This window comes from Hyperoodon ampullatus (genome assembly GCF_949752795.1).
Source record: "Hyperoodon ampullatus genome assembly, chromosome: 14".
NCBI lineage: Eukaryota > Metazoa > Chordata > Mammalia > Artiodactyla > Ziphiidae > Hyperoodon > Hyperoodon ampullatus.
In genome coordinates, this window is record NC_136927.1 from 3,986,547 (window position 1) to 4,126,658 (window position 140,112).

A 140,112-nucleotide genomic window follows, 5' to 3' on the forward strand; every position below is an offset into this window, starting at 1 on the left:
TATAATCTGATACACAGGAAGCCCACAAAATTTTTATTTATTTTATTATTATTATTTTAAAACTATTTATTTATTTATTTATTTGGTTGCACCGGGTCTCAGTTGCGGCAGGTGGGCTCCTTAGTTGTGGCAGGCGAACTCTTTGTTGCGGCATGCGTGTGGGATCTAGTTCCTGACCAGGGATCCAACCCGGGCCCCCCACATTGGGAGCGTGGAGTCATCCACTGTGCCACCAGGGAAGTCTCCACGATGTTTTTAAAGCAATTATATCAGCTTGGACTGAGGAGCTGAGCCACATCCCTGCTGGTGGGACCTGAGGCATAAGAATTCACGAGGCCACCCACCCTTCCCGCCCATTCCTCAGAAGTGAGTGTGCAGGAGGAAACAGGGAGAGGTCAGCGGGGGTCAGAACGCTCTGGGCTTTGGGTGTGACCCCTGCAGGCCCTGAGGAATCATGGGAGAGGGTTAGTGGGAGAAGGACACCTTTTAGAAAGCTCGCTCTGTCTGCCTAGGGAGCTGGGTCAGGGGCACAGTGGGGGAGGACGAGAGACCAAGGAGAAGGCCCCGGTACCCATCCTACTGAAAGATGACCTTTGGGGGAGCATCTGAGGCCATTGAGAACAGCACCCAGCACTTGCCAAGTGAGGGCTGAGCAGGGGCCTTAGTCCCTGGCGGTGGCAGCCCCCTGGTCACTCTGCCCATGGTGCAGACCCCACCCCAGCCTCTCCCTGCGCTAACCCAGCTGCCTTCGTGAGCCCAGGTGACAGAACAGGGGGAGCTGCAGGCCTGTCCCTCAGTCCTGCCATGGCCTGTCACCTGCTTATTCCACGAGGCCTTCATTGGCTGCGTTTTTCATCCTGGCAGGAGGCTTTTCTCCAAGGGAAGGTTGCTAACAGGGACAGGGGAACAGGCATCGATTAGCAGAGTCCTTGCTGCTGTCAGTGAGGCTTGGGTGTCATCGGAGTGACAGCAGGGCTGGCCCCAAGACGGGCCTCCACCCTGGCACCCCCCCCCCACAGAGAACCGTTTCCTGGGCCTGCCACTCACCCCCCAACAGAGGAATCCACGGCTAGCGGCAAATCCGCAGGACGCAGAGCCGCAAGACTCAGCTTTGACCTGCCAGCTGGGGACCCTTCCCGGCCTCAGTTTGCTCACACGTAACATGGGTGATGACAGGCGCGGTCTCGCAGCACAGGGCAGCTGGGAGCAGTCAATGGAAGAATGTCTGTAAAGTGTTTCCTGAGGACTTAGCAAGTGTCGGCCCCCCTGTGAAGTGTCTTATGTCTTTTACTCTTCACAGTAGTCCTTTCAGTACCCCTTTTCCATGTGAGACACGGAGAGGGGTGGTGAGTGGCCCAGGGTCACATCGCAGGAAGGCTGAGCTCTTACCAGCTGCTGAGCTGCCGGAGGGCTGAGGGTCCCCGTGGGGAAATGAAGGCATGCTATCTCCCTTAGAGGGTGAAGCAAGGTCCTCGTGCACGAGACCCACGGCATGGTGCAGGGCAAGGAGTCGACATTCAACACCAGGGCACAGGACAAGCCAATCAACCAGTGTATCTGTTATCACAGCCACGACTATGCTGCGTAACAAACACGCACCAAAGTTCAGTAGCATAGGCAGTAAGCGTGTGTGGTTTTCACATCTCAGGTGGCCCTGCAGAGCTCACGGCTGGACTGGCCCTGAGGAAGGGTCCTGACACAGCTGGCTGTGGGGGTGGCCTGCCCCTCTCAGTTCTGAGCCGACCTCAAATGCACCTGCCGCCACCGGGCCCCTCCAAGTCCCCAGGACACAGCCCTGAACTCCCCATCACATCACCAGCCCTTGCTATAAGGTCCTTTGGACACTGGGAGAAATCCATCACCCACCCCAGACCTTGACCCTAACCTAAACCCCAAAGTTTCTCAGCCAACTTAGCAAACTGATGGGCTTTGTATAGAAAAGGCAGAAAAATAGAGAAGATAATGATGCCTCTCCTGTCCCGACATTCAACGAGGACCACAGTTTAACATTTTGCTACGTTTCCTTCTATGCCTAATTGTGTATCAGGCTTGTCCACTTAATATTAACAAATTCAAAATGTACAAGAGGCTACAGTAAACAATGTGTCCTTTCTCTGACCCCCACCCCCCATCTCCTTTCTCTGAAGCAATCACTATTTGCTAATATTGTATTTAGGGTTTTATACTGATATGCACAGGCCAGACCGGTCTGTTGTTTTCTTAGAGAAAACTTTATCAGGTTTAGGACGTTCTTTTTTCCTGTGCTCCGGAATGATTAAATTGCATCGTGGCTCTCTGTTCTTTAAAAGTTGGGTAGATTTCCGTAATTCTGTGAAACTGCTCACACCTGGGGTTTGGGAGCAGCGGCGAAGTAGTTCTTTAACACAATTCTCTATTTCCTCCCCAGTATGTGTTCTACTTAGATTTTATTTCTCGACTGATGGCAGCTTGTCTGCTCATTTTTATTTTCCCAGAAAATCCTTTTACCTGGTTTTTCCAATTTGAGGGCACAAAGTGCAAAGTATCTTTTGTACTTCTTCCCATTTCTTCCTGTTTCTGTGTCACTTGCTTTCACACTGCCAGTTTTCCACATTATTATCAATCCTTCATAACTGTACATCCTAGTGGTGACATGTTATTCCATTAGTTTTCTTGGTTTTTTTCTTTCAAATATAACAATCATGTTATCTGTCTCCCACCATGATGAATATTCCTTATCGTCTCTTCTTGGGTAATCAGGCTATTTGCAATGTTTGGCTATTATAATATGATGAACATTTTTGTATATAAGGCCCTTTCTGTATTTAGAATTATTTCCTTAGGCTAGACTTTCTGGATGAAAGGCTTTTTTTTTTTTTAAGGCTAAGTTACTTTCCAGAAGGGTTGTTCCAATTTGCACTCCCACCTGGAATCTAGGTTTAAAAAGCTACTCCAGGGCTTCCCTGGTGGCGCAGTGGTTGAGAGTCCGCCTGCCGATGCAGGGGACACTGGTTCGTGCCCCGGTCCGGGAAGATCCCACATGCCGCGGAGCGGCTGGACCCGTGAGCCATGACCGCTGAGCCTGCGCGTCCGGAGCCTGTGCTCCGCAACGGGAGAGGCCACAACAGTGAGCAGCCCGCGTACCACAAAAAAAAAAAAAAAAAAAAAAAAAAGCTACTCCGGCTAAAACACTCCAGGGGCTCCAACAAGACCCCCTCCCCCAGGCTGGCTCCTGTCCTCTGCCCGCTTCTTCTCCCCGGAATGGCTTCTCCCTTCCTCTGTTCCAGATCCACCAGCCTTCTTTCTGTTCCCGAATAGAATGAGCTTTCTCTGGCCTCAGGACTTTGCCCTGGCTGTCCCTCTGCCTAGAAGCCCCTTCCCACAAACCTCCCCACCAGGGGCTGGTCTCTCAAGTCCAGCGTCACCTTCTCAGAGTGGCCTTCCCTAACCACTAGACAATAATGCCCACCCATTCCCATAGACACATGCCATTGTCTGTCCCACCACTGTCTGCCATCTGATGCTTCTGCAAATGATTGTACCTGTTTATTGCCTACGAAACCCCAGGGGGACAGGGACCCTGATGTGTCCCCTGAATCCAGAACAATGTCTCACAGGCACTGAATAATTTTTATTTACACCCAGGGCAGCTCTGCATGGTTTCCTGCACTGGCCCTTTCAAAGCTCTAGGGCAGTGGGAAGCATCAGGCTCATTAACTTTGAGATTAATTACTTTGAACAACTGGCCACGTCCCCCTGGCCCACCCTCACTCACCAGGGGTGGGTCTCCAGGCAGGAAGAGGGGCTAGTCTGGTGGAAAGTGAGGGGAGGGCATCCAGGTAGGGACTTGGCACGAGTCCTGGCAGGCACCTCTGTTGATCCCACAGGGAGGGCTCAGCCCTGGTTGGGGGCTTCCCATGGGCAGGCTCATCTACCTCCCACCTGGTTCTTGTTCTCCCCTTGAGGCTGGACCCCTTTCCGGGCAAGGAACACCCCCTCCCCCCATCGTGGACTCCTCCCCCCATCGTGGACTCCTCCCAGGGCATATTTTCTGAGCCTCAGCGCAGGTCTCTTCTCTTAGGGCCAGGTTACAGATGAGCAGTTGGAGGCTGGGAGAGAGGTGCGCGCGGGGACTAACAGCCCTGGGGAGGGTTATAATTCCACCTTCCTGGGAGAAAACTGAGGCTCAGTGATAGGAAGCGACCTCGTCAGGGTCTGATCCCAAGCGGCGAGCAGGGGGACCGCGGGCAGGGGTGGGGACCAGGCGAAGGAGGGGCACAGGGGGCTGCGGCAGCCCCTAGACCTGTTCGGAATCCCACACGTTTCTCCTGCCCGCGGAATCCTACTCATCCTCCAAAACTTGGATCAGCTCACCGGGTAACCTGTCCCACCCACCCTTCGAGCACCGCAGGCCTCCCCCGCGAGCGGACAAGGGTTGGTAGGGGTGGACGGGGTGCGGGGAGGGGGGCAGTAGGCCTGGGCACCCAGGCGGGGAGGTGGGCATGGGGGATGGCGGCTAGATCAGCCACAGGTCATCCCAGGGTCGCCGGGGCCACCACGTCCCCCGGGGCATCTGGGGCCCCGACCTCAGCTTCCGCCCCTCCCCCGCCTCTGCGGGCGCAGCGGGCGGGAGACGGAGGAGGAGGGCGGGGAAGGAGGAGGGGAGAAAGGGGCGGGGCTCCGCGGGGGTGGCGGGCCGGGGCGGAGCGCGGGAGCTCCCGCTGTGCTCGCCGCCGCTGCCGCTGCCGCTGCCGCTGCTGCTGCCGCTGCTGCTGCGCCCCCCGGACGCGGTCGCCGACCCGGAGGCCGGCAGACCCGGGACCCGCGGAGGACGCCGGCCGCGCTCGGCCCGAGGAGGGGTGCGGGGAGCGGGGCGCAGCGGGGCGGGGCGCGGGCGCCCAGGGGTCCCGGCGCGAGGGCGTTGGGCGCGGGCAGGGCTGGGAGCGTGGAGGACCCCAGGACCCGACCGGGCCGAGGTAAGCGGTCACCGCGGGGAAGGCGGGCGGGGGGCCGGACCGGATGGGACGCGGGGACCTGTCGGAGCCTTTGTCTGAGGCGCGCGTGGCCCGGCTCCTCGCCGGCTCCGGCCGCCGAGTCCAGGGATGGGGGCACGTGACCTCGGGGACCCCGAGTCCCCCACCCTCCCACCCCCATCCCGGAATGAACGGGCTCCCACCCCCACCCTATCCAGCATCTGGACCGGACCAGCCCCCCAGCAGCCCATCTGCGAGCGCAGACCCAGACCCGGGAAGGGGGAGAGTGACCGGCGGCTCCAGGCCCTGCTCAGGGCCAGGCGCCTCCCCGTCCCCGGGCACACCCTAAGTGTCCTTCCATCCGGAGTTCCCTCCTGGAACCTCCGCCTACCCCCTCACCCCTTCCCCATGCCGGTCCCCTCCCAGCTCTTGGGAAAGGGCTGGAAGAGGTGTGGCCTGCGCCCAGCGGTCACCTCCGGGTGGTCCTGGAGTCCGCCCTTCGCCTGGGAGCGCAGGCCTGGGAACCAAGTTTGTTGCCGATGGGGCTGGTCTCGCAGAAAGAACCTGGGGGGTGGGGGAACTGCAGCACCAAGGCCAGGGGCCAGGGCCTGGGGCTGGGCACCCTAGGAGCCAGCCAGCTCCTGTGGCCAGTGCATTCATGCATCCTCCCCAGGCTCCAGGAAGCGGGTGGCCCAAGGGTCTTGAAACCCACTCTCCTGTGGGCAGAACCAACAGGGAGGAGTTGGGCCAGTTCAGAAAGCTTGGCTGGGGAAAGAGCAGCAGAGCTCATAAGCTGGCCCAGGCACAGGGGGCCAGGGCCGTCCAAGGGCGTCCAGGGCTTGGGGCTCATGAGGAGCCTGAGGCTCGAGGAGAGCTAACAGGCTGGCTTTCCAGATGGAATTCAGGCTCCCTTGTGCCCTCCGGCTGGAGCGCCGCAGCCCCTGAGAGGGATCATCCTGGCCTTGGGGTTCAGACACCCAGCGTCTTCACAATGCCCTGGGGGCACAGTTAGAACCCTTGTCCACTCAGTTGCCTCTGAAATGGGGGGAGCCAAAGGTGGTCGGCCTGGCGGGGCTCCCAATAGAAGCTGGACCCCTGGACCTGGCTCTCTGTGCCTCAGTTTCTCTTTCTGCAAAGTGGGGGCATGAGCAGGGCCTTCAGGACTGCTGGGGTCAGGAGAAAATCCCTGACCTGTCTGTCCGTAAATTTTCATTAAAGGGGGACCCGGGAGGAAGAGGAGCGGATGGGGAAGAGCTGGGGCTCTGGGCTGCGGGTGTGGAGTTGGAGGGGGTGTTCTGGAGGGGCGGGTTGAGGCCTGCAGCCCAGGAGAGGTGGGGGCAGCCTCGGGGCACCCCCTGCCCTGCCACCATGGAAGGTGGTATCAGAGGTCATGGGGCCGCCGCAGGGGGAGCCAGAGCACCTCCCGGGAGGTGGACTGGAGGAGCACGTGGGGACAGTGGCTGAGGGGGGCCGTGTGGGTGGCAGCTACCCGCCTCACCCGCTGAGCGGGAGGGAGCAGTTTGGTGGCCTCCTGACTTGTTGCGGAGCACGTCCGCCTTCCCGGGGGGCGTGGCCTCTGGGCGGGGCGGAGACCTCAGCGGGGAGGCCCGGCAGGGTTGGGGCACCGCCGCGTCTCTGTGGGGAACACGGGCCAGGGGGTCGGGGGTGCACATCCTCCAGGGCTGGAGGGAGGAGTGTCCGTTGTTGTAGACCGCCGCTCTGCCGCTGGCCCCTTCCGCGGCCCCACGCAGGACGCCGGGTGGCTGGGGACCGAGGGTGTCCGAGCCTCCAGTGCAGGATCCTGCCTAAGGCCACAGTCATTCAAACCCAGGCCAAGCTCTGTCCTGTGTCTTGTTCCGCCCCCCAGCTCCAGATGTGGCAGGAGGCCCGGGGCTGGGGGCAACAGGAAGAGCACCGAGGCCAGAGGGGTTCACGCCTGGCTTCCCAGGCCGCAGAAGGAGAAGCCTGCAACCCTCCTCTCCGCTGCTCCTGGGTGCCCATCAAGCCGGGTCCGCCCCCGGCTGGCAAGACCAGGACTTACCCAGTCCCCAGGGCCCACTTGGAAGCAGGGGTGGTTCCAGGCTCTCAGACCCCCACTAAAACTCTGTGGGGAGCGAGGAGGGGGGAAGCCCAGGAGAGGCACTCCGTAACTGGTCAGCACACCCGTCTGGAGGCTGGGGAGCAGGTAAACTGAGGCAGGAAGGACGTTAGATGGGACAAGCAGAGGCGGGGGAGCTGGGCGTGGCCGGCGCCATCCTCAGAGAGACTCGGAGTAGCGCCGGGCACGTGGGATCCCTCGGGAAGCTTCTGTCTCCCGGCTTCTTCCGTGGGTTCCCCCATACGTGCTCGGGGCGGTCCAGGAAGCAGAAGTGCTACGCTCAGTACCTGGTGCTTCCGTGTCCCATCTTTGTCTCAAATTCTCTACAGCGAATTTGTATCCTTTTGGCAATCAGATAAATTAATAAAAGTTGTCAGAAAAACAAACTGATCAATGTTTCAGGGAAAAAACTAGACCCCCCAACACCCACAGGGTCACCTGCACAATGGGGTGTTACTCCCTCGAGTTTCAGTCAGCTCCTTCCTTTCCTCCAAAGATAAGGGCTACAGCTTTGAGCTGAGGCAAGAGAAATGGAGGAAAACCAAAGGGAGGACTTCCTGCTACCCCACGTGGTCGGTCCCAGAACGCTGGGCCGTGGTGGCTCACGGTCCCACAGGCCTGGGTCCGGGTTCAGGCCCCACCGCTTACTGCCTGTGAGATCGGGGTGGTGGGCCGGGGGGACGTTCACGCTCTAACATCGGCTATCAAATGAGTGAATGTCGGAACCCCCTCCCAGAGGAAGATGGTTCGTGGGACACTCGAGCATGGTGCTGGCACACAAAGTGTTCAGAATATTTCTCCCCCCCGTCTCTTTCTCTCCGCTGTGCCCACTGCCGCCACCCTCACGCAGGCCTCCAGCCTTGCTCTGCGCTGCAGCCAGGGGGCATCTTAAGACACAACTCACGTGACATCACTCGTCCGCTTAGGTTTGTGTGCTCCTGCGTGCTGTTTCAAGGTGGGTGGGATGGATAGAGAAGGTGGTCCCCCGGGGGTGCAGGCTTGGCCGCGTGGCAGTGGGGCGGGGATCCCCTCCTGGCCTCCCCAGGCTGCGTCATCTGCTTTCCCTGCAGCAGGGCTGCCATGGGCTCGGTGGGCAGCCAGCAACTCCAGGAGCCCAGCGTGGCGAGCACGCCGCACAGGAGCGTGGTGATGAGCTTCAGCTTCGACAGCGGCCAGCTGGAGGAGGTGGTGGCAGGGGTAGCCCAGGCCCAGGGCAGTAGGGCCAGGGGCATCCCGATTTTCACGGACTCTGGTGAGTGAGGGTGCGGCCAGGGTACGCGTCTGCCCCAAAGCAGGGATGGCTGTGGGAGCCCTCAGGAGCCTTCCTGGGATGGGGAACCTTGGGGGGTCACTGAACCCGGGAGGCAGCGTCGGTCAGGATGGATTAGATCTGCTGCAGTAACAAACGAGCCCACCGGCCCAGTGCCTTCACTAATGCCATGTGCCCAGGGAAGGCTCCATCTTAACGTGTGTTTCCACGACCATTGAGGAGGTGGGAGGGCACACGGTGAATCATGCACTGACCTGTATGTAAACTTCTGTCTACGACTGACGCATATTGTGTTGGCTGCATTCTTGGGTCAGAGCAAGCCATGCCTCACTTCAGTGGAGATGGGAAAGTGTCCAAAAAGAGGATTGATGTGAGCTTCAAACACCCCAGTTTTGAGGACTTCCCTGGCGGTCCAGTGGTTAGGACTCCGCACTTTCACTGCTGAGGGTCCAGGTTCAATCCCTGGTCAGGGGACTAAGATCCCACAAGCTTCACAGCACGGCCCACCCCTCAAAAACCCCAAGAAACAAATAGCCGGTTTTCCACCTGGCTGTGTGTCCTAGGGCAAGTGCCTCAACCTTTCGGAGCCTCAGGTTCCCTACATGGAGGAAATAGGCCAGTTGCCTGTGAGATCAGACTTGCAGAGTGGGCAGTGTGCAGGTCTGGAGTCGGACAGATTTGGGTTCAATGCCAGCTCCTGTCTCTGTCCACTCAGGGGCCTTGGGTAAGTCACTGTTCTCTGGGCCTCAGTTTCTTCATCTGGAAAAGGGGAATGATCCTGGGGCCACCCTAATGTGCTTGCAACTGGATCCACAAAACGTGGCTTAAGAAGTTTCCCGGCACTCAGGAGGCCCCCTGTAAGTGATAGCTCGTTTAGGGGCTGGCTACAGGTTATACTAGGACCACTTCAGGCTCCGACATGGAGACTTACTCTCAGCTTCCATCCCCTCTCTTTGCAGATGGGGAGTGGAGATTCTGCTGGCTGAGACCCATGTTGGGTTGGGATAATCTCCCTGCACCCGTGTGTATGGACAGAGTCAGCTCGGGGCCCATCCCCAGGCTTCTCCTGGCCAGGTAGTGGATGCCACGTTGCCATGGCCACAGAAGTGGATGGTGGCCATGGTGACCAGGGCAGTGGTGGTTTTAGCTGTAATGGCTGTGGTGACGGTGGCTGCATCAATCAAGGTTCTACCAGAGCCAGTAGGAGATAGACAGAGCTAGAAAGAGAGTTAAAGATGCAATACAGATATAGATGTATAGATATCCATATGCATTTATTACAGGACATTGGCTGACTAAAGAGGAGGCTGGCTAAGCCAGTCTGAAGTCCATCAGGCAGGTGGTCAGGACGGAAGATCACAAGCAGGCTGGAATCCCAGGGGCACGAGCCGTTTGGGGTCCCTGAGTTCTGGGAAGGCCTCAAGGTCTTACCTGATTAGGTCAGGCCCACCCAGGGTAAATACCCTTTTGATCAAACTTAAAGTAACTAAGGAGGGGCTTTGTGTGATTTTTCTGTGAAAGAAAAACCTTTTCACAGCAGCACCTTGGTCAGTGTTTGATTGAACAACTGAGGACTGTGGTTCAGCCTCCAAGTTGACCTACAAACTGACCATTACAGTCCACCCCTTACCAGCTTGCCTCCTATACACGGCTCCCTAAACCATACTTAGTCTCCAGATAAAGACACTAACAGTCAGCCCCCCACCTACCAGGACATAACTGACCCCCATACGAACAAAAACACACTAACCCTTTCCCCAAAGGATGCAAAGTCCTTGTGTGTTGATGTTCACACTTCTCCTTTGTTCCCCCGAACTTCAATACTGAGATACAGGCTTAACTGTTATGAACACATCTTACGTTAGATGATACAGGGGTGAGAAAGTGAATAAAATAAAAGCATTTGATTAATACATACACATACATATGCATATCAAAAAAGGAAGCAATACTTATAACAATATTAGTCCTCATGTCTGTGACTAGGCACATGATTGTAGCTGGTATTTATAACTACCTTCTCCCACCACCCATCCCATATTCCATTTGCCCACCACAAGCATCTTAACTGGTCATGGTTCTTTGCCTGGTGGGTGACCCAAGCTTCGTTCTTTTTTTTTTTTTTTTCTTAGCCACACCATGTGGCTTATGGGGTTTTAGTTCCCCAACCAGGGATCAAACCTGGGGCCCCAGCAGTGAGAGTGCCAACTCCTAACCACTGGACCACCAGGGAATTCCCCCAACCTTCATTCTTGAAGGCTCTGGGTCACTAGCAGTCCTGCTGGACTTGGGTTGATATCGTTTTCCATTGACTGTATCACAGGGATTGGATGTCCTGAGAGAGGCCATGAGGCACCTCCTGTCTTGCAGACCTACTCTCTCATTCCCACACATGGGAGCAACCTGATTTCCCAGTGACGGTCAGGATCAGTCCCTGCAGCCAGAGCAGCAACCCTGTTCTCTGCAGGATCACTGTGTCTCGGGGTGGAACCGCTCCTCCCTTTGGAGCGAAGCCCTCTGGACCAGCGGAGCCTCAAGTCATGGGGGTGGGAAGCAAACATTTTGCTGGTGGATCTCTAAGGGTCATAGTGAGTGGTCCCACTCCCACTTCCGCCTGTGGTTCCTGGATATGTGAACGCCAACTATAGGAGAATCAGCCCTGTATATTGGACGCTGGTTTAGAGCATAGGTAGCCTCCCAGAGGACACTGCCTCAGCCCCACCAGGTCTGGCCACCCAGCTGGTCCCGGAGCTGAGTCTCCAAAAGGCCATTTCACTGTTCTCTCCAGCCAGCTGCTTCAGTGGCCATGATGGTGAGAGTCATGGTGGCAGCAGCCTCTTGGTAACGGACAGTGGCTGTGGTGATGGCTGCACTGGCCATGGTGTTGGTGGTGTATGTCTAGCAGCCATGACTGTGATGACTGGGGCAGCTGGGGCCATGAAGGTGGAGAGCAGCCACAGTGACAGTGCCCATGGTTATAGTGGCTGTAAGGTGATGATAACAGCTGTGATGCAGCGGCTTTGGCAACCATGGCTATGGGGATGGATGGTGGCCAGGGTGACAGCAGCCGTGATGCTGGTGGATACAGCGGCAGTGGCCACAGTGATGATGGACTGTGGCTATGATGATGGTGGGTACGATGGTGACAGTGGCCGTGGTGTTTGGTGACTTTTGATAATGGCCATGATGGTGGTGGCGTGGGCAGCTGTGGCCATAGTGATGGAGAGTAGCCACAGTCATGATGGCTTTGGTGGCTTGGATATGGTGAGAGTGGCCATGGTGATGGTGGCTAAGGTGGCAGTGCTTCTGGTGGCAGTGACAGATGAATGGTGGGATGCCATGTCTGTGGTTCGGGTGGCAGCCAGAGTGGCTGTGGCTATGGTGGTCATGATGGGGGGTGCCGTGGTAGACCGTGGCCACGGTGCTGGGCTGCAGCCCCGGTGTGGTGGTCGTGGCCGTGAATGGGCTTGTCCCCGTCTCACCTGGCGTCTGGGTTTGCCAGCAGAGGAGCCGGTGCCTGATGACCGCTACCACGCCATCTACTTTGCGATGCTCCTGGCCGGCGTGGGCTTCCTGCTGCCTTACAATAGCTTCATCACCGACGTGGACTACCTGCACCACAAGTACCCAGGTGGGTCCCGCACAGCCGCGTCCTGCCGTTGCATGCTGCCCTGCACACTTGGCTGAGGCCTGTCACCCTCCAGAAACCCCTTGGGCAGGACCCCACGTGGGGAGCCCATTTTATTCAAACCCTAGCTCGGCTGTGAATTGCTGTGTGACCCCAAGGGCAGCCACTCACCCTCTCTGGGCTGTCAGCCCCATTGGGGCAGAGGGAGGAAGCAGTGCCTGGTGGGGGCAGGGGCAGCGGGTGGGGCTCCCCTGACCCCCTGGTACCCTCCCCCCCCCAGGGACCTCCATTGTGTTTGACATGAGCCTCACCTACATCCTGGTGGCGCTGGTGGCTGTGCTCCTGAACAACGCGCTGGTGGAGAGACTGAGCCTGCACACGAGGATCACGGCGGGTACGCTGCCCGCTGCCCCCTGGCTCCCAGCCCTCACACCTGGCCGTCACATGCCCCTCCATTCCCTGCGTGCGCCCCACCCTCCTTGTCTGTAAGATGGGCGCACCTCCTAGGAACGTTATGGGGTTCAACTATGAAAACGGTGTCAGGCCCACGTGCGTGTAACACATGCTGGCATGATGCCTGTGCCTGGCGAGGCTGCTGTGCACCCCACACGTGTCCCGGGGCCCTTGCTCTTCCCTGCTCTTCCTCTCCCATTTGTCTCCGTGGTAACATTCAGCTTCAAAACCCAGCTCAAGAGGCGCCTCCTCCAGGAAGCCTTCTGGGTGCCCCTCCTAGAACTCTAAGATGTCCCCGCCCTCCCAGTATTAAGGGGAAAGGCAGAGAGAGGGCACCTCAGACCTGGCTCTATGTTGGGGGGTGGGGGGGCTCCCCCAGCCCCCGTCGATTGCCACCTCTCTGACCTCTCCCCACACAGGCTACCTCTTAGCCTTGGGCCCCCTCCTCTTCATCAGCATCTGCGACGTGTGGCTGCAGCTCTTCTCTCGTGACCAGGCTTATGCCATCAACCTGGCTGCGGTGGGCACTGTGGCCTTCGGCTGCACAGGTAGGGCCAGGGGCTGGGGTGGGCTGAGCCCCTGGGTGCCCACTGCGGGCCGTCCCACCGGCCCTGTTCGTGTGCTGGGGGCATGTTAATACAGGGTGAGCCAGGCTCAGGGCCGGTACGTGTCCATGTGCACATGGGCGAGTCTACCTTCACACGTGCACGTCTACTTTCACACACGCACACACACTGCACACCCAAAGGGCTGCGTGCGCTGGTCACACATACAGAGCACACACGTGTCCACATGCCCACATGCCATGTGGACATCGAGGCAGTTGCCTGGTTTTCTCAGGTATAAACTGGGCTTCACAACCTCTCCTGCCCATGTCACCGTGTCGCTGTGGTTCTCTTGGGCGGTAGCTTTCAAAATTTTTTTTTTTAACTTTTTATTTTGAAGCTGTTTCAAACCTATGGAAATTTAAGAATAACATAATGAGTTCCCATATACCTTCCACCTAGAGTCACCAATTGTTAACATCTTGTCACATGTGCTTTCTTTCCTTCGCTGGCTTTCTCTGTTCCCCCCCCCAAATATGTATTTATTTATTTGGCTGCACTGGGTCTTAGTTGCGGCAGGCAGGATCTTCGTTGCCGAGTGTGGGATCTTTAGTTGCGGCGTGTGGGATCCAGTTCCCTGAACAGGGATCGAAGCCAGGCCCCCTGCACTGGGAGCGTGGAGTCTTAACCACTGGACCACCAGGGAAGTCCCCCTCCACTTTCTAAAGTATACATATATATATGAAATTTCCCCTAAATACATATAAATAGAAAATGTATGTTTTGTCCTTAAACCGTTTGGGAATTACTTGCAGACATCATCCTGCTTCTTTGCCTAAATGGTAACAGTTCAGGGTGTTTAACAGCTAAACCTAAGACATCTCTTCTAGAACCACATTTACAATTGCCAAAATCGGGACATTTAACATTGATACAATACTAGTATCGGATCTACAATCCATAATCATTTCACTGTTTGTCGCGGTAATGTCCTGTACAGCGTTTGGTTTTTCTGACCCAGGACCCAGCCCGGGATCACACGTTGCATCACTGGTCACATCTTTAGTCTCCTTTAATCCGAATGGTCCTCAGCCTTTCTCTGTCTTTTGTGGCCATGATGTTTGCAAAGGTCCAGGCCAATGGTTCTGTTGATCGTGACTTCCAGAAGGAGATACATTTCACATTATGACCCAGCACACACGTGTGCGTGTGTTTATAGATGAAATCAAGGCTTTGTGAAATAATATTCTCAATCCAGGCTTTGTACTCAACGTCTGCTCTGTCCTAAAACAAAGGCTGGTGACCACCAGGAAGGAGATGCTAGTGTGTCAGCCCTGCTCCAGGGTTTACTTCCAGGCGTGGAGTCACTAGACCGCAGGGCTTGAGCCAGTACGTTTTCATTCTCCCCAGAGACTGCTGCACTACTGTCTCGTTGGTCAGGATGCGACGTTATGCTGTGGTAACAAACGAGCCCAGAGATCTCGGCGGCTTCTCAGAACCGGCCTTATTTCTGGCCCTTGCTGCACGTCCAGCATGTCGGTGGGGTTATTTCCACACTCACTCGCACCGACGGTGGCTCCCCGTCTATAACACGTGGCCTCTTCTGTGGCCGCCCCTGGGGAAAGACAGACCAGAAGACCATGTGGGCTTTTCCTACCTGGTCCAGGAGTGACGCGTGTCATTTCTGCTTGGGTGTCAATGACCAGAGGAGGTTGGGGAGCCTGGCCAGCCCCGGGGCGGGGACGTCGAAGGCGGGACTGTGCTATGCAGGGGGTGGTGCTGTTTCCACCACACCCCGCGAGGGGATTGGACAAGGCCCCTCTGCCCCCAGTGGTGTTAATGTCTTTTCCCAGCGACCCTTGCCAACAGTGTTCTCAAACTTCTGAATTCTGTTCCAAGCAAACAGGTGATAAGTGGTGTCTCATGGTTACTTCTCTCTCTCTCTCTCAAGTGCAGCAATCCAGCTTCTACGGGTACACGGGGATGCTGCCCAAGAGGTACACGCAGGGGGTGATGACGGGGGAGAGTGAGTATCTGCAGACCCCAGGAGCGGGGCGCTGGGCTGCCTAGGCTCCGGGACCCTCTTCCTGGGACCGAGGCGGGGCTCAGGAGCCCTGGGTGTGCGGGGCTGGCGATCGCCTGGCTGGTGGGGGGCCGGACTCCCAGACAGGAGGGATGAGGCTGTGATAGGCGTGGTCTCTTTGGGCGCAGAGTCCTTTGTGATGTGAGGAGCACGTGCCACACTCTGAGCATAGGTCTTGAGCGTCTCGCGGCGTCTGTGCAAGGCGTGCGTTTCGTGTGTGCATGTGTGTGCTGGGCAGCTCATCTACACCCGCGATGTCAAGTGCCGGCCCTCAGCACCAAGCTCTCCTCAGAGCCCCACCCCCACTTGGCAACTCAGACTCCCTTTCCCAAGCCCAACACGTCCTCCCGCCAGCCCCTGCTCAGGGAAGGGTACCCCTCGCTCAAACCTGAGACCTACCCGACACCCAGTGCTCCAAGTCCCTGCAAGTCGTGTGGACCTGCCCTCCGGGGTGATCCCTGCGCCCCAGCCCCGGTCCGAGCAGCCGACTCCCGCTCTTGTCTTGCTGCCCTCCAGCACAGGGGCCGCCCCACCCTCAGCCCAGCCGCAAGCCCTTCGGAGCACCTCGTCCAGAGGTCCTCAGTCTTCCTTCCGGGCCTGGATGGGCCAGGCTCAGCTGTGCTGTGGGGCAGGACTCAGGTGGACTCTGGGCCCCATTTCTCCCCTTTGGGGTACTCTGTACCCCCTACATACGGTGAGGCGCACCAGGTGCCCCCAGGGCTCCAAGCCTCGCGTCTGTGGAGTTTGGTTCCAGGAAGGTGCCCCGCTTGCCGTGACCCCCACCACCTTCCCCTGTGACCTTAGGACCCCACCCGCCTGGTTCCAAGCCCACCACTTCCTTTCAGCTCCGCAAACACAAACACGTAGAGCTCATGCGCGCCCCCTGCCAATGGATGCTCGCCCCCTCATCTCTGCCTGTCCCCCCAAATCCTGCACAATCGTTGGTGTTTTTCTGCGACCTGTTTGGGGCCTCTCCCCAACGAGCCCCAGAAGAAAGGGCCTGCATGCATCGTCCCCACTGTGTCCTCAGGGCGGACGGTGCTGGGCACACAGCAGGCACGTGATCAGTGGGTGGGGTGTGTGTGAGCCGGCGCAAGGGCCAGAGAAGGGCGGTCTGTGCGGGCGCATCCTGTGGGCAGCCACAGCGTGTCCGTGTCCCAGGGCTGCTGGGTGGCTGGGCGGGGTCGAGTGGGCGGGGTCGCTCGCGTCACGGCTCCCCCCCGCCCCCGCAGGCACGGCGGGCGTGATGGTCTCCCTGAGCCGCATCCTCACGAAGCTGCTGCTGCCCGACGAGCGGGCCGGCACGCTCATCTTCTTCCTGGTCTCCGCGGGCCTGGAGCTGCTCTGCTTCCTGCTGCACCTGCTGGTGCGGGGCAGCCGCTTCGTGCTCTACCACACGGCGCGGCCCCGCCCCGGCCGCAGGGCCGGCTACCGTGTGCACCACGACGTGGCCGCCGAGGACGTGCACTTTGTAAGTCGCGAGGTCGGCGGAGGGAGCCGGGAGGCCCGGCACGGCCGCCGCCCCGTCCCAGTCGAGCTCCTCCAGCCGCGCCCCGCTGTCGCTGTTGTCTCAGGCTCCAGCTCTTCCTGTGGCCCGAGGCTCCTACCCACGGGTCCTCCTTCGTTCTGTGGACCAAGGTTTCATCCCTTCGTGGCACCACACACCTGAGGCCTGAGGCCCCCTGGCTGTGACAGCCCACACCTGCGGCCTTAACCTCCCCACCCAACCCCACCCCCGGTGTGATGGCCCGCACCTGTGGCCTCCCCCGCAGGCCCGCCCAGAGCCGTCCTGGGGGGCTGGGGCGCCCTCTGGTGGCGGCAGGACCACATAGCGCAGGTGTGGAGGCTGAGACGCCGGGGAGCCGGGCCACGAGGAGGGCAGGGCAGGGGGAGCCAAAATGTTCTCGAAGACGTTGTTCCAGCGAGTCACCCTCGCTGGGCCCTCGACTGGGGACACTGCGCGGAGCCCCGTTAGTGGTCACGGAGGGTCCGCCAGTGGCTCTGGGCTGAGACCTGAGCCGTGCGGAGGGGTGTGATGACCCGCACGAAAGGCGTGGGGGGGGGGCGGGGCAGAGGGAAGCGCACGCGCAGAGGCTCCGGGGCGTGGGAGGAGCTTGGCGTGTTTGCGGGGCAGCGAGGAAGCGGCCGGCAGGAGCCTGCGGTGGGGCCCTCACCCAAACGCGTCCCACCATGTACCCCCTCCAGGAGCACCAGGGCCCAGACCTGGCCAACGGCGGGTCCCCGAAGGACAGCCCAGCCCACGAGGTGACCGGCGGCGGGGGAGCCTACACGCGCTTTGATGTGCCTCGGCCGAGAATCAGGCGCAGCTGGCCCTCCTTCCGAGGTGGGGCGGGCTGGGCCCCGGCGTCCCGTGTCTCGTCTGCGCGCGGAGGGCAGCGGGTATACCGGCGGGCTGGGGCCCCTTAGGTGTGCGGCCCCCTGACCCCTCCGGCCGCCCACAGCCCTGCTGCTGCACCGCTACGTGGTGGCCCGCGTCATCTGGGCGGACATGCTCTCCATTGCCGTGACCTACTTCATCACGCTGTGCCTGTTTCCGGGGCTCGAGTCCGAGATCCGCCACTGCATCCTGGGCGAGTGGCTGCCCATTCTCATCATGGCCGTGTTCAACCTCTCTGACTTCGTGGGCAAGGTGGGCGCCCCCGCCAGCCCTCCCTGCCCTGGGGGAGGATGCCGTGGGTGGGGGCGGCAGACGCCAGGGTCGCTGCGGGAGCCGCGGGGAGGGTCCCCGGGGAGGCGCAGGCCCCAAGCTGAGGATGCACGTGGCTCCTGGTGGGGAGGGCGGGAGCCGAGCCATGGTCCAGACCGCAGCTGGGAGGAGAGGGGGGAGGCGGCGCTTGCCCCACACTCACTAGTTGAGCACAGGTGTGGGCACGGCACACGAAGGCGGGCAACCAGAAATGGCTGGCCTGTCGTTGGTCTTCTGTAGAAGAACGCAAGGCTCAGAGAGGGAAAGCCATCTGCTTGGGGTCACACAGCTGGGAGGTCTGAGAAACTCGAGTCTGTGCTTCCCAAGGGAGCAAAGCTTAGTTAGTGGGTTCAGTTGCTGCCACTTCGTACGTGTTGATGCAGGTGGGCCTGACCCTCTGGGCCTTTGTATCCTCGTTTCTCAAATAACGTCGAGAGCCCCACCCGGCGAGGGTGCTGTGCGGGCTGAGCAGGGGCACGTGTGTCGTGTTTAGCTGGGTGCCAGGCACACAGCAAGGACTATGTGTCGCCATATGAGGGGTTTGGTGGGGTTTCGTGGACAAAGGTGGCAAAGGACGGGGACACAGCCTGAGCCGGCAGTGTCCAGGGATAGGGGTGTGTCTGGAGGCTGCTGGGAAGACGTGAGGGGAGTGGGCTTGGGGAGCGGGCTCGGGGAGTGGCAGGGGCCCACACGTCTGTCTCCCCACAGGTCCTGGCGGCGCTGCCCGTGGACTGGCGGGGCACCCACCTGCTGGCCTGCTCCTGTCTCCGCGTGGTCTTCATCCCGCTCTTCATCCTGTGCGTCTACCCCAGCAGCACGCCCGCCCTCCGCCACCCGGCCTGGCCCTGCGTCCTCTCCCTACTCATGGGCATCAGCAACGGCTACTTCGGCAGCGTGCCCATGATCCTGGCGGCGGGCAAAGTGAGCCCCAAGCAGCGGGAGCTAGCAGGTAAGGCCCTGCTCGGCCCGCGCCCGGCTTGCCTGCAGAACTGTCCACTGCCAGGCAGGGAAACCCAGGCCCGTAGAAGTCAAGACCACACAGCGAGAAGCTACCTTTGGGTCCCAGGGTCAAGTCAGCCTCGGAGCTCGTAGCTTGGGGACGTTCGCCAACCACTTACCCCCTCCTTCATCTCACAGCTACTTGGTGAGCCACTGCCATGCACCAGGCACTGTTCTAGGTTCTGGGGACACAGTGGTGGCAAAACAGTGATCCCTGTGTTTGTGGGGTTGACAGTCCAGAGGTGACAAAGAGACAACAAAAAGACGTACCGTGTTGGATGGTGATGAGCGTGGTTGAGGAATGTAAAACAGTAATGGGACGAGGGAGTCGCGGTAGGGGTTCACGGTGGAAGCAGAGCAGTCTGAGAAGGCTTCACTGAGGAGGTGACTCGAGCAGAGACCTGGAGGAAGTCGTGAGGGGCCGCGTGACAATGCAAGGGAAGAGTGTGCAGGGTGGCAGGGATAGCATGTGCAAAGGCCCTGGGGCAGGGGGCAGCAGTGGAGTAGTGAACAGGCGGGAGGGGCCTGGAAGAAAGTGCTGGATTCTGGATCCATTTTGACTGCAGGGCCCACGGGGCCAGCGATGGACTGGGAGACGGAGCGTGAGAAAAGGACGGGGGGTGGGGGGAGGGGGGAGGTCAGGAAGGACCCCCAAGGGGGGCGGCCTGCTGCTCAGGGCAAGAAGGTTGGATTGACGCCGGGTGAGATGGGGAGGGGGACTGGAGGGGGGTTCCGCACACAGTAGGTTCAGGAAGCCCAGTAGACATCTTAAGTGGTCCACGACGAGGAAGCAGTTGGAGGTAGGAGGCTGGAGAGACAGAGAAGCAGGCAAGGCCTGGAGCGCCCGGCACTTCCAGTCAGGGTGGGACAGTCCTGGGGCGGCCACCTCCCAGGCGGGAGCCGGCCGTGGCCACTGCTCCACAGCTGAGAAGCTAGGGCTTTGGCTCCAGCCCTCGCTGTGGCCGCCCTCCCCCCGGGGCCCCTCCCGCCCGCTGAGGCCCGTCCCGCCCGCCCGCAGGGAACACCATGACCGTGTCCTACATGACGGGGCTGACGCTGGGCTCGGCCGTGGCCTACGGTACCTACAGCCTCACGCGGGACGCCCGCGGCAGCTGCCCCGACCGCTCCGCCGCCAACGCCTCCTTCGCCGCTGGCCTCTGAGCCAGGCCTGGGCCCCCAGCCCTGCCCAGGGAGGGCTGCCGGGGCCCTTCCCCACCCCTGCCTGCAGTGCCTGCGGGGCCCCGGCCTCCTCCCCGCGCCAAGACCGCCACCCTCTCTGGGCCCACCTGCCCTCACTCCGGCCCCAAGGTTCTGCCAAGTTCTCGGAGGCCTGGACGTGTGGCTGCCACAGGGTCCCACCAGCACTGTGCTCCGCGTTCCGTCTCACGCCGCCCTTTGCCACCTGCGTGTGTCTGGTGGTCCCAGCGCCAGCCAGGACAGTGACAGACCGCCAGCTGGTGTCCCCTTCTGGTGACCCTCACCTGGCTCTGCTTTGAGGGCCCCACGGCCCCAGCCACACCGGCCCCAGCACCTCCTTCACTGGGGACCCCTCGCCCCAGGCCTCCCCCGTCCCCATTCGTAAACGCTGGGTCTCCCCAGCCAAGCGCGTTTGCCGTGAAGGAGCTGTAAGCTCTGGGTCTGAATGGTTTCAGACCACGGCCTGCGCTGACCTTTCTGCAACCCCAGCTTTGGTGCTGGCCTGGGTGCACCCACCCCATGCCAGCACTCCCCGTGCACCCTGGTACCCACCTGATGCCACAGGCCTGGGGGTCTGTGCCTGCCTGGGGACCCCCGATGACTTCTCCGGATCCTCCACCTGTGATACAGGAGGGGGACAGTTTGGGGGCCGCAAAGCAGGGCCCACACCCTGGCTAAAGTCAACCTGTGGCCTAGGCCTTGAGCCCTGTCCAGGGAGGCCCAAGGAGTGACAGACATGCCGGAGTCCCTGGCAAGTAGGAAGGGGTGGGGTCTCCCCAGAGGTCCGGGCTGGCTTGGTGCCCCGAGCTGGGGGCGTTCCCAGATCATCCTGCCAAAGACGGGCTTCTCCACGGGGAGGACAGGTACCCACGGCACCGCTGTGACCACCCTGCCCCTCTACGTCCGGTGTCCACCCGTCTGTCCACTAACTGTACCGCACTGGCCATTAAAGATGAAGGCAGAGCGACTGCCCCACCGCCGCCTCCAAGTAGCGTCTGTGCCGCCGTCTCAGCCCCTGGGGTGGGAGGAGGGGTACTGGCGGGACACGGCCCACGACTGGGAACCCAGGCTTCCCTCCAGACACCTGGTAGGCCCAGGACAGATTCGTGTGGAGGGGCGGACAGTCAGGGTGGGGAGAGGAAGCATTTGGGGTTTAAAGGCCCTCAGAACAGTCAGAGACAGTGGCTGCATCGTGCCCGCTTGAAGGGGGGAGAAAAGGAGGGGAGATAGCTTGCCCCCTGCCCTGAGGGATCAGAGCCAGGACCGGAGGCTGAGCGTTCTGGGGTCCCGTCCCGGCTCTGTTGCTGATGTGTGTGGTTTGGACAAATTCCTCCACTATCCTGTGTTTCAGTTTCCCCAAGACGGGGGGTTGCTCCACTCTTCGACGTGGGTTCCATGGAGGAGGGTTGGGGAGGAGGCGGCCGGCTGCCTGAGGGTGGCCTGTGCTCCAGGCAGGCCCGCCACCTTGGGGACCCACCCACCTCTGGACAGGCACCGCCCCCTGCAGCCACGTGGGTCAAGACCACGCGGGGCGCCGCCACAGGGGCCGCTTGGTGGCGCCAGCGCGCCGCTCCTTCCGAGACTGGGTATGTGGGGGTGGGGCACGCACTACCTCGTGACTCAGTTTCTCTGAAACGGGGGGACCGTCCGAGCCCTTCCCCAGCCACACGCTGAGCTGACTGCCTTCGTCATGGCTTCACCGTTCCTTCCACACGCTGCCCTCAACTAGCAAAGCCGGATGGCCGTCCGTGTCCCATCCACGCCCAGTGCGCTGGGTTGCTGGGCAGGTGCCCGTGGGGGCCGGCCTGCGCTGCCCTGGGTAGGGGGTGGGTGGCAACGCCGGGACCTTGGCCCCGCCTCCTCAGTCCCGGGAGGGCTGCCACCCCTCCATTGCACGCTGGCTCAGGGCCACTCAGACCGGCAGCACTGCTGTCATTTCTTCCAGCGTGGGTGCAGCTGGGAGGGCTCCTCTCCGTGTGTTTTTGTTCTGTTACTGCCTTGCTCTGCTTAACAGCAATCCCCGTTGTAGCCTCCTCCACTCTCTTTTTTTGAAGTGTGACTGATGTACAGTATTCTATGAGTTACAGGTGTATAGTATAGTGATTCACAGTTTTTCAGGATTGAACTTCATTTATAATTATAAAATATTGGCTATATTCCCCATGTTGTACAATATATCCTTGTAGCTAACTTTACACCTAATAGCTTGTACCTCTCACTCCCCTACCCCTATCTTTCCCTTCCTCCTTTTCCTCTCCCCACTGGTCACCACTAGTTTGTTCTCTCTATCTGTGAGTCTGGTTTTTTTTACGTTATATTCACTAGTTTGTTGTATTTTTTAGATCCCACATATAGGTGATATCACAGTATTTGTCTTTCTCTGTCTGACTTGTTTTACTTAGCATAATGCCCTCCAAGTCCATCCATGTTGTTGCATATGGCAACATTTTGTTCTTTTTTATGGCTGAGTAGTATCCATTGTATATATGTTCCACACCTTCTTTATCCATTCATCTGTTGTTGGACACGTAGATTGCTTCCACATCTTGGAAGTTGTAAATAATGCTGCAGTGAACGGTGGGTTGCATGTATCTTTTTGAATTAGTGTTTTGGGGTTTTTTTTGTATATATACCCAGGAGTGGAATTGCCGGGTCATATGGTAGTTCAATTTTTAGTTTTTTGAGAAACCTCCATACTGTTTTCCACAGTGGCTGCTCCAGTTTACATTCCAACAGTGTACAAGGGTTCCCTTTTCTCTACATCCTCACCGGTATTTATTATTTATGTTCTTTTTGATGATAGCCATTCTGACAGGTACGAGGTGATATCTCATTGTGGTTTCGATGTGCATTTCCCTGATGATTGGTGATGTTGAGCGTCTTTTCATGTGCCTGTTGGCTATCTGTATGTCTTCTTTGGAAAAATGTCTATTCAGGTCTTCTGTCCGTTTTTTAATCAGGTTTTTTTTTAATGTTGAGTTGTATGAGCTATATATTGATATTCTGGATATTAACCCCTCATTGGTCATATCGTTAGCAAATATTTTCTCCCATTCAGTAGGATGTCTTTTCGTTTTGTTGATGATTTCCTTTGCTGTGCAAAAAGCTTTTAAGTTTAATTTAGGTCCCATTTGTTTGTTTTTACTTTTATTTTCTTTGCTTTAGGAAACAGATCCAAAAAAATACTGCTACGATTTATGTCAAAGAGTGTTCTGCCTATGTTTTCTTCTAGGATTTTTATGGTTTCTTCTAGGATTTTTATGGTTTCCGGTCTTAACATTTAGGTCTTTAATCCATTTTGAGTTTATTTTTGTATATGGTGTTAGAGAGTGTTCCAATTTCATTCTTTGTATGTAGCTGTCCAGTTTTCCTAGCACCACTTGTCGAAGAGACTATCTTCTCCACTGTATATTCTTGCCTACTTTGTTATAGATTAATTGGCCATACGTGCACAGGTTTATTTGTGGGCTCTCTATTCTGTTCTATTGATCTATTTGTATGTTTTTGTGTCAGTACCTTAGTGTTTTGATTATTGTAGCTTTGTAGTACAGTCTGAAGTCAGGGAGCATGATTCCTTCAGCTCTGTTCTTCTTTTTTGAGACTGTTTTGTCTATTTTGTGTTTCCATACAAATTTTAAAATTATTTGTTCTATTTCTGTGAAAAATGCCATTGGTATTTTGATTGGGATTGCACTGAATCTGTAGATTACCTTGGGTAGTATGGGCATTTTAACAATATCAATTCTTCCAGTCCAAGAAGACAGTGTATATTTCCATCTGTTTGTGTCATCTTCAGTTTCTTTCATTAATGCCTTACAGTTTTCAGAGTACAGGTTTTTTCCCCTAGGTATTTTATTATTTTTGATGTGATGGTAAATAGGATTGTTCCTTGATTTCTCTTTCTGATAGTTCATTGTTAGTGATTACAGATGCAGCTAATTTTTGTATATTAATTTTGTATCGTCCAATTTTACCAAATTCACTGATGAGGTCTAGTAGTTTTCTGGTGGTATCTTTAGGATTTTCTATATATAGTATCATGTTATTTGCAAACAGTGATCGTTTTACTTCTTCTTTTCCAGTTTGGATTCCTTTTTCTTTTTATTGCCTAATTGCTGTGCCTAGGACTTCCAATACTATGTTGAATAAAAGTTGCGAGAGTGGGCATTCTTGTCCCTAATCTTAGAGGGAATGCTTTCAGTTTTTCACCATTGAGAATGATTTTAGCTGTGGGTTTGTCATATATGGCCTTTATTATGTTGAGGTATGTTCCTTCTATGCCCACTTTATGGAGAGTTTTTTTTATCACAGTGGATGTGGAATTTTGTCAAAAGCTTTTTCTGCATTTATTGAGATGATCATTTGGTTTTTATTCTTCAGTTTGTAATTTGGTGTATCACATTGATTTGCAGATATTGAAAAAAATCCTTACATTCCTGGGATGTCCCACTTGATCATGGTGTATGATCCTTTTAATGTATTGTTGGATTTGGTTTGCTAATATTTTTAAGGATTTTTGCATCTGTGTCATCAGTGATATTGGCCTGTAATTTTGTTTTTTGAGATATCTTTGTCTGGTTTTGGTATCAGGGTGATGCTTGCCTCATAGAATGTACTTGGAAGTGTTCCCTCCTCTGCAATTTTTTGGAATAGTTGGAGGAGGATAGGTGTTAACTCTTCTAAATGTCTGATAGTATTCACCAGTGAAGCCATCTGGTCCTGGACTTTTGTTTGTTGGGAGTTTCTAAATTACTGATTCAGTTTCATTACTGGTAATTGGTCTGTTCATATTTTCTATTTCTTCCTGGTTCAGTCTTGGGGGATTGTATATTTCTAAGAATTTGTCTGTTTCTTCTAGGTTGTCCATTTTATTGGCATAGAGTTGCTTGTAGTCTCTTAAGATCTTCTGTGTTTCTGTGGTGTCAGTTGTACTTCTTTTTCATTTCTGATTTTATTGATTTGGGCCTGTTCCCCCCCCCGCTTTTTTTTTCTTGGTAAGTCTGGCTAAAGGTTTATCAAATTTGTTTGTCTTTTCTAAGAACCAACTTTTAGTTTCAGCTTTTAGATCTTTTTCTTTTCTTTCTTTTTTTTTGTCTCTATTTATTTCTCTTCTGATCTTTACGACATCTTTCCTTCTACTAACTTGGGGTTTTGTTTGTTCTTCTTTTTGTAGTTCCTTCAGGTGTAAGGTTAGATTGTCTGAGATTTCTCTTGTTTCCTGAGGTAAGCTTGTATCACTATAAACTTCCCTCTTAGAACTGCCTTGGCTCTGTCCCATAGATTTTGGAGCATCATTTTTTTTCGTTTCCACTTGTCTCTAGGTATTTCTTTATTCCCTCTTTGATTTCTTCAGTGATCCATTGGTTGTTCAGTAACATACTGTTTAGCCTCCACGTTTGTGTTTTTTGCAGTTTTTTCTTTATAGTTGATTTCTAGTTTCATAGCATTGTGGTTGGAAAAGCTGCTTGATATAATTTTAATTTTCTTAAGTTTACTGAAGCTTGTTTTGTGGCCCAGCATGTGATCTATCCTGGAGAATGTTCTGTGTGCACTTGAATTTGTATTCTGCTGCTTTCAGCTGGAATGTTCTATGTATATCAGTTAAGTCCATCTGGTTTAATGTGTCATTTAAGGCCATTGTTTCCTTACTGATTTTCTGTCAATAGATGATCTGTCCACTGATGTAAGTGGGGTGTTAAAGTCCCTTACTATTATTGTTACTGTCAATTTCTTTCCTTATGTCTGTTAATGTTTTCCTTACGTATTTTTAGGTACTCCTGTGTTGTTTGCATATATATTTACAATTGTTATATTTTCTTCTTGGATTGATCCCTTGATCCTTCTTTGTAGTGACCTTCTTTGTCTCCTGTAACAACAGTCTTTATTTAAACTCTATTTTGGGGAATTCCCTGGCGGTCCAGTGGTTAGGACTCCACGCTTTCACTGCAGGAGGCCTGGGTTTGATCCCTCATCAGGGAAGGAACTAAGATCCCACAAGCTGCATGGCATGGCCAAAAAAAAAAAAAAAAAAAAAAAATCCTGAAGTCTACTTTGTCTGAAAAGTATTGCTACTCCAGCTTAGTTTTGATTTCCATTTGCATGGAATATCTTTTTCCATCCCCTCAGTTTCAGTCTGTTATGTGTCTCTAAATCTGAAGTGAGTCTCTCATAGTCAACACATATGCAGGTCTTTTTTTTTTATCAATTCCGCCACTCTGTGTCTTTTGATTGGATCATTCCATCTATTTATTTACATTTAAGGTAATTATTGATATGTATGTTTTTATTGCCATTTTGCTAATTGTTTGGGGGTTGTGTTTGTAGGTCTTTTTTTCCTTCCTTGTTCGTGATTTGATGACTGTCTTTAGTGTTGATTGTATTCCTTTTTCTTTTTGTATGTGTATCTATTATAGATTTTTATGTTTTTTTGTTTTAATATTTTTACTGAAATATAGTTGATTTGCAGTGTTGTGTTAATTTCTGCTCTACAGCACAGCGACTCAGTTTTACACATATATACATTACTTTTAATATTCTTTTCCATTATAGTTTATCATAGGATATTGAATATAGTTCTCTGTGCTATACAGTTAAGACCTTGTTGTTTATCCATTCTATATATAAAAGCTTACATCTGCTAACCCCAGCCTCCCACTCCATCCCTCCCCCAACCACCTCCCCCTTGGCAACCACCAGTCTGTTCTCTTATGTCTGTGATTCTGTTTCATAGATAGGTTCATTTGTGTCATATTTTAGATTTCATATATAAGTTATATCATTATGGTATTTGTCTTTGTCTGACTTCACTTAGTATGATAACCTCTAGTTGCATCCACGTTGCTGCAGATGGCATCATTTCATTTTCGTAGCTGAGTAGTATTCCATTGTATACGTATACCACATCTTCTTTATCCATTTATCTGTTGATGGACATTTAGGTTGTTTCCATGTCTTGGCTATTGTGAATAATGCTGCTACGAACATAGGGGTGCATATATCTTTTTGAATTATAGTTTTGTCTGGATATATGCCCAGGAGTGGAATTGCTTTATCATATGGTAATTCTATTTTTAATTTCCTGAGAAACCTCCATACTATTTTCGACAATGGCTGCACCAACTTACATTCCCACCAACAGTGTTAGGAGGATTCCTTTTTCTCCACATCCTCTCCAGCGTTTATTACTTGTAGACTTTAATGATGGCCATTCTGACCAGTTTGAGGTGGTACCTCATTGTAGAGATTTGCATTTCTCTAATAATTAGCAATATAGAGCACCTTTTCATGTGCCTATTGGCTATCTGAATGTCTTCTTTGGAGAAATGTCTATTTAGGTCTTCTGTCCATTTTTCGATTGGATTTTTTGTTGTTGTTGAGTTGTATGAGCTGTGTGTATATTTTGGAAATTAAGCCCTTGTTGGTTACATAGTTTGCAAATATTTACTCCTGTTCTGTAGGTTGTCTTTTTTTTTTAATGGTTTCCTTTGTTGTGCAAAAGCTTGTAAGTTTGATAAGGTCCCATTTGTTTATTTTTGGTTTTATTGCCTTGGGAGACTGACTTAAGGAAACATTGGTACAAGTTATGTCAGAGAATGTTTTGCCTATGATCTCTTCTAGGAGTTTTATGGTGTCATGTCTTATGTTTAAGTCTTTAAGCCATTTTGAGTTTATTTTTGTGTATGGTGAGTTTATTTTTGTGTATGGTGACGGTCTTTTCACCACTTGCTGAAGAGACTGTCTTTTTCCATTGTATATTCTTGGCTTCTTTGTCAAAGATTAATTGACTATAAATGTGTGGGTTTACTTCTGGGCTCTCTATTCTGTTCCATTGATGCATATGTCTGTTTTTGTGCCAATACCACGCTGGGTTTTTTGTTTTTTGTTTTTTTGCGGTACGCGGGCCTCTCACTGCTGTGGCCTCTCCCATTGCGGAGCACAGGCTCCGGACGCGCAGGCTCAGCGGCCATGGCTCACGGGCCCAGCCGCTCCGTGGCCTGTGGGATCCCCCCAGACCAGGGCACAAACCCATGTCCCCTGCATCGGCAGGCGGACTCTCAACCACTGCGCCACCAGGGAAGCCCTACCACGCTGTTTTGATTACTATAGGTTTGTAGTATTTTCTGAAGTCTGAGAGGGTTATGCCTCTGAGATTTTCGGTTTGTGGTTACCATGAGGTTTTTAGGTAGCAGTCTATATATATACGTAATTAAGTTGCCGACCTCTTAACTTCAAATGCATTTGAAATACCCTACGTTTGTACCCTCCTCCCCTCACGATTACTGATTTTTTTTTTTTTTTTTTTTTTTTTTGTGGTACGCGGGCCTCTCACTGTTGTGGCCTCTCCCGTTGCGGAGCACAGGCTCCGGATGCGCAGGCTCAGCAGCCATGGCTCACGGGCCCAGCCGCTCCGCGGCATATGGGATCCTCCCAGACCGGGGCACGAACCCGTATCCCCTGCATCGGCAGGCGGACTCTCAACCACTGCGCCACCAGGGAGGCCCTGATTTTTTTATATAAAGTTATTTTTATTTATATTATCTATTTTGTTTTGGCTGCGTTGGGTCTTCATTGCTGCGCACAGACCTTCTCTAGTTGCAGTGAGCAGGGGCTACCCTTCGTTGCGGTGCACGGGCTTCTCATTGCAGTGGCTTCTCTTGTTGCAGAGCATGGGCTCTAGGCACACAGGCTCAGCAGTTGTGGCTCGCGGGCTCTAGTGCGCTGGCTCAGTAGTTGTGGCGCATGGGCTTAGTTGTTCCGCGGCATGTGGCATCTTCCTGGACCAGGGCTCGAACCCACGTCCCATGCACTGGCAGGCAGATTCCTAACCACTGCACCACCAGGAAAGTCCCCAATTAATATTTTTGATACATTTTACATCTGATTACTTCGTGTATCCCTTAACTGCTCATTGTGGGTTTAGGTGGCCTTACTGCCACTTCTTTTAACCTTCCTACTAGCTTGGTGCGTGAATGATTTTCCTACCTTTACTGTATGTTTGCCTTTACTGATGAGTTTTTTCCTTTCATAATTTTCATGTTTTTAGTTGTGGCCTTTTCTTTTTTTTTTTTTTTTTTTTTTTTTTGGCAGCTCTGTAACTTTATTGGACAGTCAGCAGTTAGTTCTCATCCACATTAACTGTCTGTAGGTTTTTGAAAGTGGTGACAGGTACACAGGTAACCAGTGTATAGAGCTTGTGTGCTGAGTCTTCCTCTTCTTTCCGTTTTCTGGACAACCGCACACGGATACGGTATGGGACAGTCCTTATTCCCTTGGCCCAGACAGCTTTGTTGAGCCTGGTGTCAATGCGTACGTCTGGAATTCCCATCTCCTTCATGGCAAATTCCCGTATTTCTCTGAGTGCCCGAGGGGCACGCATCTTGAAACCCACTCCAGGGATGCGCTTGTGAATGTAGGTGGTGTGTTGTTCTCTGGTCACTACCTCGTCGATGGCGGACCGGCCCTTCTACTTGCCGCCCTTGTTTGCGGGAGCCATCGTGCCCGGCTGGGGTTAGAAAAAACTAGTTGTGGCCTTTTCTTGTTCACTTAGAGGTTTCTTTAACATTTGTTATAAAGCTTGTTTGGTGGTGCTGAACTCTTAGCTTTTACTTGTCTGTAAAGCTTTGTTTCTCCATCCAGTCTGAACAAGAGCCTTGCTAGGCAGTCTTCTTGGCTGTAGGTTTTTCTCGTTCACTGTAAATATATCGTGCCACTCCCTTCTGGCCTGTAGGGGTTCGGCTGAAAAGTCAGCTGATAGCCTTGTGGGAGTTCCCTTGTATGTTGTTTTTCCCTCGCTGCTTTTAATAATCTGTCTTTAATTTTTGCTGTTTTAATTACAATGTGTCTTGGTGTGTTCCTCTTTGGGTTAATCCTGTGTTGGACTCTCTGTGCTTTCTGGACTTGGATGACTGTTTCCTTTTCCAGGTTAGGGAAGTTTTCAGCTATTATGTATTCAGATATGTTCTCAACCCCTTTCTCTCTCTTCTCCTTCTGGGACCCCTGTAATGAGAATATTAACATGCTTGATGTTGTCCCAGAGGTCTCTTAAACTGTCCTCTTTTCATTGTTTTTTCTCTCAGCATCAGTGGTTTCCACTACTCTTGTCTTCCAGTTCATTGATCTGTTCCTCTGTATCATTCAGTCTACTGTTGATTCCTTCTAGTATATTTTTCATTTCAGTTATTTTTCATCTCTGGTTGTTCTTTATATTTTCTGTTAAAAACTCTAATTTCTTGCACTGTGCATCCATTCTTCTGAGTTTTTTGATCATCGTTACAGTCACTACCCTGAACTCCTTCTCGGGTAGATTGCTTATCTCCACTTCACTTAGTTCTTCTTCTGGGCTTTTATCTTGTTCCTTCATCTGGAACGTGTGCCTGTGTCACCTCCTTTTGCCTAAGCTGCTGTTTGTAGTTTTATGTATCTGGTAGGTTGCTTATGTCTCCCGACCTCGGGGAGGTGGCCTTTCGTGGATGTCCCAGACGTCCCAGCAGCGCGCTCCCCTCGTCACCCAAGCTGTACGCTCTGGGGTTTCCCGTGGAGGCTGCGTGGGTCTCGCTGTTGCGCCGGGCGATGTGGGCAGCCTGCCCTGGCCCTCACCCAGCTGGTTGCCAGGCTCTGCCTTGCGTGGAGGCTGCTGGCTGCTGCTTGGCAGGGCCAGGCCACAAGGTGGCTGACCGCAGAGCCCCAGGGGGCCCCAGGGCTAGTGCTGGCTCACTGGTGGGTGGAGTCAGGGTCCAGGAGACTCCAGGGCAGTTGCTTGCCCGCTGGTGGGTACTGGGGGTAGTGCCAGACTACTGGCAGGCAGAGCCGGGTCCTAAGCTTGGTTGCAGGACCCAGAGGTCCCAGAGCTGCTGTAAGATCACTGGGCTGGGGGTGGTCAGGTTGTTCCTAACACAGTCAGGTGCGGGGTGTCCTGAAGCGTGTGCTGGCCTGCTAAGTGGCCAGGGCCTGGGCCCAGCTTGTCCCAGGGCAAGGTGTGGTGTGCCGTGGGTAGGCTGAGCGATTGTGGTTCTCTTGCATCTGGCGTGTGCCCCCTGGTGGGGGTGGCAGGGCCTGGGGCTGGTGCCTGCTCACTGGGGGCTGGAGCTGAGTCCTGGGCCGTCTGGTGGGCAGGGTTGTGTCCTCAGGCGGTCTCCAGGCAGCCTGTCTGCTGCTGGGTGGGGCTGTGTCCCAAGCCAGCTGTTCGGCCAAGAGGTCCCAGCACCGGTGCCTACAGGCTGCTGGGTGGGGCCCGGTCTTGGCACCAGAGGAGCCAGAGGGAGGATCCCACAGCTGTACCTGCCAGCACCAGCATACGTACGCAGGAGGCCCAGAACAGCTACTGCCAGCGTGTGTCCCCAGGGCGAGCCGTAGCTGCTTCCCACCTCTCCAGGAGACTTTCGAAGACCAGCAGGTAGGTCTGGCCCAAGATCCCAGGAAATTACAGCTTTTGCCCCGGGTCCCGGAGCATGGGAGACTGTGTGTGCCCTGTAAGAGAGAGGTCTTTCTTTCCCCCAGCCCTGTGGAACTCCTGAAATTAAGCCCCACTGGCCTTCAAAGCCAAATGCTCTGGGGGTGCATTTTCCCAGGGTAGGACCCCTGAGCAGGGGGGCCTGATGTGGGGCTCAGAACTCTCCCTCTGGTGGAAGAACCTCTGCCACGTTAGTTTTTCTCCAGTGTGTGGGTCACCCACCTGGGGATGTGGGCCCAACTGTACGGCAGGTCCACCCCTCTTAACTGTCTCGCTGTGGTTCCTTCTTCATGTCTTTAGTTGTAGAAGATCTTTTTGGTAGGTTCGGTCTCTTTCACTGGCGACTGCTCTGTAGAGTTGTGATTTTGGTGTGCTCGTGAAGGGCGGGTGAGCTCAGGGTCTTTGTACTCTGACACCTTGGCTGAGCTCCAGCTCCAGTCTGGCCGAGAGAACTTTCTGCACTGATGGACGCAGGCCAGCCGAATACAGTAGCCCACTAACCTTGTCTGTTGACCACCAAAGAGAGCGTCAGTGCAGCCAAGAAAATTTTCATTTCTTTTCATTAAAATAGGCTCGTGTTTAAACAGCCACACGTGGCTCCTCCCTCCAGGATCTGCATCCTGACACCAAGCCCACCCCAGCCCTTGAAATGAACCACTCCAGACAACGGTACTTTTCCAATTATAGCTTTTTTTCTTTTCTTTTTTTATGAAAAAGGTCACACAGAATTCGCCAACAAACAAAATTCCAAAAGAAACTTAAAAAAAAAAAAAAAAGGAAAACAATAATTCCCCCAAAAAACAAAACCGAAGTCTGGCTTTTCCTTCCCTTAAGATTGTCTGGACGAGGCCTCCGGGCCCCCGGAAGGCGCGGGGGCTGGTAAGTGCTTTCGTGGGCTGAGCAGGGCCGCAAGCTCGCCGGCTCCCTCTCCCCTCCCTCAGCCTCTGTCTCCCTAAGTCCTTCTCCATCCTGGGGGCGAATACAGTACACCTGGGCCGGGGGGCGCATGGGGTGAGGTTGGGACGGGGGCCCGTGAAGCTGGGTGCTAGACACGCTCATCTAACAGGAAATAAAAAATAATATTCTGCACGTCAGAATGTGTTCGCTTTTTTTTTTTATAATTTCATAGCTATTTTTTTCACAGTTTTAAAAAGTTTATATTTATATATATTTATATATATTTATCTTTATATATATAATTAAAAAGTTGACTCCATTTGAAGGCGTATGATACAGGGGAGAGTCTCTTGGTACAATAAAACTGTACAGGTTAAGAACTGCCGCCTCCCTCCGGGTGTGGCCGGGACGAGGATTTCAGCACCATGGGGGTTGTCTGTAGTGTGAGGGTCTGGACCAGCGGGGTGGGCACTCCCCGGGGCCTCGGGGCATGCTGCCCCCTCCCCCTGGCACCTGGCCGGTGCTCCTGGGCGCCCCCCCGCCCCGGCACCTGGCTCTGTTCCCCAAGTCCAGGCCGTCCTGAGAGGGTGGAGGCTGGGCCCCGGGCAGGCACCCCAGAACAGGCCCGGCCTGGTCGCTGAGGCTGGGGGGCATGGGAACGCCCCCGTCCCACGGTGGGAGGCTCGGGGCGGGCTCCGTGCCGAGGGGGCCGGGCACTGGGAGGACCCCCAAGCAGCAGGAACCCCCAAGCGAGCGTCAGGTGGTTGCTCGGAAACCCCCGCCCACCGAATCCCCAGTTGGCACCGGCCTGAGGGCACCGGGACCTGGCCGAGCACTTACAAGGTGCTGAGACCCCCTGAGGGGCCGGCAGAGCCCTACCCTGATCGCAAGGAGCCCTCTTGTGGGGGCACCGAGGGGTCAGGAAGGGGGTCTGGACGTGTGCACATGTGCGCACACACGTGCATGCATACGGGCACACACATGTACACACTTACGCGCCAGGCTGTCCATGGGCACACTTGCATGCACACAACCAACGCACGAGGCCGCCGAGCCGTGGCAGTGATGGTGAGGGCCCCGCCGGGCCGGGCGCTCAGCAGAGCACAGGCACGCCGTCGGTAGAGAAGATCATGCCTGTGGTGGGCTCGTAGGTGCCCGCCAGGTAGTACAGGCCCTCGCTGTCCTGGTACTTCTTGGTCTTGAGCATCTGCTCATACTGCTCCAGGCCCACCACCAGGCACTTGTGCGACACCGTCTGCACGTCGTTCTCGTCCACGTGGGAGGACTGGTACAGGGCGCGCTGCAGGCACACGGGCAGGCGTCAGGGGGAAGACCCCTCCCAGGCCTGAAGGACCAGAGAGAGATCCCCAGAGAGAACTCGAGAGACACAGTGGGGCTCAGGACGAGGATGGACAGAGACCAAGGGAGAGACCCAGAGACTAGGAGATCAAGAAACAGAGGGACAGACACAGACCGAGACACAGAGACCTGCAGAGGAAGAGACCAAGGGTGACAGACCAGGAAACAGCAGCTCAGGGTCAGAGAGACGGGGCGGGGAGGCCGAGGGAGCCCGGCCCCTCCCGAGGCCGCGTGGGGAGGGTTCTCGGAGGCCCCACCAGCACCGCGCACTCGCCTACCTCCATGAAGTCCTTCCTCTGGCTGGAGGCTCGCAGGGCTGCGGGGAGGCTGCGACCGGACTTCTGGTCCCAGTGCTGTGAGTGCAGACCAGGGGCTGTGGTGAGCCCGGGCCCCGCCTTGCCTGACCCCTGACCCCGACCCCAGGGAAGGGACTGCCCCGGCCGTCGCCCCCCAGCACGGCCCGACGCCGAGGCCCCGGCCCACCTGGCCCTCGTGGAGGCGCTTGCCCGGGCTGGTCTCCTCGGGGTGGTAGAACCACTTGACGCGGACCACCATGTTGCTGCCCCACGACTCCCACATGCTCTGGATGCGGCCGATGTAGGGCAGGTTGGGGCGGCCGGCGGACAGGAAGACGGCGCAGTCCCCGATGCGGATCATCTCCTTGCCGCGCACGATGGCCTTGTAGAAGAGCTTGCGGGCCTTGCCTTTCATGCCGCGGCGCTGTGGGCGGGCGAGTCGGGTCAGGGCACGCGCCCCGCCCCCGCCCCCCCACCCGACCCCGGGGATCCGCAGCAGCGGCGCCAGGGGAGAAGCCCCCTGCTTGCTCTGATCGGGGAGCCCTTGCTCATCCCCCCTGGCCGACAGGGTTTCCAAGAGAGACTCCAGGTGAACTAAGGATCCTGCAGCTGGGAGCGACTTCCAACTCCCCGTTGCGGAGCCGTGTCGGCCAACGGTGCCGGCGGGGCCCCAGGGACGCCCCACACGCGAGCATTCGTGCGGCAGACGCCATAGCCACTGCTGGGGCCCAGCAGGATCCCTGCTCCTCCCACTGGTCCTGACACCAGCCCTCGAGGCACAGCGGCCCCTGCAGGCCCCCAATTTCCACACAGGGACTGGGAGGTCCCGGGAGGGGACACGGCTGCGTCTCCGGACAGAGCACGTCGCTCCCCCTCACGCTGCCCCGCACGTCGGGGCTACAACGAAGCACATTCACACAACACCCCCGGGGTCACAGAGCCGCTTGCTCACGGCGCAGCCTCAGTCTACACCACCCCGAGCAGCGCGGGGTCTCAGTACCAGTCAGCCCCGCAAGCGGCCGAGCAGAGGTGGGGGAGTGGGGCGTGGGCAGCGACAACCCCCACGCACGGCCGACTGCCCCGCCCCACTCCCCCACCCCCCGCCCATTTCCCCAGGAAAGCCACTGACAGATCAGAGCCCAGCCCGGCGGGATCCAGCACTGGGCCCACGTCTGCCAGACCCACACTGTGGCTGGATTTCTTCTTTTAATTCACTCAGCAAACATTTCCTGAAGCCGCCTCAGTGCCCCCGCCTGGCCTGGCACTGGGACACACAGATGGGCAGGCTCCAAGGAGGGAAGAGACCAGCCATCAGAATCCAAAACCCACCGCCAGGCAGCTCTGGGACCTGTCACTGTCCCCAGGCAAACACGGAGAAGCCAGGCCTACGCAAAGCTTCGCTCTGCCCTCCAGTGGAGCCAGCGCGCCTTCTCCGCGACTAACCTGTAAAACTCGTTTCCCTTCTCGGACTGGCCACTAGGCGGCGCCAAAGCGTTTTTTTGCCTTTCTTTTTTTGACTGAACAAGAAAAAACCCACATGCTGATTTCCTACCTTATCCAGCTGTCCCTTTTCTACTTTTAATTCACTGGGATCCCTGGTGAGACTTTTTTTTTTGGCCGCATCACAGCAAGTGGGATCTTAGTTCCCCGACCAGGGATCGAACCCGTGCCCCCTGCAGTGGAAGCATGGAGTCCTAACCACTGGACTGCCAGGGAATTCTGTGACAGACTTTTTAATGTCCAGGTTTCTTACGTGTTCTGTAAACTGCTCAAATTATTTTCAGCTCAAGGCATGGTACTGATTCAAGGTGACAGGGACAGCTAAGATCTCTAAACCAACGCATCTGACAGCAGGTATGGTAGGCATCCACGGCTACTCTCCTCACAGATCTCCCTTGGTCCACAGAGTCTCCAGTGGGGCTGATCCCACCCCCTGTGGCCAGCACAGGACTTGGTCTGGCCAATGCAAACATCCCATCCTTCTCCTGGCCATTGTGATTGGCTCAAGGGTGCACTCGGGACCTAAGCCAAAGATGCGCCACCAACTTTAGCTTGAACCCTAAAAAAGACACCTCCTTCCTGCTGTTCACTTCTGAGCTGGTAGAAGGTCAGCTGAAAGCTGCTGGGGCTGCCTGTTGCCAACAGGAGAGGGGCTGCTGGAGAAGGAGACCAGTACAGAGGAAGGAAGGAGAAACTCAAGCCTGGAGCACGGGCCCGAGAGTGGGTCTGAAGACAGCCCTCAGGTCCCTGGATCCAGCTGCACCTGAAGCCGGGCACCGTAGACTTTTCTGTTAAATGAGTTTGGCCCTGTGCTCTGACCTCTGCAGCAGCAAGTGCCCCCAGCAACACTGACACTGGAAAGTGCAAATGGAAGACGCTAAGATAAGGAACTGGCCAGTCACCGTGGGGGCAGGCTCAGAAGCCATCACTCCTTGATATGGCCCTGGATAGAGTGCCTGCCGGGATCAGAGCTCCAGAGAGGCTGCTCTGGAAGGTCTGAGTGTGGCTCGTCAGGAAAGATTCTAGAAGAATCTAACACATTCAAGTTTGCTGTCTCAAGTGGTGGCCTTGCTAAGAGAGGCTCTTTCAGCCTGGAGCCAGCAATCGGGGGGTGGGGGACGCGCGTAGAGTCCGACAACTCACGCCTTGCAGGGTCAGAGCAGCAGATCATCTGCCCCAGATTCAAGGTGGTGCCGCAAAGGCAGGGAAACCAGAAGGAGAGCAGGAGCTGCGGGGGTCGGGGGAGGACCCTCCCCGACTTCCCACTCTGCAGCCCTTGCCTGACCAAGGCAGGGAGTTCCCCACCCTACTCTAAGGAGCCTTTGAGGGTGCAGCCTGTGGCAGGTGGAGTTGTCCACCCACCCACCCTCGGGGATCCAACTGACCCTGGGTGGCACAGTGGGGAGCCCTAAAAGGCTGCTGCTAAGACAGAAACCCCCAAGCTAGTCTTGATTCAGAACATCCTCCAACTTCTCTGGCCTTGCTAACGCAGCCAGGGAGCTGATACAATGCAAACATGCCCGAAGCTTCTTAAGCGGTACACTGCCAGAGGCCCCGCAAGCTCATTGCTGTCAGCCCCCAACCCCTAAAACCTGCCTGGCGGCACCGACATTAAAAAAGTCCAGACCCAGCCGGGTGCCTCCTCCGGGCCTGGCTCTGGCGTGGCCTCGGAGGACTGTGGACCAGGGCAGCAGACGCCGTGGGGAAACCCGACGGGCTGCACCCGTAGACAAGGAGCCTGGTTCATCCTGCCCAGGGGCATGGGATGGACTGGTGGCCTCCAGGCTGTTCCCCTCCTGCACACAGAAGCTTCTCGTGTGTGCGTGTATATGCAGGTGCGTGCACGTGTACGTGCATGCATTTGTGTGTGTGTCTACACGTGTGTCTGCTTGTGCCCAAGGCACAGGGAGGGCTCCTTCTGGAGAACAAACACCCACCTACTACAGGGGTGGCCACATGACTCAGACCCAGTCAACCAGAACGTTCTGCCTTGCGGGCCACGCTGATTAGCTCAGGGGCAGGCAGTGACCCAGCCCAGCCAAGAGAGGGAAAGAAGTACCTTCTGCTGCGACTACTAATTAGCCAGAAGCCCTGAGCCATTCGTTTTCAGCGGAAAATGAAGCAAAGGCAAAGAAAATCAGGCTGTGTGGCCGCGCGGTTCTGAGAGGCCCTGCGGCATGGCAACTAAAGGCCTGCACGGTAAGTGGGTCCCGCAGAGGGTGGCTCTGGGTCCCGGGGACCAGAGGCAGTGCTGCTGTGTGAGGGGCAGGACTCTGGTGGAGTCAGACGGACTCCACACCCGTCACCCCGACTCTCTGCCGTGGGGCTGCTGGGAGGCCAGAGCAAGACACGTGGGGACGACCCCGCCCCCAGCTACCTGGGTGGGCTTGCCGAACCACTTCCAGAGCTGCCGGGCGGGCAGGAAGGCGGCGATCTTGGGCCGGTTCTCCACCGACGGCAGGCGCTGCCGCTTGGCCAGCTCCTTGGTGGTGGGGAGGTGGACGCCCTCCCTCTTCTTGGGCCGGCTCTTGGCCCCGGCCTGGGCCTTGGGCTGCACGGGCTGCGGGGGCTGCGGCGGGGGGGCCTGGGGCGCGGGCGCCGGCGCCTTCTTGCCTGGAGAGTGGGCCGAGGAGCGGGCCTTGCCCGCCTGCTTGGGTGCCTTGCTGGCGAGGGCCGGCGGGGCAGAGGGCCCGGCTGCCGGGGCTGGGGCGGCCTCGTCGTCTGAGCTGCAGGAAGAATCGTCGGTGGTGGAAGAGGACGAGGAGGACGAGGAGGACGAGGACGAGGACGAGGAGGAGGATGAGGACGAAGAGGAGGACGACGAGGACGAGGACGAGGACGAGGATGAGGACGAGGATGACGAGGACGAGGACGAGGACGACGAGGACGAAGACGAGGACGAGGAGGACGAGGAGGCCCTCGAGCTGGAGGCGCTGCAGTTCCGGCCGCCGCCGCCCTGGCCGTCCTCCTCTCCCTCCGTCTCAGAACTGCTGCTGCTGCTGCCGCTGTCGCTGCTGCTGCCACCGCTGCTGCTGCCGCCGCTCTCCGACTCCTCGGCCCCGTCCTGCTCGGCCTGGCCCTTGTCCGGGCTCTTGGGGCTCCCCGAGTCCTCGAACGTGAGCGCGGCCCCAGGCTCCTGGGCCAGGTCGCCATCCCCGGCCTTGGGCCGGGCCGCCTTGGGCTCGCTGCCGCTGGCCCCCGGGGGGTAGCTGCCCAGGCCCAGCAGGCCCTTGGGCTCCTGCCAGCCCCCCGCCCCAGCGTCCTCCCGCAGAAGCAGGGCCTCTTTGGCCTTCTTGCTTTTGGGCGACGTCACACCCTCCCGGTCCAGCTTGACGAGCAGCTCGGCCTCTTCCCCGGGCCTCCGGGCGCCCTTGGTGGCCGACTCCTCGGCAGCCCGGGCCTTCTTGGGCTTGGGGCGCGTGGCGGGCATGGTGAGGGGCATGGCGACGAGGGTGGTGGGGGCCAGGGCCGCGGCGGGGGCCGGCAGCTCCCCAAAGGGCTCGGCGGCCGGGCAGCTGGTGAAGGCGGACGGTGCTGGGCTGGGCTGTCGGGGAGCTGGGCGAGCCTTGGGGGCCTTGGCCCGCTTGTCCACGGATTCTGGGGGGCTCTTCTTGGAACCTGGGGTGCTGATGGGCTCCAGGGCCAACGGGGTACTGGGGACTTCATCCGTCGAGCCCCCCTCCTCCAGGACGGCAGCTCTGTCTAGAAGAGAGAAGGAGAAAGGCCAGTGAGGCCAGGACTTCGCGAGCCAGCGGGCCCGACCCCATCCCGGCTCTGCCGGGCCCTGAGCGGGGCTGGGGCGGCAGCCTCTCGCGCCTTAGTTGTCCACATGCGGTGGCCCCAGAGTGGCCCCCGGGAGCCTGGGCTCTTAGCCCAAAGCACTTTGTTCTGGACTACGGAGGGAACACAGCCGGCTGGATCTCGGCTCTGCCTCTGACAGGTCAACACGCCTCCCTGAGCCTCAGTTTCCTAATCTGTCACAGGCTCCAAATAGCCCTGCAGCGCCAAGTTCCCGCACAGGTGGGGAGCGGTGTCTGTGCAGAGACCCTGTGTGAGCAGCAGGGCCCGGGTCCCGGCGGCCCGGGCACGGCCAACGTACCGCTCTTGGCTTTGGTGCTGGGCTTCCGCCCGCGCCCCCGGGCCTTGGCGCCGGGCTCCTCGGACCCTGGCGCGGCCCCGTCTTTGCTCTCCCCGGTGTCTTTGCTGGTCTTCCGGCTGCGGCGCTTGGCGCTCGGCACCAGGAGGGCGGGGGATGGCTCAGCACCTGTGGGGCAGGACAGACAGCGGCTCAGGCCCGGGTCTCCGCTCTCCCGGCCACAGGAGTGTCATCTGTCATAGGGGGGAGGCGGGGGGAGGAACCAGACGACACCGCGTGGCCGACCCCGCTCAGCCTGCCCACCTAGGCTGCGCGGTCGGGTGGGAGGCCCATCTGCAGGGACGTAGCTTGGGTGTCTGCACATGCACGCGATGGGGGCTCCTCGAATAAATGACCAGGGTGGGGCTGACCCTGTGGCTTTAATGATCCATTTGGAGGGTTCACGGAAACACTGGACGCCTGGAAGTCAGGCAGTCCTGGGTCCGAGTCCCGGCTCTGCCTCTGACCAGCCGAGGGACCCTGGACAAGTCATTTCACCTCTTAAACCCGAGGTTCGTACTGGCCAAAGGGGATGGTATTTCCAGCCACACGGGACTGCACAGAACTGAGCGCTGTCGCGGACACAGAGCCTGGAACCGTTCATGACAGTTACCGATCCCTCCCCGGCCAGCACTGCCCGGCCCGGGGCTGGTCTCACGAGTCTCGGGATGCAGATCTGGGGAGGCCTGGGATTCCCCCATCCCGAGACCATTCTGGGAGCCCCCACCCACACTTTCTGCCATTTCCACCCCCTGTGGGTGCAAATGGTCCAAACAGCAGACAGAGCCCAGAGCCAGCCTGGAGGGGGTGGGCCCCCACCGGGCGGCAGGACCACCACTCACACTGGATCTTGTAGTCGGGGGGCAGGAGGCGGATGTGCGAGAGGGGGATCCTGCCGGTGTCTCCGTCATCGAACTCCACGGTGATCAGGTCCCCATCGTCCTCGAGGCCCAGCAAGCCTGTGGGGGGCGGGGCAGAGTCAGGCCGCTGGGAAGCAGCCCCGGGAGCAGGATGCACAAGGGCGGGTACGCAGCGGGCAGGACGTGGGCTTCAGAGCCCGGCGGTCCCGGGAGCACAGGCTCCCAGTCCGGCCGAGCACACGGCTGTGTCCACTCATCCCGAGACCCTCCCCCATCAACAAAGGATGGGGCTGGGGTCACCCCAGCCCCATTCCCAAGTGCTGGACACTGAGCCCAGAGCCCTGAGGCTGGAGCTGTGGGCTATCTGACGGGTGAAGAGCCACAGGTGCTGGTACTCAGTGACCCTAAACAAAACATCCCTCCCCCAACCATCAGGAGGCCCTGCCCACACACAGCTTCCAATCTGCTTGCTGAGGATCACCAGTGACGAAAGAACAGCCTCCAACAAAGGACAGCACAGAACAGAGAGGCACAGACACAGAGCCCACAGGGAGAGGAAGGGAAAGGCACAAGGAAAGGGAGCTGAAGAAACCTAAAATGGAAACAATATGTCCCCGGAAAAAAAAGGAATCCATGAAAACAAAAAGAGGTTATTTAATTAAAAAAAAAAAAAAGAATATTTAGACAATAAGAAAGAACTCTTAGGAATAGTATAAATGACAGCAGAAATATCAAAAATTCAATAGAATAGAAGGACCAGAAGGCAGAGGTGAGGAAATCTTCCAGAAAGTAGAAAAAGAGTTAAAAATGGGAAAAAAGATCCTAGTCTTGAGGGCCACCAGATGAGTGTGAGTTCCAGGAAAAAGAGGGTAAACGAGGGAAGGAAACTCTCCAAGAAGTAACATGAGAAAAATCTCTAGGAACAAAAGGAAACCTGCTTCCGAATCAAAGCCCCCTTCCCCCAAATACCCAGCAACCCACACCCACACCCACACACACACAGAGAGAGAGAGAGGCCACATGAAATTCCCGATCTAGGAATAATGAGAAGATTCTGAGTTTCCAGAGAGAGAAAAGTGGGTCTCCTATGAAGATTTGGGAATAATCCTGGTGTTGAACGCCTCTGACATCAGAATCTGGATGGAACAGTGACTTTGAAAAGGTGAAGGAAGATTATTTCCAATGTAGAATTTATACCCAGCTCAACTATCTCTAAAGAACAGGAAAGGATAAGGAGATCTTGGGCACACGTGTACTTGAGGAATTTACCTCCCATGGACCCTTTTTCTCTGAAAGCTATGGAAAGGTCCTCTGCCACAAGGAGGGAAAGAGACAAGGAAGAGAAAGACACGGGATGCAGCACAGGAGAGAGCGAAATGGAATTCTCAGAATGATGGTAAGGGGAAATCCCAAGAGTGACAGCCGTGAGGCAGGCCTAGAAAGCCGTCAGCCCACAAGGCTCAGGGGGCCAGAGAGGCCCAGGAGAGCTAAACGGAGGTGAACTTTTACCCTTGTAAGAGAACTTCCTGCCCAGCATCCCTGTTCCCATCTCCTGGGCATGTATGGATGATGTCAGGCGGCCGAGAGGTGGACTATCTTTGGCGTCTGGTTTTGGCTCTGGGCTGTAACACACACCCAGATCCCCGGCTCCCCGATGTGTTGGTTCTGCAACAGCTAAATGTGCACTGTCTGACTACCTGCCGGCTTTGTCTGGCATCCACACCCACATCTCCTGGGCTACCTGTTATTTTGTCTGCCCAGCTTCCAATCTCTTATTCTGCTAACAACGTCAACTTTCCTTGGGGAAGCGGCCTTCCCTTCTCAGTCCACAGGCAAAAATCAGGAAGCTGCCTCACTCGTTAGCAAGGATGAGCCTAAGACCTATGATAACCCATGTGAAATCCATGTGACCCAAAATCCAGTTCAGTGGGACTCCAACCTAGGACCCAGATGGGAAAAGTGGGAGATTCTCTGATGACAGGATTTGTTCAGAAGGTGAGAGAGAGTCCCCAGGAGCGGGGTGTGATGACAGCACAGCTGAGAGCATGGCTGACGGACACTGGGAGCCTGAGTCCCGATGACGCTGTGGAACAGTGACTGGGTCCAACCATGCCCAGAGCCCTGTAAGTCTTCACTCAGACGAGCCGATAAAACTCTGTGCCTAAGCCTGTCTGACTTGGGTTTCAGGAACCAAATGGATCCTTGCCGACACGGTGGGAAACAGGGGTGCTGGGGAGGGTCTCGGGGGAGGGTCTCACCTCGGACCACGGTGCCCGGGTAGAGGCAGCGGTACTGCTGGCTCCAGTAGGCTGCGATCCTGGTCCCTTGCGGCAAGAAGCGAGTGGAGGCCGGCCTCACGTCGATGATCTGGGAAGGCGAAGGGCTGAGCGCAGGCGGTGAGCAGGAGCAGCCCCGCGCCCGCCCCCCCAGCCCCGCCGCCCTCCCTCACCGCCTCCTGCAGCAGCTGCTCCAGACAGTAGATGTGGGGCCGGTTCCCGCGCTCGCCCTCCACCACCACACGGTATCTGCGAGGCCAGGGCGGTGACGTGTGAGGTCCCCCGGGGAGCCGCCGCGCCCCAGACGCCCAGCCCTCCCGCACCACGGGGACGTGCCGTCGGAGCCTGAGGGTCTGCTGACCTGCGGCATACACTCGGGGCCGGTCTGTGCCCTCCGCGCCCCCGTGTCCTCGTCTGCACAACTAGGGCTCACGGATCCAGGGGAGCCCAGCGCGCCCGCTCCTGCTCCTTCCCGCTGAGCCCCACCTGGGGGGCCCGCCCACTCCCCCCCCCCCCCGGTCCTATGCGGGGAAGCCACGGCTCAGAGAGGCGAAGCAACGCGTCCACAGAGGCCCAGCAAGGCTCTGGGTGCAGGACTGGGCAAGGCTCTTAGGCTCTGAGCGGAGCTGCCCCGCCTGGCGCCCACCCACACTCACATGTCCGGCGAGTGCACCGTCTGCACGTGCCCCGCATACAGCAGCTTGTCGTCCATGGGGATCAGCACGCGCAGGCCGTCCTTCAGCTCGTCCTTGTCGATGATGCAGGAGCGAGGGGCTGCGGGAGTGGGCTCGGGTGAGGCGGGGTGGGAGCGGGGTTGGGGGTGGGGGGGTCAGCCTGAGACCCTCCGTCCCGTCCCCTGTGCCCTGCCCCCCAGGCCCACCTGTCGCCCTGTCACCCCCCTCAGAGCGGAAGGCCCAGGGTGCCCACGGGCACACGTGCATCTGTGTGAGCAGCTGTGTGCCTGCAGACGGGCCTCGTGCAGGGCGGTGCATGCGTGCCAGGTGTGCACAGCCCCTGCCCTCCCAGCGCGTCCGCAAAGATCCCAGGCAGGTGGGAACCGGGGTGACACCCCGCAGGTGCTGCCCCCCCTCATCTGAAGACCACCCCTCTCTGAGCCCCAGCATGAGGCGATGCGTCATCAGAGCCCGTCACGCCCCTCAGCCACAGCCCTGGGACCCCTTCACCAGCTCCTCCTCCACCTGGGATGCTATCTGTTCTGGTGGACACAATCCCCCACAGCTGGGCTGTCAGCGCCCCCCGCCCCGACCAGGCCTCTGCCCAAGGCTGCCACTCCCCATCACCGCCCCAGGCCACGTCCCCTCCTGGGACCCCCACCCCAGACTCTCCTCAGTTCTCCCCCTCCGGGCCCGACCACGCTGCTTCAGCCTCCTGGGCCTGCTCTTCTTCTGTACAGGACCTTGAACCTGGGCCCTCCCTGCCATTACCTCACACAGAGAAACCCAGATGGCTCGCTGGGGTGGACGGAATGACGGGCCCACTTCTTGGTCCCCGCCTGCACCCACACCCCTGCCATGGCTTCACCATGGGTGGATTGGACTTCCCACCTCTTGACCTTGGGCGTGGCCACGTGACCTGTTTTGGCCAAGGGACGAGGGTCGAAGTGCTTGACTCTGAACCGAGCGAGGTCTCGGGAGGCCTCACTGGTTCCCACTCTCCCTCTCGGGCCTCTGGCAGCACGGCCATGAGAAGGACACACCCTGACCAGCCCAGCGGTCCAGGTGGGGCAGGGCTGTCCCTGCATCCGTGGACCCACAGCCATCCCGTTATCGTGGGAGCAAGCCCAGCTAAGGTCCCCCTGCTGTCCTGCTGACAACTGACTGCCACCCTCCGCTGAGTCTGAGCATTTGGGTGTTACACAGCAATAGCTGACAGATACACTCCCAAGCAGGTGACAAAGCTCCTCCTCTCGATCCATCCCCACCCCCACCTAATGCATGTCCTCAACCTCAAGCTCCAGACCCCCAGGTCCAAGTGCCTACTGGATGTCACCTCCCTGGGATGTCCTCCGAGCATCCCAGACTCCAGCCAGCAAGGCCCAGTCGCTCCCCTCTGAGAGCCGTCTCGATGACAGCTTCTCCCCACCACCTGCCAGCCCCCACCCACACCCCTCCTCTTCCCCTCATCTGCTCACACAGCCCGCGTACTCTCCCTCCTAACGCACTCAAACCGCCCCCACCTCCCTCCCGGCTGCCCACTCCCTGCCCCTCCCCATGCTAGCTCAGGCCCTAGTAACTGCCCCAGGAGAACCTCCTGCACCCCCATATTCCAGGCCCCAGCCAACACAGCATCGTGGGCACTCACCGGGAGTTAGTGGCCTCTCCACAGCCCCGCCTCGTGGCAGGTGCTCATCCTCAGAGAAGCTCGAGTCCTGGTTGGGCTCAAAGTCCTCCTCGGCAGCCATGCTCTCCATCAGCTTGCTCACGGCTCCCCCCTTCCCCCGGTTCTGGGGACACAGCAAGGAAGACCAACGGCTCAGGACCCGGCAGCCCAGTCCTGCCCGGCTAGGACCCGCCCTGGAATCCCGGGGTCACAGCCAGGCCACGGTGGAGTCTGCCACATGGGGGGCTGGGGTCCCAGCAGCGCCTCCAGCCACACGAGGGTCTGGGGGCGTGGGGGTGGGGCACACCCAGGGATGCCTCCGTCTGTCAACGAAGCAACGCAATGCACCTGAGCCTGGGGCCCCATGGGAAACCTCACCTCCTTCTTCACCTCCTTCCCTTTGGCTTTGGCCTTGCTCCTCTTGGCGGCGGCCGGAGAGCTGGAGTGAGGGGCCCGGGCCTCGGGGGGCAGGGCGGGCGCACGGGGAGGGGCCAGCGAGGCGGGTCCGGCCTCCTTCCCCTTCTTCTTCTGGGGAGGAAGCGACAGAGTGGCCGTCAGAGGGCAGAGGGGGCCCAGGCCCCGCCGCTCACCGTCCAGAGAGAGGACACGACGCCCGCCCTCTCCTGGCAAGGATTTCTGGTTTCAATCTTGTTTTATTACTACTATATATTACTTGTAAAAAAAAAAAAAAAAAAAAAAGACAACACCGAAGTGTATATATGTGAGTTCCTCTCCAACGATCCCACCAACCACAGAGGTAACGAAAGGGACTAATAACAGCATAGTGTGTCCTTCCAGAACTTTCCGCAAGCACACATAACCATGTAAACATGCGGGCTATGCAGATACATCTGTGCATACACAGTACTTTTTTTTTTTAAACACAGATGGGAATTTACCAAAAATTCTGCTTTGTAACTTTTTCCCTCTAGTATGTCTGGTAGACACGGAGGTGGTGGCCTCACTTTTTATTCTGAACAGCTGCCCAAGGTGCCTTGATGGGGGGACCCGAGATTCATCCGACCACCCACCTCTGTTTTTTCCTCTGCTGGATGGTGCCAAGAAAAACAACACTACCAATTAGTTCTACGGGTCTATTCCTGGAAGGAGCATTCAGAACCGTATACCCACTGCCCGACTGCTTCCAGAGGCCTGCGTTGCTTTCCTCTTGCCCCAGAAGTGTGGGGTGCCACATCCACACCAACTCAAAGCCCCCAGGGTGGCTCAGGGACGCTCCCCACGCTGGGGCAGCGGAAACTGGGCCAGCGTACGGGGACCGTGCGTGGCTCCACTTATCAGAGCACAAGAGTGGAAACAACCTAGATATCCAGCAACCTGGTGCGTCCGTAGATACAGTTACAAGCTTTCATCACAGAGGCTGAGGGTCCTGTTCTGAGGAAGAGGTGACAGCACAGGAAATGGAAGTGATGATACTTTGTATAAGAAGCAGGTTCGGGGTTCCCTGGTGGCGCAGTGATTGAGAGTCCGCCTGCCGATGCAGGGGACACGGGTTCGTGCCCCGGTCCAGGAAGATCCCACATGCTGCGGAGCGGCTGGGCCTGTGAGCCATGGCTGCTGAGCCTACGTGTCCGGAGCCTGTGCTCCGCAACGGGAGAGGCCACAACGGTGAGAGGCCCGCATACAGCAAAAGTAAAAAAGAAAAAAAAAAAAAAAAAAAAAAGAAGCAGGTTCAGGCTACAAAGGTGACGGGTGGTGGGGGCAGGGGTCACTTTATCTTTTTAAAAGCGACGTGCCTAACGACCAACGACCAAGTCATGGGGCCAGGGGAGATGGAAACTTAAGACACAGAAAAAAGGAAGACTGGGCGAATGTTACCAAGACAACAGCAGAAGTCACAGCTTCCACATCAGATAAGTGAAATCCAAACCCAACAGCATTAAAAGGAAAAAAGTGGGAAATGTTAGAGTGATAAAAGGTATTCATTTTAATCTCTATTTGGGGGGAGAAATAATGTATTTTTTATATATACACACACATTATATTTTCTTGTTTCTGGTGCATGTTTTAATCCTGTGCACATTTCTGAAATCAGATTGCATCTTGGGGGTTGAAGGACTGTTTGTCATGTGGTTATGTCTCCTCTTCCCCTGACTTCTGTTATTAAATAGACAGCTTGTCTTATGGGGCACATCTTTGAAGCTGTACACATAGTGGGGCAAGAGAAATTGACAGCAAAGAAAAAAAGTTATCTCTGTATGGAATTTAATTTTCTTCCTTTTCTTTATCATGCAAATTACTGTTACAATCAGATAAAACTGATAACTTTTTCTTTCCCATTGACCAGAAAGCCCATTTCTGGGAAGTTTTTTTTTTTTTAAATAAAAAAACCCCAAAACTGACAAGTTCTGTACACAGAACAGAGATGGTCATTGCTGTGGTAATTACAATGGCAAAATACCATCATCAACCAAATCACCAATGGCTAGCATGGTTGATGGCGGGAGATGTTGAAAACCACAGGACAGCAAGATGGTGGAATGTTATTCAGCTATTTAGAGACAGTGATTTAAAAAAAAGTAAAATAAATGGTCATGCCATATGGGAATGCACAAGATCTAACGCCAAGTGTAAAAAGCAGGATACAAAAGTGTATCTCACAAAACTACGAACACTGGTTGTTCCTGGAGTGATTTCCTTGGTGTCTGACTTCTCCTTCGGCTGACAATTAATCTGTTCTGTTCCAGTCTCTGACTGTGTCATCAGAAGCCTTGGATCAGGTGAGCGAGCCCCTGGTCCCTCCCCCCAACAGAAGGTGCCATCTTGGGAAAGGCCCAAAGAGGCCGGTTTGACCTGTGGTTAAGGCCCAGGCTCTGGCGCTAGACCCCCAGTGTTGAAAGCTCAGCTCTGATGATCATTAGCTGCTGGGCTAACTGGGCAGGTTCCAGGACCACCTGTAAGGTGCAGTTAATATGAGTAAGTAACCTACCTCATACGGCTTTGTAAGTAGTCATCTGTGACGTCAAAAGAAATATATATTTGGTCCCTGCCCCTGTTCCTGACACAGAGCTCCTAAAACCCTTTGAATTTCCTGGGTCATAGGAGCGAGCGCCTTTTGTTCTAATAAGGTGACTCTTGGTGAGCCCCTGTATGGCTTCAGGATGGGGCCTGGTCACCAGAAAGACCAGCCACAACTAAAAGCTTGAAACTTTCAGCCCCACCCGCATCCCCCAGGGAGGGGAGAGGGGCTGGAGGCTGAGTTACTAATGGATCACGCCTCTGTGATGAAGCCTCCATAAAACCCCTCAACGGCGGGGCTCAGAGAGCTCAAGGGTTGGTGAACACGCCGAGGAGGGCGGTGTGCCCGGAGGGGGCATGGGAGCTCTGCACCCCTTCCACCCACCTTGCTCTGTGCACCTCGTCCATCTGGCTGTTCCCGAGTTGCATCCTTTACAGTAAACCGTAACAGTAAGTAAAGTGTTTTCCCGAGTTCTGTCATTCTGGTGAATTATCGACCGGAGGAGAGGGGTCATGAAAATCCTTGATCTATAGCCGGTTGGTCAAAAAGCACAGGTGACAAGCTGGGACTTGCGACTTGCATCTGGAGTGGGGATGGGGTGGGGGCAGTCCTGTGGGACTGAGCCCTTCACTGTGGGGTCTGCACCAACCCCGGGGAGTTAGTGTCAGATGTGCTGTGAGCAGAGGCAACGCGTTTCCCTTTACCAACACATTAAGTATACATGGCAAAGTGGTTAGAACATGCCTGGCCCCTACCATGGGTCACCCTGTATAATCATCATCATTATGTATTATTGGAGCGCCTTCTCTCCGTGGATCAGAAAAACCTGAGGTGGCTTCAGCCGTGAGAAAACAAGAATAAGAGATCCCTGCGGATGACACTGAAATGCAGTCCCTTCCTCACTACCACCCATTATCAGGAAATTGATGCGGAGTCTGGTCCCTTTTTGTGGCTTTGTCTACAATGACACTGTTATTTGAGGGTCTGCCTTCCATCAGGGACGTGGAGTAGAGAGAGGCCTGAGTCAGACACCAGTGTCGCGAGCTGGCCATTAGGTCTGCATGCGACCACCTTAAGAGCGAACTACTGGCCGTGAGCTTCCTAGCAGCCAGTGCAAGAAGGGTAACAGGTCTAGTCATCACTGAGTTCTTGAAAAGCAGGTGTTCTCAACCTGCGGTATCTGTGGAGAGAATTCAGGGACCTCTGAACCTTGGATGGGGAAAAAGAAATCCCACCTCTATTTTCTCTAACCTCTCAAGAAATGAGGTTTTCCTTTGGGTGCGAGAGCTAAGACTCTGTCACCAACAGCGATCACTGTCATGTAGCGCATGACAGTTACGGCAGAGACCTTGAAATATCATCTGAGCTCATCAGTTCACACGACAGCACCTGCTAGCCCGGCTGCCAGGTGTCCTTATCAAAGACGCTCATCAAGGGGCACCCGGAGGACTGCCCATCACAGAGGTCGTCGGTAGGTGGGTGACCGCGTTTCAGGGTCACCACCGCCCTTTGGGGTCTCTGCGCCTCGCCCAGGTCTGAGAACTCTACTCCGAGACAGGAGGTCCAAGGGGCCCCGCCCCGCGCCAGGCCCTACCTTCCTGGGGTCCTTCCTGTCCTTCGCGCGGCCGGCGTCCTTGCGCGGGCTGGGCGGGCCGGCCTTGCCGCAGCGGCCGGGCTTGGTGGCAGCGGGCGCCACGCTGCTGGGCGCGGGCACGGCCGAGGCGTCGTGCAAGAAGATGCGCTCGCTGCGCCGCCGCGTCCACAGGTCGTCGTCGCTGGCCTCGGGCCCCGCCTCCAGGCCAGGCTCCTTGGGGCCCCGCGGCTTGCGGGCCTTGCGCCCCTTCTCAGCCGCCAGCTTGGCCTTGTCGGGGCTGCCGGGGCCCCGGGTACCGGGCGCAGCCAGGGCAGGACCTGGCTCCCCCAGCCCCTTCTTGGGCCGCAGCAGCCCGGCAGGCGACCGCTTCCGCACCTTGACCTCGCTCTCCGAGTCTGTGTACTCGAACTCCGTGCCTGCACATGGGTGAGGGAGGGGCTGTGGACAGGGGCTCCCGGGCTCCCACTTCCCACCCACCCACCCAGCCGCCCTGGCCACCAGGAGAAAGGCCACAGCCCAGCCCTCCTGCAGGGGACCGCGTCACCGTGGGAGGTTTCAACCCGTCTCGGGGAAGGAACCTGAGGCCCAGAGGAGGAGGGCTTCCGGCTGCGTGCTTGTGAGCGGCAGACCCTGCTGGCCCCTCCCGTCCCAAACCCCTCCGGCTGCCCAGACTCTGCTCCGGACCCCTCACCCCAAGAGCATCGTCTGGGCACGTGAAGATTCCTGCCTGGGCACGTGTGAGCTTCCCCGCTCCTCCTGTGCCTCCACAGGAGTCCCAGAAGCCAGGGCAGGTGAGCCGGGGAGGGCCCACACCTGTAGGGGCGGCAGCTCTAAGGGAGGAAGGTGGGAAGGCCCGCACAAAATCCCCGAGCCCAGAGGGGCCTCCGCCCTGCTTCCTGGTGCCACTTCTCAGAGCTGGGAGGTCCCTGACACACGCTCCCCTTTCTAGAGGACAGGCTTCCCCAGAACCCACACAGCCCTGGGGCCCCGTCCCTTCCCACAGCCGGGGGCCCACTTCCCTCTGCCGCAGGGCAGCCCTGAGCCTAGGGCCCAGCTCCTGGGCTCCTTGAACGCACAACCTCTCACCAGGATCCGCTGTCCTCTGTCCTTTTAAACCCCCAGGTCTTCGCTCCTGCTGGCCCTCTGCCCAGAGCACCATCTCTCCCCTGACCTCTACCTGGACAGCTGCAGCCTCCTCTCTGAGAAGACCCCCTCTGCGTCCTGGGGAGTCCTCTGGCCATCCCCCCATCACCACAGGCACACAGCACACTGCAGAGGTCCCGTCTGTGTTTGTCTATCTTGTCCTGCTCTGCCCCCAGCAATAGATCCCCGAGTTCTCCTGGAGCCCACAATGCTGTACAGCTCAGAGCCTGGCCCAGAGCTGGTGGCCAGGGAAAGAGTCTAAACGAGGGGTTAATGGTGCTTCTCCCCGTGGGGAGAATGAGGAGGGCCTGCCTTCTCCAGGCAGACCCCGGGGATGAGATGTCTGTGACAGCCCTGGGCTGACCACCCCAGCAAAGGACTTGCCCTGGGTCCCAGACCAATGAGCTGGGAAGCCAGGGCTGGACCCCAGGCCTTCGGAGCCTTGAGCAGCCAGCAGCCTGGCCACAAAGGCTCCTGCGGGACACCCAGCCCCATCACCCCAACAGATGCAGCCACAGTATCAAGGGTGGGGCCGGGAGGAGGGCGCACTTGCAAAGCTTAATGATCCTGTTAATTAATCTTTTGTTAACAGAGCTGTGGGGGGAGAGGGCTGGGGGCTTTCGTGGCTGATTAGGGGGCAGGCCACAAAACACCACCGGCTTTGCCAGTCCTGCTTTTGGGTATGACAGATGACAGCCCCCTGCAGAAAACGTAGATGCACACAGAATACTGCAAGCACCTGCAGAGGGAGCCAGTACAGGACAGTGCACAGAGCAGTGACCAGGAGTGGACACTCGCTTGGAAGAGGGGAGGGTGGAGCCTCAAGGGTAAGATCACGTCAGAAGATAAATATTTATGAGACCCATGGGGCAGCACAAACAGTGCCTGGCACAGAGGAAGCAGGCTCTGTCAGGGTCCTGCGGTGGCGACAAGCATGAGGCCCGGAGAGCGGGAAGGATGTGCCGTGGCCTCGCTGCGGGACAGGACGGAGCAGGGAGTAGAACCTGCGTCCTGTGCAAATGCCTCCTCCCCCAAAAAACAGGCAGTGAAAGAGGAACAAAGGAACAAAAAAACAGACCAAAAAAAATAGACAAAATATAATGAAGAAAAGAGTAAAGACACAAACAGATGCAAAGTCAAGGGATAAAAAAAGACATACGATATGAATAGAAACCAAGGAAGAGCTGTAGTGGCTATACAGACATACCTCACTTTATTGCACTTTGCGGATACTGCCTCTTTTTACAAATTCAAGATTTGTGGCAGCTCTGCATCGGGCAAGTCTATCAGCACCATTTTTCCAACAGTGTTTATTCACTTCATATCTCGTGTCACATTTTGGTAATTCTCACAATATTTCAAACTTTTTCATTATTATTATTATAGTATATTATTATATTTGTTATGTTATATCTGTCATCAGTTACCTTTGGTGTCACTACTAAGACTCACTGAAGGCTCAGCTGATGGTTAGCAATTTTTAGCAATAAAGTATTTTTTAATTAAGGCATGTACCTTTTTTTTTTAAACATAATGCTACTGCACCCTTAAGACTACAGTATAGTGTAAACGTTAACTTTGATACGTACTGGGAAACTAAAACATTTGTGTGACTCGCTTTATTGTGATGTTGGCTTTATTGTGTTGGTCTAAACCCACAATTATCTCTGAGGTATGTCTGTACTTTTATCCGACAAAACAGATTTTAAGGTAAAAATCTAAAGACAAAGAAGGACATTTTAAAATGATGAAATAGTCAATCCATCAGGAGAACATAAACAAATGTGAACATAATCCAGAAACATACAAAAAAGATTATACACCATGACCAAGTGGGATATATCCCAGGAATGCAAGGTTGGTTTGACATTCTTTAAAAAAAAAACTTTAAATCATTAAAAAAAAAATGTAATACACCATATTAATAGGATAAAAACCACATGAACACAACAACAGACACAGAAAAAGTAACTGACAAAATCTAACACCCTTTCATGATAAAACCACTCAACAAATGAGAAATAGAAGGAAACTTCCTCAACCTGACAAAGGACATTTATGAAAAAACCCACCAGTAACATCATACTTAATGGTAAAAGAATGACTGCTTTCTCCCTAAGATACCTAGAGGGCAGGAAAAAAAACCAAACAAGACAAAGGTATCTATTCTCACCACTTCTATTCAATATTGCATGGGAGATTCTAGCCAGAGCAATTAGGCAAGAAAAATAAAAGGAATACACACTGGAAAGGCAGGCATAAAACGATCTCTATTTGTAGATGACATGATCTTATATATCAGTGGTCCCCAACCTTTTTGGCACCAGGGACTGACTTCACGGAAGACAATTTTTCCACGGATTGGAGGGAGGGATGATTCAGCCGGTAATGCGAGCCATGGGGAGAGATGGGGAGCGGCAGATGAAGCTTCGCTCACTCACTCGCCCGCCACTCACCTCCTGCTGTGCAGCCCAGTTCCTAACAGGTTGCGGACCAGTATTGGTCCACGGACTGAGGGTTGGGGACCCCTGTTGTATATAGAAAATCCTAAGGAATCTACTAAAAAGCTTTTAGAATAAATGAGGTTAGCAAAGTTGCAAGACACAAGATTAATTTACAAAAATCAATTATATTTCTATACATTAGCAACGAATACTCCAAAAATGAAAAGAATTCCATTTATAATAGCATCAAAAAGAATAATTACTTAGAAATAAATTTAACAAGAGAAATGCACGACTCATACAATGAAAACTACAAAACATTGCTGAAAGAAATGAAAGACCCAAATAAATGGAAAGACATTCCATGTTCATGGACTGAAAAACTTATATCGTTGAGAAGTCGATACTCCCTAGTATTATCTACTAATTCAACACAATTCTTATCAGAATCCCAGATGGCTTTTCTGCAGAAATGGATAAACTGATCCTAAAATCCATATGGAAATGCAAGGGACTCTAAAGCACCGATCTTGAAAAAGAACAACAAAGATGGAGGGCTCATATTTCCCAGTTTCAAAGCTTCCTACAGTAATTCCCACAGTAATCAAGATAATGTGGTACTGGCATAAGGACATACAGATCAATGGAATAGAACTGAATGCCCAGAAATAATCCTTCATATTTATTTTCAACTGTTCAACTGATTTTTGACAGGGGCGCCAGGAGCATTTGATGAGGAAAGAACAGACTTTTCAACACATGATACGGAGGCCAATGGATCTCCACGTGCAAAAAACCCCTACGTCACTCGCACACAAAAATAACTCAAAATGGATCACAGACCTCAATGTAACTCTCAAACTATAAAACTCTTGGGAGAAAACAGGACTAAATCTTTGTGACCTTGAATCAGGCAATACTTTCTGACATATAACACCAGAAGTACAAGTGACATCAGAAGAAATAGATAAACTGGATTTCATCAAAATTAAAATTTTTTGTTTTAAACAACACTATCAAGAAAGTGAAACAGGGACTTCCTTGGTGGCACAGTGGTTAAGAATCCACCTGCCAGGGCTTCCCTGGTGGCACAGTGGTTGAGAGTCCGCCTGCCGATGCAGGGGACACGGGTTCGTGCCCCGGTCCGGGAAGATCCCACGTGCCGCGGAGCGGCTGGGCCCGTGAGCCATGGCCACTGAGCCTGCGCATCCGGAGCCTGTGCTCCGCAACGGGGGAGGCCCGCGTACCGCAAAAAATAAATAAAATAAAATAAAACAAAAGAATCCACCTGCCAATGCAGGGGACACAGGTTTGATCCCTGGGCCAGGAAGATCCCACATGCCACGGAGCAACTAAGCCCGTGCACCGCAACTACTGAAGCCCACGCACCCTAGAGCCTGTGCGCAGCAACTACTGAGCCCACATGACGCAACTACTGAAGCCCGCACGCCCTAGGGCCTGTGTGCCGCAAGTACTGAGCCTGCATGATGCAACTACTGAAGCCCGTACGCCTAGAGCCCAAGCTCCGCAACAAGAAGCCACCGCAATGAGAAGCCCATGCACCACAACGAAGGGTATCCCCGCTCGCCGCGAACAGAGAAAGCCCGAGTGCAGCAATGAAGACCCAACACAGCCAAAAATAAACTTTAAATTTTAAAAATAAATAAATAGAAGAAATGGGAAGTGGTTGTAAATTATACCCAAAGAAAAAGGAAGGAAGGAAGGAAATAACAAAGAGCTAAAATCAATAACTTCTAGCCACGCTGATCAAGAAATAAAGAGAGGAGAAACAAATTATCTGTATCAGCAATGAAAAAGGAAACATCACCACAGACCCTTCGGACACTGAAAGTATTAAAAGGGGAAATTCTGAACTCTCTGCCCATACATTTGACAACTTGGATGAAACGGATGTTTGGGGCAAGTGCAGAGGCCTGAAGGCTCTGGGATGGCTGATGCAAACAGGGGTGGGGTGGAGGCTGTGGACAGGATGATGCTGTCTGAGCAGCCACTCTGAGGGTGGAGGGTCAGACAGGTGCAATCTGTCCAGAGGGAAATGGGAGCCAGTCAGAGGTCCTACACAGAGAAGTGGCCTGGTCAAGTGTGAGCTTTGAGGAAAAGCCCTGCAGCTGCTTCTGTGTAGAGAACACCCAAGAGGGTAGGCTTGGATGGAGCCAGGGCCGAAGCCCCCAGGGGACAATGGCAGAACATGGGGGTAAGAGAGAGAGAAGGGGGAGGAAGGGGGCAGGGCAGGGCCTGGAGCCTGGTGTGGACTCCGGGGAGACAGTGAGATCACCCCAGAGATGGGGTCTCGGGAGGTGGTGCAGGCCACGGGGAATGGGCTTTGGTCCTGGAGCCTGTGGAGTGCATGAAGCCAGGGCAGCTGGGGGAGGCCTGGGGGGCAGCAGGGTAGCACCCAGTGCCCATTTTCCTGGCCCCAGCCCCTGCCAGGAGGGCCTCATGTATACCGCTAAGGCTCAGAAAAGGGCAAGGAGGCTGGAGCAGCCAGGCCAAGGACCTGCCCCTACTGAGGCCAGGCGAGCTCACAGCCTGAACACATGCAGGACCACCTCAGTCGCAAACACCATCCCCAGGTGAAGGTGGGCTGGGTCCATGTGGGGAGAATTGGCCCTGTGAGAATGGGAGGGGGCCCAGGAGAGGGTCCCAAGACGTCTGTCTATCCCAAGAAGGCAAGGATATGCTTGGAGATGCAGAAAGAGGAAGTGGGGCCAGGATAAGGCTGAGCCTCCTGCCTGAGTGTTAGTGCCGGCTGCCTGTCTGCCCATCCGGGCAGTGGGAAGGTAAGCCTGGCTCACAGCGACCCAGCACCTGCCCTCCCCCCACTGATGACCTCCTCCAGGCTGCGACCCCAGGCCCCATGAGTCCTGCCCTGTCTGGGCCAGCGCATCTCACTGAATGAAACCCCTCTACTGCCCCAAGTGTAAAGAGCTTCCCCTTCGTCCAAAAGGCTGCGTGGCCTGTTCCTTCCACCTGCACCTTGATTTCTTCTACGTACGCTTCGCCACCTCCCACTTCTCTGTCATGGCTCAACCAGAGCGTCGCCACCCTGGGGTGGCCTCCCTGACCCCCCAGCCTGGATCAGGGGCCTCCCGTGGGCTCCCACAGCCCCGCGGGCCGCAGGTCCGAGGCCTCTGCTTCCTTGAGCTGCCTGACCTCGGGCACCTGAGGTGGGGGCATCAGGTGCTGTTCATTGGCAGCATCAACAGTGAAGGTCACCGCACAGTTCTGGAGACCCCTCACAGGGAGTGGCAGGCCACAGCCGCCATGCCCAGCGCCCTCTGCTAAGGACACGGCTGGCCCAGGAGGCAGGGCTCCCAGCTTATCTGAGCCTCGGATGCCTCATCGGCAGCCTGGGGCAGCGGTACCCGACTCCCTGCAGCCCACCTGCTGGTACTTACCCATCAGGCTCTGCCGCTCCTCCTTCTTGCGGGCCTTCTGCTTGGCCTCCAGCTGCACCACTGACAGGGACGGGCCCACGGTGGGGCTGGGGAGGGCGCTGGCTGCAAAGCGGGCCAGCAGGCCCAGCCCGCTCTCCTCCAGGCCTGGCGACAGGGCCCGCTCCCGGGCCCCCAGCCTATAGCCCCCGGCGGCCTCGTCCTCCTCCTCGTCCAGCTCGTCCTCCTCGTCCTCGTCCTCGTCCTCGTCCTCGTCCTCCTCGGAGCTCTCATCTGGCAGAAAACAGGGAGCGCGTCAGAGCCCTGGCCTGGGCCTGTGCCACCCCCCACTGCCCCCCCTCAGCTGGAGCGCCAGCGAGGGGGCCTTGGCTCCAGCCCAGCTCCTCACTCCTCGCCAGCCCACAAGTCCCCCCGATGGCCCGGTGCCCCCATCAGAGCGAGCCCAAGACCTGGGCATCCTGGACAGCCCAGAGGTGGGCACCGGCTGTGGGAGTCGAGTGTGTTTCTGCAAGGGGAGCACCAACATGCACCTGTGTTGCAGGGAGGGGGACGGACACACGGACAAGGACTGGAGACAGCACTCTCCACGGTCTCACGCGCACGCACGCGCACACACACGCCCCGACGCACAACGTGAAGGCTGGGGAAGGGGGCAGGAGGGGAGAGGAGGAAAGAGGCGAAGGCGGGGCAGAGAGGGGAGGGCGGGACCTGGGGGCTCGGGCGGAGGCTCTGGACACAGGCGCCTGGGGGCACTTTCACCAGCGGGCGGCCTGGCGGCTGGCAGCAGGAGAAGGTGGAGTTTGGTCTCTTTCTGGGGGGTGGGGGGCTCCCATGGTGGAAACCCTGAGCAGGCTCTGGGGTCCAAAGTTGACTCCCAGCAACTCGCCCGCACTGGGAAGCCTGGGGCTAAACCCCCGGCCCTCTCTGAGCCGCTAGCTTCTTATCTGTGAAAATCTCATCTCATCGCGACCCAGGGATCCACAAGCGGGACCCACGGGAGCAGGAAGGGGGCAGGGGGCGGGTCCACTCGGCTCCAGGAGGCCAGGCTCGGCACAGTCAGGGGCTCAGGCAGCACAGCAGGATTCGAACCCGGGGCGGGCTGGCTCATCACCCACAGTCTAGTGGAAAGAAAACTAAGGAAGCCTGTCTCCCCGGTTGAAGAGAGACAAGTTTCTCCCCAGAAACTGGCCTCTACCGCCCGAGGACCTGCAGCCCTGAGCCCAGCTCGGGCCATCGGGACAAAAGAGGTTGGCAAGCTGTGGGCCCGGCGGCCACAGCAGAGAGGATGACGTTCCCTGCATGTGAACTAAGCCCTCACCAAAAAGAGAGACCTTCTGGAGGTACAGGCTTGTTTCCTGCCTTTCCAGGGACACAGCCCAGCTAACCCCACAAGGGCGGCGGTGGGGGGGCACCCAGTACCTCTGTCAAGGAGCCCCCGAGGGACACCTGCCAGGGGATGCCTGTCTGCCCAGGGCGCTGGGAGCGTGAAGGTGGCTCTGGGGCCGCTGGCCCAGGCCTGGGCCAGGCCAGGATGGAAACAACTCTCCAGCAAGAAGAGGCTGGAGGAAAATGAGCCGTCATCTCTCCGTGTCGTCTGGGGGCAGGGAGTCTGGGCCCAGAGGTGGACAGGCCCTGGACGATGGCCAACTCCACATTCTCCTGCCTACGCCCCGAGACGCCTGGCTGCTGGAGTGCAGCTAGCGGCCGAGAGCGGCGGCCCCAGCGGTGCCCGTGAGGACGGGGTTCCGTCTGCCCATTCACCCAGGGGAGCCCTCAGTGAGGGACACAGACCAGAGCTCAAGGAACGCCCGGAGGGAGTCGAGAGAGGAAGGAGGCAGAGAGAGAGGAGGTTTGTTAAGAGGAGTGAGAAGACGGAGACCCGGCTCCCAGAGCGATGGATGCAGCGGGATGGAGGCCAGCGGGGCGGGCAGGCGGCAGGCAGGCAGTGCACACTTGCGATCCATTCACATTGCGGACGTCACATGGCTCTGTCTCCGCCCAGTGGGCCACAGCGGCAAAGCAGGCTAAGTGTAGGCAGACTGTAGGCAGCGCCCGGGTCCCCCACCTCAGGCAGGCCCCCCCCGGGGCTGGCCGAGCTGAGCAGGGGGTGGGCGGGGGGCTGGCTGGGGTGGGGCACGGGGTTGGACACGGGGCCAGCTTTCCCTTCTAGAGGTGGCCTTCCCGGGGCTGCTCAGGTGTGGAGACTCCAGAACTCTCTCCTGCCCAGCATTCTCTGCCGGCGGGGTTGGGCTGGCTCTGGGTTTCTGGAAGTCTGGAATGTCCACATCGGACCCCAGAAAGCCAGCAGCGGCCCCCAACCCAACCCAGCACCCTGAGATGGAAGGACGGTTGGAAAGCAGAGGGCCGAGAAAAGGCGCGCCTTCCACGAAATGCTGATGCGGGTAATCGTGGTCTCCTGAGGCCCTCCCCGTCCCCTGCTCCCGAGAGCCTGACGGCCCACCAGGGCCGCCTCCGACAGCGGCTGGTCTGCTCAGGCCAGGGTCCGAGGGGTAGGGGCAGCGGAGGGGGTCTCAGGACCAGGAAGGCCTTTCTGCAGGTGTCCACACCTGAGGCGACAGAGTTTGCCAAGGGCAGGGGGAGAAAAAGTCCCAACAAAGAAACCCGCGGAAATGCAGAAAAACTTTTTTCCATAGAAAAAACTCCGGGTTCAGTACGTGGGGTTGGCTGTTGTCGCTCAGTTTGGTTTTCCAAAACCCGATCCATAAATGCCAAAGCGATCCGCTGCTGCCATAGCCGATGGGGGCAAACCCCGAGCAGGGGGGGGGCAGAGGGGACACAGAGAAAAGGGTTTTGCCTACCTACGGGGCAACGAGCCAGGCTCGGACCCAAGCTCAGTGACCCGCTGCGCCGTCTGACCTACTCCCAGCCTTCGCTTTGCGTCCAGAGTGCAGCGTGAGAGCAAATGCAAGAGACCAAAACAGACATTCAAAGCATCATGGGTAGGGGTCAAGGGTGAAGGTATGGTCAAGCTGCTGGGGGAGAAAGCGGACACACTAGAAAAGCCAAGCCAATTAGGTGTTTTAGTACCAGGTGTCAGTAAGGCCCTATTACCCAAATATCCCTTTCAAGACCTGACCAGCCGTCTGGGTGCAGTGGGGACCCCCTCCTCATGCCCCCTGCACGCCCCCTTATCTGGGCTCCGTCCACTGCTGTGTCTGGCCCTGGTTTGCTGGACCCTGGCTCCCTCTGCCCATCCTGGGCAAAGGGCCCCTCACTATGAGATCTGCGGGGCTGCCTGCTTCTGTATGGGGTCCGGGCTGGAGCACGAGAGCTCCAAAACTCGGAAGCTGGAACTCTGGCTTTAACAGGGGGGAGGAGGCATAGGGAGCCAGCCCAGAAGACGGGGAGAGGGAAATGGCGAACTAGCCAGACTGGTCCACAGACGCCCAGGTTGGGGGAAGCCTCGGAAGACGAGGCTGGCTGGAGAGCTAGTGGCCCGGGTTGTACGTTCTCAGGCATGGCAGCAGCACCGGAGAACGAGAGCCCCGGGAGCACCTGGCCCCCGTCCACGTCGTCTCCAGGTCACCCAAAATGTATCCCAGCCAGAGCGTCAGGGTCTAGGCTCTGACCCCCAGGTGCTGCTACCCAGGCTCTGGGATCCCTAAAGGGGGTCCACCCTGAGGCAAATCCAAAAGCAGGGCGAGAAGCACTTAAGCATGGGCTGGCTGCCCTCCGTCCCCCCGCCCCAGGACATTTGTGACTGGAGGTCCTGGAAGGCTGAGACACTTCCAACCCCAAAAGGTGAATTCTGACGTTAGGGAAATCAGAGCCAGGGCGCTTACAGAGGTCCCTGAGGCCAACCTCCTCTTTGTAAGTGAGTTTGAGAGCAGACGGGCCTGGGACTGAGCCTGGGACTCCCCGTGAGCTTTGACCCCCAACACGGCAGTGAAGCCTCTTGAATTTCACAACAAAACTCGGGGACAGCAGGTGGTCTTGACCCTACACTGCCTACATGCCCTTCGAAACAGAAACATGCGTTAGAAAATGAGTGTTTGCAAATATTTTTTAACCACTGTTGCGTAAGAATAGAGCTTTAAGAAAACAAAAGACAAACAAGCAGCTTAAAAAAAAAAAAAGGATGAAGCTGGAAGTGAAAGCAGTTGACTTTAAACCTGAAAAATGAAAGGCATGCCAACAGCTACCAGGGATATTTGAATAATAGAGAGAGCGCAGACTGCATTATTCCATCCACCCCTCCTGGGGTACGGGTGGGGAACGGGGTGAGCGGGGCAGGAGGAACAAAATGAGGGAAGCGGCAACCTAATGGTCTAGTCAGGACACAGCAAGAGAGACAAGGCACACGGGTTTAGTTAAAAATGAACTCGATATGTTTAATAAAGCTTGGTATTACCAAAATCGCGGTACAAACATCAAGTCACACGCCCACACGACAGAATTCCATTTACAAAATGTCCCCGAGGAGGGAGGCCTCCACGGGCCCCTCCGGGAGGACCCACCCAGGCCTGCGGTCCAGGGGGCAGGGGAGGGGAGGGGAGGGGACGAGAGAGGAAGACGAAGAACAGTCCGTGTAGAAGCTCAAGAAGAGCCAGCCAGTGGCCTTATCACAACGATACGGGTACAAAAAACAAAAAAAAAAGGACTTGGGCTGATACAGCAGGCTACGCTGCCAAGAACCAGACGGCCGCCCTGGCCGGCCATCCCGGCGGCGCCGCGGCCGCCCCCACCCCTCGCTCGCGCTCGCTCTCGCACTCACTCTCTCGCTAGGAAACACGGGAGGTATTGTGTGTTTGGAGCTAGTAACCTTGGTCAAACGAGTCCTCCGAGGAATCGCTGAAGGAGGAACGGGCCTCGACCTCTTGAAGCAGCAAACAAAACGGCTGCTTCCTGCCGGCAGCCGGCTTGGGCTTCAGAGTCCGGGCGGCCGCCAGGCCCCTCTTGGTCAGCTTGGGGCCGCCGGCCGGCTTGCCGCTCTTCGCCACCATGCCGCACAGGATGGAAGATGTCAGTTTGGAGCTGGAGGGGCCTTGGGCAGCCCACTCGTCCTTCAGGAATTCCTCCTCTTCCTCTGAGTCCGTATCTGCAGTCAAAGTAGTTTTTAATAAAGATAAGTCACAGGGCGCGGGGGGAGGGAGGGGGCTGGTGTCTTTCTTCCATTATTCTCAGCGCTTTTGAGAACAATCTCCTGCTTGCCAGACAGAGAGGTCCAGATGCCTACCTGCCGTGGAACCAGCGGACTTCCGCCGCCTGGAGCTCTCCTCCCGACCTGGGCCTCGCCTCTCACCCGCGAGGCCTCTGAGCTGCAGGCGTCTTCCGTGGGTTTGGACCCAGGCTCCTCCTAGGCCGGCTGCGGCCAGCATCCCCCACCACCCGGCCACTCTCAGGAAGGTCTCTGCCCCGGGCACAGAGATCACCGCCAAGTCCTGTCTACCCCATGGGACTGCAGCTGGCCCAGAGGCCCCTTGTGGGGAGGGACGACGCCTAGGAGGGGAAGGGCTCAGTTAGAGCCATTCTTTCCCATACACCAGCTCCCAGCGGTGTGCAGGGCCAGCGGGCGCGGGCTCACGATGGCGATCGTGCACCCCCGTTCCCAGCCCCCTGCTCAGCAATGTCAGGACGGCGGCTTGAACAGTTACGCCAAAGAAACAGGCAAATGATGTCGCAATGATATCCGGGCTGCTGTCCCCCCACCCTTTCCCTATCAGAGAGCAGGGTTACCAGTACACTGCTGCCCGCTTCCCACAAGTCTCCAACCTTACTACACGGGTGAGGCTTTCCTGAGAGAGATCACCCAGCTCTGGGGAGGAGGGCTGTCAAACGGGCACAGCTCTGGCCCCTACCAATCCCACCCCGGACATATACCACTTTGATCCGTTTTACATGTGAAGCTGTTAAGCAAGACTCCGTTGGATGGAAAGGCTCTGCAGTCAAAGGCTGTGGTCCCTTGATCTGGTAAATCCACCCCAAACGTGGGCAACATTAATGGACGCAGCTACAGCTCTGGCACACCAGCTCTCTCCAAGTCCAAGAAAAACTGTGTGTGTGCGTGGTGTGCATGTGTGTGCTAGGTGTGTGTGTGTGTGGTGTGTGTGCATGTGTGGTGTGCTTGAGTGTGGTGTGTGCGCTAAGTATGTGTGTGCAGTGTGCGGTGTGTGTGTGGGTGTGGTGTGTGGTGTGTGCATGAGTGTGGTGTGTGTGTGGTGTGTGTGTGGTGTGCAGTGTATCTGTGGGTGCGTGTGTGTGTGCTGTGTTTGTGTCGTGTCTGTGGTGTGTGTGTGGTGTATGTGTGTCTGTGGTGTGTGTGGCGTGCGTGGGTGTGTGTGTCGTGTGTGGCGTGTGCTGTGTGTTTTTCTGTGTGGTGTGTGTGGAGGGTGTGTGTGTGGTGTGCGTGTGTGTGTGCTGTGTTTGTGGGTGTGGTATGTGTGTCTGTAGTGTGTGTGTGTGCATGTGTGGTGTGTGGTGGGTGTGGTGTGTGCCTGAGTGTGGTGTGCCTGAGTGTGGTGTGTGTGGTGTGTATGTGTCTGTGGTGTGCGTGAGTGTGGTGTGTGCGTGTGGGTGTGGTGTGTGTGGTGTGTGTGTGGGGGGGGGGTGTGCGTGTTCGGGGACAGGGGTCCTCTGGCTGCCTCCTCCTCCTCCTCCTCCTCCGTCTACGCTTTCCACTCTACAAGGAGGGAGCACACAGACGAGCCTCCGCCCGTCCCCAGCCACAGCTCTCCCGCCCGTGTACTCCATCCCGTCCTTCCTGAGGCCACAACCCAGGCTGGAGACGTCCGAGCGTGAGGATGACCAGCTTGGCTTCTCCCCAGAACCCACCAAGCACGCCACCCGACCCCTACAACCCAATGTGGAAAAGCAAGAGAGCAACGTGCTCTCTTCCCACCTCCTGCAGGCGCAGCACCTCTGCTGGAAGCACCCCGACCTCTTCACGACCGTGCGTGCGCTCTCCGCGACCGCGAACAGCGAAAAAGCCAAGGTACGAAAGAGAGACACGCTCTCTCCACAGCCAGCTGCATATCATAGCCGCCAGCTAGCTGGAGACAGGCCTTCCGACCTCCCTGTGGCAGTGACAACCCATTTCTCTCACGGGGACAGTGCAGTTTCAGACAAAGGCCTAACAGGTAGACCAGCACTTGGAACGCTGCCTTGCACGCATGCGCACATCCGCTGCAGTACACTCAGCGGCTCAGAGACCTCAGCCCCTCTCTGGCCTCTAGCCTGTACCCCGCCACACCCACCTGCGAGTGGGAGGAGTGGCGGATTCTTCCAGCAACTCGCCAGGCCACATCCATCGACCACTGTCCCCTGAAAGATCAAAGGAGCAGCAACCCTCCCCCACTCTCTATTCAATATTCCAAAATGAGCAGAGGAAAGCCCTTCCCTCCTCCTTCAGGGCTGCAAGTCCCTAAAACTGGTCCACAGTGGCCAGGGGCCTGGGCCACGCTGCTCGACTCACACCCATCCAAACGCCAGGGCCGGGAAGCTTCGGCCATCGAACACGTCCTCAGTACCTAAGGCACCAAAGGAGCTGCTTGCCCCAACGCCTATCTGAGCATCAACCCTGGAGACGCGGGGCAATCAAATCCGCGAACCTTAAAAATAAACCAAAAAATCCCCCAGCAGCAGCTTAATCTCATGCCAGGTGCCAGGTCCGGCTCTTCTCCCACGTGAGCTCACCTAGGGCTGCCAACAGCCCTCTGTATCTCAACTCCAAATCCATAAAGACATTCTTCACTTCTTCACTGTAACCTTAAAGAGATCCTTTTTGTTTTTTTCGGTTTTTTTTTTTTGGTGGTACGCGGGCCTCTCACTGTTGTGGCCTCTCCCGTTGCGGGGCACAGGCTCCGGACGCGCAGGCTCAGCGGCCATGGCTCACGGGCCCAGCCGCTCCGCGGCATGTGGGATCTTCCCGGACCGGGGCACGAACCCGCGTCCCTTGCATCGGCAGGCGAACTCTCAACCACTGCGCCACCAGGGAAGCCCAAAGGGGTCCATTTTTCACACTTCACGTTCAACACCCCCAACCCCGTTAACTCGGCGGAGCCAGCCAAAGGCCCAGTCACACAGGTCCAGGCAGTCAACAATGAAAAAGCCTGCCACCCCCCTCACGGCCTGGGCTCGCCTCGGAACCAACCCCGCTGACAGGGGCCAGGAGGCAAGAAGCCCCTTCCTGGCCTTGCTGCAGCGGGCACGGCATCGACACCCACCCATCCTGGGCACTGCGCGTTCCGCCCACAAATACTTATTGAGCACCTATTACATGCTAGACGGCGGGCTTTGGGCCACCAGAGGCCACAGAGAGCCGGCGGGGCGGCGGGGTTCGCGTGGGGGGCAAGGCTGCCCGGCTCCGGAAAACCATGCTCCCCGAGTTCCCAGAGAAAGCAGCTCCAATGCCACAGGCTCCGGTTAAAGCTCAGTCCCTCAGTCCCACCAGCTGTTACGTTTCAGGGGCCCGAAAGCCGCCTGGAGCCGGCGGCTGCTGTGCGGGCAGCGCACAGGCCGCGCCCATGATGGCAGGACGTCTTGCACAGTTGAGGCGGACAGGCTGGGCCTGACCCCGGCCCGACCTCAGGATCTATCCTCGGGAACAACACGGGTTAACCACTTGGAGAACTGTCGCAGAGACAAAGGGAAATACGGCCCAGACAGCCCTGGCGTGCGCTCCATAGATGCTGTTCTCACTAGGACCGGGCCCAAGGACAGACAGCCGCCTGCGGGCCATGGAGTCCGGGTTATCTCTAGGGTTCTCACGACCAGCCACTCCAGGCCCAGAAGCGGCCAACTCTATGGTGCACGGCCTCCACACCCACGGCTTTCGGGCACCGAAAGGGCGGGGGGCTTTCCGTTCCCACCCGCCCGCCAATCACGAGCCCCCACCAATCATAGGTGGCCGCCCAGCGGCACCCGCCAATCACAGGCACTTCCGCTTCTGGCCTGGGCGGGGCCCGCACAGAAGCGGAAAAGAGACCATCTCGCTTTCGAGGCCGAGAGAGGCGGAAGAGAGACGTTTCGAGCTTTCGAGGCTGAAAGGGGAGGAGGAGGAAAGAGAAGGAAGGAGAGAAAGAGCGGCCCTGAGGCGGCGCGGCCCGCTACTTACTGTAGGAGTAGCTGCTCACTTCCGAGGCGAACGGAGAGTGGGCCGACTTGGGCTGGCCTCTGGCCTTGAACCCCACCTCCATCTTCCTGGCTTTGGCGGCCCTTTTGTGTTTACCTTCTCGGGAGGCTTTCAGAGACAGGCTGAGGCCTTTGGCCAGCGCCTTCCTGTCCTTGCCCAGCAGGCTGTCGTAGGGCGTCAAGTACCTGCCGCAGACCCCACTCGTCTTTGATTTCCCCCCAGAAGTGTCCGAGAACTTGAAGGGCGACTTCAACTTGTCCTGCTTTGTGAGGGAGAGGGCTTTGTCCAGCTTGCTTGCCAACTGCTCTTGGTCGCTGGCCATCTTCTTCTTCTTAATCTTTAGCTGGAAAGGGAAGTTGGGAAGTCACAGGTTAAGACGGTTGACCAAACACTGGGTCTCCACGCACGAGCTCTGACGAACCCCAGCTCCTTCTCCCTGCCTCTGTGGCTTCTGGCAAGTCGCTTAACTCCTCTTAGCCTCAGTTCCCCTACTCTGTAAAATGGGGGTAATTACGCACAGGCTTCAGTGGGTGGTTCTGAAGACGAACTGAGAAAAGGCACATGAAGCACTTACTAAATAGCCGTCACTGTGGTCACAGTTATCAGTGACACTGGCATTGCCACTGGCTCTCCACGGCGCTACCTGGTGCCTCCTAGGGGAAGCGCTCGAAGCAAGCACTGCTGCCGCAGTGTGGGAGAAGGCGGCTGGATTAAGGGAGGAGGGATGAACCCAAGATGGAAAACCCAGATCACAGCACAGCTGATCTGCTTATCTCAATCGCCTAAAGCAGGTGATGAAGACGGCTGCACAGCACAGCCTGAATCAGCCCATCCAGCTAAATGGGCTAAAGCTGCCGAGAAAATGTCTTGAGTGTGCCCTGGATGCCTGAAGCAGAAAGAACGATTAGGGATTTCACAGATAAATTCCTGCTTGTGCTTCTCTCTCGTGGGCTGTAGTCCTTTGTTGTTGAAACCTGCCGTTTCAATGGCCCTCATTTGAACACTTTATCGCTATTTACTTTAATCAGGTAACAATTCATAAGGAGAGAAAAGCTGGGATAGTGTCAATTAAAGCACGACAGTGTCCTTCACAATTCGAGAGTACAGAAGATCCTGATGTACAAACTGGCTCCCTCCCCTCCGCCTGGACCCAGTCTCCCCTATGTGAGGCCTTCCCTCTGACTGCCGAGTCAACCAAAACAGCCCCCTCCCACAGGGCCTTTACTGGGAGGGATGACAAGGAACATAAGCATTTAGCAATGAGGGCCTTAAGTGGACGATTTCAATGCTCTGCAGAAAGAAGAAAAATCAAGGTGCTGGCTCTCACCCCCTTACCTCAGGACAGTTCACAGAGGAAATTACAACGGCATCAAGCCCTTGTTTCCTCGAACTACAGAGTGGTGAAGCTGTTCATTAAACTCATACTGTGAAACAACAGAGTAATTGCATTACTTGCTCAAGACCTTGCAGTCTCTCTTCTCGGCTTCAGCACCGGGTCACGGAGCACACACACAGGAAGTGGCACACACACAGCTCCACCTGAGGCTGTGTCACTCTGGTGGTCTCTGACCTCCCCTGAGCCTCACTTTCCCCCTCTGCACAATGAAGAACATTGGAGGAGAGTCGCTCTGGCCCTAAGGCAACCACCTCCACGGTTTCCGTGCAGCAGCAGGGCCAGCAGGCCTGCCAAGGGAGCGTGAACTTCGGCACCCCCTCCAGACCTTCCGCCCCAAGCCAGCATCACACCTGGAAGACGGGGCGGGGTCACTGACCTGACTCATGAAGTCCGAAGAGGCTTCGTGCTCATCCCAAGGCTGGCTCCTCCCCCTGGCTTTCCCGGCCCCACCAAGGGCATCGTGGTCCTCCTCAGGCCCCTTGTGTCTCTTCCTCAACCCTGCTCCCAGCTCACAGTCGTCCGAGGTCAGCAGGGGCTTGCCGCTCAGCCTGAAACCCAGATGCACCAGCGGTCAGCGCCCTGGCCAGGCAGCACTCACGGGCTGGGGGCCCGCCCTCGTGGCCCTGAAGGGTGGGCTCTGGATGTCGACGCACAGACCGTGGTGACAAGAGTGCCGAGCCTGGGGAGACGGAGCATCTAGCACTATGGTGCTGGGATTCTGGGATACTTGTGAAGGAGGCAGAATGAGAGTTTAGTGGGGAAAAAAGAAGAACTTCTTGAAAGCAGTGTATCCGCTGCTGGCCTCTTTCTCTCTCGTGCTCCTTCACATACACACTCATACACGTATCTTTACACCGTCAGATACCTCTGTACCAAAACATGCCGAGAACAAGGATCGGGAATGCCGCGGAAATCCACCAGGACGGGAGGGGGATTAAGATCAAGAGCTTCTATGAAGGAAGAGCCGCTGGCTGGTCTCCTGTACCCCCAGGAGCATAAGCAGTCGGGCCACGGTCCTGGTTCAAAGGCCTCTTTTGCCTGCTTTAAGCTAAACCCTCGCAAGTAATAATAATAATTAATAATTTTTACTTGGTACTACGTGTCTTGTTCCACGTCTGTGCTTTATACTTGAACCACAAAACAATGCTGTGTTCTATACACTGCTTTTTATAGATGAAGGAACTCATCTATAAAAGCTATCACCTGGCCCAAGGTCACAATAAGAGGCAGACCTGGGACTTGGGCAGGAGTTGCATCCGCTTCCGGGGTCCACGCGTAACCAGCGGCTCTGCGTGCTAGCAGCCCCAGCCTCTGCTCTCTTCCCCAGGAGCCGCTCTCCCCCGCTGCTCGCCCCGTGTGGCTGCTGACAGGGTATTTCTCCCTCTCTCCATCCTCTCGTCAGTCAGGAACAGCCAAGAAGGTTAAATGCAAGACGAGGGGGCCCCTGGGCCTGCCTTCTCCTGAGAAGAGCTGTGGCCGCCCCACTGCCTCTCCTATGCCTTTGAAGGTACCCTGTGTGGCCCCCTCTGCTTCCTCAACGAAGCCCTGGCGTCCGCCTGCCCTGCTGTCCCAGGCAGAGGTGCCCTCCAGCCCCTTCCCGTTCAGCTCGTGCTACCCCGCGACGCCCTGGGAGGACGCAGCACCATTCCCACCCACACGCGGCCTGGAGGGGGCGCTCTCGCTCCAGCCGCACGTGGCTCCTGCTGCTCCCCAAGGGGCCTGTCCCCGAGTGCACGGAGACGGCGACCCCAGTCCCAGGGAGCCAGGAGAACGGGAGTGACGCCGTCTGGCACAGAGGGAACCAAGCAAGAGCAGAGCGCGGCCCTCCGCAGAGCGCGGCTCGGGAATCAGCCCCTAGCCATGGAGGAAGCAGGTGCGGCAGGGAGACGGGCCCAACGCCTGGGTGACACTCGACACGCTGGCTGGGGTGGGTCTGCCTGTCCATTCCACGCTCGCCCTCCTGGCCCGCCCGGGGCAGCGTGCCATGCTGCCCACGAGCCGCCGATGCAGGTGGGTCAGAGCCTGAGGGACACGAGGTCCCCGGCGCCCACACAGGCCCCGCGCAGGCCCGGGATCCTCCCCTCCGAGCTCTGTGCCAGTCCCCGACCCACCGAGGGGCCAGCCTTACTTTCCGCTACGGATGCGGCTCTTCCCTCTCTTGCGGGGGGGCGACAGGGCGCTCAGGGCGTGGGTCCGTTTCCGCGGCCTGCCAGGGCCTCTGCGTGCCAAGCTTCTATGGGGGTCCTCGCGCCTGTCCCTTAAAGAGAATCACACGCTTGGCTGTGCACCCGGGGGGTGGCGGGGCGCGGAGAAGGGACGCACGGTGCGCACACGTCACTCGGGGCCACGCACACCTGGCGGCCTGCCTCGGCCGCCCTCCTGAGCGCGGCGCCTACAGAGCCCGGGCCGCGGGCCGGCGGGGCACACTCACTCGGAATCGCGGCGCCTCTGCAACTTCACCAGCTCGCGCTGCTTCTCCTTGTATTGGCGCTGCACCTCCGCCAGCCGCATCCGGAAGTCCAGCTCCATGGCGTCCATGCTCTCCAGGGAGGACTTCATGGCGTACATCTGCGGGGAGGGGCGGGTGAGGACGCCGCCCTCGGCCGGGGTGCGGGACCTCACAGCGGAGACCAGGGGCCCGGGTCACACCCGACTTCTACCCCTCACGAGCTGTGGCCTTGAGCAAAACGGACTGCCCGGCTGCACGCCAAGGACCGAAAAGCCAACTTCACAGGGCTGTGTCCAGGCCGAATTGGCCCGTAAGGACCGCTCAGCCAGAGCTGGCTGTTGGATCATCTGTCGCGGGCACAGGGAGACGAAGCCGCCTGCCCAAGGCCCCACGGGCGGCAGGGGCGCAGCCAGGTCTGCTCTCTCTGAGCCCTCAAGCTGTCACCCACGGGATGCACTCTTGACACGTGATTACATGATAAACCGGGACCCAGGAAGAGGAGACTTGCCCGGGACCACCCAGCAAACTGGTGGCAGCAGCTGGGTGCGGAACAGGCCCTTCCTAACGCAAAGCCGGCCAAGGCCCGGGTGAGGTGGCCTCTCTGGGGGCACCCCGCGCCCGCCCCCAGCCCCCCAGGCCTGGCCCAGGACACCTCACCCGCTCGTCCTTCTTCTGCATCCAGCTGTACTTCTTGTTGGGGTTCAGCTCCCGTGGAAGCCGCAGGTTCTTCAGCGGGTCCACGAAGGGGCCGTCCAACACCTCCTTCAGCATGTGGCTGCTGGCCGCCAGCAGGCTCTCCAGCGAGGGCCGCACCGCTGGGCCCCGCTCCACACCTGCCAGAGGAGAGACGTGAGCCCGAGCCCCCGGGGGCCGGACTCACAGGCACCACGGCCCACCCCTCAGGCCCCCAGCGGGAAGAGGGCGAGGCCCAGAGCAGGCTCATGGATGGCCTGAGGCCACACAGGCCCCTCCGGGATGCTGACGGCCCCGGGGCCTTTCCCAGACACCGGAAATGGGCGCTGAGTGAGAACAGGTAGGAGTGCGGGACACACGGTGCCGTCCCGTTCTTCACAACACACTTGTACACAGACTCGCAGAGAGTCAACAAAGGCCGGCAGAGCTGTTCTCTAGAACTGCGCTTCTCTTTTTGCTTATCTGTCCTTAAAACCTTCCATGAGGAATATGCGTGGTTTTCATGATCAGAAAAAAAGAGCCCCGGGACTTCCCTGGTGGCGCAGTGGTTAAGAATCTGCCTGCCAATGCAGGGGACAAGGGTTCGAGCCCTGGTCCGGGAAGATCCCACATGCCTTGGAGCGACTAGGCCCGTGCGCCACAACTACTAAGCCCGCATGCTGCAACTACTGAAGCCCGCGCGCCTAGTGTCCGTGCTCTGCCACAAGAGAAGCCACCGCAATGAGAAGCTGGCGCACCACAATGAAGAGTAGCCCCCCGCTTGCAGCAAGTAGAGAAAGCCCTTGTGCAACACGAAGACCCAATGCAGCGAGAAAAAAAAAGAAACAAGAAAAAAAGAGCCCCACAATAAGTTTTGTAAACTGTAAAAGTAACAAGTGCACATGATAAAAACCACAAACCAAGCAGAGGGTGTGACGAAACAAAAGCCTTTCTCCTCCCCCAAACACAGGTCCCTCCCTGGAGGTGCCTCTGCTGACAGTGTCTGGCAGGTGGTTCCAGAAACTTCTATACATATTCAAACATATGTAACACACAGGCATCCTTTATAAATATAAAAATGGCATCAATCAATAAATACCACATCGCACTCTTTTTTCTACTTAAAGTCTCTTCACATTAGCACAAAAATACAAACGTGTTCACATTACAGCTTGAGCCTTACAAAAAGTGCCGTTTCTGTAAGTCGAAAACACTAGAATATCAGCAATTTTATATGGCCAAAGGCAGCAACAGCAGGCTAGAGTTCTCTTGTATTGATGAGTTTTAATTTATCTAAATGATCCCCCACTGATGGCATTTAGGTGGCTCCTGAATTTTTTTGTAGGGAACGGGTAGGCACCGTGTAGGAAATATGCTGCCTGTGCAATTAACGTGATCAAGGTATATGTGTTTATCTCTGATAAATATTCCAAATGCCCTTCAAAGAGACTGAACCCAGATCAGGATCTCAACAACGGTACCTGAGAGCCTATTTCTCCACAATCTTTCTACTAAAGTAACATGAGTTTTCATTTTTCAACTGATGTTTTTCTTTGTGATCTAACATATGATCCATTTTTGTGAATGTCCTACATGTGCTGGAGGGAAAAATTGTATTCCTTACTACCAACTGCACAATTCCCTAAAATCGACAATGCAATTAACAATGGCACTGCCCAGATCAGGGCTTCTGAACCCTGGGGCCATTCACATTTCCATGACTGTTCTCTGCTGCGGGTGGCTGTCCTGGGCATCGTCGTAGGGTGTTAGCAGCGTCCCTCACCTTTACCCACTAGATGTCAGTAGTACTCCCCTCAAGCTGTCACAACCAAGTGTCACCGGTGGCCAGTTCAGAGTCACTGGTTTTGCTTTTCTGTCTTTACGGACACTGAGGCCACAAAGCAGAGAACCCCCCGCCAAGGTCCCCCGAGCCGTAAGATCTCTTAGTTGCTGGGGGAGGGGGGCCTGCTCCGTCACAGGGGGGACCAAAGAGCGACTCCGTCACCTCCTTCACCCTCCGACACACCAGCTTTGCAGGGGCCCCCCAGGACTGACAGCCCAAGGCAGCCTGATGACCCGAGGGCAGCAGCTGTGGGGTGAACTGTGTGCCTCCAAATCCACGTGTTTAAATCCTAACCCCGATACCCCAGAACGTAACGTCTTTAAAGACGGAATCAAGTTAAAGTGAGGTCTTTAGGGTGGGCCCTAACCCAACGTGACTGTGTCCTTATCAAAAGGGGACATTTGGATACAGAGACACGCAGAGGAAGACCATGGGAGGACACAGGGAGAGGCCGGCCATCCACAAGCCAACAAGGAGAGAGGCCTCAGAAGGAACCGACCCAACCTGCTGACACCTTGATCTAGAACTTCCAGCCTCCAGAACCAAGAAACCACACACTTCTGTCACTCAAGACGCCCCCCGACCCCCGCCCTACCCCACCCCACCCTATCTGTAGTATTTGGCACAGTAGCCCGAGCTGACTAATACACCAACCTTGTGGCTTTACCAATGTGGAGGTGCCCTGGAACAGGGGCCAGACGCGCACCGGAACCCCCATGGGACCAGGCGTCCGTCACAGAGGCTACGGCGCTGCAGGGCGGGAAGGACGGCCAGCACGCCCGGGGACGCCCAGGTTCGCTGACTGTGGGCGGCTGTGCGCAGCAGGAGGGGCGGGGTGGGAGGGCCGGTGGGTCCAGGAAGCGACACGGGCTGCGGGAAAAACGCTAACGGGCCCAGGAGCCTTGGGCCTGCCGTACGCACCGGGACCACTCACGGCCCAGCTCCGTACAGAACGTGCAGGGGACTGATGCTCAGCGTCCGTCGGCGACCGTCGAAGGGGGAGGGCCACCGGGGCCCCGCTCGCCCCTGTGGTGCACACACCCCTGCACTCCGGTGCCTCCAAGGGCACGTTCCCGCCCCGACACTGCCCCCAGCCCTGGGGCCGCAGACTCCACTGCAGAGCGCTGAGGGCATCCAAGACATCCACCTCAGACGTCCGTGTCCACACCAGCTGCTGGGCTTTCCCCACACATGCTCCCCCGGCCCCACCTGCCCAGCTCAGAAACTGGAATTCTCGCCTTCCAGCGGCTCAGGCCACAACCCTTGGCATCGTCCTTTCACACCCACGCTCAGTCCACCAGCAAAGCCTGCTGGTCGCACCTCAGCTTCCACCCAGAACCCACGTGCTCCTCGGCTGTGCGCCCCTCGCCACCCTGGGCCTGGATGGAGACGGGAGCCTCCGCCGGGGTCTCCCCGCCTCCGCCCTCACCCCTGCGTCAGCTCTCCACACAGCCCACAGAGGAACCGCACGTAAGTCTGATCCTATCAGCTCAACTCAAAACCACCTTCCTACGGCCTCTCATTTCACTCCAAGTGGAAGACCTCCCCGGGGTCATCCCTCACCCAAGTCATCCCAGGGGCCTCCTCACCACCACTCTCCCCTTCCGACGCTGCTCCTGCCCCTGGCCTCCTTGCCTTTGTTCTAACATGACACACACAGTCACCTCAGGGCCTTTGCACTTGCTGTTCCTTAGGCCTGGCTTGGTTTTCCCTAGAAGAATCTTCCTCTCCCACCCATCAACAGGGGCTTCCCTGGCCATGCGCTGTAGGAGACCACCCTTCCCACCCCTGCCCTGTCCCCTTCCCGGCCTTTTAACACCTGACAGTCCTGAGGGCTGCACGCAGATGGCCTGGTTCACCGCTGGCCCCCAGCACCAAAACGGTGCCGGGTACACAGTAGGAGCTGCATGACTAGGTGGATGAGGTAGGAGTGTGAAAAGGGGCCAGAGTGTGCAGAGACCCCCAGACCGGGGGACCCGTCCTCAGCCCCCTCCTCTCCAGATGCCCCTGGCCCTCTGTGGTCCCCACTGAAAACCCACCAGTTGGTAGGATCAAGAGGGTTTTCATTTTCTTCTTCTGGAAAAAAAAAATTTTTTTTTGTACCAAACTATTTAAATGAGAGAAAAGAAACAATGAACTTTAGAACAACAACAACAAAACAACAGACGCCTGAGGGGGAGTGGGTGTCACTCATCCAAGCTTCCTGGAATGAGGCATTTGACCCTGACAATGAAAGAACCTTGAAAATATGGCCTGGTTCTGGCCCAGCAATTCCACCCCTGGGAACAAATCCCTGGGAAAACAGAGGTGTGGACAAGGATTTTTCTTCAAGAGTAATCATCGCATCATTTACAGCAGCTAAGAAAGGAAGAAAAGGAGGGAGGGAGGGAGGGAGGGAGGGGAAGGAAGAGAGGGAGGGAGGGGGAGGGAGAGCGGGAATAAAAAAGAAGGCAGGGCTTCCCTGGTGGCGCAGTGGTTGAGAGTCCGCCTGCCGATGCAGGGGACATGGGTTCGAGCCCCGGTCTGGGAAGATCCCACATGCCACAGAGCGGCTGGGCCCGTGAGCCATGGCCGCTGAGCCTGCGCTCCGTCCGCAACGGGAGAGGCCACAACAGTGAGAGGCCCGCGTACCGCAAAAAAAAAAAAGAAGGCAAATGAAAATGCCTGACAATCTAGGATTGGGTCATTGAAGGCTGGGGCCTCCACCAGGCAGAAAACTGTGTAATCCCTAAAAAAAAAAACGTTTAAGAACACACAGCTTTGAGAAATGTTTAATAAAGCAGATACTAAGTGAAAAAGGCAGGTTACAGAGCAGTGTTTACAAAATGACCTTGATTTTGGAACTGTGTGTCTGTGTAGAAGAAATTTTAGAGGAAATACACCGAAATGTCCAGCGCTATTATCTCCTCCCCAGCCAGGCCTGGGCCCCTCCTCCGTGCCGCTTCGGGTCCAAGCGTGGGCTCGCGAGGCTGTGCCTGACCCACACGTCTTGGAGCACCTCAATCTCTATGTCGAATGTCAGTGGTTTTGTGCCAGCCCAGAATTCACGGCCCCTTCTGCTGAAGGCACTCCATTCCCTCTGAGGACCACCCCTCCCTACACCCTGGAAGTGGCTGTCCCCCCATCGAAGGCTGGGCATGATCAGCCTGGTCCATCCCATCTCCTGGGCCACAAGGTTTGCTTCTGCAAAAAGCATGAACCCCAGTCAGCCAATCATTGACAGTGCATCACAGCATCTTTGCCAGAGCTATGTGGAAAGAGGTGGCCTCTTCTGTGTGTCTACTGAGCTGAGCAGGCCCATGGGCTTGGGAGAAAATATCAGTGACCACCATAAAGGCAGTGGGCCCACCTTGAATGAAGCCAACAGAAAGAAGTGAAACAACGGGGGTGGGGAGAGACAGGGAAGAAGGAAAAGAAACTCCTTGGTTTGAGCACCCGGATCCAGCCATACCTGAAATATTACCTAATTACTGACATACTTCGGTTCCACACGCCAATAAATTTCCCCTGACTTTTTCTAACCAGTTAAAACAGAAGTCTTGGTCCCTCACAACCCAAAGTATCCTGATACTAGAAACTCACCACTGACAGAACAAGCAGAAATGTCAACACTAAGAAACCCCAAAACTGGCTGCACAACGTGACTGTACATAACACCTCTGCCCTGTACACTTAAAAACGGTTAAGATGATAAAAGTTTACAACATGTATATTTCACCACAGTTTTTTTTAAAGTGCACACGAATAAACCACATCCTGGAGATTTTGAAATTTTTTAAATCCTATTTTAAAAAATTTTCCTTAAAAGGGGGAAAGGCGGGAGTTCCCCGGCAGCCCAGTGGTTAGGATTCCAGGCTTTCACTGCCGTGGCCCAGGTTCAATCCCTGGTTGGGGAACTGAGATCCCGCAAGCCACGCGGCCTAAAAATAAATAAATAAAAAGGGAAAAAGCAAGCCACAGAGGCCCACCGCCCGGCACGACTCACCTGCCGCCTCCTGGCTCCTCTTCTCGAGCTCCAGCTCGGCGATCTCGCTCAGCAGGGTGATGCCGTGCAGGAAGCTTGGCTCCAGCACAAGGCTCTGCACTGCCTCCAGCCTCTCCAGGGCTGGGGCTCCGGTGCCCGGGGAGGGCAGAGGCCTGGCCTGGGGCAACTCTGCCGCGGCTGCTAGGGCATTCATGCCAGCCAGCGGGTCCTCCAGGCTGGGCGGGAACTGATCGGAGCCCGCTTCCTCCAGGAAGCAGGCGCTGCCGGGCACAGGGGCGGCCTCCGGGGCCTCCAGACTCAGGCACTGTCCCTCCCCAGGGGGCACGTCACAGTCCGGCAGTTCCAGGCTGGGCCGGGGCTCACTCGGGGCCACCTGGGCCAGATCTTCCTCGGGAGCCGCCTCTGCCACGGGCACGTCCACGGGCACCTCCACTGGCTCCTCCTTAGCCTTGACCAGCGGCTCAGGCGTCAGCCGAGCCCCCAGGTCCGGGGCGGCCGCGCTGGACTCTGTCCGGCCCGGTGAATCAACCCGCACCTCGGCCCCCTCGGCAAAGTCCGGGCACCCGGAGGGCTCCGCGGGCCCTTGGCCGCCGGCACTCAGCGCCTGGGCCTGGGCCTCCAGCAGGCCACCCGTGCAGCCGCCCGCCGGGCTCGGGGCCGCCAGGGCTTCCTCAGGGGGCAGCGTCAGCGGCGACTCGAGGGAGGGCAGCTCTGCGGGGCCTTCGTCCATGTCCTCCACCTCCGCCTTCACCTCCCGCTCCGCCAGTGGTTCTTCGTCCGGGACCTCCCGCAGCGGCTCTGGGATCTTGGACGGGGACAGGCGGATGGGCTTGTCCTCAGGCGAGAGCGCCAGGCGCTCGGGCCCATCGGCCGGGAGCGGCACGTCGGGGGCCAGGCCGTCAGCATCGGCAGCCGCCGTGGGCTGCAGCAGGAATGGGTAGGGCCTCCCGTAGTGTGGTGGTAGGGCTTGAAACGGGTACCTGGGTGGGATATCTGCCGAGGACACCAAGGGTCAGCGGGGGCCCCTTCTCCTGCCATGTCCGACACCCCCGTGTGTCCCCATCAACACCCACCCACCAGCCACCCTCTCTGCTGGGCCAGCCTGCGGGGCGGGGATCCTTCCAGATGGCATCTGAGGAAGCCCAGGGCCTTTCTGCATGTCTGGGCCACAGAGAGAAAAACTGGCCACCATCCTGTCCCCGAGGGTCTTCAGGTCTCAAAGGCTCTTTCTCTGGTCCCTCCAGCCTCAGCACTCAGCACAAGGCTGGGCCAGAAGCACATGCTCAGTAAGACCCCAAATGGTCCCCACCAAGCCGGTGCCGACTTTGCCCTCCGTCCCACAAGAACCCACCCACCCCACGCCGTTAAAGCAGAGTTGGGGCATCCAAGTTGTTCAAAAAATAATAGTAATACAGGGCTGGCTCCCCTCCCTCACTTTTTTACTCTGAACTCCCACCCTTGAGTGTAATCTCCCTGAGGGCAGGACGGTGCACAGCTGACTGTCTGTAGTGTCCCAGGCCCAGCCCAGAGCGGGGCAAGCAGCAGGGGCTCAGTAGGAACCAAACCGGGGGAGACAGACGCACGGAGCACCCTCACCCTGCACCAGGGCCAGGCATGTGCTCCACACTTGACCTGACTAGCAAGACATCAAATCTCCCCAGAGAGGGGCAGCCACCTGCCCAAGATCACACACAGCATTCCGGTGGCAGAAATCTGAACTTCGGAATTCGAACTCAAGTCCTCCCACAGGAAGAGGAACACAGGCCTCAGGCCCCTTCAAGGCCACCTGCTGCATGTCCCGACCAACACAGGACACGGGAAGAGGGCACGAGTGTGCATGCAGCGTGTGGGGTGCGAGTTCTACTCAGAATACACTGTTTTATCGTCAATGCAACAACACAGCACCTACTACGGGCCACCGCTATGGTGCTAAATATCCTGCAGCTCTTACTTCGTTTAATGCTCAGAGAGGTCCTCCTGAACTTAGAACCTACTTCTAATATTACACCCATTTCCCCTGACCCTACCACTGAGGGAAGGCTAGAGAGAGATGACGGCCAGCTGTGTCCTCGGGCATTCGTTCCAGAGCCCAGCGGTGAGCCAGGTACACAGTAGGTGCTCAACACAGAAAGAAGGATTGACAGGTTGAAGGAATGAATGAGTGTATGACCACATGGGGATCTGTTTCACCAGCTCCTACCTGAGAACAAGGCCTGGAAAGGGCTGGGGGCTCCCTTCTCCAATTCTAAGTCCTTCTTCTCGACGACGTTCTCAGGGGCCTCCTCCTTGCGGGTGATGCCAGGGGTGGGCGGCGGGGAGGCAGGCGGCGGGCTAGTGGGGTGGGCGCTGGGTGTGGCAGGGTAGGCGTAGGTGGACGGCTTGGACACATCCTCCAGCTTCTGGATGACCTTGGCCTTCAGGGCAGCCACAGGGGACGCGCGGGGAGATGGCGGCGGACTCATGGCCTTGCCGTAGGTGCCCGCAGGGCCAGCGGCCAGGCCAGGGGGCTTCCGAGGCAGCAGCCCGGGGCCCGAGGCGCCCAGGCCACCCTTGCCCGCGGCGTCCAGGCTCCGCTTGCTCACCTTCTCCTCCATCTCCGCCCGCTGCTCCTGGGCCTTTAGCCGCTCCTGCTGGGGAGGGGGCCGGCAGGCAGGGTCAGCGCGGCAGGACCCATCACCCACCACCTGCCCTGTCCCCGGGGTCCCCGCGACCCACAGAGAACCTCAGACAGGGTCTGGGGCTGCAGGCCGCCCACACCCCCAGCCCGAGACTGACATTCCGTCACAGTATGCGTAAGCAGCACAGCATTCCTTGTAGAATTCCAGCAGACGGGGCTAGGGGGCCCTCCGGTCTAGACCCAGGCCCCTCTGGGACCCTCACGGTCAGGACGAGGGGGGCCGGTGGAGGTGTGAGGCCCTTTCATGACACTAGGATAGCTACCTGCACGGAGGACTCACTACCTGCGGGCACTCTCCTGCCTTCTCACATCTGGGTCTCAAAACACCTCAAAAGGTGGGCGGGGGGAGGCTTTCCCAGTCTTTGATGGCTTGAGGAAGGCTCACGAACAGCCCGTGCTCACCAGGGGCCAGGCAGTCAGTGCACAATCACACGGGGAGGAAAGGCTCCATGCCCCAGCCACCGTCACGGTTGTTAAATCTCATTGAACAACCCGATGACACAGAAATTACTAGCAACTCCATTTCCACAGGAGGAAACTTGAAACCCAGAGAGGTGAATTCACTTGCCGGAGGGCACACAGCCAGGCACGGAAGAACTAAGGTTCAAACCCAGGGCCCCACTGGCTGCCTGTGTCACCTCGGTTGACTCCTCCAGAGCAGCTGCTGCACAAGAAAGGAGGGGCAAGGCCAAGCAGAGGACAAATGTCCAGGAACACCTTCAAGGAGGCAGGAGGGCTGAGAGCTTCAGGCAGTCCGCCCACACGGTGGCGACACCAAGTGTCGCCCATCTTACGGGATCAGGCAACATGGGTGGAGGCCAGCCCCGGCCCGAGAGGGGAGCCCAGGGCCATCAGGCGCCCAACCGGGCCAGGCAGGGCTCAGGAAACAGCGGGAGCCCACAGGGATCCCTCCAGTTCCCATGCAAACATCTCCAGTCCACAGGACCACCTCTCCCGCCTTGGTTTCCCCATTGCTACCTGCACCCACCCCTTGCCAGCCTCTGTCCACCTCTCAGCCTTGCTCACAGCATCCCCTCTGCCCAGAGGGCTCTTCCACAACTAACTTCTTCAGGTCTCTGGGCAGACGCCACCTCCTCCAGGAGGCCCCCCTGACCACCAGCCTCTCTCATTTTTTTCTGACTCACAGGCCAGAACTGGACTTTCTGCTGGTTGACCCCTCTGCCTCACCAACGACAGAGGAGCTCCGGCAAGGGTCTCCAGTGCCCCCATGGCCCTCCTGTGACCACGCCCACCCCAACTCACCACCAGCTGGGCGCTCCTCTGCAGTTCCAGGGCCTGGGCCGCCTGCTGCTGCAGGTACAGGAATTCCTGCTGCCGCAGGAAGTGCTGCTGGGAGAAGAGCTGCAGCTGCTGGGCGTGGTGCAGGGAGCTGCGGCCTGGTGGGTACAGGGCCGGCCAAAGGGGTGGCACTGCGGCCCGCTCCATCAGCTCCGCTGGGGGCAAGAAGACAGTGAGGCTGCACCTACCGCCTGGTGTCCATCACCCCATTTTACAGATGGGGAAGCTGAGGCAGAGGTGGGCTCAGCTGGGCCTCCAGTTGCTTCCTGGGGACGGAGAAGCCTGTCCTCCTCCCTTTGCCACGGGCAGCCACATCCCAGGCCCGGGGCCAACGTGGGGTCTCCACACCTTCTCCTACTACACCCAGTGGTCTGCAAAGTGGATTCCTGAGGGATGGGGGCACCAAGGCAGAGGGTCCAGGCCTCCCACCAGGGCAGCCCTGCTTTGGTTCTCCCACGTGGGCTTTCTGGGTAGGAACTCATCAAAACAAGGACCCCTGTGGCTTTATGACACAGCCACCCTATTCTGCTAGGCGGACACCCCCTGCCATAGGAGGACAGTCCTCCTCCCATGGCGTTTGGGACAGTCTCACTGTGGAAGGCCACCACAGCCCCTGCCCCCAGCCACGGGGCCACCACTTACCAAAGTGAGGCAAGTGATCACTGGGAATGACCACCAGCTGGCCCGACTGGGGGTCCCTGACGAACTGGTAGGCCGACGGCAGGGAGCCCCCCAGGCCGGGTGGAAAGGCAGGCGCCATGCCCTGGTGAAGAGAAGGGGGGCCCAAGCCTAGGAGAGACCCATGCCCGAGTCAGTGCTGGGGACCCAGGCCCAGCCTACTCCCCCATCCTCCACTTCCTGGGCCTCCAAGCAGGAAGCCGAGGGTAAGGGCTGTGAACACACGCCCAGCCGCCTGCTCTGGGCAGTGCCCAGACAGCCTTGGCCAAGGGCCCACGATGCTGGTGCCATTAATAACGGCCCTGCTTGGGCAGTGAGGGGGCTGAACTACGGGGAAGAGAGGAGGGGCGCTGTCCCTGCACCAGCCACCGGTGCCGTGCTCCAGAAGCAACACGTCAGGCCTCCCCATCCCGGCCCACCGCCGCCCTCCCGCTCACCGTAGGGGTGTCCAGCGAGCCACATGGACGTGCTGCCCGAGCGGGGCAGCCAGGGGTGTGTGGCCAGGTGGGCCGCAGGGTCAGCGGACCAGCGACCGGAACCTGCCAGCGCCGGGCCCCCAGTCACCATGAGGTTGGGGTTCAGGCCGTTAGCAGCACAGCTGGTGGGGTGCAGGCGGGCCAGGTCAGCCAGCTCCTTACTTTCTCTGGAAGCAAACAGGGGCATCAGGGACAGGCCGGACGGCCCCAGGGACAGGTGGGAGAGAAGGGGTGCCGCCCCAAGTCACCGGGGGACACCAGGCTGCTGCTGGGCCAACTGTGCACCCGGTGGACAGAAGAGCCAGCTGGGGCTCAGCAAAGGGCCCCCGGGGCCTTCCTCGGGAGGGTGTCCCGCACTCTCGGAACCACCCCGCAGCCAGGCAGGGTCATCCACCCTTGCCCTGAGGCTCCCAGGCCCTCACCTGAGCAGCTTTTCCTGGTCCCGGTCCAGCCGCGCCCCTAGCAGCCGCTCCTGCCGGTGCCTGGCCCGCTCATCTCCACAGTCCTCGTCGGCCCGGCTGTGCCCTGGGTCGGGGGGACAGGCAGCAAGTGAGGCCCACTCAGGGCCCCAACAAGCCCTCAGCATCCGAGCGGTTCCCTCACCCTGGCCGGACGCCCTCCGTGCCCAGAAACGTCCCTCCGTCGCCCCTCAAAGAGCCTACCTGGAACTCACACAGGTAACCGGGATATTGCAGTAAAACATCGTAACACGGATCCAGTAACAACACGGTATGAACCGAGTGGCATTCGCTGACACGGTTTTACTACTTTATCACCGGAAAGGCAGGTTCTGGGGGTGGGTCAGGATGGAGGGGAAACCACAACCCAAAAAAGCGGTCGCTGTTCAGAAGCACAGCAAGGCCCGGATCACGGGAAATCAGCTTCCCCCCCTGAGGCCCCGTCATGGTTCTGTCTGCTGCAGACCTGTGGCTGATGTTTTCAAAATCAAGACGGAAAAGTGAAACCAGAGAACGCTACGTGTGTGTGGGCGAGTGGAGGATATGCGGGCTGCCATCCGGCTCACCCACCCTTGCCCTGGTGCCCAGGGGACGTCCCTCGACCCGTGGCCGGTCCAGCTGCACCTCCCATGAGCCCCCCGCCCTCCCCAGAGCAGAGAAGGCAGGTCCTCAAGTCCCGGCCAGCTCTGCAGGGGCAGGAGCTCGTGGAGGGCACCCAGGGTCCAGCCCTCCTCACCCCACCTGCCCAGACACTCTTCCTGAACGTTTTCTACACCAAACAGAAGTCAGTGCGCGTGTGGCCGCCCCGGGCCGGCTAGGGCCCAGGAGGCGGGCGCTATCACCAGCAGAAGCCACTCAGCAGGCAGCTGAGACTCTTCTCGAAAGAGAAACCGCCGAGGCTGGACTAACTCCTTCTCTAGGGTCAGTCATGCTGGACTGGTGTCCTCCCACCCAGGTCTCGGGAGGTACACCCGGGGAGGAAGCCGCTCCCAGGGTCCGGGACCTTATCGGTTATCACCCTGCTGGAGACAAGCGTCTGGGGCCACCTTGCCGGGGCCCCCCAGCAGTCTCCCCACTCATGGTCCTCGTGGGCGGGGACCCAACTTGGAATGCGGCCGTCGGGCATCTCCCCATCGTTTCTCCCTTCCTGCACCCCCAACACCAGGAGCTCCCGAAGAACAGAGCCCCCAGGAGAGGCTCAGGGATGCAGGGGCTTCTCCTTCGCCTTCAGGAAGGTGGAAACCCACAGCCCCAGAACAAAGGAGAGAAGCCCACAGGGAGGGGCAGCCACACAAGCCCACGTGCCCGATGGACCACGCACACGGGGTGGGGGCGGCAGGCAGCCCAGAATCAGGGAGGGTCGCATCCCGAGAGGCAGCTGGAGATGGACCAGGGGCCACCGGGGGCGGGTCTGCAAGTTCCAGAAGCCACTGGAGCAACAAGGAAGCAGCGTGTGCGCTTAAGCAGAGAAAAGCCAGCGAGTTGGGGCACCGGCAGGGCAGGAGTGGGGGTGGGCGAAGGAGTCTTCTTGCCGACCTGGCCCCCATGGGTCACACAGGTGCGTCCCAGGCCACCCACGAAGTCACCCCATGCAGGCCCTGAGCTGAGTCTTCTTGTGCCAACGCCCGGTCCCCACGACTGTTCCCAGCACAAGGCAGGAAGTGCAGGAAGCAGAGGGGAAAGGCGGGAGGTGGGAGAACAAGCCCGCGCCAACCCGGGGTGAGACCCAGTGAAGGTGTCCCGGCCTCCAGTGTCAGTGTGGTTCCCAAATCCAAGGGGACCCTGAGCCCGCCGACCCCCTCCATGAAGGACTGGAAGGGGCCCTGCTTGGGGACCCCCCTCCCATCCCGGGCTTTCAGGCAGGGCCATCCAGAGTCCTTCAGCTGGACTGGGAAACCAGAGCATGTGTCTGAGCTTCCTTCTCCTGCGGGGATGGCCTCCCAGGCCCACAGAAACCCCAAAGACCCTCCCGCCCACTGGCCACGCTGGGGTGGCAGACAGGCTTTGGCACAGAGCTCCTGGTGTCCCCAGAAGGGACAGGCGCCTGCAGTGTGGCCTGCCCCCCAAGACCTCTGTCCTCAGGCCTGATGCCTCTCCACTGCCCTGGCTGTCACCACGCAGGCCCTCAGGGGCTTCCCACCCTAGGTGCCACCTGCACCAGAAACCTGTATGCAGGCCCGCCCACCTGGGAGCACCCACCACCCCCAGGGTCACTCACACCAGAGCCCCAGACCCCTCCCTCCAAATACAGCTGATCTCCAAAGAAATGTGACACGCCCTCCACCACCTCGCCCCGGGGCACCACCCACGTCCTCCTGCGCCTACCTGCTCCCTCTAATCCCTGCTCACACCTACGGAGGGCCAGCCCCATGGAACCAAGCCCCTGGGCCTGACTCATGCTGCCCAGCTGTCCCCTCCAGTGCACCCCCAGCCTCTCTGCCCTCCAGTCACACTCAGGACCACACACGCTGTTCCCTCCACCCAGAGTGCCCTTCCTCTGTACTACTCAGCCTCCCCAGTAAGAGCTCAGCTCATACGCTACCTCCTCCAGGAAGCCCTCCCAGACCACCTCTCCTCTATCATGCTCCCTTATTTGTCTCCCTCACAGCACTGAGCACAACACACAGCCGTCCGTTTTGCTTGTTGGTTGTTCACCATCTGTCTCCTCCTCAGACTGTGCATTGCTCTCGTTTGAGCAGTCACACTCCTGGCTGTCTACCTCTCTCCTGCACAATGCCTGACACAGAGGAAGCTGCTCAGCAAATACGTGGGAAGTGAATAAATGAATTCACGAGGATAGCTAGAGGAACAGTGAGCTATGCAGAGAGAACAAACGGCAGGTGCAAAGGCCCTGAGGCAGGAGCGTGCCAAAGAACATCAAGGGGGCCACGGTGGCTGAAGAGAGTAATAAGGAAGAGAGGGTGCAGGTGAAGAGCGGGGTACAGGCCGTGGAAGGGAATACGGTCGAGATTCTGTTCAAGGTAAAAGGAGAAGCCAGAGGAAGCTCTGAGCAGGGGTGAGACATGATCTGACTACGGCTTTGAAAACCAACTTCCCTCCAGCCACCTGTGGACAAGCGAACCAGAGGGCCCATCGCCTCTCTGTGCTGAGCTCCAGGATGGCAAGGGACCAGCTCCTCCAGCAGGGAGGCGTGTGGGGCAGAGGGTCAGCTGCTCCGAGGTCCCACACACCCAGGACCCCTTCACCCCAACCCTCGAGGCATGAGCTCTGGAGACGTCCAACATTTCAAAGCTGCCTCTGTGCCCTGCACACACTCATTCAGTGGTCATCAACCCAGGAGGTGGGTTCCATCCCTCATCCCATCCCAGATGAGGAAACTGAGGCACAGGAAGGTAAGCTACGCAGGCCGCACCACTGACTGACAAGGAGGCGTCAGGCTAGCATCGCGGTCTGACTGGGTCTTCCTGACCACCAGGGTGCACACCCCTCCACACGCAGAGCCCGCACAGGGCGGGCACTGGTCAAACAGCAGCACTGCTGCCATCACCTATCCGCAGCCCTGCCCCAGGGCCCACATCCCCAGCACTGACAGCCCCTCCGTGGGTCACATGCTCTAATCCGGCCATAACGGCAGAGGCTCAGGCTAAGGCCCGGTTCCCATGGCAACTCCCTCCCGGACTCCATCTGAGCATTTCTGCAGATATGGCGACCACCAACTCCGGCCAATTCTGTGCTTTCCAGAGTCTGGAGTCAATACCACCACTTACACCCGATGATGCAACGCCAGCTCTGCCCGGTATGATGGGCAGCAGGGCGGGGTGGGGGCACCATCATGGCCCCCCAGATTTGGTCCCCAATTCGACTCCACCACAGAGATGATAACGTGCAAGATGGAGAGATGGGAGGCACAGGTCTGGGCTTAAGGCAGACCCTGGGTGAGCCCTCGGGGCATTTCTCATAAAAGGATCTCGGGCTCATGGCAGAAGCTCTGAGCCCTTAAGGCCCTGAATGGAAACAGAGAAAAGGAAGGCCTGTTTATGAAGCACCTACTGCGAGCGCCTCAGCCTACCTGGCATCAGGGAATGAGGAGGCCCTCCCTAGCGCCACGTAGTAAATGGGGACACCAGGGCCCAGAGGACTTAGGCCTCAGGTTCAAGGTCACGCAGCTGCCAAAGGCAGAGCCTGGATGTGAACTCACTGACAGGCAGAGGGCTCACTCCACAAAGTAGGAGCCGGGAGGTCAGGAAGACCCAGGAGCCCCGGGCTGACAACAACCATTCAGCTGGGGTAACGCCAACTCCTCCCCTCCCCCAGGGTCATCCAGATTGGGGAAAAATCACCACTTCTTACAGGCATTTTTTTTTTTAAGGAGAGTAAGACTCCATTCACTTTCCAAGGGTCACCAGCAAACAGAAAGGCAGTCTCAGCCCAATAATTCCTGAAGGTCTCGTCTCAAACTGTCCCATCCTCTCTCTCCCCTCCCCCCCCCAGACACTTGCACACACATACACGCTCACACACACACATTCTCACCTGCACTCTCTCACACACACTCCCTCATACACATTCTCCCACACACACTCACAACCCCATGGACACAGGTCCCTTGGGCACGGCCAGGTACTCCGGCCACCAGGATGAGTTCTGGGGACCAGGAGTGCTAACTGGGGTGCCATATCATGTCACACGACCATTCTTCTAAAAAAAGGACCCCAAAAGATTTCTTGCCTACCTAGCGAGCGGGCTTCTCCACCACCCAGCCGGCCACCTCCAAGCCAAGGGCCAATGCCCAGACTTTGAATCCCAGGCTAAGGCAGGGCCTCATGTGAGCCCCTGGGGTCAGAGGACGGGCCTCCCTGGCTCCAGGGGGGCTCCACACAGAACAATGGGCTCAGTTCAATAAACATTCCCTAAGACATCACTTGCTCTGAGCCTTCTGGCTGGATAAAGACCATCTGCAGCTGTAGTACATTCAGATGGGCAGTGACCGGGCAAGACCCAGGGCAGCCTTGAGCCTCACCAGGCTCCTCTGCGGGGGCAGGGCTGGGGCTACGGGTCTAGGAAGCAGCTGTGACAGGACACAGCACTGGCCGCTCACTGCGGACGGAGGCTGAAGCCCAGGCAAGAGTCAGTGCAGGCGGGCACAGGAGGGCCAGGCTCAGGGAGGGACGGGGACACAGGGCACGTACACCCAAGATGCCCGTGTATCTTGGAAAATCTAGGAGGCGCAGGGAAGCCGGTCGCACGGGGGCCGCGATGTGAGCCAAGCCTGAGCTTGCGGCTGGCGAGTCTGGGAGCGAACTGGGGGCGGGGACAGAGACCCAGGGAGGAAACCCAGGCCGACTGCTAAAAAGTCACATGAGCTAGGGGCAGCGGGACACAGCCTTCCTTCCGGGGCCCTTACCCCAGCCTGCCAACACCCCACACCTCAACACACTGACCACGGCCTGAAGCAGCGGGGCAGCCTCAGTGCCTGACCCACAGGTGAGGCCCTCAGCTCAATTTTGGGCTCTGGGCAGCCCAAGTCCAGAGTTCCAACCAAAATGCCGCAAATAGCAACTCTCCAAAATCTCAGGAAGGAGTCCAATGGCAAAATATGCAAGGGACAAACGGAAATGTAACCGATCAACCAAGTTCTGGAAAGATATTCAACTTTACTAATAGTTAAAAGAAACACACCATTCCTCCCTACAGAACTCGACAACGATTGTTTGGGGTTTTTTTTTAGTAACACTAAAACACAACTCTGAGGAGTCTAAAACAGAACAGACTGCAAACAAGCATATAAACTCTCTAACTACCTAAGAAGTCACAAAGGCATTCAATGTCGAGACCACAGGAATGCCGGGGCCCTAGTTTCTATCTGTCACACTCAGTCACTTATCAAACACCTACTATGCGCTAGGTACTGGGAACACTGAACTAGGTCAAGTAAGGCACGGTTACCTCCCTCAAGGACCTGGAATTGAAAGCTTAAAGCTAATTTATTCGTAGGAATCTATTCTTAGAAAATGACTCAAAGTATCAGTGAGGCGCAATGCACGAAAACATTCAAAGTAACTTCCTAAACACAAAAACATCAGAGAAGGGAAAACTAAAATGCCACGAGGGAACGGCGGCGCATGCTCTGGACAAAACACCAAAGACCATTAAAAATGATACTTATAAAGAGTTGGCAAAAACAAGAGCCCGCCCACAAGGGAAAAACACAAGACCCAAGATCACAGTGCACTGGAGGCTCTGCAGATCAAACGGGAAAATGAATCTGGGGAAAGAGCTCCAAGTGTCCAGGGTGGTGGAAAAATCTAATGGTCCCTTTTCTTCTTTCTCCTCTTGTGCATTTTACACATTTTTCTATGTGTGTAACAGAAAAAGCAATAGCAGCCACAGCCCACAAGTAGGATAAAGGACAAACAGTCCCAGGAAGGTGGGAGAGAGAGGTGCAGAACAAAAGGAGGCAGGTAGAAGCAGAGAGCAAAGGTGTGGAGGTGAAGGGGGAAGAAAAGGTGAGGGGTGGGGGTGGGGTGGGGGTGGGGGTGGGACCCGTGACCCACCTTTGACGTTGCTCAGAGACAGGGAACGCTCTTGGTCCGCCAGCCCAGGTACCAGGCGGCCACTGCCACTGTCCTTCTGCCGGGCCACGGCCACCGCAATACCCACGGGTGGGTGTCGCACCTCTGCCTCACCCTGGGCACCGGAGCCCTCGCGTCCGAAGGCCTTGGCGCTCTCGGGCCTCTCCGGGTCCCGCTTCAGCTGCCGGCCCCCAGCCGCTGCAGGGCCCGCGGGGTGCGGGAGGCGGGCCTGGGCACGTGGGGCAGCCGTGGGAGCGGGCTCGGGCTTCATGGTGCCCAGGCCTCCGAAGGGGCTCTTCTTCCCGCAGCCGCCGGGGCGCACGGCCACGGCCTCGCGGGCAAAGCTGCCGCTGTATTTGATGAGGCTCTGCATGGCCGAGGCCTCTCCCGGCCCGTGGGCCGCGGCGTGCAGTTCGGCGCCCGGCCTGGCGCAGGTGGCCCCGGCGCGGGGCAACGCGCCCCCGGGGTCCAGGTAGGCCTTCTTGGAGGCGGCGGCAGCGGCAGCCTCCTCCTCGGCACGGCTGGCGTGGTGGTGCTGAGCGGCCAGCACGGCCATCTGCGTTGTGGCGAAGTTGCCCAGCTCGAAGGGTTTCCATTTGTGCTCAGGGCCGGCGGGAGGGGGCGGCCGCCCTGGCTCTAGGCCGAAAAGCTTGGCGGCCTGCTGGGAGGCGGAGGCGACAGCGGGGCCGCGCGGGGTGCGCTCGCAGGGCCGGGGCTCGGCCTCGGGCTTGAGCAGCTCCTTGGCGGGGAGGTAGGCCCGGGGGTCCGGGGAGGAGCGCGCGGCCCGCGCCGGTGGGGCCTCGGAGGGCGGCGGCCGCTTGAGCGAGCGGATCACGGAGCTCTTCTCGCGGAGGCTCTCGGGTCGGTCGGGGGGCGGCCGCGGAGACCCGGGCGGGGCCTGCAGGACGCCGGGCCTGCCCACCTCGCGCTCCCGGGTCCGGGCGTCACGCGCCTGCGACGCAATCTGGATGGGCCCCGGGCGCTCGTCAAAGGCCTCCACGGAAGGCACAAAGGTGGGCGCCACCACACGGTGCTCGCGGCCCGCCTCGCGCGCGGCCGCCACGGGGAAGATGGTGTAGACGCCGGCGGGGGCGGGCTGCGGCGCAGCGAAGGCGCCGGAGGCGGCGGGGGGCGCAGGCGGGCCCTTGCTCACGGGCGGCGGCGGGAGCGGCGAGGGGCAGGGGCAAGGCCCCGGCAGCAGGGCCTCTGCGCGCCGCAGCCGCGCGCTCTCATCCTGGCGCGCAGTCTCCTTGGAGCCGCGGGCCGCCTCGGCCACCAGTGCGGGGAGCCCCGCGTCCCCCGCGCCATTGCAGAGGCTCAGCGACGGTGGTGGCAGTGGCGGCGGGTTCTTGCCCTTGGACTCGGTGGGGGCCGTGCCCGGTGCCCGCGGGGGCCCGGGCTCGGCCAGGAAGGGCGACAGGCGCTCTGGGAGGCGCGGGGGCCCGCGGTCCTGGCGGCCCTCCGCCCGCGCCTCTTGGGTCAGGTCCACCACGCCGCGGGGCCCCGCTGCCTCTTCACGGGCCCGCGGGTCCTTCTTGCCGAACAGTGGGGGCGGCTCCCCGCCGCGGCCCATCCGGTCCTTGGCTGGACCTTCCCGAGAAGAGCCTTTGGTCGAGGCGCCCGACGAGTGGCTGCCTGGGGTCCTGGAGGAGGGCGCATGAGAGTGCAGGGCACCCGGAGCTCCAGGGGCGGGCAGGTAGAAGCCGTCTGCAGAGAAGAAAGAGCGCAGCTGTGAGCGAGTGCCCCCTCCGCCGGGGGAGAGGGAAGAGAGGCCCCAAAGGGTGCCCTAGACCCCAGGGCAAGGAGGAGGGCCATGCAGAGCGCAGCCCGGGAGAGGGCAGGCTCTGGAAATGGATAAAACCAAGCTGAAACCCCGCCTTGGCCACCTACTAACCTTTCTGAGCCTCAGTTTTCTCATCTGTGAAAGGGGGGGAGGCCAGAATTAAGAGCTGCCCAGAGGGCCCAACAGGATTAGATGAGGGCAGGACAACTAGAAGGCTCCAGAAGGCTATGGGTGGGCCCAGAGCGCCTGTGGGGGCCCTTGGGGGCTGGGGTCTTGGGAAACACAGCTGGGAAGCTGCCTGGAGTACTGGGTAGTGGTCCCTCCCAACCTCGTTCCGCAGCTCCCCCCAGTCTCCCCACTCCTGCCCTCTGACCTTTCTGGGTATCGAAAATGCTGGGCTGGCCCAGCTGGCTGAGGAGGGGGCTCCCGCTGCTGGGGGGCTCCAGGTGGTTCAGGTGGAGGTAGGATGGGTACAGCCCGCTGGGCAGGTGGGAGAAGCCTGCAAGAGAGAAAAGCAGCCAGCTGGGACACCTCATGCCTCCCACCGGGAGCTTCCTTCCACCCTCTGCTTCTTGGAAATAACGTGTCTTGGCTGTCAGCCCCCTGGTGCTGGGAGCCCTGAGGTTTACCACCAGCTCCCACAGCAAGGATTGCCCCCTCCCAATCCTGGCACTCCAATCCCAGGCAGCCCCCCGGGGCTAGGGCTCTCGAATCCCCCAGGAAGAGAATCAAATTGGACCCAGCGCAGGGCAATGAGGATGATGAAGATAGCAGGCAGTTCTACTAATCACAGACCAAACCCTTTCAACTGCTCTGCCTTTGTTATTCTCATTTAAATTTCAAAGGAAAAAAACCTGTGAGGCAAATACTCTTAATATCCCCATTTTACAGATGAGAAAACTGAGGCTCAGAGAGGCCCACTTGCCCAAGGTCCCCCAGCAGAGGAGCCTAGCTTTGAACTGAGGTCACCAGAACTCTTAACCTCAGCCCAACATGGACCCAATTGAGTGGTTTACTGGCTTAACTTCTCTGCTGTGTGACACCAACCAAACAGGTCGCTTGCCTTCTCTGAACTTCAGCCTACTCAGCATCTCCAGCTGCTGGGTCTCCCAGGCAGGTGCTTCTAGGAAAGAATTCCTCCTGCCAGGGGTCCTCCTAACCTCCCACAACCCCCTCCACCCCACCAGTGATGCCCCAGAAGAACCAGGGCCTTACAGGGTACAGAAGACAGGAAACGGAGGCCACGGAGAAAGAAACAAGAGGCCTACAAGAGTACACAAGGAATGGAGGCCCAAGAGCCGTTCAGCAGGGCCCAGAAGGCCAGACAGGTGAGCAGGTGCTGGGGCAATGGAGGAGGATCCTGCCTCTCTCCCTGGGCGGTGGGTCCTACAGGACCTCAGACCCACTGGTGATCCCTGACGGACTTGGGTCCCCCATGCCCCCCAGTCACTCCCTCTGAGGCCAGAGATGCAGGACCCGTCCCTGGCCACGCTGGGCGCACATCTTCACCCACAGCCCCACCTGACAATGACACTAACAGCAATCACAAAACGATAAGGAACACCTGATACACGTTATCTCACTTCATCACTGAAACAACACTCCTGGGTAGGCACTGGTTCCCGCTACTTTCTCATCTGTAAAATGGGCATAATAGTCCCTCCTCATGGCTTGTTCTGAGGATAGTGAGTTCAAGGATGCAGTTCTTTGTGTTTGCTATCATTACTATTATTACCGGTATTTGCTGGCAAAGGAGAAAAGGGAGTCAGGCTGATGGCACACAGGCACCAGAGGCAGCCTCTGCCCCTCAGGCCCCTCGAGCACCCCCGCTCTGGGCCGGTGGAAATGGGAGGCTCAGATGGGACCCCAGCCCGGAAGGACTGCCCACCATCCCAGACCTAGAGGCAGGATCGCCCCCTCCGTGCGGGGCACGCACAAATCAGGACAAGGACGGAAGCACTCGGTGACAAGTGGCAGAGAAGGAAGTGGGGAGACAGTGGGCGGCGAAGGGCCCAGAAAAGCCTGAACCTGCAACAGGCACCCGACCCAGGAGCACCCCAGGGCACCCAGGAGGCAGCAGGAGCGAGCTAGCACCCAGCAGCTAAACTCCACCGGAGCCCAAGGTCGAGGATGAACTCAGCGTCCCCCAGGCCCATTCCTTCACTGACAGAGGGGAAACTGAGGCTCCACGGAGGCCCAGGATTTGCTCTGGGCTGGCAGGAAGCCAAGCCGGCAGACCTCCCCACGTTTAGGGGCGTCACCGCAGAACAGCAACAAGAGAGCCCAATGGCACCTGGTCCCACTGCTCCCACAATGACAATTACTGACGAGCTGACTGTGCACTGAGGAGATGGCGGGCACAACAAACTAGGCCCTGCCCTCAGAGCTCACTGGTGGGGAAGCAGGTATCTCACGAAAAAATGGATGAATGTGTCATCACAAGTGGGAGGTGGAACCGGGGTGGGGTGGGGGGGGCTGTTTGAGCCAAGCCCTGGAGGAGGAACAGGAGATAGCCAGGGAGCTGCGGTGCGGGGCTGCAAGCGGAGCAAACAGCACGTGTCAAGGCCCTGGGACAGCGCCAAGAGGGAGCGCTGAGCATCTGAAGAACAGCAGGGAGGCTGGATGACCAGAGCTGGGCCCCACAGGCCACAGCATGGAGGAGTGACCGTGGAGACAGAGGGGAGGGGGCAGACTTGAGAAGTGCTGGGGACAGCGGCCCAGCGCCCTCGGCCCGCCCGCCTGGCTCGCTCCTTACCTTCGTGGGCATGGGCGGCCCACAGCTGCACCATGGGCAGGTTGCTGGGGGTGGGGGAGCGGAAGGAGAGGTCAGAGGGCAGGGGCACCGGGCTCCCATGGGATGAGGCCGAGGGCCCCATCCCGCTGGCCACAAAGCTGCCCAAGAAGGCCTCGCCTGCAGAAAGAAGGGGGGCTGTCAGGCAGCCACCAGGCCACCGCCGCCCAGCCCACCGCCCCGAGAGCCCCGCCTCTCCCTGCTTCTCGAAGCTGACACTGGCAGGGAGACCAAACAAACCTCCTCCGCCCCGCCCCACCCCAGCCCCTTGGACTCAGGACCACCCTGGGTCAACTCAGCCAGACTCAGGGCTTGAGAAAACTGCCCAATGAGACCCCAGGTGCCTCCAGGGCACCCGACACTCTTGGCAGAAGGGCGTTACCACCCCCAGACCAGAGGGGGGATGGTTCTCCCCATCTGCACCCGAAAGCTGAGGCTCAGTGCGGGGTAGGGACCTCCGGAGGCCACAGAGTGACAAGGTGGAAGGGGGCTCAGGTTCTGAGCTTCTGGACCAGCGAGGACACCAGAGAGCTGGAGAATGGCCTCCAAGGACCCCAAGGCAGCCCTGGACAGGCCCGGACCAACCCCTCAGCCAACCCTGTGCGGGAGGAACCATGTGCCCATTTAACGGATGAGGAAGCTGAGGCTCAGAGATGGGAAGTGCCTGATCCCACAGCCTGTGACCAGGGGCTCTGAATGCAGCCCAGCAGCCTGTCCCAGAACTACAGGTAATTAGCAAGTGAATCAGGGAATGAAGGAGAGCAGTGGACAAGGGAGGACTGTCCCTTCAGAGAGCAGAGCTCCTCCTACTGGGGCCCCTCACATGGGGGCGTGGGGGCCGACTGATGCCAGGGAGGACAACCGGCTAGGGCCTGGGTGGAAGCCGCACCCACCCCTGCCACGCCCCATTTGGCCAGGCCCCCACCCGCAGGGGTGGGTCCTCCCTCCTGCCATCCAGGCATGCTGCCCCTAAGCTCCACAGGCCCGTCCTTCAGGGCAAGACGCTGGCAGGCCCCCAGCTCACAGGCCGGGGGAGGCCTACGAGACCTGGGCAAGGGGCTTCCCTTCCCTGGCCTCTGTTTGCTTGTCAGCAAAATGGGGATAATAATAACGCCTCCCTTGAGAATTGTAGTGAAGGAAGAAGCATGCATTTAACAATAATAATAATAATAAACAGCAGCAGCGCCCGTTCACTGAAAGGTGCCAAGCCCAGCTCTGGCCACTGAGGTAAGAGCTCCCCAGGTGCCCCTCAGGTAACCTCTCCAAGCCCACCCACGCCCTCTGAGTCCCCACAGGCCTCCACGCAGGGCCTACAGACCCGCCCTCACCACCTCCCCGGGGGCAGAGGAGGCCCAAACGTCCCCCCAGGCCCTTCAGGGCGCACACAAGGGGCAGGGCCTCCTCTCTGTCGCCCAGAGTGGGGCTGGCGTCAGGCAGAGCGATGGGAGGACGCCTGGCACCACGTGGCATCCCCACCACCCCGCGTCCGGGCCCCCCATCCCACCCCCACCAGCCCCCTCACCGGACTCCAGCGCCAAGCCCTCGGGACCCAGGGCCATGGTGGCCGGTCAGTCGGCCCATGCAGCCCCAGCCCGGGCAGCGGGGCCTCCGGGCCGCCAGGCCCCAGGCTTCCTCCTCTGCGGGCGGGGGGTGGCTGGCTCCGGAAGCGGCAGCCAGGGGTTTGCGCAAGGGCTTACATCAGCCGCCGGCTCTTCCTGCCCCGGGCCTGCCCCTGCCCGGGCTTGTGAAACCCGCCCAGCGGCACCCCAGGCCTGGATGCCACCAACAGCTCCCGCCTGCCACGGGGCTCAACGGTGCCCGAACTCCCTCCCCCGGGCCCGGCGGGCAGGCCTGGGCCCTCCGAGAGCAGCGGTGTGCAGCTCCGTCAAGTGGGCGTGCCAGCCCCCTCACCGCCAGGCCCAGGACAGTGGCGTTTATTTGCACAACTTCACTCTCCCCACCCCCTCCCCTAATGATGCTCCTGAGCAGCGGAGGGCAGGGCTCAGACACATGAGGTAAACCCCCGGTTGCTGGGACTCCCTTCCACCTGACCCCCCCCGCTCATTCCCACCTCGGGGCCTTCCCTGGGCCTCAGAGAAGCCCTCCGCCCAGGACGACGTGGAAATGTAGACCTGTGTCCCCCAGGAGCGGAGTCGGCCTCCCCCGAGGTGCCCAGGGCCTGGCACACAGCAGGCATCAACTCTTGGCCTAAGTGACTGCACTGTGTCTGATCCTCGCAGGGCAAAAGCAGATGGACACATGTCAGGATCAGGGGAGAAGGCAAGCACAGCTCCTGACACCTGAGGACGCATGTGCCACTCCGGCTGTCCTGCCTGGTCCCCCTAGGGTGGAGGACAAGCAGCTGACCCCCCAACCCCACGCTACCAGCATCTCCGGACTGCCTTCTGAGCTCCACACCCCCGCATCCCTCCCCCCGGAGTACCTGGAGCTCTCCTCTGAGTCTAGGGACACATCCTCCACTCCTCACACCCACCCCTGGGGACACAGCGGTGGCCTCCTGGGTTCACAGGGAAGGGTGGAGGCCTCCGGGCTCTGGGGGGCAGTGACAGTCAAGCCAGAGCGCACCGCCTTTCCCTAGACTTGGCTGGAAATCCTCCAGCACAGCCTGGGGTGGGAGGGGTCTCCATCCCTCTCATCCCAGACTGAGGTCAAGGCCTGGCCCCCCTTCCCTGGTCCCAGGCTGCCCCCTGGTGACCAGAGGCCTCCGTGCCACCTGCCCACCCACGTGAGTATCTCACTCCACGACTGTCCAAGCCTAGAACAAACAGTGCACCCGTAATAAAGTACCATTATTCATAATTAGAAAGGGGGACCTAACCCAACTTCAACAGACACCGGGCTTCACATGGAGACGCTCATGGAATCTTCCCACAGGCCTTTCGTGGGGCACAGAGGACAATCCCAAAGCCACCCAGCCCTGGCCCAGGGGCAGAGCCAGGGCTGACCCGGAGCCCAGCCGTGCAGCCCACACCCCTCCTACAGGGTAGCCACTCGAGGGCCACCAGGATTCCCCGTGGGAGAACGTGCCCACTGGCCTGCACGCCATCCTGGACAGACCAAAACCTGGTGAATCAATGACACCTGTTCTAGATATTCGCTGGACACTCCAGGAGCCACTGGCCACTTGTGGCTACTGAGCACTTGAAACATGTGGCTGGTGAGACTGAGGAACCGCATCTTCAATTTTATTAAATTTTAATTAATTTAGACTTAATTTAGCCACAGTCTGGATGGAAGGCTCTTCCCTGCTGGAAACCGCAGCAGGGCAGGGACGGGACCTCTGACAGGCCGGGCCCCCATCATGGACAGAGGCGCGACAGAGGGGGGGCGGGGGGCCCAGGGGACAGTGGAAAACAAACCCTGGCCCCAACGCCCGCGGCTCTGTGACTCTGGGTGAGTTACTTCACTTCCCCAGGCTGAGAAGCAGGATAACAGGAATCTCTCCCCTCCAGGTGGACGCACAGATTAAATGAACTCACGTTTGTGAAACGCCTTCATGAAGTGCCTCGTTATTTATAGCTACACAACCTGGGGTTTGAAGAAGCCCAGCAACTGCTCCAGGTCAGGGTCCAAGTGGGACTATCCCCTCTACCCAAATTCCATCTGTCCTTCCTTAAAATAAAACTTTTAATTCTGAAACTAGAGAGAGCTGGTGGTTGCCCATGATGAATGCACTACCTACCACGGAAGGGCATGCTTGCAAATAATTTATTGCGCATTATGTGAATTTCACCTCGATTTAAAAAAAAAAACATGTAAGCTCCTCTCTCTGCCTCTGAATCCAACACTGCATCTCCCTGACCTCGCTGCCCAGGGCACCCCAGGGCCCAGAGGTTTCCAGGCTGGCACTTCCTGTCCTGTGGCTCACCCTCCCACAGCCGTGGGAGTGAAGGAATCTTGTTACCCCCATTTTACAGACTAAGAAACTGAGGCTCAGAGAGACTGTCTGGCATCACTGGGCCGGGGCAAGCAAGTCGCTCAGCTGGTGCTACAAGCACACTGCACAGCAAGGCCTCAGCTCAGGAATCCCACCACGCCAGGCCCTCGGCTCCAGACCGGCCACTGTCCCTCGGACCCTGAGTGAGGGAACCCCCTCACACAGGGCCTGGCCCTCGGAGGTGCCTGGAAAATGGTTTTCCCCTTCTCCGGTCCCAGTGAGAGAGGAAGGATGCCCCTGGGGCAAGAAAGGCAGTCCCGAGGCCTGGCTATGGGGCAATGTGCCCGTGCCCCTACCACTGCCCGGGGGAGAGGTCCAGGTCCCTCTGGGAATATAAGCAGCAGGGAGCTGGGCATGGGCCCCCCACTCCACCCAGCCTTGGCACCCCCCAACCAGGACTGAGCTAACAGGCCCTCCCAAGCTGGGACCTGCCAACATCCCAGCCCCTGCCACCCCATGCACTGCATCTCGGGAACACAGCAGAGAGCCATGAGTTTGGGGGTGCAGGCCAGCCTGTTCTCAGCCATCGCCACCTCCTTCATCCACACTGAGAACACAGGAAGGGCTTCAGGGCTTTGCCGACTCCAAGGCCGGCCAAGGTCACCAGGAGGCAGAACTCGAATCCTGAAAAGGTGTTTGCTTCCTTCCTTCCTCCCCTCACTGCTCAGGCAGGGCTCCCAGGTGCTGGGGGCTTGGGAATGAGGCCCATCTGGATGAACCCCACAGGGGTCTGCACTACGCTCACCTGCTGGTCCCTAGAGAGGGCAACGGTGAGGTCATCTTAGCCGGTCAGTGGAACCTTGCCTCTGTAATGGATGGAGTCACTGGGCTCCTTCTAGAAACTGCCTATATAATAGGTACCTGAAGTCCTCGCTGGTGGGAGCGGGGAGGGGGACTTGGATGAGATCATGGTGGGTACAAAGGTCTGGTAAACAATGAAGGACTCATAGGACTTTATCACAGGCTTGGGCGGGAATATGGGACAGCACAGCCCCACCAGCTGCACCCCAGGGCCTTTGCACCTCAGCCTGGAATCCACTCCTCCCTCCAGATACTGCAAGTTATCTGTATGTACCTCACTCCCTTCTCTTGCAGCCCAGGTGACAGGGGACGAATGTGGCCTTCCTGCTGTCACTGCAACCTGCCCCACTCCCACCTCTTTCCTGACTTATTTTTTCCACCGTGCTTATCACCACTTATCAGACCATATACACATTAGCTCCTTCTTTATTGTAGTTCCTTACTTATTGTCCCTCTCCACCCACTGGAACAGGAGGAGGCAAGTTTTCTCTTGAAAGGGCCAGATAATAACTACTTGAGGCGTTGCAGGCTTATTCTGCCTGCCTGACAATACTTAAAACTACTGGGCTTTGTCCCAGTGAAACTTTATTTACAAAAGACAGGAGATGGGCCAGATTCAGAGGCAGTTTGCAGACCCCTGCCTTCCAGTGTAGGCTTACACCATCCCCAGTGCCCCCCTGTGTACCTACACTGTACACAGTAGGTGCTCGATTAATATTTATGGGTGGGAGGGATGGGCAAGGTCATGATCAGTTAGAACTGGATGAAGGACAAAGAGGAGCCTTTCCTGGGCCCTACTTCACAGCCAGCGTAGGGCTTCAAGGCTTCACTTCATGCTGTCTCTAATCCAACCACCCCCGTGCCACCCTCCCCCCAAACTACCCGCCCCCACCATCAACTCTGGGAGGGAGAGATTCTTGTCCCTTTTACAGATGAGGAAACTGAGGCTCTGACTCCAAAATCTACACTTTTCCACTCAGCCACAGCACCCGGATTCGAGACCCTGTTTTCATCTCTTCTCTCCCAAAGATCCCCTCCACAACCAAACAAGAAACAAATGTTTTCCCTTCTTTTTTTTTTTGCAGTACGCGGGCCTCTCACTGTTGTGGCCCCTCCCGTTGTGGAGCACAGGCTCCGGACGCGCAGGCTCAGCGGCCATGGCTCACGGGCCCAGCCGCTCCGCGGCATGTGGGATCTTCCCGGACTGGGGCACGAACCCATGTCCCCTCTCTTCCTATTTTAAAACATTTTGGCCTCGCAAAGGAACTGCATCCCTTAAGATGTCACCAAAGGCTATCAGAGCATCTCATCAGCATGATCAGCTCAGGGTTATCACCCAAAAAAAGAGCCCATTCTAGCCCAGAGCACAGACATGTGACTTAGCCGTTTCTATGACAGCCGCTGAAAATAGGACCCTCTGGATAAAATGACCTTCCGGGCTTCCCTGGTGGCGCAGTGGTTGAGAGTCCGCCTGCCGATGCAGGGGACACGGGTTCGTGCCCCGGTCCGGGAAGAACCCACATGCCGCGGAGCGGCTAGGCTAGGCCCATGAGCCATGGCCGCTGAGCCTGCGCATCCGGAGCCTGTGCTCCGCAACGGGAGAGGCCACAACAGTGAGAGGCCCGCGTACCGCAAAAAAAAAAAAAAAAAAAAAAAAAATGACCTTCAGACTCCCATTCATCCCAAGATTTCTGTAATATCTAAGCCAGAGCAGGGGTTAATGCCCTATCTCATAAAGAAAGAGCCTTATCGTTCAATAAGAATCCCAAGCAATTCACAAATGAAGAACCGTAAATAGTAGCCGAATTCAGGAAAACGTTAGTATCGCAAACAAGTATCGAAACAGGATGACATCATTTTCATCTATCAAATCAGCATATTTTTAGTTTGATTGTGGGGGGGGCGTGTGGAGCAGCAGAGGGAGGGTGAGGACAGGGCCAACCCATCCCCAGCTTTTGGAAAGCGAATCAGCAGGCTAGCAAAGCCCAGACCCACTTCTGGGGGTCCCCCTCAAGGAAATCACCTTTGTGGGCAAAGATGTACTTATTAGGATGCTCACTGCAGCCAAATTGATCGAGAGATTTAATGCAATCCCAATCCAAACCCCAGTAGGGGCAAAGGTTGGGGGAGGGGGAGGGGCTGTGAAAATTGACAAACTGTCTCTAAACATTACATAGGAATTGAAAGTCGGGTGAAAAATTGAAGAGATTTTTGCACACCCATGTTCATAGCAGCGTTATTCCCATTCACAACAGCGAAAAGATGGAAGCAACCCAAGGGTCCATTGGATAAACAAAACGTGGTCTATCTTTATACTATGAAATATCATTCAGCCTTAAAAAGAAAGGACATTCTGACCCCTGACCCAACAGGGATGAACCCTGAAGACAGGATGCTAAGCAAAATAAGCCAGACACAGGTCAAATATTGTTATGATGGCACTTCTAGGAGGTCCCTGGAGGAGCCAGATTCATAGAGACAGGAAGTAGAGGGTGGGGGGCTGGGGGAGGGGGATGGAGGTTAGTGCTTCATGGGGACAGAGTTTCAGTTCGGAGGATGGAAATGTTCTGGAGATGATGGTGGTGACTGTTAATGGTGGTGACTTGACTGATAATGTGAATGTACTTTATGCCACTGAACCGTACATGTAAAAATGGTTACAATGGCGAACTTACATGTATTGTACTAGTTAAAAGAAAAAGTTATATAGAAACACAGAAAATCAAGACTAGCCAGGGCAACCTTCAAGATGAAGAATAACGTGGGAAGACTTAGGCTATCAAATACCAATAATGCAGCTGCTGTGATATCGGCACATGGGTACATGAAAAGGCCTATGGGGACAGGACGGTTCAGAAACAGGCCCACCACTGCACAGGGTAGAAAAAGGATGGTCTTTTCAATAAACACTGCTGGTCCACCTAGACACCCATATGGGAAAAGCCATGAATCTTGACCCCCTACTTCACACCATACATAAAAATCCCTTCCAGGTGCACTGCAGAAAGGCAAAAGGCAAAAGATTATAGAAGAAAACACTGGAAAGGCAAAAGCTTCTAGAAGAAAACACTGGAAAATTCCTTCGCGACCCAAGGGCAGCCAAAGCTTTCTTAAAGACCACATTAAAAAGCACTGACCATAAAGATAAGACTGATATACTGAAGTACATGAAAATTAGGAATGTCTATTCATCACATGACACCATTAGGAGAATGAAAATGTGAGCCACCTCATGGAAAAAGATCTGTGCCCCACTGAAGGGCTTGTATCCAAAATATATAAAGAACGCCTGAGAATCAACAAGCAAAAGGCAGACACCACAATGTAAAAATGGGCAAGATTCCACAGGAGAGTAGCAAATAAGGACGTCCAAGTGTCCAGTAAATCCATGACAAGGTACTCAGCCTCATAAACCATGGAGGAAATGTGAATGAAAACTTCTGCACACCCACCAGAAGGGTTAACGTGTCAAAAAGGAAAAATGGACAATATTAATACACGGCCAGAGGGAGCATAAATTAGTACAACCATTCCCAAAGAGTTTGGCAGAATCTAGAAACCTTTCTGACCCAGTAATGCCCTCGCAGGTCTGTGTAGAAAGATCGCAAAATTGAAATTCAAAGATCTTCTCACCAGTAATCGCCAAAACTGGAAAATAACCCAAATGTCCAACAAGAGCTGGATAAACAAATTGTTACATTCTCACAGGCGGCAACCCCTTCAGCAAGAAGAAGGCACTACAGCGACCAGGGCAGGATAAATCTCACAACCTCACACCCAAGAGAACACACTATATGCTTCCACAAACGTGAAGGGCACCAACAGACAATTCAGAGCAAGTGGTTTAAGCCAGGATAGGGGTCACCTTGGGACAAGGTGACAGAACAGGGCACCTGGGTTTCCTTCTTAACCTGGTTGATTGCGTTTGTGAAAAAAATAACCAAACTGTACGTTTATGATCTCTGCTTATTTCTGTGTGTCCTTTAAGCCCCAATAAAAAATATCCTTTAAAAAACTGAGCGCAGAGGGAGGCCAATCTCAACACAAGCATGAGTCATTTTCATGGAACTCTCACACGGACAAAATTTGCAAAAACAAAAACAAGTAAATAAGTTAAAATGAGCCCAGAAAGGAAAAGGGAAAGAGAAAGAAAAATTCTCATTCATACCCCATCTCTCCCCAGCCCCTGGCTTTCTCGCCAGAGAGCTCAGGTCTGGCCCCTAGATCCCACACTTCCTGGCTGTGTGACCTTGGGGAGGTGACACAACCTCTCTGAGCCTTACTTTCCTCCAAAGTAAAATCGGGAGTTCCCTGGTGGTCTACTGGTTAGGATTCCGGGCTTTCACTGGCGTGACCCAGGTTCAGTCCCTGGTGGGGGAACTGAGATCCCGCAAGCTGCATGGTGTGGCCAACAAAAATAACAATAAAATAAAATAAAATAAAGCTCTCACCTTTAAAAATAAAGTAAAATGAAGGGCAGACAAGAAAGGAAAGAAACTGTGACCGCGGCCATGCCTGTGTCCTCCGCTTCATGGTACTCCCCTCCCCCCGAGGAAGGTGACACAAGACAGACCAGCAAGGCTGAGGGACGGAGCTAGAGGGTGGGGGCTTACCTTGCACATTCTTGGTGCTGTGACTGGGCCACAGGACCTGTGGCCACTGAAAACGTCCCCAAGCTCCCATCCGTGCAGTACACGTGGCTGAGAATCTTGAGCTGCAGAGGTTCTTCCTCTGAGCTAAGCAGAGGCTCAGAAGCCACAGGCTAGATTGACCTGCCCCGCCCACCCAGGAGGGGAGGGGTCCAGCTGGGCCAGAGGGCTGGCCCGAGGGGCTTTATTCCTCCAGCTCCCTCATCCAGGCTAAGTGTTACCTCCAGCCTCCCTCCCCTCCCGCTGGAGCCAGCCCTCACCCCCAGACGGTCGGATCCCAGCAGGCACCTTTTAGCCGCCCAGACCTCCCAGCTCCTCCACAGCAGAGGTCACAGCAAGAGAAGGGCAATCTGGGTTTAACTCCAGCCCCTCCCCCAGCCCAGAATCTGGGCCCCCTGTGGGCTAGGACTTTGCCTCGCTCCCACCAGACACCCAGCCCACAAAGTAGGTGCTCAAATCTAAATAAAGGGGATCCCAAGGCAGCCCAGAGTGGTCAAGGCCTCAGCCTTGCCAATGATATGCAAATGCATCCACCCCAGCCTCGCCCCAGGGCTCCAGGCTTTCTCAATTCTAAAGCAATTACAGAGGATTTCCCCATTGATTTCTCTTCCCCCTAAAGGAGGTCCTGGCCTAGAGGAAGTAGAGGTAGGGATGGAGGGAGGGCCTTCTAGGAACTATGGGCCAAAAACAGGGTAGAGTCCTAGTGGGGAAGGCGGAGACAGAGAGGAACCAGGTCTCTCCAGCACACGGGCCAGGGGAGGAGAGGCGGCCGAATCCCAGGGCACTGAGATCTAGTATGACAAATCCTTTCCCAGAGGACTTCCCTGGCGGTCCAGTGGTTGAGACTCCACGCATCCACTGCAGGGGGCACCGGTTCGATCCCTGGTTGGGGAACTAAGACCCCGCATGCCAAAAAAAGAAAAAAAAGAAAAAAATCCTTCCCCAGATGCCAGAACACCCACAAAAACGGCAGTAACATGGTTTTAAAAGGAAACATTACTGCGCGTGAATGGAACCCTTGAGGGTCTTGGGCTGGATTCTCACGGCTGGTGTGGGGACCAAAGTGAAAATTAGGATCTGAGTACAAATGCTCATCCTTAAAAGGTACACTCAGCTCTTGGAAGAGGGGCGGCCAAGTTTAAACTCCCTGGAGGCTGTTAACAGGACTCCAGCCTGCGAGACTGAGGGAGACAGAAAGGAAGACCTACAGACACTGTCAGAAACTTCCACAATGGTCAACAAGTCCCCCCCTTGGATCCCAGTCCCATCAGCTTGTTAGCGCCTCTTTCTTAAATATGAAGAGACACCAGAGAACCAGCCACCAGACACCTGCAGAGTCTCCAACGTGAAAGACAAATGAACAAAAAAGACCCAGAGGAACAGAGACCATGCCTGAGAGAAGAAAACTCCAGAAAAAAATATAATTAATATCCTGCAAGTGATGAGAACTAATGTATCCATGAAACAAGAACAGGATGCGATTGAAAAAATAAAAGGACTTTCCTAGTGGCACAGTGGGTAATAATCCGCCTGCCAATGCAGGGAACACGGGTTCAGTCCCTGGTCCTAGTCCGGGAAGATCCCACATGCCACGGTGCAATAAAGCCCATGCACCACAACTACTGAAGCCCGCGCGCCTAGAGCCCATGCTCCGCAACAAGAGAAGCCACTGCAATGAGAAGCCCACGCACCGCAACACGAAGAGTAGCCCCGCTCGCCACAACTAGAGAAAGCCCACAAAGCCCACGGGCAGCAACAAAGACCCAACGCAGCCAAAAATAAAAATAAACAAATATTTTTTAAAAAAAGGAGCATCCAGATTATAAGACAGAGCTCCTAGATATTAAAAATATGACAACTTAATTAAAAAATCAAACTGCACAGTTAGAAGACACAATTGAGACCATCTAGAAAGCAGAAGAAACAAAGAGATGGAAAAGAGCAAAGAAAGTAGAAGAAAAGTAGGTGCTCGTTCTAGGAGATCCACTATCTAATAGAGGCACTAGAAAGAATAGCAAAACAGGTGAGAAGCAAATCATAAAATACCAATAAAATTAACAGTAATTCCAAAAGTCCTCATTTAAAATGTAAAAGGTAAGCACTATTACTCGTTTTACAAAAGAAAAAACTGAAGCTTACAGAGTTAGGTAACATGTCCAAGGCCGTGTGGCAAGTGGAAGAGCATGTGTAAGAATTTCAGAGCCAATGCTCTGTAACTATTACGTGGTTCTAGAAGATTTTAGGCGTTTGTAAAAGGGAAGACAAAAAGTTCACGTACAAAGATCAAGAATCAAAATAACATCACACCCTCAAAAGCTGCACTGGAATTTAGAAGGTGATGTTGCAGTTCCGTCAAATTATTTCCAAGATGCCCGTCAAGCATGAAGGTAGAATAAAGGCATTTTCAGGTATACTAGGCCTCAAAAACAATTGCCTTCTGTGTATCCTTTCACAGAATGCTACTGCAAGATATGCTCCACCAAAACAAGGAAAGCAGGAAAGAGGAAGGAATGAGAATCAGGAAACAGGAGATGCAACACAGCACAGAGGGACAGTGAGTCTGAACAGGCCCAGGCACCAGGCAAACCAGACTAGAGCAGGAAGAAGAAAAACTGCAGGAAGGAAATCTCCAAGAAAAGAAAGATCCAACAGATCTAACCAAATGAAAACTGTACCAAGAGATGAGAAGACAGAGATTCTAAGAAATTCCTGCAAATGCGGGGGAAAAAGAGGCAATTAATAACTCAAGGAAATAAAGAAATGAATTTTATTATATCACTTGGCTCAAATACAAACATTTACAAATCCAAAGCCATAATAATAAAACTGATTTAAACAAAATTGTATTTCGGGAATTCCCTGGCGGTCCAGTGGCTGGGACTCTGCGCTTTCACTGCCAAGGGTCCAGGAGGGCCCAGGTTCAATCCCTGGTGGGGGAACTAGGATCCCACAGGCTGCGTGGCACAGCCAAAACAAAAAACAAAACAAAAACAACAACAAAACAAAACTGTATTTCACAAATATTGGGAGGAGAGAGGAAGGAGGAATGGGGGTGGGGGATGGCGTGAGGCAACGACGACAATCAACATTTACTAAGTGCTTATTATTTTCCAGATACTGTTCTAAATGCTTTACATGTATTAATGATTTAATCCTCATAACAATCTCATGAAGTAGATACTATTATTATCCCCATTTTACAGATGAGAAAACCAAGGTAGCAGAGGTAAAGAAACTTGCCTACGGTCTCACACTAATAAGTGGGAGAGTCAGGATAGAGACTTGGACAGTCTATGCAAAATCCTCATCTTCTATAGAAATCAATAAAGAATCTCAAAATCTAAAGAATAACTAGCGGGCTTCCCTGGTGGCGCAGTGGTTGAACGTCCGCCTGCTGATGCAGGGGACACGGGTTCGTGCCCCGGTCCGGGAAAATCCCACATGCCGCGGAGCGGCTGGGCCCGTGAGTCATGGCCGCTGAGCCTGCGCGTCCGGAGCCTGTGCTCCGCAACGGGAGAGGCCCCAACAGTGAGAGGCCCGCGTACCGAAAAAAAAAAAAACAAAAAAAAACTAGCAGTAGAAGCAGGGGATTACAGAAAAATATGGATGAAAAGGCCAAAAAAGAAAAACAGCCAAGAGAATTTAAAGGGGGCATCAGGAATGGGGAGACAGGAGGCAAGGGATTGCTGGTTCTCTTTATAATCCTTCTAACACCATCTGACTTTTTAAACGACACCTAACTTTAAAGTTTATACTCCACGTAAAACAGAAGTGTATACTTTCACTAGGTGAATTTTACAGGATGCAAAGTATTCCTCAATAAAGCTTTAAAAAATGAGGGGAAAAAAGTGTTTAAGATGCAGGCACGGGGACTTCCCTGGCAGTCCAGTGGTTAAGAATCTGAGCTTCCAGTGCAGGGGGCACGGGTTCAATCCCTGGTTGGGGAACTAAGATCCTGCATGCCGCTCGGTGCGGAGCGGGTGGGGGTAGGGGGGAATGCACGCTCAATTAGGTACTAGTACTTACTCACCAGAATGAATAGAATTTAAGGAAACCGACAATATCACGTGCTGGGAAGACCGGGAACGGATTGCACAATGGTGCAACCATTGGAAAGCTCACAGCTACAAAAGCTGAATCTACACATACTCTGTGACCCACCAATTCCAGTCCTAGATACTATATACACAGCCAAAGAAATGTGTACCTATATGCACCAAAAGGGCATGATCATAGCAGCACTATTCATAGCAAACACTGGAAACAACCTAAATGTCCATCAACAGACAAGAGTGATGTGAACTGCGCTGTATTTACGAGGTGGAATACTATACAGCAACCAGAAATCACTTACTGCTTCACACCTCAGATACGGATGAATCTTACACACTGGTGTGAGTGAAAACAGCTAAAAATCAAAAGGGACATGCTGCATGATTCCATTTACAGAAAGTTCAAACACAGGAAAAACTAATCTAAGGTAACAGAAATAAGAATGGAGTTGGGTGTGGGGTGGATAGTGACCAGGAGAGAGCAGAGGGAACCTTCTGGATGCGGGAAATGTCCTGATCCTGAGCTGGCTGGTGGTGACATCAGTGTGTTCATTTTGTAAAACTTCAAGTACTAACCACTCAAGATTGAAGCATTTTACAGAGTATCCATTACACCAAAAAAGGAGAATAATAAAAATAATGGGTTCCAGTTGGCACCCTGGAGTCTAAGGAGCCTGTGGACCATACAAAGGGGCTACGTACACAATTTCAGAGGTCCTCAGAGAGGACCAGACTAGAGCCAGGGATTCGTGAGTCACCGGTTAAGGACAATTTTAATTACGGCAATCACTTTTACTGTAACTTTTGCACAGGGCTATTCGTATGCTAGGCACTTCAGTACCATTAATGGACCCATTTCATAGATAAGAAAATCTAGGCTTAGAGTCATCACCCAGTAAGTGGAGGAGCAAGATCTAAACTCCAGAAATCCGACCTCAGCCCCAAGGCCCTCCCGCCCCCAGCAGTTATCTGGAGATTGCAAGATGAACCTAAGCTGGTGCATAAGGCCCAGAACATGCAAAATTATTACTGAGAGTGTGTGAAGCAGGTTTTTTATTCTGGGCTGAGGGTCCATCACTTTCATTAGCTCATAAAAGAACCTGGGATGCAGATGGTGAATGCATTCACAGCCTGCAAAGATGGTTTGTTTCTGTGATTCCGATCAAATGGCCTTGACTTCCTCCAAAGTCAGATGCCAGGCCTCTACGGGTGGCTGGTGTGGCAAGGACCCTAGCCCTGGGGGCCAAGACTGGCCACTGGCCAGGGGTCCCCACTGCTCCTGGGGAGGCCCAAGACCTGTCCTGAGCAGCTCCCATAGGTGCCCTCAAAAGCTGGGCTGGGAAGTAAAGGACAGGTGAGGTTCATGATGGGGGTGGATTCTGGGTGAAAGACAGGACCCCACACGACCAAAGACAGGGCTCTAAGTGACCAGGTGGCAGTTACGTGAGATCAGACTGCAGACTGGTCCACGCCAGGAGCCAAGAGCACCCCGACCTGGCCACATCCAAATCAAGAATGCTCCGTCACCACCAACTCCTCAAACCTGTTCCTCCCCGTTCCTCCAGAAGGAGCACTGACCAAAAATCCATTTGTTGTCCTCCTCGTCTGCCCCTCTGCATCGATCTCAGCAGCCCCACCTCCACAAGACACGAAACCCTGGCCACCTCCAGCCTCCCTCCCTGGCCACTATCACCCCCCTGACAGCCTCCTCGTCACGGACAAGTTCCCTCTTCTCTCCCGTCTACTGATCTCCAGCCATCCAGATTAATTTTGTTAAATGGCCATTTGGAAATCATTTCAAACTCAAAGTCTGAAATAGTACAACTAGCAAATAGTCCAACTGCCATATGACCTTCCCCAGGTTCTGCAATTGTGAACTGCTTTCTCACCCTACGTGTGAAAGGGTGAGAAGTTGATTTATTTGAAGTCATTTGAGATTTATCGTTGTCTCCCACGTCTAAAAATTGTAGATATTGTTTTTTTTCTTTTCCTGAGCCATTCCTGAGAGTACTTGCATTCATCAAGTCCCCTGCCCCTAAACATTTCAGGGTTCTTGCTTTACATAATCACTTTACAGTGATCAACTTCGTGAAACCTGATATTCACTTGATGCTAGCGGCTAATCGACAGTCCATATTCCAATTCTGTCAATTGCCCCAGTGATGTTCTTTAGAGCAATTTCTTCCCTGATCCACGATCCAATCGAGGGCTATATATGGCCTTTTGCTGTTAGTTTTTTCGTCTCCTTCAACCAGGAACAGTTCTCAGCCTTCGTCTTGCATGCCACTGACATTTTTTAAGAGTCCAGACTAGTTCTGTAAAATGTCCCTCAATTTGAGTCACTCCCTCCATTTAAAACCCTGCCTTCTCATTCCTCGGAGTCTGAAATTCCAAGACCTAATTACTGGCCTTCAGGGACCTGCAGGGTCCCACACTCCCCCCCTCCCCCCAGCTCCGGCCATTCTCAGGGCTCACAGCCCCTCACCACTCCTGCCAAAAAAGTCCCTCGGTATTTTCTTTCCTTCACAGTGTCTCTCTTTAAAATGACTTCCTTCGCTGACTTATGTTTACTGCCCGGCCCCCACACGCTAAGATGGGAGCTCCAATGACGGCAAAGATTTCTGTGTTTGGTCGTCGCAGATTCCCAGGGCCAGAGCAGTGCCTGGCACACAGGAGGCACTTGGAAATCCTTTGCTGAGTAAATGAACAAGTGAGGAAAGAAGACAGCGCTGAGGCTGAGAGCTAAAGAACCAGGAGGCTCAGAGAGCTAGGGGGCTGTGGAGGCCCTTCCAGATTCTAGAACGTTCCCCAGGCCTCCCCTATGCCTCTGCCCAGACAAGGATGCACCCAGCAAATCTCCCTTATCTTGGGGATCACATCACTCCACCAGCCAGTCCCACTGATTAATCTTCTTAAATCAATCTCAGTAGGCTGACTGGATTCCAGAGACAGAGCTGATCAGACCCTGGAGAAGGCCCACAGGCCGCTATTGTCCACTGGCCGGTCCAAAGTGCAGGGCCTCCCCATTCTGAGCCTGGGTTCCCACCCCCCATTCACATATCCTCCAGGGGCCAGCCCAGGGTGTGGGGTCAGGGAGAATAAACATCCAAGCACAAAATCCTGCTAATAGCTCTTTAATTGCAATGGAGAGGACCCAACCCCAGAACAGAGCAGCAGGTCGACCAGGTGTTTGTCACTTACTTGCCCATTTCACCGACTGCTGTGAACATTTTAGGGCTCACATACCTATCAGTACTCAAGATTACTGGAAAGCTAACCGGGATCCTCTATCCCAAACCCCATTTATTCTTGATTTCACCTCCTCTTCTGCAGAGGAAGGAACCATCACTCTCCACCCAGATCCACGATGCAGAAAGCGGTCTCCCAACCCCCCTGTCAATACCTGCTTGAATAGGGTCCCAGCCACCACCCCCCAGCCAGGGTCCCTTCCAGCTGTGAGCCCTCCCGGGGCAGCTCCCTCTGCCTTGGAAAGCTGGATTCACCCGGAGTTCCCGCCCACGCCGGAGTCCAGAGGTAACTGGCCTCTCCAGCTGTGTGACCTGAGGCAAACAGCTTCTCCAGGCTTCCCAGTACAAGCGTAAACAAATAAAGATGCGGCTGATAACGTTGGCAAGACTTAGGGAGCTGGCAGCCAAGAAGGTGATGCGCATTGGAAGCGGAAAATTTAGCACCTGCACCCCGCAAGAAAGGCGGGGACGGGTGCTGGGTTGAGAAATTTGTAATCCTGCCCCGCCCCAAGCAGTGAACGGGGAGTAGCTCCCCACCGCCTGGCTAATGGGATTAGCACCGGGCTTGGTCTGGGCGTTGGCTCAAGGTCTGGGGGTCCCTAGGTCTCAGTGCGGCCACTCGACCGGCGGGGAGCAAGAGGCAGCGTCAACCCCCCACCCTTCCCTGCTGGGTGAGCGAGCACCGGCCTGAGTGGCGGCGCTTCCCGCGCCCGGCTGCTCATTCCTCCATGACCTCAGCCGCCGAGCACGCAGAACTCCGGCAGGTCCTAACTCAAAAGGCCGGCGCAGGCCTCTGCGGCCACCTCCCGCCGGACTTCCTCGTCCCGCCTGCCCCTCCACTGAGTCCCTTCCCCCCGTGCCTCAGCCTCCCCATCCACCTAATGGGTATTAGGTGGCCTGGTTGCTGCGGTTGGGCTCGGCGCGGCCCTGGCTTCCTTGAGTGGTGGCTGTTTTCCCGGCTGCTTCTCATTAGAACACTTGGCCGCTGCCAGGCCCCAGCCAGATTGGAGACCGGGAGTGCGCGGCGCCCTCTCCCAGACTCTCGGAAGGCGAGTGAAGGCCCTGCCGGCCAGAATGACTGGGGTCTCACTTCTAGGCCACAGAACCCTGCCACCTCTCCGGGCCGGGCCAAGCCAAGCGACCTTAACAGCGCAAACACAAAAATTACCGCGGCCTCTGGGCGCGCGCAAAAGGGAACAGCCTGAGCGGCCCTTTGTACCCCAGGGCCGCCCCCCAGCCCTTCCTCTAGGGTCTCCGGCACCCCTCCCTCACCGGAAGCGCACCACTTGGGAGAAAACCCTAGCCCTCAGCGTGGCCGGCCGGGCAGAGCTCCTGGGGGACACGCGCACCCCAAGGCCACGACCCGGTCCTCGGCCCCCCCCCCCGGCAGGCGGGGATCTTCGCGCTCCCGGCCCCCCCTGCCCCCCGTGCGTGCCCCTCCCCCGCCTGGCGCCTCACAAAGGCCCTTTGTCCTGCCGAGCCCTGGGACTCTGGCTCCTGAAAAGTTCCAAGAGAAAAATTAAAGAGAGGGGCAAAAACAGCGAGTGCTGCCGAGCGGGCTGGGTCGGTGCGGCAGGGCCAAGGCGGCTGCTGCGGCCCAGAGGTGTCCCCTCCAAGACCCTAAGGCCAAGGGAGCCTCGGGAGCTCCCCGAGAAATCACAGGAATCCTACACTACGCTTTGTTGTGGGAGAGGTGGATTTTTTTTTTTTTTTTTTTGCGGTACGCGGGCCTCTCACTGTTGTGGCCTCTCCTGTTGCGGAGCACAGGCTCCGGACGCGCAGGCTCAGCGGCCATGGCTCACGGGCCCAGCCGCTCCGCGGCATGTGGGATCTTCCCGGACCGGGGCACGAACCCGTGTCCCCTGCATCGGCAGGCGGACACTCAACCACTGCGCCACCAGGGAAGCCCGAGGTGGATTTTTTAAAAGTTGAAGCGTGGGACGCCAGGCACAAAGCTGGAGGCAGCCGGGGGAGGAGGAACCGGGTTTTCTGCGGCGGCCGAAGGCAAATCTGGACCGCGTCTCCCTTCCCACCCCGCCGGACTGGAGCGGCCGAGGCCCGCGTGGGGCAAGCTTCTCCCTCTCCAGTGTGGTCCCCACCGAGCCTGGGCAGCCCCTCTCGGGAAATGGCAGAAGCCACCGGGCCTTCTCGGCCACCTCCTCCCGCGCTTCCATGTCAGACCCACGGTGTTCCCTCCGCCGATCGAGCCCCGCGGATCCGCTCCTGCGCCACTTCCTTCTCCTAGCTTCGGGATGGCGACTGCCCAGGATCTGCATCCCTGCCTTCACGCAGGAAAACGGGTCCCCGGGGCCGGGGTTGCTGCCCTCCTTCCCGGGGGGGTGGGGGGGTGGGATGAGGGGTCTCCTAAGGGCCGCCGGCCGCCCGCCCCCCGGAGGCCGCGTTCCCAGGGCTGGGGTCTTCGTCCGTCCGCACCCTCAGGCGCCGGGGCTGGCTGGAGACCCCGCACGAGAGTCGAGAAGCTAAGGACCGAACCCGGGCCCACAGCGCCTGAAAGAACATTTGCCACGAAAACTATTCCGGCTCTGGGAGCAGATGTCTCAAAGGGTATGGAGTTGATCTATTCTTTTCTCGCCCAGATTTTGAAAACTCCAACCCAGGCTCGAGTTGCAGGAGCCCGGGGTTTGGAATCGCCCCTGGTGGCTCCGGTTTCGGCAGACTCGAGCGCCTGAGGAGGGCCCGACGCGCCGGGGAAGGCAGCTGAGTCGCGCGCCCCTCTCCACCGGGGCCTCCAGACTGGCCTCTGCCCCGGGCCCAGGGGTCTCCCCGGCCCGGGAACTGACCCTGCCCGCAACCCGTGGGCACCCAGTGGACCGGCCGAGGAAGAAGGAGGAGCCGAACCCCCGTTGCGAACGCCGGTGGAGGTGGAGGAACGGACCTAGCACTTTCCCCGGGCCTCCCTCCCAGGATCCCGAAACTACAGGGGGCGGGCACCGCGCAAGGCACTTACCCGGGTGCGGGTGGAGGTTGAGGCCGGCCATGTACTTCCCGGGCGGCAGCGCGCCGGGCAAGCCTGAAGCGGGCAGGCGTCCGGCCGTGGCGGCGCCCACGCGGTGACTGTCCATGGCCAGGCCGGACAGCAGCGGCGGCGGGGGGCCGTGCACAGACCGCGGGGGCCCGAAGTCTCGGCCATCCATCCTCCGCGGGAGTGCCGCGGCCAGGCCCCCCACCCGGCCCGCGGGCCTAGTTCAGTGGGACCTAAAAGTTCGGCCTCGACGTAGTCCCAGAGTCCTCGGGCGGCGGGGGCTCCGCGGCGTGCATGGCGGCGGCGGCCAGCGGGTCTTGCGCTCGGCGGCGGGCCTGCGGCCCGAGGCGCACAGACGGCCGGTGGTGGGGCCCCTCCGGGCGGCCAGGCGGAGGTGCGCGAGGCGGCGCACAAGGCGTCTTGGCGGGGAGAGGAAACGGGCCGCGGAAGAAACAGAAGGGGGAAAAAGAAAAAGGAGGGGAAAAAAGAAACAAGTTCAGAAAGTCGTCTATGCTGTTCGGGGTCGGGGGCTGCCGATGTGGTGGCCAGAAATGAAATCGGGAGTAGCCCCTTTTCCATAAAAAGTTAAATTCCATGCTCCTTCCTTCGGCGGCATCGGGCTCACGGGCAGCGGCTCAAAAGGTGGCCGGTGGCGCGCTACGCCCCAGCCCAGACTCTGCCTCGGCAGCTCACGGGTGCTCCCGAAACTGGGGAAGGCCCCTCGGCCGCGCCCCGAGCGCGTCAATACAAACCTCCGAAGTGTGTTGGATTCCTGGGCGTCACATGCTCCGGGGTTTCAAACAGTGAAACCTTTCCATGAGCAGTTCGAAATGTCTCCCTAAACACTATGTAACTATCTGATCTGGAAAGTTTAATACTTAACCTTTGGGAGCCCTTGTCTCCCTTTTCTGAGTTTGGTTCCCCTCAGCTCGCCCCGAGCCGCGGAATTAGTAGTTTTTTCATGAAAGAGGGTGCTAAGCGCGTTTATTATTTTTAAAGAGACTCATCGCCCCCTCTTGCCACCCCCCTCGGGCCACTGTGAGTCGCAGAGCCTAAGCCCGAAGAGCCGAGACGTGGCATTCTCGCCCGAGGACTGGAAAGTATCCTTCAAAACAAGCTTTGGTTTCATTTTCCAACGCCCTGGCCTGGGAATCCTGCGGCCCGAGGACGTGGCCTGGCGCGGGGAATTTGGGGGGCGTCAGAGGGGAAGGGAGGGGCTCAAGGGTCTCTCGCTCCTACCCTAGCTTGCCCCCAACCCCAAAAATAACCTACAAAGAAAACCTTCGCGTCGCGGGCCGACCAAGGGGCGCCTCCCCCAGCGTTGGGCAAATCCCCCTGTAGTTCCAGTTTAAAGCTGTTTATTTAAAAGATTTGCCGATTCCCGTGGGGGCGGGAGGCAGTCTGGAAGCCAACCCTGCCCTCGCTCTCCGTCTGCCCTCAGCAGCTCGGATTCCTGATTCCAAGAGGCCCGGGCGCTCCTAGAGCCACCGATCAAGCCAAAGCCAACGGCTCCCGGGTGGCCGCCCTGCGCCCCGCGACCGGCGGCCAGGCCCCGGAGCTGCAGACCCTCTCAGCCGCAACCCCCCGGCGTCCTCCAGCCTCCCTCCCCAACTTTGCTAAGGATGCTTATTTTAACCTGGTTTTGGTTACAAACACCCCCTCCCTCCCTCGCTGCCTCCCATCAGGCTCTGGTTACCAGATCCGCGTTTACTTTAGAAAAATCTAAGATCGCCACATCCGAAGATACATGTCAGGCGATGAGCTTTCCGTGATTTTAAAAAAAAAATTCTTTGTGTAGCTTTCTTTTAAAAGCCAGCGCTTCGAGTCATGCCCCAGCGCCCCACTTTGGGGAAGTCGGGGTGAAGCCCCCCGGAACACCCTTCCTCTGGTAGAGAAGCTGGCTCGGCCATCTGCGGGCTCTGCTGCGTTCTCCCTACTTTTCTCCCCCTCTTAAATGCAGTTAAAATGGCTGAATTCCGGCTTTTAATTAAAAACAGCCTATAATCGAAAACGTCTAGGCGTCCCTGGCTCCCCCACCGCCTGCCGGGAACCGAGAAGGGAACCGACGCCCCTCGGCCCGGTTGGGCGGGCTAGAGCAGGGCTGGGGGCTCAGGTGGGCGCCCGGGGCGCAGGGACTTGCCCCCACCCCTCCCGGGGCACCCCACCACGCCGGCCCTGGTCCCCCGATTCTGTTCTCGGGAGCTGGAGGGCTGCGGGTATTCCCGGCGCACCCCGAGGGGGGGAGGCGGGGTGGGGGGCCATCTGGAGAAGTTTGGAGACCATCGCGCCCGGCCAGGGGCAGGCGGGTGGCCCGGCGGCGTACCTGGCGCGGCAGGGCTCCCGGCTCCAGGCGACGGCGACTCCGGTGGCGGCCCCGGCTCCCGGCGCGGCTAGGCGCCGGTGCTGCCCGCCATCCCGCGGCCGCTGCTCCCCTTCGCCACCCGCAGCCGCCTCACACTTTTTGCCCGCCTTTCCTTTTTTTGGTAGAAAACCGCTCCCCGGGCCGAGCGCTCGGCGCGCCAACTCCTCCGCCCTCCCGCGGCCGGGCTCCCGCAGCCCCCGGAAAAGCCAGCTTTCCTCCCGCCGAGCTCCCCGCTTTTTAATAAAATCCAGGTAGCGCCGGTTTAAAGAATCCCAAATCTCCATATACAGCCCGGGATTGGAAAAGGTACATTACACAACCCCCCTTTCAAGTTCCTCTCGCTGGATCTAAAAAAAAAAAAAAAAAAAAAAAGCCGCGGGGGGGCGGGAAAGGGGAGGCTGGGGGAGGGGAACACTCTCCGGCGAAGAAACACGCATTGTTCCCGGGTGCCCGCCTCCCCCCAGGCCTGCCCCCGGCCGCCACCCATTGGCCGCGCGCGCCGCCAATCACGCGCATGTAAACACCTTGGCCCTCAGCCATCCCTATAAAACCAATTACGGACCAAGGGGCTCCAGCAGTTTCCAGGCTCCCCTCGGTGGGGCTGAATGATCAAAACTGGTGGTGAGAATTTTTCCGGGCCGTTTCTAGGCAGCCCTCCCCCTCCACCAGCTCGGACCCTCCCCCCCTTCCTCCTCCTCCTTTTTCCTCCCCCCTCCCCCAGCGTCTGGGCTGAGTGATCAAAATAGAGGAAGATGGTTGTCGCCGCAATCCAGGGCTTTGCAAGGCGCAGTTTAATGGGCCGCCTGTCAGCTTCCTGCTCGCAGGAGGAGGTGACAAGCCGAGCGAGCCGGGAAGAGCCAGAGGCCCGGCGGGCTGCACCCCGGGCCGGGGCCCCCAGCTCCCCACCTCCCCTGGGGCGCGCCTTCTACAACGCGCGGTGGAGACGCCAAAACGGACAAGGGCTGCTTTTTCTCTCCTCCCCCCACCCCACTTTAAAACAAAGCAGCGATTCATTCCCTCCCCGAACTGCGCGGTTGGGTGGGATGGGCAGGGGAGAAGGCGGTTTTCCTAGCCCCGGTCTGCGGGTTCCTCCCTGAAACGCAGTGTCAGATGGTTACTGATTAATATTTTGGAGAGGCCGCGGCGGCGGGCAGCGGGTGAGTCTCTAATCTCCTAAAAGGGGTTCCTATAGAAACGCGGGCCAGGGCGCGCCCCCCGCTCGGCCCCGGCCGGGGCTGCGGCGCTTTGCACCGCGCCCCTCCCCAAAGGCTCTCTTTGCGTGGGCGCTCCCCTCCCTTTCTCCCCCCGCCAAAAAAAAATCAGAGCAGAAAAAAGGATTAGATCGGCTGAGCGCGAACTGACTCCCTCTCGATTCTGACATTTCAGCCTATTAGCATTTCTCCACGGGGCCTTCTGAAACCTATTAAAGTGTAATATTAAAAACCTCTTGGCTGGGGGCCTCTCTCGCCTTCCATCCGCCGTGCCCCCTCCAGGGAGGGCGAGACCGGGGGAAAAAAAAATCTGTTGAGCTCAGAGGAAGCAGCAGCCAAGCCCAAAAAGTGCTTGGCTGGCCGCGGCAGCCGGAGGGGGAGGGGAGCCCCAATCCCCCAGACTTTGTACTTTTATTTTGCGCTTTCAGCAAAATCTTTTCTGGGTTGAGTAGCCGGGAGCTGCCCGCGGCAACCTACTTGGCTGCGGGCACGAGGAGTGCGGACGCGGTCGGAGGGGCAGTCCTAGGGGCCCGCACCCTCCGCAGTCCCGCAGGGACCCGTGCCCGGCTAGGCATTACGTACCCTCAAAAGGAAGCTTGGAGGGGCAGAAATCCTTGCCGATCCTACCTCAGAGAGCAACCGCGGTGATTAGATTTTAATTAAAACTAGAGAAGCCCGCTCTTTCGCCCTGCGCTGCGGACTCAGCGTTTTCGCATCGTTTGTTCTTTTTTTTTTAAATCCATTTTTAAGGCAACTTTTCTGGAGGGGGGGGAAATGAGCTAGTTAGCGCACATTCGTTCTATTTTCTTTTCTCCACTTTTAGAAAAAGAAGGGGGGTAGGCTTGGAGAGCGAACTGGGGGTGTCTAATTTAATTCCAGTATAAATTTGAAGAAAAAAGTTCAGCCTCTTGAGGGCAGTTTCAAGTTGCCCTTCCTGGAGCCTCCTGCGCTGGTTTCTAGGCTGCCCTCTTTTGGAAGCTGGAGCTCTGCGGGGGGGTGGGAGGGAGGAGGGAGAAGGAAAGAAAGCCACGAAAATAGCTGGAGCCGAGGGGAACGAGCGGCGGAGCAGGGCACGCAGGTCTCAGTGGCGGTCGGGGCGGCGGGAGGCTCCCGGTGCAGCCCCGGGACGGCCAGAGCAAAGACGGAGAGGAGAGGGGGGTTAGAGAAAGGAGGTATTGTGTCTGTGTGCCTTGGGGGAGGGGGGTGACTGCAGAAAATAAAGTAAATGCAGTTGAGCTGCACGAGGCTGCTGAAAGCCAAGACGGGGGAAGGGGCCGTGCGTGGGGTCGCAGCCCGGGTGGGCGCAGAGTGTCCTCCAGTCTTATCCAGAGGCCTCTGTGGGTTCCTAGTAAACCCTCCCTCTCCCGAGCCCCCATCGCTCAGTATTCAGACCCCAGACACTGAACCTCCATTCCATTATCCCCCGCCCGGGATCTGGAATGTTTTTCTTTGTTTTAATATAGCTCAAGAAAAAAACATGTATGTTGAGAAAGTTGGGGTGGGGAATACAAAGGACTTGCAGGGTGGAAAAAAACAAAAGCCTATTTTTATAAATGTTTAATGTTTTCACTCCTGGATGCTCAAGACGCCGTAATTTTGACGGCGGGGTATGTGTGCCATAAATCATTTAGTTGCTAATAAAAATTCTGCCTGTTTGCCCTGGATTTGCCAATGGCGTTTGCATTTTCCAAGTGTGCGCCTGGATGGAGTGGCGAACCAAGCCTGCATTTCATTAGGGCCGAGGTTCGGGGCAGGCGAGGCCCCCTCCCCCACCCATACCCCGGGTCTTTGTGGGCTGCAGCCCCCTTGCGCTCCCCTCCCTGCACATACCCGTACCCGCGCGAGCCGCTGCGCGGCCCTCCCGCCAGAGCTCGCCCGGGTGCAGGGCCTGGGAACGCGTAGGTGGCGGCGGCTGCTCCCGGTTCCCGGCCGCGCAGCGGGGCTCCCCGGACAGACCCTGCCCGGCAGTGCCGGTTCTCCGAGCTGCAGCTCGGGTGGGGGCGCGAGCCGGCCACCCGCCTCGGACGCCCTACGCGCGCCCCGATCTTTGCCCCCTCCCGGCCCGCGCCCCGCTGCCCGGGTGCCCGCAGTCGCTGGGCAAGCAGCGGCCGGGAGCCATCTTTAGGGCGGGGGACGGATCCCAAGCCGAGTGGTGGGCGCAGCCCAGGCTCCTTCCAAGACCCTCGCCATTCGTAGAGGGCATCGGGGACACCCCTGGCTGGGCTTCAGGGTCTGGGGAAAGAAACACCCTCCCCACTTTGGTGGCCACAGAAACGTAAAAACCAGACCGGGGCGCCCTGCGCGGAGCGGATAACAACGCGCAGCCCGCAGTCCTCCCGGGTCCCGCCGCCATCTTCCACTCCCTCCCCCCACGTATTTGTTTACTCGGCAAGATCCGTAGCCAAAAGGAGTGTGTTGACGCAGTGTGTGTGTGTGTATTTTGTACTAGCTGGGCGGAAAATCGGCTGAAGGGGGGAACCTCCTTGCAACCCCAAACCTCAGTTCCCAGAGAACCCGCCCAAGCCAGCGCTTTTGTCCGCGGCCATCCTGGGCCGCCAGAAACGAGGCCTTTTGTATATTCCTAGGCCTCCAGCTCCGTGGACGCGGCCTGACTGACAAAATTATTTCGCTTTGTTTTAAAACCCAAGGACAGGCCAACCTTGGATTCAGCTCCCCCTGGCTACGCCTTTGTCACTCGCGGGCTCAGTCCCCAGCGCCTCGGTCAATCCTGTCCTATTCAGGGCCGAACGCGGCGCTCCCCGGAATCCTGGTGTGTCCGACCGCTTGGACGCGTTCTCCCCCACCCCCTTCCCCAGAAAAGAAACCCGCATCCTTTCCTAGGCGAGGACACCCGAGCCACCTCCACCCGTCGCCCCGAACGGCCCTTCGCGGTGGGGACCGAAATCCCCGTGCCTCCACCAGCCTCTCAGTGAAGGGAGCCCCGGGCATTCGCCGGCCTCTGCTGCCCGCTCAGGAAGCCGTGACGCTGTCTTTTAAGCGCCAGTTTCCAGGTTCCAGGTCCGACAACCAGGGAGCTCCTGGCCCGGGTGCCGCTAAAACCCGGAGAGGCCCCGCCCGGGAAAGCCAGGCTCGCCATCCCCTTGCTGGGACGGGCCCAGTCACGACTCAGCGCCGAGCCGAGGTTCGGCCAGCGCAGCCGAGATGCGTCCCGACCCGCCAGGAAGACCAAGGACGCGGCGCCAGAGCCACGAAAGCCGCAGGGACCAGGGGGCACGGCGGGCAGAGCCTGGACCGAAGTGCCAGGCCCGGCCCTGGCAGATCCCGGCGGCTCTCGGCTCCGCCTCCGGCCCTGGCCTCTTCCCCCGGCCGGGTCGGGTCTTCCACTCTACTGTTTGGCTCTAAGGGAGACACTCTCCGTGCGCAGGGGGTTGGCTGCGGCCATAAATCTCGGCGCGGGGCCCTCCTTCCCGCTGCACGCACGGGTACTCCCGGTCGTCGACCCCGCGTCCCTACCGCACCAGATGCCCTGCTCTCCAGGTCAGGGCCTGGGGGCCCCGAGACTGCACAGGGAATCAAGCCAGAAGCTTCCCCTTTCACCAGAGAGAGGGAACGGCCCTGTCCACTTGGTGCCACCATCTTCCATCCCCGCGGTCACCGGACCCTGAGGTGGCCTGGGCCTCACCGCATCGCTGCCTAGGGTAGGGGCGCCCGGGCGGGGTGCTTACTCCTAGGAAGGCTGGGATGGGCGCGCGACTACCCACCGGAGGCCAACTCCGGCTCTACCTGTGCCATCGAGGGGCGACATGAGGGTCACAGTGGCTTCTCAGAACTCAGCCTGCCGCCCCTCTCTGCAGACCGTGCTTTAATCCTGGGCCGTTGTTCCGCCCTTGGAGCCCTCTGAGGGCGCACCATGCGGGAGGGGGACTTTATTTGTGTGCCTCGAGGACCAAGTAGGGTGTCTGCAGGCGCCATGCCTGTAGTTAGGGGCTCATCTGGTTCCCCACCCGGTGCCAGCCCATCTTCTCCTCCTTGCCGGGGATACCTCCAGCTTTTCCCCGTCTGGCCCCAGTTTGGCACCCTGGTCGGCCACCCGCTTTGGCGCAAATAGGCAAACCATCGGGAAAGCAGGAATTGGTCCAGCGCTGGTAGCAGCCTGGTAGGGGCGGCAGTCTTTCTACCCCGGGTGGGGGAGATACAGGGGTGCAGATCCAGACAGGGTGTATTTGCAATAATAACGCTTAATGTCACCAACTTTGTCTCTTTACCAGAGGGGCGGGGAACAGGCCTTCGTGCTGGCGACCTGCATCAGGCGGTTTGCTCTATTGATGGGGACAGCCACCTCCGAACAACCACCACCTCTTGCTCGGGACTTCGGGTGGGGACAGCCGCGGAAGGGGGAGGCATTCACCCCTCCCGGGCGCCTCCCGAGAGCCTCACTGTGTCAGTGACACGACGGCAAGCTGGCACGTGGCAGATGCCGGAGGCGGAGGGTTTGGAAACCTTGCTGGGAAACACTCACCCAGAGAGCTCCTTCCTAGAATTTCTAAAAGCACATGTGGAGGGACCGAGGCCCTCTGGCCGAGCCCAGGAGAATTTGAGCACTCGCCTGGGCGGCAGAAATGCCGCCTGGGAGTGGAGAGGCGGCTGAGCCACATTCCAGCCGCGCCTCCCCCTAGGCCCCAGCCCCGCGGCGCCCCCGGAAGCGCCTCCGAAAACAAAGCTCTGCGGTTTCAGCCCAAGGTTAAAGTCCACCGTGAGCATTTTTTTCCCCCAGAATCCAAGAGCGATTGTGTTTCTCCAAATAAACCACCAATAAATCAGCACTGGGGCCGCCTGCTGAGGAGCTCTGCTGACCTTGGGGAATGGATTTCCTGCTAGACCCGTCAGAGGACAGGCGTGGGGAGAGGGACACCGTGCCAGCCGTGCCCCCTCCAGAGAGAAGCGGAAGAGGCACTGGCCAAGGGCAATCATGGGGGTTTAGGTGGTACTGGTGTGCCCGCAGGGGACGGGGCGGCAGTGCCGGCTTGTGGGGATGTTACCGTGGGAGGTGGTCGCTTTGGGGGACGCTGACCGCGTGTTCACTGAGCGCCCAGGGTCCCCGCCTGTTCTAGGCGCTGGGAAAGAGACACGAGGGACAGAAAAGGCCTCTTTGGGGGCCTTCTTTGTCCGGGTGTGCCTGGGTGTGTTCCCAGCCAGTCTGTGCGGTGTGACTAATGGGATTTATGTATGTCAGCACCAGGGTGACTAATGGAGGGCCCGGCAGCACGTGTGTTTGGGGAGGGGTGTGCCTGCCGGGGGGCGGGGGGGCCTCACTGTACCTGGGGGGGAGGAGGGGGCTGCCCGGTCCCCTCCTCGAGGTCCACGTCTCCTGCTGCTGGTTCGCAGCTTTGTTTGGGCCTCTGAACCCCTGCTTGGCAGGCCTGTGCATGCTGAGAGTGCTGCAGCAAATTCCTCCGCCAGCCTGGCCCCCAGAGGCGCCTCCATCCCTTCCCACTGGCCTGACCCACGTGGCCCCTGCAAATCCAGCCCGTCCCATCGCCTCCCACAGCAGAACCCTCCGGCTTCCTCTCTTTCGGTCTGAAAATTCCTTCCGATGCAAGCCCCTGCTTCGTGCAGGCTTGGACAGCCCTCCGACACGGGTATTGTCACGCCCATTTAACAGACCAGAAACCAGAGGCTCAGAAAGAGAAGCAACGGGCCCACACAGCTGAGACGTGGCAGCTTCCTCAGCTAAGCCAGGCAGGGCGCTGGGGATACGAATGTGGAGCCCCCGCGTCCCTGGGAGCCCCCATCCTGACCAAGACTAGCTTAGAGAAGGTAAACGGCCAACTACACTAACCCAGCCTGCCATCCCCTTTCCTGTCCTGCCCCGTCCAGCCTCTCCACCTTCTCCTGGGGCCTCTCTCCTGCCCTCGCCTGGGGGGGAGGCAACAGAGGTCAGAGGTTAATGGGAGCCCATTTGGCCTGGGCCTCGTGAGGGCAGGGCGAGGTCAGGCTGACCCAGGGAGCCTGGCCCGCACTGCCAGCTGGGAGGGGGCTGCGGTCGGGAGTTCAGGGGGCCGGGGCTCCCAGTTCTGGCGGAGCTCGGGCTCAGGACACACCCAGAGAATCCCATCTCCCGTCCCCCTCTGGGTCTCCTGGTTTCTGACACACACCCCAGTCTCTGGGCATTCCTCTGGGTGTCTGCTCCTTGCAATATGCGTTCTATCCCACACATCTGTGCCCCTGTTAGAGACACACTCGTCAAAAGGGTCCGTGTGAGCCACAGAAGTGGGGTGACTTCCCAAAGTCACCGAGCCTGGGTGGCAACAAGCAAGCCAGCCAGGTTTCGGCCCAGCTCTGCACCTCCCGTGCTCCCCGCCAGTGCTCCGTGGCCCGTGGTGGCATCTCCAGCAAAGGGACAGCAGGGCCTAACCCTTCTTCCAGGTCTCCCAGGAGTCTCCCATCCCCACAGTCTCCCAGGATCTCTCTCTCTCTCACACATACACACAGACACACACACACACACACATACACAGGCGCGCACACGCGCGCTAATCTCTTCACCCCCTCCCTCTTTTTTTTTTTTTTTAATCCTTCTTTGGCCTTTTCTTTCAAACAGAATATAAAAATATTTCCCATGGCTGCAGCTTTGAAAGCTTCCCTTGCCTTCCTGCCTCTCTCCCTCACCCCCACCCCCATGTCAGTCCATTTCCAGAGTCAGCATAAAGTCAAAAACAAACCCAAAAAGATCAAACCCGACAGGCCCCCTTTCCCGCGCCCCTCCACTTTCTCTGCATGTCTCCGGCTGTCTCCACCCTGGAAAGGAGCGGGAGGTGGGCCCCCCACTATACACGCACACATGCACTCGCATACTTTCTGTGCCCACAGGGAGTCTCTTAAGAACCTTCTAGAGCCACCCTGCCAGGAAGTCCTGCTTACATGGTTCCTTCTGCTGGAAATACGTGGGTTCTCCCCCACCCTCCCCTGTCCAGCCCGGCTCACCCGGCCTAGCTCCCCTGGACCTTCCTCTGGGAGGCCATCTGTTGTGTGTTGACTACCCCCCAAAATTCAGATGTTCAAGTCCTGACCCCCGATACCTCAAAGTGTAATGCTATTTGGAAATAGGGTCGCTGTAACTGTAGTTGTGATGAGGTCATATTGGAATAGGGTGGGCCCCAATCCAATATGACTTGTGTCCTTATAAAAACAGGAGACAGACAGAGGCAGAGGCCTGGAGCACATCCTCTCTCACAGCCCTCAGAAGGAACCAGCACTGCCCACACCTTGATCTTGGGCTTCCAACCTTCAGAGCTGAGAGAGAATACATTTCTGTTGTTGAAGCCACCCAGTCTGTGACCTTTTGTTATACCAGCCTTAGCAAACTAATACACCATCCTAATTTTTTTTTTCTTTTTTCGGCCGAGCCACATGGCTTGCCGGATCTTGGTTCCCCAACCAGGGATCGAACCCACGTCCTCGGCAGTGAAAGCGCAGAGTGCCAGCCACTGGACCGCCAGGGAATTCCCATACCATCCCAGATTTAAGTGCCCACAAGAGTCAGGCAGGAAACGCAGATGAGCAGAAGTGGGACAGCGTCCAGAGGGGATGACTGGTCATATTGCAGACGATAGTCCCCAGGAGGCTAGATCTGCTATTGTTCGTGGGAAGCTGGTGCATGAGTCAGAATGCGCTAGGTTATGCAGCAGTGACAAAAATCCCCATCTCAATGGCTTATCACAACACATAAAATGTATTCTCCCTGACACATTGTCTGCTCTGAGCCTGGGCAACCCTCCAGGGCAGCTGAACTCCATGTGGTGACTCAGCACCCCAGGCCACTTAAATTTCCTGAGTTGACCACCTCCTTGTGAGGCCATCACAGGGAAGAGAGGATCATTGCACAGAGGACTTTCACTGCTAGAACATTTATCATTCCTTATATTTATCCACTTACGTTTAACAAATACTTACTGGTCAGGCTCTGTGCTAGGCCCTGATGATAAACTGGTAAACACAGTGGACCAGAGTCCTGTCTTCATGGAGCTTACAGTCCAGTGAGAGGGCCAGTTGGTTAACAAAGAACTCTTAAGGGTGGTGAGCACTGCCAAGGAGCAGGCCCAGGAGCAGTGGGAAGAGCCAGACCATGCAGGGCCTCAACCTAAAGCAAGAAAGATATGTTTTCAGTGGGTCCCACAACTAGGAAGACCAGAAGTATAACACCTTCAGGTATGGATGGATCAAGGACATACACTGCCCCCTCCCTCTCAATTATAATTCCCTCTCCATTGGACCCATTCTCTCCTACAAACATCCATTTTCTCTATGTGGTAGGATATGGCCAACCTCACATCTGCAGCAAGAAAGAGGCAATGCCCCAGGAGTTTATCGGGAGAGATGGTAATGCTGGACAGAAAACAGACTGCAGATGAGCTGTCTACCCATTACACTCTTCTCTAAGGGCAAGATCTAATCAGACCTGAGGAATGACTGATGAATGAAATTTATCACACAGCCTTGCCCGAGAGGCAGAATTTCACCAAGGGGGTTGTACTGGCCACAAACGTTGCAGCTTCTCCGATCGCTCCGCCACCTTCCGCTCCCCCTCCTCCTCTTTCTCCTCCTTCTCTCTTGTTGTCTCTCTGTCTCTCTCAACACCCTGCCCACACCGGCACATCAGGTCACAATTCCAGTTCCAGATGATTAAATTCCACACTGTGGGGCATGAGGCCTGGCTCCCCGAGTGGCTGTCATGACACATTGTATCTATGAGGACAGCCACACAATGTGTCCCTTCTACTCTGTGGCCTTGACATTCCTCCCAGTGGAGGTAGAACCTTGTGTCTCTAACCAGACACATGAAGTGACACTGTGACTTCCAAAGCAAGGTCAGACGAGGAGACGCAATGTCGCCCCTTCCAAGCTGGGGTTTGAACTCAGTTCTGTCCGTCCCTGGCCGGGCTGCCCTTGCTGGGGGGTGGTGACTGAATGGCCACGGGAGGAAACAGGAGGGAACTGTGGAGTCAGCCTACCTCGGTTCAAGACCTGATTCTGCCATTCACTTGGTATGTGACATTCACAAGCCATTGCCCCTCTGAGCCTCAGTTTACCTGTCTGTAAAGTAGAGCTGAATGAACCTCCTTTCCTGGGATCAAGTGAGAGTGTGTGTGCCTACAATGACCATGCAGATGGCCCCGAGATACTCATTCTGAACACTAGGAGGCGCTCAGGTAGCCAAGGGGGCCTGGAAGCCCCGTGCCCCAGGTGACCAGCGCCTCACTCCCTCTACTAGTGAGGGCTGGGTACCAAGCAGGTGCTCAAGAAAGGATGGTTTCTTGATGGCACTGCATGGACTGTGGTCAGCCCTGTCCCCAGGCCACTGCCCTAGGGCTTCTTGACCAGGACAGGACTAAAGCCAATTCTATTGCTTGTCTGCAGCCACCATGACAATGGCCATAAACTAGGTGGCTGTAGACAACAGAAATTTATTCTCTCACAATTTAGACCAGAAGTTCAAAATCAAGGTGTCAGCAGACTTGGTTCCTTCTCGGGGGCTGTGATGGAGAGTCTGCTCCAGGCCTCACTCCCAGCTTCTGGTGGCGGCCAGCATCCTTAGCATTTCTTGGCTTAAAGCTTCATCACTCCGACCTCTGCCTCCATTGTCACAAGGCTGTCTTTCCTCTGTGTGTGTCTTCATGTGGCGTCTCCTCTCTGTGTGGGTCTGTCTCTGTGTTTCTTCTCCTCTTCTTATAAGGATACCAGTCATATTGGATTAAGTGTCCACCCTACTCCAGTGTGACCCCGTCTTAACAACTAATTACATCAGCAATGACCCTATTTCTAAATAAGGCCACATACTGCGGTTCCAGAGGGTAGGACTTTACCCTATCTTTGTGCAACACACAATTCCACCTACAGCACTGACCTTGGACCCTTACCCCTCTGCCTTATCCCAGCTCCAGGACACAACTCAAAGCCCCTCCTGCAGAAGGACTGGGGTCCTCCAGCCAGCCATGATGCAGAAGGGGAGCCTGATGTCTCGGGGTGTAGGGGCAGTGCTCACATTCCCTAATCGGAGGGCCTGCAATCAGAACCTGCTGTGACTGGGGGGGGGCTTCCCCTGGTCAGACGCAGGGCAGGCTGGGAGGAGCGGGAAGTGAAGTTGCCCACCCAGCAACCCTTGACAGACACTAGAGTGAGGTCATCCACTTCCCCTGCTGGGTTCTACACCATCTCTGGGGTCCCTGGCAGGCTGAGCCCAATAACACACCCTGAGACGGGGGAGAGAGAGGGATGGACTGGGTGTTTGGGGTTCATAGATGCAAACTGTTACATTTAGAATGAGTAAACGACAAGGTCCTACTGTATGGCACAGGGAACTATATCCAATTTCCTGGGATAAACCATAATGGAAGAGAATATTAAAAACAGAATGTCTATAGGTGTATAACCGAGTCACTTTGCTGTACAGCAGAGATGGGCACAACATTGTATATCAACTATATTTCAATTTGTAAAAAATTATAAAAAAACAACAACAACAGGGCTTCCCTGGTGGCACAGTGGTTAAGAATCCACCTGCCAATGCAGGGGACATGGGTTCGAGCCCTGGCCCGGGAAGATCCTACATGCTGCGGAGCAACTAAGCCAGTGTGCCACAACTACTGAGCCTGCGCTCTAGAGCCCGTGAGCCACAACTACTGAAGCCCGCATGCCTAGAGCCCGTGCTCCACAACAGGGGAAGCCACTGCAATGAGAAGCCCACCCACCGCAACAAAGAGTAGCCCCCGCTCACCGCATCTAGAGAAAGCCCGCGCACAGCAACGAAGATCCAATGCAGCCAAAAATAAATAAATAAATAAATAAATAAAATTATTTAAAAAAAAAAAAAACAATAACACGCCCTGTTCTGGCTGCGTTTCCTTGCCTATGTCACTCCCCTGCCTTCCCTGGGCTGCCCCTCCACCAAGTAAACTACCTGCACTTACATCCTGATGGCAGGGATCTGCCTCTGAGGGGCCCCTCCTACAGCCACCTCCTGCTGACCCTGCTCCAGCCACGTCATCTCCACCCCCAAGAGGCCAACAGGGGCTCAGAAAAGGCCGCCTCTGCCTGGGTCACCCAGGCTGCAGCTGGCAGGCCCAGAGGTCCTCCTGCACAGCCTTTGCTGTGGTGTGGGCAACAGCACTGCTACATCTTGGGATCTTGTTATGATGTGGCAACAGAGGCCCAGGCAGGGGAAGGGACTCAGCCAAGGTCACGGGGCTGAATGGTGATGGAGAAGGGATTTGAACCCATATCTCTTGGGAGCTCCTGTCAAGATGGTGGAGTAGGAGGATGTGGAACTCATCTCCTCCCACAAATACATCAAAAATACATCTACAGGAGCTTCCCTGGTGGCACAGTGGTTAAGAATCCGCCTGCCAATGCAGGGGACACAGGTTCAAGCCCTGGTCCGGGAAGATCCCACATGCTGTGGAGCAACTAAGCCTGTGTGCCACAACTACTGAGCCTGTGCTCTAGAGCCCATGAGCCACAGCTACTGAGCCCGCGTGCCTAGAGCCCGTGCTCCGCAACAAGAGAAGCCACCGCTATGAGAAGCCCACGCACCGCAACAAAGAGTAGCCCCTGCTCGCCGCAGCTAGAGAAAGCCTGCGCACAGCAACGAAGACCCAACGCAGCCAAAAATAAATAAATTAAGAAAGATCTCCACATAACTGGGTAGGATGAAAGGGAAAAAAAAAAAAAAAAAAGAGGAAACGGGCTTCCCTGGTGGCGCAGTGGTTGAGAGTCCGCCTGCCGTTGCAGGGGACACGGGTTCATGCCCCGGTCCGGGAGGATCCCACATGCCGCGGAGCGGCTGGGCCCGTGAGCCATGGCCGCTGAGCCTGCGCGTCCGGAGCCTGTGCTCCGCAACGGGAGAGGCCACAACAGTGAGAGGCCCGCGTACCGCAAAAAAAAAAAAAAAAAAGAGGAAACAGGATGGAACGGGTGCCCCTGGGAGGGAGGTGAAAAACAGATCTCTGACCATCTTGTTCCCTCCCAAAGGCCCCTATCATCCCTCTTACAATCATCTCCTACGTGTTTGTCATCCCTACAAGCCTAAGAGGCTGTATCAGCCCACTTGTGCTGCCACAACAAAGACAGGGCAGCTTAAACCACAGAAATATATTTCTCACAGTTCTGGAGGCTGGCCATCCAAGATCAAGGCGCCAGCAGGGTTGGTTTCCTCTGAGACCTCTCTCCTTGGCTTACAGACGGCCGTCTTCTCCCTGTGTCCCCACATGGTCATCCCTCTGTGCATGCTTGTGTCCTGATCTCCTGCTCTTATAAGGACACCAGTGCTATAGGATTAGGGCCCACCCTACTGTCCTCATTTTAACTTAATTACCTCTTTAAAGGTCCCTTCTTCAAATACATTCTGAGGTACCAGGGCTAGGACTTCAGCATATGAATTATGGAGGGGAAAATTCAGCCTGTCTTAGTCCATTTGGGCTGCTGTAACGAAAATACCATAGACTGGGTGACTTCAACAACAGAAATTTATCTCTCACAGTTTGGAGGCTGGGAAGTCCAAGATCAAGGCACTGGCAGATTTGGTGTCTGGTGAGGACCCGCTTCCTGGTTCACAGATGGCTGTTTTTCACTGTGTCCACACATGAGAAAAAGGACAGAGGGCCCTCTGGGGTCTCTCTTACAAGACCACTAACCCCCTTCACGTAGGCTCCACCATCATAACTTAATCGCCTCTCTAAAGCCCCCACCTCCTAACACTATCACTTTTGGGAGTTAGGAGCTCAACATACGAATTTTGGGGGCACAGACCTTCAGTCCATAATACAGCCCATGCCAGGGGCCCTTTGCTTTATTATCACTCTCTCCCCCATGCCCAGCCCAGTAGACCTCAGTGAATGTCCACTCAATGAATGAGTGGAATGGCATCATTTTGGTAGGGTTTTCAAGGATGAATAGAAGTTTACTAGGCAGGGAAAGCAGAGACAGGCACTCCAAGCTGGAAGAACAGCCTTGCTAAGGTTTAGAGGGCCCCCAGCAGGGTCTGCCTGGCTCGCAGATAGTATGCTGGGCCTGTGGGAGGGGAGAGAGTCAGGCAAGGCCTCCCATCCCAGGCAACTGGCTATCTTGGGTCAGCACAGATGACAGTGGCCCTGGGATGCACATTGCGTCCCTGCTGACCTCCTGCCCATGAGCTGGGCTTGTCCACGAGGAGCAAGGCCCTATCACCTCGGCCCACGGGAGCCCAGCTCCAATGATTTTATTTTATTTATTTATTTTTTAAGACTTTTTTTTTAAATTTTGGGGTTTTTTAAATTTTTTTTTAATTTTTTAATTTTTTTAGTTTTTATTTTTATTATTTTTTAAAAATTTATTTTTGGCTGCATTGGGTCTTCATTGCTGCACACGGGCTTTCTCTAGTTGCAGCGAGTGGGGGCTACTCTTCATTGTGGTGCACGAGCTTCTCATTGCAGTGGCTTCTCTTGTTGCTGAGCACAGGCTCTAAGCACGCAAGCCTCAGCAGTTGTAGTACGCGGGCCCTAGAGCACGCGGGCTTCAGTACTTGCAGAGCACGGGCTCTAGGGTGCAGGGGCTCAGTAGTTGTGGCTTGCGGGCTCTAGAGCGCAGGCTCAGTAGCTGTGGCACACGGGCTTAGCTACTCCATGGCATGGGGGGGATCTTCCTGGACCGGGGCTCGAACCTGTGTCCCCTGTCCACTGGCAGGTGAATTCTTAACCACTGCGCCACAAGGGAAGCCCCATGGAGATCTTTCTTGTTCTTTTAGGTATTTGAGGTCTTCTGCTAGTGTTTAGTAGGCGTTCTGTGAGAATTGTTCCATCTGTAGATGTATTTTTTATTTTTGTATTTTTTTATTTTTGGCCGCGTTGGGTCTTCGTTGCTGCGCACAGGCTTTCTCTAGTTGCGGCAAGCGGCGGCTACTCTTCGTTGTGGTGCGTGGACTTCTCACTGCGGTGGCTTCTCTTGCTGTGGAGCACGGGTTCTAGGCGTGTGGGCTTCAGTAGTTGTGGCACATGAGCTCAGTAGTTGTGGCACACGGGCTTAGTTGCTCCATGGCACGTGGGATCTTCCCGGACCAGGGCTCGAACCTGTGTCCCCTGCATTGGCAGGCGGATTCTTAAGCACTGCACCACCACGGAAGCCCCTCCCATGATTTTAGGTATCTGTTTTCCCCTTCATGCCTGGGTGGGTTGAGTGGTATTTATTCAAACTCTCATTTTATTGGTGCTGTGTTGAAGGCATAGGAATCCTTCACGGAGGGTTTCAGTGCTCTTCTGGCAACAACTGCATCTTCATACACAAGGCACAAATTACGTGTCAGCTCGGTTCATCGTCAGTCAGGAGCTGCCCCCAAGCATCAAGCAATGGCGGCTCGGAATGTTCTGGAAGCCAAGTCTGGCGGGAGGCAATGGCAGCCTGAAGGGTCACGGTCCCCAAAGGCACTGGGGACAGGGGACGTGGATGGGGTACAAAGGGGGGTGATGGGGGAACAAATCCCACTTCTGTGATCTTGGTCCCGATCAGTCTTCTCATCTGTAAAATGGACTCTGATGTGAGCGTTTGGCTCTGGGAACCATCCATATCGCTATCCACGGGTGTCGTCGCCCACTGCCTGGCTGAGCCTGGCATGCTGGGGGCCATCTGTAGGCCTCCAAGGAAGGAGGCAGCAGTGCCAAAGGAAATGAGAAGTGAGAACAGAGGGACGGGGGTTGGCGATGTGAGAACGTGGCCCTAAGATCCTTTGACACTCCTATTGGAAGGTGGGGTTCCCATCTCCTCCCCTTGATGCTGTGGCCTCCTTGACCGCTTGACAGAATGCGACAGAATGGGCAGTGTTCCGGGTCTGGGCCAGGCCTTCAAAAGCTGGCAGCTTCCATTCTTTGCCTCTTGGGGTGACACTCTTGGAACTCAGCCACCACCCTGTGAGGAAACCCAAGCAGTCCCGAGGAGTGCCCATGTGGAAGGCGACCTCCGGTCACCAGCCTGCGTCCACATGAGCCACCTTGGAGGTGGGTGTCCAGCCCCAGTACGTGTCCCAGCAGACACCACGTAGGGCAGGGACGAGCTGACCCTGCTGAGGGCTGCCACACTACAGATTCACAAGCAAAACAAATGATTGTCGTTGTAGTAAGCCACTAGTATTGGGATGGTTTGTTACGTGGCAACAGATAACTAAAACGTGGGGTTCAAGCTGAAAAGAGTTTCTGAGGCTATGCTTCACAAACCCACAGGAGGCCTCTACCCCAGGCCACCCACCTCCCAGACTCGCTCTGTGGGTACCACTGCAGTGGCTGGTAAGTGCTGGTAAATGTTCAGTGGTGGACGGTTCTCAGGGGTGGACAGGGGGGAAGCCCTGATTTGTAGCATCTGCCAATCTTCGTGCTGTAAATACTCCCAACTTTGAGCTGCCACTGAATGCAGCAGTTGGGCAGAGATGAGCAGTGAGCCACGTTTATGTGGTGTGTTTACAGATCCAGTAAATGGAAACAGCCTCAAAAGCACAGAAGAGAGTAAACTGTGGGAAAATAATTAGGAAATGATGAGTTTTGAGTCCTCACCATCTTTGTTTTCCATATAGCTTATTTAGTTGTAAGTTTCTGTCACCTAACTTTCAGTCGTAGCTGTGTTTAGCAACTAGTTTACAAGATTCCTACAAACTGCAGTGAGCCCTCCCAAGCTGGTAGGAGCCAGCTCAGGCAGAGGCCCGGAGGTGGGAGGGGTGAAGGGTGCTCAGCCACACGCAGGACAGACACAGCCCCCATCTTCCGAGGTCGCAGCTTAGTGAGGCATCATGAGTTTCACTGAACTCAACTTGCCCCAGCCAGAGGGTGGGGAGTGGGAGATGAAACTTGCCCTTGGTTCCACCCTCCCTGCCCCAGGCCCCCACTCTGCTCTAGGAAAGCCCCTTCCCCAAGGGCAGCCCCAAGGACCAGGCCTCCACGGCCCCCTGCACAGTGAGGTCAGTGGAGACCCAGTGGAACAGGAGGACAGGAACCAGAAGGCTCCATCATGTCTGAAGCTTAGCTACTAAGAGCTGAGAGCTGGAATAACTGGAGGCCAGGGGGCTGGAACCATCTGAAGGTAAATGCCAACCATCAGCTGGAGGGTAGGACTCCAACCTTTGCATTCTGGGGGGACACAACTCAGCCTGTAACACCCCCTGAACCAAGGTCTGAGTGGCCCTAGAAGGTGGCTGCAGAAAACAAACAGGGAAAGGGCTCTCCAGGCGGAGGACGCAGCCTGGGCAAAGGCCCAGAGGCTTGGCTGAGCTTTGCCTGATCATTATCTCACCCGCTCCCAGTTTATCTCACTTGGCCCCAGCCAAAGAGCTGGAACCAGAGGATTCTCCAGGGAAATTACTTGGCAGGCACTGAGGTGGGGTCCCTGAAACCCCTACAGTCGAGAAGCAAGCCAGTTACCTCCTGGGAGCAGGGGTTAGAAGGCAGGGGGCACCTCAGCAACTTCCTAGGTTGAAGAGCATCCTACCACCGTGATGCACCTACCAGCCAAGGGGCTCCGGCCACCACCAGAAGCTGGGAGAGACTTCAGAGGGAACACAGCCCTGCCGACTTTTTTTTTTTTTTAATATTTATTTATTTGGTTGCACTGGGTCTTAGTTGCAGCAGGCAGGCTCCTTTGTTGCGGCACACAGGCTCCTTAGTTGTGACATGCAAACTCTTGGTTACAACATGCATGTGGGATCTAGTTCCCCGACTGGGATCGAACCCCGGCCCCCTGCATTGGGAGCACGGATTCTTATCCACTGCACCACCAGGGAAGTCTCCCTGCTGACTTCTTGATTTAGGACTTCTGGCCTCTAGGATTGTGAGAGGATAAATGTCTCCTGTTTTTTTTTTTTTTTTTTTTTTTTTTTGCGGTACGCGGGCCATGGCTCACGGGCCCAGCCGCTCCACAGCATGTGGGATCTTTCCGGACCAGGGCACGAACCCGTGTCCCCCGCATCGGCAGGCGGACTCTCAACCACTGCGCCACCAGGGAAGCCCAATGTCTCCTATTTTAAGCCACTCACTTTGTGATAACTTGTTTGGGCAGCCACAGGAAACTGGTCCAGCACAATTCTAGCTGGACCAGCCTCCTGAGACCTGCTCTTCCCAGCTCACATTCACCGGACTCTCCACCCAGAGGAGCTTGGAGTGTGGCCGGGAAGGTAGGCAGGGACCCAGCCAACCCAAGAATGTGGGCCAATGCAAACGGCCGTCCCCACACGGGGAAGTTCTTTGTGGCCAGTGTCAGTTTTAAAACACGACCCCATCAAAAGGTGGCATGTGAGTCCCCACTCTGAACCAAGATAGGCCTGTGACTGCTTTGACCAAAAGCAGTCACAGGCCTCTGCCAGCATTACCTGCCAGCACCACAGGCCTTCCTGGATCCAGGCCTGCCAAGCTCTGAGATGACCCACACCAGCATTACCTGCCAGCACCACAGGCCTTCCTGGATCCAGGCCTGCCAAGCTCTGAGATGACCCACACCTTGTGACCGCACGAGAGACCCCAGGCCAGGAGCTGCCCAGGTGAGCATCTTCCTGATTTCCTGACTTGCAAAATCCTGAGCTAAATAAAAACAGTGCTGAGGGACTTCCCTGGTGGTGCAGTGGTTAAGAATCCACCTGCCAAGGTAGGGGACACGGGTTCAAGCCCTGGTCCGGGAAGATCCCACGTGCCATGGAGCAACTAAGCCCGCGAGCCACAACTACTGAGCCCGCGTGCCTAGAGCCCGTGCTCCGCAACAAGAGAAGCCACCGCAGTGAGAAGCCCGCACACGGCAACGAAGACCCAACACAGCCAAACGTTTAAAAAAATAAACAGTACTGAGCTGCTACGTCTTGTACCAAGTGGTAGCATAGCCATCGTAAACAGAACAGCCACTGGGCCCAGTGTGGGCTAATGCTGAACGTGGGTGGAGGGTGGCCAGGCCAGGCCGAGTGCCTTCCACCCACTCCCTGGCTGGGCAAATGCACACCAGTCTGATGTGCCAGCATCCTGGAGAGAAAGCCAGCCATAAGGCTGACACCTTCAGGGTCGGGGGTCTCTCAGCGGCCCCAGTGGCTGCGCTCCTGGCAGAGACACGCCCCCATCCGCCGCTCTCTCCACGGCCACGCCCACCACGACCTGCCCAGCCCACAGTGTCTCACACGCGGGGTGCTGGGGCCCGGACAGGCTGCCCAGGGGCCTGGCTTCAATAGCAGCCACCAGGCCTTTATTTTGTCTGCAGCCCTGACCGCCTGGGTCCTCTCAGGATGCTTTGATGTTGGTATTTAAACATCACGCGGAGAACCTGAGCCTTCCCAGAGCACAGCCGAGACCCACATGCACACACGTGCGTGCTCACACACCTGCTCCCCCGAGAAGCCAGTGGAGGTCACTCCGGAGCGGCCCCCACCTCTGCCCAGCCCGCCCTGAACATCCGGGTCAGCGTCCAGGGGCTGCCGTAACTTAGTCCTACGCGCTGCGGGGCTTCCAGCCACAGAGGTGCGCTCGCTCACCGTCTGGAGGCCAGGGGTCCGAGATCAAGGGGTCAGCAGGTCCCGCTCCCTCTGAAACCTGCAGGGGGCCCTTTCCTGCCTCTCCCCCCACTTCCGGGCATGCCCGACGCCCCCTGGTGCTCCTGGGCTTACGCCTGCATCCCTCCAACCTCGGCCTCTCCCAGCACATGGTCTTCCCGTGTTTCCGCCTCTTCCTCTTCCTACAAGGACACCAGCACACTGAGTCAGGGCCCACCCTAACGACCTCACCTGAACTCCATGGTCTCTGCAAAGACCCCACTCCCAAACAAGGCCACACTCACCGGTAACAGGGGTGGGGGGTTAGGACTTCAACATACCTTTTTGGGGAGAGACATAATTCAACCCACAAAAGCATTCTTCAGATGGTCCTGAGTTCAGGCTCCCCCTCCTCTGTGGGTGCCTCCTCTGGCCTCCCAGGGCCCCTCACTGCCCCATCCCAGCCTGGACCCCTGTGTCCCCTGCCCGACGACTGTGGGTGTCTTGGGGCAGGAATGGCCATATTCCACTTGGCCTCCAGGTGCCACCTGGTACCTGGAAGTCCTCCTGTGGGGGGAGGGGCAGGCTGTCAGGCGCACAGGTGTGTGCCCCTGCCATATGCAGGAAGGACCAAGCTTGCTCCTGCACGAGATGACCCCAGCCTCTGCCCTCGACCACAGGCAGCTCATGGGGTCCAAGCAAACCAATGGTTAAATTTTTAAAATACTCCTGAGTTGGGGCTTCCCTGGTGGCGCAGAGGTTAAGAATCCGCCTGCCAATGCAGGGGACATGGGTTCGAGCCCTGGTCCGGGAAGATCCCACATGCTGCAGAGCAACTAAGCCCGGGCACTACAACTACTGAGCCTGCGCTCTAGGGCCCACAAGGCACAGCTACTGAGCCCATGCACCACAACTACTGAAGCCTGCGCGCCTAGAGCCCATGCTCCACAACAAGGGAAGCCACCGCAGTGAGAAGCCCATCGACACAACAAGAGAAAGCTCGCACGCAGCAATGAAGACCCAACGCAGCCAAAACTAAATAAATACATAAAATTTAAAAAAATAAATAAATAAAATAAAATACTCCTGAGCCAGGCTGTGGAGAGCTGCTGCCCGAGTCCGATCGACCTGCCAGTACCTTGGCCCTCCCCAGGACCTCTGGACTTCCCAGTAGCTGAAGGATGGACACCTGGCCCCGCACGGGCCCCGGGGGCACCAGCCCAGGCTCTGTCTCCTCTGACTGACTTCTGCCAGCTGTGAATCCTGTGACTGTCACCCTGATCCTCACTCAGACAAGCCAGCCCCAAGCTGGGGGCTGGGCTCAGCCAGGCAGGAGTGGTCCTCAGGATGTGGCCCAAGCCTGAGTCGAAACAGGGTGTGCGTGGGAACAGGCATTTGGGGCCCGTGGCAGGTGCCTCACAGGTGTGACCCCACGGAGGCCATGTCCATGCCGGGCTGCTGTAGGCAGCCGGCTAAGGAAAGGAAGGAAGCCACAGAGACCAAAGAAGCTTGTCCTCATCTGGAAGGCATCTTCCATGCCCCCAGCCCCCGTGGGGTGACCACGGTGGGGAATCAGAGTTGGGCAACGAAAGGAAGTCCTCCAAGGGCTCCCAGGGGGTGAGAAGGTTACACGAGATCTGGGGCAAGAGAACCTTCCTGGCAGGGCTCTACCCTTTCGGAGCCTCTCTTTATCCTTTGGGAGGCTTCCAGCTACAAGTAACAGAAAACTCGACTAACCACCAGTTAAGCCTAACACACCATTGTAAAGCAACTATACTCCAAGAAAGAGGTTAAAAATAAATAAATAAATAAATAAAGTCTACGTTACTAAAAAAAAAACCAACAACTTAAGCAAAAAAGGCACTGACACTCTCACATAACAAGAAGCCTGGGTCAGGGGAACAGACGTAGGTTAGACCCGCAGCTTATTCACCTCCGACTTTAATGCTATTCTCTTGGCCACTGCCTCAGAATCAAAAGATGGCTGCTGACGTTCCAGACATTCTATCCCACGTCTCGTATCCTTACCATTTCGGTGTATGTTGGTCCAGTTGAACTTCCAGCCGCCAGCGTCTGCACGTCTGAGGGCTTTCTCAGCACCCACAGCTTGACTGGGTGGGGATTCACACCTTGACGATGGACGGGAGTCAGTAGATCACATCAGCGTCCTGCTCCCTCGCCCTTGGGCGGCAGAGCTCGGAGGTGTGTGCTCTTCGCTCCCTCCCGGGGGCTTGAGCACTGGCTGCCCACGGCGGTCACCTAACTCTCCTTTTATTGGCCCTTTTTTATTCCTGCTTCACCTCCCACTTCCCGACAGGGGTTCCCTCACTTGCCCTCAAACCCTTGTCTCAGGGTCCACGTCTGGGGAGCCCGAGCTAAGGCAACGTCCTAGGACAGGAAGGAAGGAGCAAAACTACTCGCACTGCTTCTCCCTCTTTTCACCGGGGCGGGAAAACCGCCCCCTCACTCCTGATCAACGTTGCCTCACGTCCCATTTGCCAGAAGCGGGTCACATGACTGTACTTACATGGCTTGCTGGTCAGAGCAGGTGAATTTCATGACCGTCAGAGCAGGTGAATTTCATGACCGTCAGAGCAGGTGAATTTCATGACCGTCTCCATCCAGTCAGGCTCAGCCCCTGGCCTGAAGAATTGCGGCGGCTGCCTTTGGACAATTCAATCTGCCACAGGCTGCAAGCTGTCCTTGCGGAAGGCCAGCCAGGCTGCGGAGGGAGGGAGCCCTGGGCCTCCGCTTCCGGGGGGCCAGGTTTCCTCATCTGTAAAATGGGGCTGAATATACCACCTTTCAGAGGTGATGTCCTCTACCTGGAGTGCAGGACATGATGCTGACACAAGGGGATTCAGGGGAGCGGGGCACTGCTGGCCCTCCCTTCCCTCTCAGCCCCCTGCAGTCCCCTCCTCCGCTCTGGTGTCAGCTGAGGCTGCAGCAGCAGGAATGAATGAATGGAATGCATGCTTGTAACAACTTTGTTGCTTCTGTCTTTCTTCCCTCCCGCCTGCCCACTCTCCTGTCTGAGAGCTTACTGGGAACTTGGGGGAGTGAGGATTTAAGAGGGTGGCAGGAGCCAGGGAGGAGGCAGGAGCCGCCAGCACACTGAGCACCTCCTGCACGCAGGCCCCGGCAGGCAGGGCGTGTGCCCTTGGAGCTCATCAGATTCCCCCCACCAGGGCCCCCCAGGCCCCACAGGCCCCCACAGGCCCAGAGGCCAGTCAGTTCTAAGATGAGGGACAGAGGCTGGCGGGCAGAGGGGAGCGCCTGGCTAGGCTGGGCCAGACCCAGGCCTGTGTGGCCTCAGCCCCGCTCCCCCTCCACCCAGGAGCAGAGACAAGGACCCCAACATGCTCATTAAAGGGCCGGAATCCTGTGACTTAAAACACAGCCTCCCAGATCTGAAACCAGGGAATTCAAAGGCCTTCCTCAGCTTGGGAGACAGGCCTCCCGCTGAGCAGACGGCAAGGGAGCGGGGGCGGGCGCTGTGCTGAAGTTACAGGGGTCCCAGAGGCCTGCTGACAGGGCTGGGGCAGGTAGGGGGCCCAGCTGCCTTGAGGGCACCGCAGTATCTCCTCCCCCCTCCCCCTCCCCCTCTAAAAATGCCTTCCAGCTTCTGCCCTGTGCCTGAAATTCCACCTCAGGTCCACCCTGGGGCCTAAAGCTCTGGCTGCCTGCAGAGCTTGTGATGCCCAGGCCAGGGCTGCACAGCTCTGAGTTCACTGATTTGCCTGCAGGTCACCCCACATCTCTGGGCCTCAGTCTGTAAAGTGGGAGCACCCAGGAGTAAAGGAAATCCCACAGTCAGTCCAGCCCTCAGCAAATGTGTGTCCAGCTCCTATTCTGACGGGGAGGGGGTGCACAGCTGTGAGCAGGACCCCAACGTCCCTCGCCCAAGGGACCGTGGTTGGCAGGGAAGAGCCACGGGACACGGGGCAGGTGTGTCTGCAGAGGCCTGACCACCCCACCACCACCCCCAGGCCTCGAGGAGGAGGCCACCCACTGCCCAGGAAGTGAGCAGGCCCAGCCTGGTGAGACGGAGGGGCCGGTCAAGGCCCTGAGACGTAGAGTGTCCAGACCAACCGACCTTTCCCCAAATGAGGCCCGGGCACGCGAGGCCACCCGGCGGGCGTGCAGCCCTAGTCCCTGACCTGTGTACACTCAGGTGCCCTTGGCTCACTGGCCACTCACTGGACAGAGGGAGAAGACAAGCCAGGGCAAGGCTGCAGGCAAAACCCTGCCTTGTCTGCACCCTCAGGGAGGGCCGCCCCCTGTACCAGCCCAGCCAGTCATTGGCTCAGGCTGCCCCGGAGGTGGGGGGACCTTTTCAGGGACCTGGCTCTGCCCCTGGGCAAAGCAGCTGCAGTAATCCACGGGCAGGCCTGCAAGAAAAATGCAGGTGTCGTAGGGATCTCACATTAAACTCAGAGACAGAAAGTAGGATGGAGGTCACCTGGGGCTTCGGGGAGAGGAAGGGAAGTTGTGGTTTAATGGCGACCGAGTTTCAGTTTGGGAAGATGAAAGTTCTGGAGGTGATGGTGGTGATGGCTGCACCACGGTGGGAATGTGCTTCATGCCCCTGAACTGGACACTTGATGATAGTTAAAACGGTAAGTTTTATGTTACATAGATTTTGTCACTTTTATTTATTTTTTGGCCGCACCACGCAGCTTGTGGAACTTCCCTGACCAGGGATCAAACCAGGGCCCCCTGCAGTGGAAGCGCAGAGTCTTAACCACTGGACCACCAGCGAAGTCCCACAATTTTTTAAAATGTAAAAAAAGGCAGGGAGAGGGACTTCCCTGGTGGTGCAGTGGTTAAGAATCCGCCTGCCAACGCAGGGGACACGGTTTCGAGCCCTGGTCCGGGAAGATCCCACATGCCATGGAGCAACTAAGCCCGTGTGCCACAACTACTGAGCCCACGTGCCACAACTACTGAAGCCTGAGCGCCCAGAGCCCATGCTCCGCAACAAGAGAAGCCACCGCGGGCTTCCCTGGTGGCACAGTGGTTGAGAGTCCGCCTGCCGATGCAGGGGACGCGGGTTCGTGCCCTGGTCCGGGAGGATGCCACATCCCGCGGAGCGGCTGGGCCCGTGAGCCATGGCCGCTGAGCCTGCGCGTCCGGAGCCTGTGCTCCGCAACGGGAGAGGCCACAGCGGTGAGAGGCCCGCGTACTGCAAAAAAAAAAAAAGAGAGAGAGAGAGAAGCCACCGCAATGAGAAGCCCGCGCACCACAACGAAGACCCAACACAGCCAGAAATTAATTAATTAATTGATTATTTTTTAAAAGGCTGGGAGAGTCTGGGTGGGCACTGACAACGTCACGACAGGCACTTTGCCTGATGGCCTCAATGATGCTGCCTCCCCACACCCCGCCAGCATCCCATAATACCTGCCCCACGCAAAGTCTCATCAGCACCCATGGCCGGCGGCCTGAACACACTCGACCCCATCGATGTCTGCACTGTGGCAGCCTCCAGGGAATGGAGATAAAGCCAGCTGTGCTCCCCCCACCCTGTCTCTGTCCCCAGGAGCCCCAGGAGCACAGATGACCCTCACCCCTGGGCTGGCCTCACAGGGCTAAGATGTAGGGGGCAGGTTTAGCTCCTGCGAGAA

At 57.0% G+C, this 140,112-nt stretch overlaps 2 protein-coding genes and 1 pseudogene across 4 annotated transcripts; 1 reads left to right on the plus strand and 2 right to left on the minus strand.

Moving 5' to 3' along the window:
- Nucleotides 1-8,130: 8,130 nt before the first annotated feature.
- Nucleotides 8,131-19,896, plus strand: SLC29A4 (solute carrier family 29 member 4; the record flags this gene model as incomplete). Its single annotated transcript, XM_079719865.1, has 10 exons — nt 8,131-8,302; nt 11,826-11,951; nt 12,229-12,342; nt 12,821-12,949; nt 14,898-14,972; nt 16,262-16,500; nt 17,235-17,373; nt 17,492-17,679; nt 18,445-18,685; nt 19,754-19,896. The coding sequence occupies 10 exons, from the start codon at nt 8,131-8,133 to the stop codon at nt 19,894-19,896; spliced, it is 1,566 nt and encodes a 521-aa protein (XP_079575991.1).
- Nucleotides 19,897-28,539: 8,643 nt separating this feature from the next.
- LOC307062596 (large ribosomal subunit protein eL31-like) lies at nt 28,540-30,243 on the minus strand (annotated as a pseudogene). Its single transcript has one exon. The product of its transcript is annotated as a large ribosomal subunit protein eL31-like (transcript).
- Nucleotides 30,244-32,051: 1,808 nt separating this feature from the next.
- On the minus strand, nt 32,052-112,743 carry TNRC18 (trinucleotide repeat containing 18). Of its 2 annotated transcripts, XM_079719464.1 has the most exons (30): nt 112,426-112,743; nt 92,714-92,869; nt 90,318-90,457; nt 88,158-89,886; nt 81,607-81,709; nt 81,146-81,351; nt 80,673-80,819; nt 79,995-80,185; nt 78,255-78,684; nt 76,055-77,047; nt 70,212-70,387; nt 69,537-69,673; nt 69,234-69,362; nt 67,482-67,653; nt 65,692-66,052; nt 61,402-61,677; nt 56,622-56,891; nt 49,616-50,031; nt 45,423-45,572; nt 45,027-45,168; nt 43,361-43,478; nt 42,878-42,953; nt 42,687-42,795; nt 40,411-40,527; nt 39,533-39,697; nt 37,811-39,135; nt 34,121-34,357; nt 33,916-33,990; nt 33,274-33,578; nt 32,052-32,440 (listed from the first exon to the last, which is right to left on the minus strand). In XM_079719464.1, exons 1-29 carry the CDS (start codon nt 112,610-112,612, stop codon nt 33,372-33,374), a joined length of 8,940 nt encoding a protein of 2,979 aa, XP_079575590.1. In that variant the 5' UTR covers nt 112,613-112,743; the 3' UTR covers nt 32,052-32,440; nt 33,274-33,371. The 2 variants fall into 2 exon arrangements, with proteins under 2 accessions (XP_079575590.1, XP_079575591.1); XM_079719465.1 differs by lacking the exons at nt 32,052-32,440; nt 33,274-33,578; nt 33,916-33,990; ... (10 more) ...; nt 56,622-56,891; nt 92,714-92,869 and having other exon boundaries at nt 60,951-61,677; nt 78,255-78,681; nt 88,158-89,882; nt 90,332-90,457.
- Nucleotides 112,744-140,112: the final 27,369 nt, after the last annotated feature.

Excerpts from the sequence above, each read along its gene's own strand:
- TNRC18 (XM_079719464.1), bottom strand. The coding sequence starts at position 112,612 with ATGGATGGCCGAGACTTCGGGCCCCCGCGGTCTGTGCACGGCCCCCCG. Across the intron at positions 56,892-61,401 it reads GGAGGACTCGTTTGACCAAG|ATGAGAGCTCCGAGGAGGAC; the intron begins GTTACTAGCTCC and ends GTTTTCTGCCAG. Across the intron at positions 39,136-39,532 it reads CAGCACCAAAGCCAAGAGCG|ACAGAGCTGCCGTCCTGGAG; the intron begins GTACGTTGGCCG and ends TCTCTCTTCTAG.